At 57.8% G+C, this 127,822-nt stretch overlaps 6 protein-coding genes across 8 annotated transcripts in view; 5 read left to right on the top strand and 1 right to left on the bottom strand.

Annotated features, from left to right (window-relative positions):
* The window catches only part of RHOG (ras homolog family member G), a 7,981-nt gene extending 3,248 nt beyond the window's left edge, over positions 1 to 4,733 (top strand). Inside the window, exon 2 of the mRNA XM_054293811.1 lies at positions 3,556 to 4,733. Within this exon, the coding sequence (XP_054149786.1) occupies positions 3,585 to 4,160 (576 nt within the window). The 5' untranslated portion in view covers positions 3,556 to 3,584 and the 3' untranslated portion in view covers positions 4,161 to 4,733. The remainder of the gene's footprint in view (positions 1 to 3,555) is intronic.
* A 4,264-nt stretch (positions 4,734 to 8,997) lies between these two features.
* PGAP2 (post-GPI attachment to proteins 2) lies at positions 8,998 to 30,108 on the bottom strand. 2 transcript variants are annotated; one of them, XM_054293805.1, is made up of 6 exons: positions 30,038 to 30,108; positions 26,346 to 26,519; positions 25,001 to 25,253; positions 21,276 to 21,382; positions 10,219 to 10,327; positions 8,998 to 9,736 (listed from the first exon to the last, which is right to left on the bottom strand). In XM_054293805.1, exons 2-6 carry the CDS (start codon positions 26,508 to 26,510, stop codon positions 9,606 to 9,608), a joined length of 765 nt encoding a protein of 254 aa, XP_054149780.1. In that variant the 5' UTR covers positions 26,511 to 26,519; positions 30,038 to 30,108; the 3' UTR covers positions 8,998 to 9,605. The 2 variants fall into 2 exon arrangements, with proteins under 2 accessions (XP_054149780.1, XP_054149781.1); XM_054293806.1 differs by having other exon boundaries at positions 21,288 to 21,382.
* Positions 30,109 to 30,505: 397 nt separating this feature from the next.
* NUP98 (nucleoporin 98 and 96 precursor) lies at positions 30,506 to 66,675 on the top strand. 2 transcript variants are annotated; one of them, XM_054293748.1, is made up of 34 exons: positions 30,537 to 30,581; positions 31,814 to 31,960; positions 33,998 to 34,101; positions 34,455 to 34,556; positions 34,723 to 34,902; positions 35,594 to 35,733; positions 37,214 to 37,321; positions 37,886 to 38,069; positions 38,867 to 39,030; positions 39,724 to 39,861; positions 40,406 to 40,493; positions 42,794 to 42,886; positions 43,222 to 43,362; positions 44,262 to 44,395; positions 45,604 to 45,791; positions 46,644 to 46,760; positions 47,768 to 48,072; positions 48,823 to 48,936; positions 49,664 to 49,802; positions 50,031 to 50,208; positions 50,935 to 51,099; positions 53,895 to 54,071; positions 55,152 to 55,302; positions 56,160 to 56,571; positions 57,593 to 57,822; positions 58,561 to 58,830; positions 59,706 to 59,863; positions 60,694 to 60,837; positions 62,107 to 62,249; positions 62,751 to 62,972; positions 63,646 to 63,887; positions 64,428 to 64,582; positions 65,293 to 65,404; positions 66,464 to 66,675. In XM_054293748.1, the coding sequence occupies exons 3-34, from the start codon at positions 34,029 to 34,031 to the stop codon at positions 66,673 to 66,675; spliced, it is 5,379 nt and encodes a 1,792-aa protein (XP_054149723.1). In that variant the 5' UTR covers positions 30,537 to 30,581; positions 31,814 to 31,960; positions 33,998 to 34,028. The 2 variants fall into 2 exon arrangements, with proteins under 2 accessions (XP_054149722.1, XP_054149723.1); XM_054293747.1 differs by lacking the exon at positions 31,814 to 31,960 and having other exon boundaries at positions 30,506 to 30,581.
* A 1,475-nt stretch (positions 66,676 to 68,150) lies between these two features.
* Positions 68,151 to 70,430, top strand: CHRNA10 (cholinergic receptor nicotinic alpha 10 subunit). The gene is made up of 5 exons (XM_054293780.1): positions 68,151 to 68,211; positions 68,463 to 68,608; positions 68,907 to 69,061; positions 69,312 to 69,844; positions 69,946 to 70,430. The coding sequence occupies exons 1-5, from the start codon at positions 68,151 to 68,153 to the stop codon at positions 70,428 to 70,430; spliced, it is 1,380 nt and encodes a 459-aa protein (XP_054149755.1).
* Positions 70,431 to 106,952: 36,522 nt separating this feature from the next.
* Positions 106,953 to 113,169, top strand: LOC128949003 (olfactory receptor 51G2-like). The gene is made up of 2 exons (XM_054293799.1): positions 106,953 to 107,037; positions 112,167 to 113,169. The coding sequence occupies exon 2, from the start codon at positions 112,195 to 112,197 to the stop codon at positions 113,167 to 113,169; it is 975 nt and encodes a 324-aa protein (XP_054149774.1). The 5' UTR covers positions 106,953 to 107,037; positions 112,167 to 112,194.
* Positions 113,170 to 117,337: 4,168 nt separating this feature from the next.
* On the top strand, positions 117,338 to 118,288 carry LOC128949004 (olfactory receptor 51E2-like). Its single transcript, XM_054293801.1, has one exon. It carries the CDS (start codon positions 117,338 to 117,340, stop codon positions 118,286 to 118,288), a length of 951 nt encoding a protein of 316 aa, XP_054149776.1.
* Positions 118,289 to 127,822: the final 9,534 nt, after the last annotated feature.

Genomic DNA, 127,822 nt, shown 5'->3' with positions numbered 1-127,822 from the left:
CTGGCAGAGGGTTTTTCTTCCCTTTTCTGCTGAAGAGATGAGTCGCTTTTCCCGTGCCAGGGGGTGGCGATGGGAGGGGGGACCTCTGTGTGTCACCCACAGCCCCCTTGCCGCCTCCCCAGCCCCCCATAGGCCCCCGAGTGAGGAGCGGGGCTGGGGGCTCGGGGTGCCTCAGCCCCACGAGGCCGCTTTGGCCCCGGCGTCCCGGGGCACAGAAGGGGTTAAATGTGCTGCGGGCCGCGGGTCTCCCGGAGAACAGAGCTGGCCTTGTGGCGGCAGCGGAGCTGGCAGCAGCCTGGGGGCACAGCAGGGCCGAGGCACCCGCCCAGTGTCACCAGGACACCACCCAGTGTCACCCGGACACCCTCCCAGTGTCACCCACACACCCTCCCAGTGTCACCCGGACACCCTCCCAGTGTCACCAGGACACCCGCCCAGTGTCACCAGGACACCCTCCCAGTGTCACCCACACACCCTCCCAGTGTCACCCACACACCCGCCCAGTGTCACCAGGACGCCCTCCCAGTGTCACCCACACACCCTCCCAGTGTCACCAGGACACCCTCCCAGTGTCACCAGGACGCCCTCCCAGTGTCACCCGGACACCCGCCCAGTGTCACCAGGACGCCCTCCCAGTGTCACCCACACACCCTCCCAGTGTCACCAGGACGCCCTCCCAGTGTCACCCGGACACCCTCCCAGTGTCACCAGGATGCCCTCCCAGTGTCACCCGGACACCCTCCCAGTCCCAGTGTCACCCAGACACCCTCCCAGTGTCACCAGGACACCCTCCCAGTGTCCCCGACCGGCCCAGCCCGGCCCCGGGGCAGCGGGGCCCTCGGGAGCCCCAGCGTGGCTGCAGGGACACGGTGACCTCCAGCCCCTCCCTGGCACCTCCAGGATGGCACCGGGCAGCCCTGGCCTGTCCTGGAATGGGGTTCCTTTGGCAGGGCTCCTGCCCACCCTCCTGTCCCGTGCTGGGGGACACAGGGGCTCAGGGGGCAGGGCACTGTCCCTCCTCATCCTCCCTGGGACGATGAGTGTGAGTCGGGGGCTTGGCTGGGGCTGGGGGGGCTGCTTGGGACTGAGATGTGCTGGCTGTGGCTGCAAACCTTGGCTGTGACAGAGCCAGAGCCCCCTGGCACCCCCTGGCTGTGACAGACCTGGAGCCCCCTGGCACCCACATCCCCCCTTGGCACCCAGACTGACTTGGGGCTGCTGTGGGGGCTCTGCCCTGCACAAAGCCCACCCCTCAGTGAGGCATTTGCCCTGTGAGTGTGGGCCATGCCTGCGGGTCCCCTCGTTGTGCCACAGGCTCCTTGTACCTGGTGCTGGCAGTGCCAGGGCTGGCAGGAGCCAGAACGCTCCTGTGTGAGCCCTTGGGTGCTGCCTGCCCCTCCATGGGCACCGTGGCGTGTGCCCACCTTTGCTGTGTGCCGGCGACAAACCTGGGGACACTGGGGCTCCACACCCCCGGGGTGCTGGGTGATGGAGAAGTGACCCCTGGCCTTGAGCCCCTCCTTCTCCTCCTCTTCCTCCTCCTTTCCCTCCTCCTCACCATTTCCCATGAAGTGGTGATGCCCTTCATGGGCACAGGTGTTTCCTCTGCTGCGATGGGAATGGGATGGCATGGGATGGGGATGGGGGTGGGGATGTGGATGGGTTTGGGGATGGGATGGGGTGGGGATGGGCATGGGGATGGTTCCTGCCCGGTGCAGCTCATCCCGAGGTGCCCACAGTCAGTTTGGGCTCAACATCAGCAGCGTGTGACGTGTCCCACTGTGGGATGGGCACAGGGCCGGGCTGGTGCTCAGGGCTGCTTTGGCTCCAGACTGTTCAGACAGACCAAACGGGGCCTTGGGGTGACAGGGACAGCTGTGTCCCACCCCAGGGGCTGCCCTGGGAGCCCTGGGCCAAGGGATGGGGTGGCTGCAGGACAGAAGGGGCACAGGGGACGTGGGTGGCATTCACAGCCCCCATAGAAGGTGCGTGTCCCTGAGGGTGGCCCTGTGCAGCCACGGAGGCGGCTCAGTCTCCACAGTCCTGACCCGGGTCCCATGACCCTGTTCCTCCCACTGCCCCGCTCCTTCTCCCTCTGCTGCTGCTGCCATTGCTCTGATCCTCTTCCTTCCCCCACCGTCCTGCTCCTGCTCCAGCTGCTCCTGCTCCAGTTCCTCCTCCCACTGTCCCGTCTCCTTGATCCCGATCCCGTGGTTTTGATTCTGGTCCCGTTCCCATCGCTGTCCCTCCGCTGCCGCCCCTCTGTCCCCTCTCCCCCCTCGTGCCCCCCAGCCCAGCAGTGCCCGCGCCTGCCCCGGGCTGAGCAAAGCGCTGTGAGGAAACCTGCGGGCCGCGTTCGCTCCCGAGCTGGAGGCCAAAGGCTGGGGCTGAGTTTGCGGCCCCCGGGGACCCTGCCGGGCTTCCTGCGGGGATGGGGACGGGGATGGGGACGGGGGCCGCCCGTGCGGGCCCCGCTGCTCCCCGCTCGCACGGCGGGGATGCGGGGGTGCCTGCCCGGGGGAAACTGAGGCACAGCGCTGCCCTGGCACCCCCGTGCCCGTGCCGGGGGTCGGGCACAGCCGGGCAGGGCGGGGGTCACGGCACAGCCGCAGGAAGCCGCGTGTCAGCGCGGGAAGAGGAAGAGCGACTTCCCCATGCGAGGGGGCAGGGCCGGGCCGGGGCTCGGGCCGGGGGCTCGGGGCCTTCCCCTGCCCAGCGCTGCGGGCTCAGCGGGCTCGGGGAGCGGGACCCCAGCCCAGGGCTCCGGGACACTGCGGCCTCCCCGCTCCCTGTGCCTGGCACACGAGCGGGGCTCCCTCCCATCCTCCCGCAGCCATGCCGTGGGTGGGCACCGTGCCCACGGCCGCATCCCGGCGGGAAAGGGCTGCGGGCCCAGGGGGGCACGGCCCCGGCCCGGCACCGTGGGGCGCCCCCGCCCCGGCTGGGCAGGGCTGGGCAGCGCCGGGCTCCGGCCGGCCCGCAGCAGGAAGGGGAGCAGGATGCAGCCCTTAATGGGAATCGCAGAGGGAACCTGAGGAAGGAAGACGCGCGCCGGGCTTGGGGATAAACACAGCTGCAGGAGCGGACGCTGGCTCCGGGGCCACGCCGGCACAGCGCCGGCCCTGCTTGGGGTGGGCAGGACAAACGGCGACAGCCCACGGGCTGCCGCAGCCCCGGTGTGGCCCTGCTCCCTGCCCTGCTGCCCTCCGTCCCATTCCGGGCCGGGGGCACAGCACGGGGTGGCACAGCACGGCATGGCACAACATGGGATGGCACAGGGTGCTGTCTCAGCCTGGCTGCCATGGATGCAGCACCCTGGGGACAATGTGGTCCCCATGCACACTGGCCATGGTGGCACACACGTGTTCCTGGGTCATGGTGGGCAGATCCCCATTGGGGGTCTCTGTCAGGGGTTTGCCTGCCTGGGACGCTCATCTGGGTTGGATGGTGAACCAAGGGGATGTGATCCTTGTGCGGCCCCTGTGTTTGGGGTGTCAGTGCCACGCTGACCCAGCCCCGGAGCGTCCCCTCCCTGAGCCTGTTCTCTCCCCACAGGCTGCTGAGGGGACACCAGGAGTGCCGGCATGCAGAGCATCAAGTGCGTGGTGGTGGGTGACGGGGCGGTGGGCAAGACCTGCCTGCTCATCTGCTACACCACCAACGCCTTCCCCAAGGAGTACATCCCCACCGTGTTTGACAACTACAGCGCCCAGAACACGGTGGACGGCAGGACTATAAACTTAAACCTGTGGGACACGGCCGGCCAGGAGGAGTACGACCGCCTGCGGACGCTTTCCTACCCCCAGACCAACGTCTTCATCATCTGCTTCTCCATCGCCAGCCCGCCCTCCTACGAGAACGTCAAGCACAAGTGGTACCCCGAGGTGTGCCACCACTGCCCCAGCGTGCCCATCCTCCTCGTGGGCACCAAGAAGGATCTGAGGAACAACCCCGAGACCGTGAAGCGGCTCAAGGAGCAGAACCAGGCGCCCATCACCACCCAGCAGGGCATCAGCCTCTCCAAGCAGATCCGCGCCGTCAAGTACCTGGAGTGCTCGGCGCTCAACCAGGAGGGCATCAAGGATGTGTTCACCGAGGCCGTGCGGGCCGTGCTCAACCCCGCCCCGGCCAAGCCCAAGCGGCCGTGCGTGCTCTTGTGACCGGGCTGCCGAGGGACGATGCTGCCCTGCCCCGTGCCCCCCGCGCCCCCTGCCCGCAGCCACCGCCGCGCCTCCGCAGCCTCGGTGGGAGCCCAGCCTCCAGCTTTAACAATACAGACCTTGTTTGCACTAACTGGCCGCCGCCCCGGGGCACCGGGCTCCCCGCCCCGCCTTTGGTGCCGCCTCTCCGGTCCTGGCACAGCAACGCTTCCTGAGAAGGGGATGCCCGGGGTGGGCACCCCCACTGCAGCCCCGAGCACCCCACGGGGACCTGCCACCCCCACCCTGTACACCAGCCGGGGCACAGGGGTGCCCAGCCCCTCTGTGCCAACCCCGGCACTCGCCCAGCCCGGAGCATCTCGCTGGCACTGCCCCTTCCTGCCCCGGGATCCCCTGGGGGGGTTTGGGGTGAGCCCCACAGCAGGGACCTCCAGCCCTGCTGAGAGCAGAGCCAGCGTGGCCAGAGCAGAGAGCTCCTGCCCTGGCTGCTGCTGGAGCTCCACAGGGCAGCAGGACTCACCTGTAACCAGCTGCCCCCAGAGTTGCTTCTCCTGAAATAAAATCCTGCCCAGGCCCCCCGTGTCCTGTGCTCTCCCACACGCACCCACCTTTCCTGGGCATGGGGACACTCCCTGGAGGGACGTGGGTGTCACTGGCCCGAGCTGGGCTGGGACCCCTCACCGTGCCAGGGCCAGGCTGGGGGTGCTCAGGGTGCCTGCCAGGGCTCTCCTCTGGGGGCAGCTGCGGAGGAAGCTTGGGATGTCCCTGCCGTGGCCAGTCCTGACCCCACCATCTCTGTGCCCAGCTGAGCTCCCACCCGGGGGCTTGGGGACATTGTAAGGGACAGCAATGGGGACGGTGCAGGAGGTGGCCACGGGGCCATTGAACTGTGTGGGAATGGGGACCCTGAGGATGGGGACATTGCAGGAATTGGCACATGAGTGTGGTCCCCCCTGGGCAGCCCCCAGCCACCCCAGCCCCAGTGCTGCCTCTGGCATGGCAGGTGGAGGGCAGAGCCCTGTGCTCCCGTGCCCAGGGGTGTCCGTAGTGTTCCCGTGTCCTGTGGCTGGTGATGGCAGCAGAGAGGGAGCAGTGAGGGAGCAGAGAGGGAGCAGAGAGGGAGCAGCGAGGGAGCAGAGAGGGAGCAGTGAAGGAGCAGCGAGGGAGCAGAGAGGGAGCAGCGAGGGAGCAGCGAGGGAGCAGAGAGGGAGCAGCGAGGGAGCAGTGAAGGAGCAGAGAGGGAGCAGTGAAGGAGCAGAGAGGGAGCAGTGAAGGAGCAGTGAAGGAGCAGAGAGGGAGCAGCGAGGGAGCAGCGAGGGAGCAGCGAGGGAGCAGCGAGGGAGCAGAGAGGGAGCAGAGAGGGAGCAGTGAGGGAGCAGAGAGGGAGCAGCGAGGGAGCAGAGAGGGAGCAGAGAGGGAGCAGAGAGGGAGCAGTGAAGGAGCAGAGAGGGAGCAGCGAAGGAGCAGAGAGGGAGCAGCGAGGGAGCAGCGAGGGAGCAGCGAGGGAGCAGCGAGGGAGCAGCGAGGGAGCAGAGAGGGAGCAGCGAGGGAGCAGTGAGGGAGCAGCGAGGGAGCAGAGAGGGAGCAGCGAGGGAGCAGAGAGGGAGCAGTGAAGGAGCAGCGAGGGAGCAGAGAGGGAGCAGCGAGGGAGCAGAGAGGGAGCAGCGAGGGAGCAGAGAGGGAGCAGCGAGGGAGCAGCGAGGGAGCAGCGAGGGAGCAGCGAGGGAGCAGAGAGGGAGCAGAGAGGGAGCAGCGAGGGAGCAGCGAGGGAGCAGCGAGGGAGCAGCGAGGGAGCAGAGAGGGAGCAGTGAAGGAGCAGAGAGGGAGCAGTGAAGGAGCAGCGAGGGAGCAGAGAGGGAGCAGCGAGGGAGCAGCGAGGGAGCAGCGAGGGAGCAGCGAGGGAGCAGAGAGGGAGCAGCGAGGGAGCAGCGAGGGAGCAGAGAGGGAGCAGTGAAGGAGCAGAGAGGGAGCAGCGAGGGAGCAGCGAGGGAGCAGCGAGGGAGCAGAGAGGGAGCAGCGAGGGAGCAGCGAGGGAGCAGAGAGGGAGCAGAGAGGGAGCAGAGAGGGAGCAGCGAGGGAGCAGAGAGGGAGCAGAGAGGGAGCAGTGAAGGAGCAGCGAGGGAGCAGCGAGGGAGCAGCGAGGGAGCAGAGAGGGAGCAGAGAGGGAGCAGTGAGGGAGCAGCGAGGGAGCAGCGAGGGAGCAGAGAGGGAGCAGAGAGGGAGCAGAGAGGGAGCAGAGAGGGAGCAGCGAGGGAGCAGAGAGGGAGCAGTGCCATCCCCGGCCGCCCTCGCCACCCCCTCGCCGCCCCCCCGGCACGTGCTGGCGGGCGGCCACGTCCGGACACGGCCCCTTGTCCGGCCCCGGGGCTTCCTGCAGGAAGGGCAGGGACCCGGCGCCCGCCACAAGCCGCCTTTGTTCCCGCTCCCCTTGGCACCAGAGCCGGGGCAGGCGTGGGCAGCGGGGCTGGGGGCTCCGGCCACGGCCCGGCCCAGCCCAGGCTGTGCCTCCTGCAGCCTCCTGGGGCCCTGCAGAGCCCACCCTGGGAGCCCAGGCCAGGGGACACGGCCCCGGGGCCGCTGCACAGCCACGGGCTCGGGGTCCCTGCTGCACCAATCCTGCTCCCACCGTGGGCATCCAACAGCCCTGTCCTGGCCTGGCTGTGGGACGGTCCCCCTGGCCATATCCTGCTCCCACTGTGATGGACCTCCATGGCCACGTCCTGCTCCCACTGTGATGGACCTCCATGGCCACGTCCTGCTCCCACAGGGGGATCCCCACAGTCGTGTCCTGCTCCCATTGTGGTGGATCCCTACAGCCATGTCCAGGACCCACAGGGGGATCCCCACAACCATGTTCTGCTCCCACTGTGGTGGACCTCCATGGCCACGTCCTGCTCCCACTGTGATGGATCCCTACAGCCACACCCAGGTCCCACAGTGGGGATCCCCAGGGCCATGTCCGGGTACCACAGTGGGGCTGGCGAGGTGCCACCCTGGTGGGGTTCGGTGTAGCAGTGGGTGCTGGGATGACGAGGGGACCCTGTGATGCCACGAGCGGGACACAGCCCTGCCCTGGCCCGGCACAGCAGGATGAGCTCACGGCTCTTCCCCTCCCAGCTGCTCCTGGGGCGGCTGCAGCGAGGGCAGGGCCCCACCACGGCCCGGGACAGGGGGAAGCAAGGCCCTGGCAGCTCCCCTGCCCAGCCCCAGCCCCAGCAGGGCCAGCCCCAGCAGGGCCAGTCCCAGCCCTCCTGGCTCCAGGCTCTGTCCCCGGGGCTGGGCTGGCCCTGGCCCCGCAGCATCCACAAGATCTGCAGGATCTGCGGCCAAGTGAGCGGCCCCAGGAGCTGGGCGGGGAGCAGTGGGGCCGCCAGCTGCGGGGTGGGCTCAGTCCCACGCCTCCAGCCCGGCCCCTGGCTCGTTCCCAGCCTTGCTGAGCCTTCCCGGGCTTCATCCGGCACCCAGGGACACGTCCCACACCACAGCCCCAGGAGCAGGATCCAGAGCCCACACCCCAGCCATCCACACCCAGCACCCAGGATGCACATTCCAACCCCAGTGATCCACACACTGCACCCCAGCACGCAGGATGCACATTCCACACCCCAGAAATCCACACCCCACACCCAGCACCCAGGATGCACATTCCAACCCCAGCAATCCACACTCAGCACCCAGGATGCACATTCCAACCCCAGTGATCCACACACTGCACCCCAGCACGCAGGATGCACATTCCACACCCCAGAAATCCACACCCCACACCCAGCACCCAGGATGCACATTCCAACCCCAGCAATCCACACTCAGCACCCAGGATGCACATTCCAACCCCAGTGATCCACACACTGCACCCCAGCACCCAGGATGCACATTCCACACCCCAGAAATCCACACCCAGCACCCCAACATCCAAGATTCACATTCCACACCCCAGAAATCCACAGCAGATCCTGCAGGGATCTGCATCCTCAGCCCCAGCTCCAGGGATCCACACCCCACACCCCAGAACAGGGGGTCACATCTTGCATCCCAGCTCCATCACCCAGGGTCCGCATCCCACACTCCAGCCCCGTAGCCCAGGGTCCGTGTCCTGCACCCCATTCCAGCCCCCATGCTGCCCATGGTGCTGGTCTGGACCTGCTGGCTGCTCCAGGGCTGTGCCAGGGCCATGCCAGGCTGGGCCAGGTAGAAATGCTATGGAAGTTGCCAGGAGCTCACAAAAATACTTAGTGCTTTATTTCCACCTCAAAGCCAAGGCGCCACACGCATGCAGGGACACGGATGGAGCCTGTGGATGGGGACACCGATGATGGACACGTGCAGCAGGACCTGCTCAAAGCCAGCCCGGCCCCAGCTCTGCCAGGGCCCCGCAGCTCCCGCTGGAGGAGGCTCTGCCCACCCTGGGATGGACTCTTGGTGGTGGCTGTGCTCAGGTGAAGGGCAGGGGGGGACCCACACTGGTCCTTCCGTGGGGTGGGACAGGCCCTGGCAAGTGCAGACCTCCCCAAAATCAGGACAGCTCCAGGTGCCCCTGCCAGCAGCACTGCAGGAGGAGCTTGGGCACACTGTCAGCCCCCATCTGCCATCCAGCCATGTCCCCTGTGCCCTGGCAGCCAGGGCTGCACGCTGGGGGCACTGCTGCACCCCAGAGGTCCCAGCTCCAGCCCCACGGCACAGGGGAAGCCATGGGGACGCTGGGGCAAAGCCCTCCAGCACCAGCACACCCAGCCTTCCTCCTCAGACTGGGCCGGAACGGGCACAGCACCCCTGGCACAGCCTGTGCTGCCGGGCTGGAACGGGCACAGCACCCCTGGCACAGCCTGTGCTGCTGGGCTGGAATGGGCACAGCACCCCTGGCACAGCCTGTGCTGCTGGGGGGCCTCTGGGAAAGGCAGGAGTGAGACCTGGATGCTCCCAGCACCTGCTGTGCCCTGTGCGCTCCCACCCTACCCCAGGCAGTCCCTGCACGGCCCAGCACCTTCCTGCTCCCCTCCTGGGCACTCAGGCACACGTGGGCCAGGACCTGCCCCAGTCCAGCCAGAGAGCAGCGCCTGAAGCCAGCCCAAAAGGCCACCAGCCCTTTCTGAGGACTTGCCCCAAGACCCCCAGCCTGGAGGAGGAACTGTGAGACCCCCCAGGCCAAGAAAGGGCAGGGCAGGGCTGGACCCCCACGCCCCGACACTGGGAGCAGCATCCTGGTCTCCCTGGAGCATTCTCCAAAGCAGCAGGTCCCTGTCCCTGCTCTGTCCTGCCCTCCTGGAGCCGGAGGGAGCCAGGACAGGGGGTCAGTCCCTGGGAGAGCCCCCAGCTCCCCTGGAGCAGAGCTGCAGGTGCAGCAGGGACAGACACTCGGGGACCTCGGCGGACCCTCGCAGCAGCTCCACAGCAAACAGGCAGCCCTCCTCCAGCAGCACAGGGAAGAGGAGCCCCAGCACGGGCTGCCTAGAAGTGCTTGTCCTCCAGCAGGGAGCTCACCACCAGCTCCTTGTTGCCGAAGTCCCAGAAGGCAGTCATGTGGAAGGCCATGTTGGAGAGGACAACCAGGTACTCCAGGAAGGCGAAGACAGTGTACACTGGGGGAGGAAGCACAGCAGGTGAGGGGCACCCACAGCTGCATCTGCTGTGGGGGAGCTGGGGGGGTCTCTGGGCCACCTGTTTGGGACAGCAGAGCAGGGGCTGGGGGGCTTGGGCCCCCCCAAGGAAGAAGCGTGGCTGGGCACCTGGAGCTTCCCTGGGCTGGGATTGGAAGGCAAGGCATCGCATTAGGAAGATGTCAGACATCAGGAGGAATTCTTGGACACCAAAAGGAATTTTTTCAGAGATGGGGTGGTCAGGCATTGGAGCTGCCCAGGGAGGTCTGGAGTGCCCATCCCTGGAAGTGTCCAAGGAAGGCCTGGAGGTGGCACTCAGTGCTCTGGGCTGGGGACAAGGTGGGCATGGGGCACAGCTGGGACTTGCTGATCCCAGGGATCCCTTCCAACCTTAACAATCCTGTGATTCAGTGATTCTGGGAGCACCCAGCCCCTTCCCCACGCGCCCCCAGCAGCCCCCTCACCTCCAGGGCCGCAGTACCAGTTGTGGTGGAAGTAAACGCACACGGCGAACGCGAACGTGATGAAGGTGAAGAAGAAGAGCAGCTGCTTCCACTTGTACGACTTGCGCTCCTGGAAGAGGCCAAGGACCGGCTGATGCCAAAGCAGCCATGCCATGCCATGCCATGCCATGCCATGCCATGCCCATCCCAGGGAAGCTCTGCCCTGGCCCTGCACAGCCCCGGGGGTCTCTGCACCCTGGCCCCTCGTGCAGAGCCCCCCAGGCCAGCCCCAGGGGTGGCTGGGGCAGGGCTGTGCCATGCCAGGGGCTCACACCTACACGGAGATACAGGGTGTGAGGGAGCCACAGAGCCCCAGCAAATGTGGTGCCCCCGGTGCTGGGGTGCTCAGGGGACCCCTCGAGGATGGGCCAAGGCTCTACCAGAGGCAGATCCCCGGGCCCGGGTGGCTGCAGGTGGCCCCAGGGCACAGGGAATTCAGCGGGTGCTGCACCCCCTCAGCCACAACAGCAGCAGGGAGGAGGAAACCACATGAAGGGCGGCAGCTGGGGCGGGTGCTGCGCTGGAGAGCTTGCCCAGCACGCCCTGGCACTGGAGGGGCCCCATCCTGCCCCCCAGCACCCCCTCTGATGGGGCAGGGACAGAGCACGGGGATGCTGCCAGCAGCCCCACACTCGCAGCTCACCGCTCTGTCCCGCAGGGCTCAGCCTTTGTGACAAGCCAGGGGCCAGGCCTGTCCCCTGTGACAGGCTCCCAACCCTCTGCCCAGCACCCCAAACTGGGGCTGGGGGTGCACTGACCCCCGGCAGGCACAGCAGGTGCTGTGAGCATCCAGGCTCCAATTCCCTGCCTCTCTTTCTCCCATCACCCTGAGGGTCATGGATAAGGATCCGGCAGCCTGGGGGGCAGGGGAGCCCCAAGCCGTGTCTGGAGCCCAATGAGCATTGGGGCTGCAAGGGGGGACAGCCCCACAGAAGGGGCTGGGGATACCACAGACAGCCCTGGCTGTTGCAGGTGGGAGGGGAATTTCCCCCTTGCCCGACGCTTCACATGAGACAAAGATTCCATTCTGACGGAGCGCTGATAACAAGGAAAATTTAAATTGCCCCATCACACTTTCCATTACCCCCATAACGCGTGCCAGGGAGGAAAACCCAGAGCGGAAGGACGGATTGACGGGCACCTCAGCGTGCGGGGACACGCGGGTGACGCCACCTCCAGCCCACGGGGCCGGGCTGGCCCTGCCTGGGCACCGCCGGTCCCTCGGGCCAGCCCAGCCGAGCCGAGCCGAGCCGAGCCGAGCCGAGCGTGAGCAGCAGCGGAGGCACCGGGAGCGCAGAGCCAGCCCCGAGGCGCGGTGCCGCCGAGTTTCACACCGGAAAAGCGGCTGGGAACGGCGCTGTCACCGCGCTGCCACCGCGCTCCCACGGCAGCACACGGCTGCGCTGGGCCCCGGCACGGCACCCACACACCCTGCCCGGGCCCCCGGGGCCCCGGCACCCGCTCCTGCACGGAACGCCTCGGCTCATGGTCGCACACATCTCCTCGGGAAAACCCTCTCCTTAGGGACTTCTCTGCCTGAGAAGCTGAGAGGCTTCAAGAACAAAATGTAAGCAATGGTTATCTGCTGCTGTGGAATGCAACAGGTAGATCTTTGATTATGATCAAAGATCATCTTTCATCTTAGGTGTTTATAATTAATAGCCAATCACAGCCCAGCCAGCTCAGGCAGAGACTCGAGACTGTTGCCTTTGTTACTCATTCTTTTCTGTTCCTAGCTTAGCCAGCCTTCCGAGATGAAACCTTTTGTTTTATTCTTTTAGTATAGTTTTAATGTATTTATATATAATATAATATAATAAATCAAGCCTTCTGAACATGGAGTCAACATTCTCATCTCTTCCCTCAACCTAAGACCCCTGTGAACACCGTCACAGGTCATCCTGCCCAACGCCCCGGTCCCGCTGCCACCCTGTGGGAGCCACCCCGGGTCACCAGAGTGCCCTTGCACGTCTGGGTGTCCCCTGAGCTCCCCTCTGCCCGTCTGGGCCGGGGATTATCACACGGATGATTAGGTGTTAATCCCTAATTCCAGGGCACAGCTGGCTCAGCCCGGTGCCAGGGGATCACAGGGCACCTGGTGACATGCCAGGAGGCTCAGCAGAGCTGGCTGGGAAGGTGGCACCTCGGGAGGTCCCTGCAGGGGCACGGGCAGGATGCCCAGCACAGCAGGGGCACTGGGGTGCACGGGCACCCCGGGGGATGTGGGAGCTGGAGTGCCACCCTGCCCTGCTGCAGCAGCAAGGGAAAGGGCCTTTGGGGAGCATGGTGGGAGCTCCAGGAGCTGCTGGATGAGGAGCTGCCCATCCCCTCGCTGGTGTGGGCTGGACCCACTGCCCTGCTCAGGGCTCAGGCAGCGCCAGGCGCTGTCCCTGCTTCCCATGGCCCCAGCTCTGTGGGGATCCCCCGCCTGGGGACACCCCAGGGAGCCACATGGTGGCCAGAGGAGGGCACCGAGATTGGAGGGATGGAGCTCCTCTGCTGTGAGGAAAGACTGGGAGAATCGGGATTGCTCAGCCTGGACAGGACCAGGAACCCCCAGGTCAGAGCCCTGGAGAGGAGCTGGCAGCTCCAAGCACCCTGGCAAGAAGCCACCAAACTCTGGCTGCCTGTGAGGAAAAAGGGGAGTTAGAAAATCCCCAGGATGGGCGCTCCCAGCTGAGCTGGTGCCAGGCTGCCCTGTGGCCTGGCTGGGGCTGCTGGGCTGGCACAGCTGGAGCTGCCAACTTCCTCCTGGCAAGACAGACCGGGGCAAGCAGTGTCACAGAGCCAGCCCAGCCCGCCGTGGCTGCATGTGTGTCTGGCTCAGAAAAGCACAGGGAATTATATTTAGTGCCCAGCTGGTGGGCCTGAGCTGAGGCACATTCCCCAGCAGGCAAAGGTGAGTCAGGAGCAGGAGGCTGGACAGCTCAGGGAGGAGAGAGTGGCTGCAGCAGAGAGCCTGGGGGCACACTCAGGGACTCTGCTCCCAGCCCAGCCAGCCCATGGGCACACTCTGGGATGCTGCTCCCAGCCCATGGGCACACTCTGGGATGCTGCTCCCAGCCCAGCCCATGGGCACACTCTGGGATGCTGCTCCCAGCCCTGGGCACACTCTGGGATGCTGCTCCCAGCCCAGCCCATGGGCACACTCTGGATGCTGCTCCCAGCCCATGGGCACACTCTGGGATGCTGCTCCCAGCCCATGGGCACACTCTGGATGCTGCTCCCAGCCCATGGGCACACTCTGGGATGCTGCTCCCAGCCCAGCCCATGGGCACACTCTGGATGCTGCTCCCAGCCCAGCCCATGGGCACACTCTGGATGCTGCTCCCAGCCCTGGGCACACTCTGGATGCTGCTCCCAGCCCATGGGCACACTCTGGGATGCTGCTCCCAGCTCTGGGCACACTCTGGGATGCTGCTCCCAGCCCATGGGCACACTCTGGGATGCTGCTCCCAGCCCATGGGCACACTCTGGGATGCTGCTCCCAGCCCAGCCCATGGGCACACTCTGGATGCTGCTCCCAGCCCTGGGCACACTCTGGGATGCTGCTCCCAGCCCTGGGCACACTCTGGATGCTGCTCCCAGCCCAGCCCATGGGCACACTCTGGATGCTGCTCCCAGCCCTGGGCACACTCTGGGATGCTGCTCCCAGCCCATGGGCACACTCAGGGATGCTGCTCCCAGCCCTGGGCACACTCTGGATGCTGCTCCCAGCCCTGGGCACACTCTGGGATGCTGCTCCCAGCCCAGCCCATGGGCACACTCTGGATGCTGCTCCCAGCCCTGGGCACACTCTGGGATGCTGCTCCCAGCCCAGCCCATGGGCACACTCTGGATGCTGCTCCCAGCCCTGGGCACACTCTGGGATGCTGCTCCCAGCCCAGCCCATGGGCACACTCTGGGATGCTGCTCCCAGCCCAGCCCATGGGCACACTCTGGATGCTGCTCCCAGCCCAGCCCTGGGCACACTCTGGGATGCTGCTCCCAGCCCATGGGCACACTCTGGATGCTGCTCCCAGCCCTGGGCACACTCTGGATGCTGCTCCCAGCCCATGGGCACACTCTGGGATGCTGCTCCCAGCCCTGGGCACACTCTGGATGCTGCTCCCAGCCCTGGGCACACTCTGGATGCTGCTCCCAGCCCAGCCAGCCCATGGGCACACTCTGGGATGCTGCTCCCAGCCCTGGGCACACTCTGGGATGCTGCTCCCAGCCCTGGGCACACTCTGGATGCTGCTCCCAGCCCATGGGCACACTCTGGGATGCTGCTCCCAGCCCAGCCCATGGGCACACTCTGGATGCTGCTCCCAGCCCATGGGCACACTCTGGGATGCTGCTCCCAGCCCAGCCCATGGGCACACTCTGGATGCTGCTCCCAGCCCATGGGCACACTCTGGGATGCTGCTCCCAGCCCTGGGCACACTCTGGATGCTGCTCCCAGCCCTGGGCACACTCTGGATGCTGCTCCCAGCCCAGCCAGCCCATGGGCACACTCTGGGATGCTGCTCCCAGCCCATGGGCACACTCTGGATGCTGCTCCCAGCCCTGGGCACACTCTGGATGCTGCTCCCAGCCCATGGGCACACTCTGGGATGCTGCTCCCAGCCCAGCCCATGGGCACACTCTGGGATGCTGCTCCCAGCCCTGGGCACACTCTGGGATGCTGCTCCCAGCCCTGGGCACACTGTGGGATGCTGCTCCCAGCCCTGGGCACACTCTGGGATGCTGCTCCCAGCCCTGGGCACACTCTGGATGCTGCTCCCAGCCCATGGGCACACTCTGGGATGCTGCTCCCAGCCCATGGGCACACTCTGGGATGCTGCTCCCAGCCCTGGGCACACTCTGGGATGCTGCTCCCAGCCCTGGGCACACTGTGGGATGCTGCTCCCAGCCCTGGGCACACTCTGGGATGCTGCTCCCAGCCCAGCCCATGGGCACACTCTGGGATGCTGCTCCCAGCCCTGGGCACACTCTGGGATGCTGCTCCCAGCCCATGGGCACACTCTGGATGCTGCTCCCAGCCCTGGGCACACTCTGGGATGCTGCTCCCAGCCCAGCCCATGGGCACACTCTGGGATGCTGCTCCCAGCCCTGGGCACACTCTGGATGCTGCTCCCAGCCCATGGGCACACTCTGGGATGCTGCTCCCAGCCCATGGGCACACTCTGGGATGCTGCTCCCAGCCCTGGGCACACTCTGGGATGCTGCTCCCAGCCCTGGGCACACTGTGGGATGCTGCTCCCAGCCCTGGGCACACTCTGGGATGCTGCTCCCAGCCCAGCCCATGGGCACACTCTGGGATGCTGCTCCCAGTCCATGGACATACTCTGCATGCTGCTCCCAGCCCACAGAAGGCACTGGGGGTCTCCTTCCCCCACCCTGGAGGAGCCCCAAGCCCCACAAATGCAGCTCTGAGGGCTGAGTGGCTGCTGTGAGCTACCATAGGAGCCTCCTGCTTCTCGCACTGCCTCCAGAGAGCAGCAGCAGTGTGCCTAGCCCCCAGTGCCTGACGGGGACAGCGCTGGCAGTGCCCTTAACTCAAACAGCAACAGCTCACTCTGCAGGGAGCGCCCAGGCCCTGGCTCTGCCCGGGAGCCACCATCCCTTTCTGAGGCACAAGTGGCACCTGCAGGGCTGCGTGTCACGCACAGCCCCAGCTCCCTGGAGGGTTTCCGGGTGTGTGCAGAGGGCCCAGAGGGCCCCACACGGAGCTCAGCTGCTCACAGAGAGCTCCTCTGAGCCGCGGCAGCGCTCCGGGGGCGCTGAGGGAGCTGGGGTGAAACCACGCGTGGTCACCAGGGTGCTTGTGGTCCCTGCTGCTCACAGGGCCCTGCTGGGCAGGACACAGCTCACACCCTGCTCCAGCTCCGGGGCCCAGCTGGGCCCAGGGGACACAGGGGCTGTGCCCCACAGGCTCCTCCTGTGCCTTTGCACTGGGGCAGCCTGGGCTGGGCTCAGCACCCAGTGCCACCCCTGCCATGGCAGGGACGCCTCCCACTGTCCCCAGTGCCCAGCCTGCCCTTGGGCACTGCCAGGGATGCAGGGGCAGCCCCAGCTGCTCTGGGCACCCTGTGCCAGGGCCTGCCCACCCTGCCAGGGAACAATTCCTCACTGCCAAGATCCCACCCAGCCCTGCCCTCTGGCACTGGCAGCCATTCCCTGGGTGCTGTCCCTGCAGGCCTTGTCCCCAGTCCCTCTGCAGCTCTGCTGGAGCCCCTGCAGGCCCTGCCAGGGGCTCTGAGCTCTCCCTGCAGCTTCTCCTCTCCAGGTGAGCACCCCCAGCCCTCCCAGCCTGGCTCCAGAGGGGCTCCAGCCCTGGAGCAGCCCCATGGCCTCCTCTGATGGGCCGGAGCCAGCCAGCCTGGTGCCCACCACATGCACACACTGGTGTGTGCTGGGGCCAGCAGCCCTGAGCTGGGGGCGGTGAAAGTGTGTTTGCAAACAAGAAGTGAAACTGCTCTGCCCCAGTGCCCAGCTCTGCAACTCAGGGCCGGGGGAAGGAGGGTTTTAAGGGCGAGCAGGCAGCCAGGAACAGCAGAGCTGCCAGCCCAGGTGGGCACTGCCAAGCCACGGCCAAGCACCAAGCACAGGGTACAGTGATCAGCCACAGCTGAAGGCTGCCAGGCTCCATTTCCCTTTTCCACAGAATCTCTCTCCTCTGCTTTGCCCCCTCCCCTCCTTTTCTCTGTCCTGCTTTCTCTCTTCTCCCCTCCCACAGAGCTTTATTTTCCTTTCTCTCACCATTTGCCACCTCGAAACTGGAAACCGCCTGTACTTCCCCATTACAAACCAGTTCCTCTGCACCTTCCTGCCCTCACACAACACCAGTTGCAACAGGAGCCCTGTGGGACACGAGAAGCTTTTGCAAGAGCAATTCCTGTCCCTCCTACCATGCCAGACCTGGGAGCTCAACCCCCGCCTAAAGCAGTGCCAGCTGTGGGGCGGGGAAGGCACTGCCCCCCTGTTCCCCTCTCCTTGCAGCTCCCCACACGGAGCTGGTCCTGGTCCCAGGTTTGGCCCTGGAGAGCCTGAACCGTGTTGGGACCCTCTGCTGGGGAGGAGGGAAGGACAGAACACCGTGGGACCGGAGCCATCCCTCAGCTGTCCCCTCCTGCCATCGCCAGCTCCAGGGCTGGGGGCAGCACATGTGAACAAAGGCCCCACAAGGGACACCAACCAAGCCAGAGTCTGTCCCCAAGGTGATGTACACAGAGGGATCAGCTGTGCCCTGGCCTGAAACAGCCCCACGAGCGTGGCTGGGCAGCTCCCTGGCACTGCACAGCCTTGGATGCGGCAGGGATGTGACAGTGGCACCTCCTGTGTCCCACCCTGCCCAGCCAAGCAAGCCACGGGTGTCACAGGAGCTGTGCCAAGCCTGCCAGGGCCACCAGCCCTGAGCAGAGGCTTGGAGCCTGAGGAATCCAGGCAGAGAGGGGGACAATCCCCAGGAAACCCTGCTCGGCCCGCAGGATCCGTGGGAGGGATTGGTGGCACCAGCCCAAGGCCACCACCGGACACGGGGACGCGGCAGCTGCAGTGACCCGAGTCCCTCAGCCAAAGGGGACGCCTGGTGGTGTGACAAGCACTGTGCCACCTTCACCCCGACACAGCCGGCCTGGGAGCTGTGTCACCCCTCCGCGCCCTCCTCCTCCTCCTCCCTTACTGTCACCCTCGTGCCCTGGGCGACAGCTCCATCCTGTGGCCGCGCACGAACCGGGCGGGGACACCGCAGCTGGCACAGGGACACCGCAGCTGACACAGGGACACCGCACCCCCGGCGGCCTCGGGGCAGGGCTGGCCCTGGGCGGCTCCTGTCTCCTCGGGGAACCCCCCAGCTTTGGGGGGACCATGCACTTCGAGGGCGGCCCCCCTCCACCAGCAGGGGTGCTCCAGGACGGGAGGAGGAAGTGAGTGGTGGCACCGTGCCAGGTGCTGGCATGCTCAGCCAAGGTGTCACCATGCTCCCTGCCCTTCCCCTCATGGATGTGCAGATTCCTTCAGCCCATGGGTAGAGTCACAGAAAACAAGGAGGCTGGAAAATCCCTCTGAGAGCACTGAGTGCAACTGCGCCCCAGCAGAGCCAAGGCCACCATTAATGCATGTCCCCGAGTGTCACACCCACACAGCTGTGAAATACCTCCAGGGATGGGACTCCACCCCTGGCCTGGGCAGCTGTGTCAGGGCTGGACAGCCCTGCCGAGGAAGTGATTATCCCAATATCCAACGTGAACCTCCCCTGGCACAGTTGGAGGCTGATTCCTCCTGTCCTGTCCCTGTTCCCTGCGAGCAGAGCCCAAACCCCCATCTGTCCCCTCCTGTCAGGAGCTGTGCAGAGCCACAAGGTCCCCTGAGCCTCCGTTTCTCCAGGCTGAGCTCCTCCAGCCCCTTCCCCAGCTCCATTCCCGTCCCTGGACATGCTCCAGCCCTCCAAAGGCTCTCTTGCCTTGAGGGGCCTAAAGCTGAGCCCAGGATCTGGGATGCCTCACCCCGGTCCATTGCAGGGGAGATGAACCAGCCCCAGTGGGTGACGTGGCAGGGGAGGAGATCTGGGCCTGGGAGGTCTCACCCAGAAAAAAGACAAGCCAAAACAATATGACAGAAATAAAGGAAGCCGTGGGAAAGCTGCCAGGGAATGACTGTGAACTCCCGCTATTCCCATATCAGCAGGGAGAACAGATCACTTCCCAGGGAGAGAGGAGACTCTCAGAATCTCCACAAGTCCCCTTCCTAAGGAGGCTTGCAGCCAAACAGCTGCTGGAAGCTTCTTTCCCAGGTCTCTGGAGTCAGGCAGCAGGGACAGGCTTGCTGAATTGGCGGAAGGGGAGGATAAGCAGTGGTGACAGAGCAGGAGCTGCTCCAGGAATGTGGAGCTGGGCCCCCCAGCACTCATCCTGACAGGGCTGGGCCCCCCAGGATTCATCCTGACAGGGCTGCAGAGCTCAGCCCCACAGCACTCATCCTGACAGGGCTGCAGAGCTCAGCCCCACAGCACTCGTCCTGACAGGACTGCAGAGCTCAGCCCCACAGCACTCATCCTGACAGGGCTGGGCCCCACAGCACTCATCCTGACAGGGCTGCAGAGCTCAGCCCCACAGCACTCATCCTGACAGGACTGCAGAGCTCAGCCCCACAGCACTCATCCTGACAGGGCTGCAGAGCTCAGCCCCACAGCACTCATCCTGACAGGGCTGCAGAGCTCAGCCCCACAGCACTCACCCAGCTGGGACTGCAGAGCTCAGCCCCACAGCACTCATCCTGACAGGGCTGCAGAGCTCAGCCCCACAGCACTCACCCAGCTGGGACTGCAGAGCTCAGCCCCACAGCACTCATCCTGACAGGGCTGGGCCCCCCAGCACTCATCCTGACTGGGCTGGGCCCCCCAGGATTCATCCTGACAGGGCTGCAGAGCTCAGCCCCACAGCACTCATCCTGCTGGGACTGCAGAGCTCAGCCCCACAGCACTCATCCTGACAGGGCTGGGCCCCACAGCACTCATCCTGACAGGGCTGGGCCCCCCAGGATTCATCCTGACAGGGCTGCAGAGCTCAGCCCCACAGCACTCATCCTGACAGGGCTGGGCCCCCCAGCACTCATCCTGACTGGGCTGGGCCCCCCAGGATTCATCCTGACAGGGCTGCAGAGCTCAGCCCCACAGCACTCATCCTGCTGGGACTGCAGAGCTCAGCCCCACAGCACTCATCCTGACAGGGCTGGGCCCCCCAGCACTCATCCTGACAGGGCTGCAGAGCTCAGCCCCACAGCACTCATCCTGCTGGGACACAATCCCCAGGCACAGCACCTGCCCTGCAGCCCTGCTCACAGTCCCTTGGGAGAGGCTTGTCCAGCCCTTGTCATCCTCCCAGCCCGGGACACAGGCACACACCTCCCATGGGCTCTGCTCTGCAAAGTGTCACCTTCCTGGGGCAACAGAACCCCAGGACCCCTCCCCATTTAACACTGGGACCATGAGTGCTGGACTGGGATCAGCTGGGGAGAAGTATCCTGAGGGGAAAGGACAGACAATTCCAGGCAGTCCAGATCCACAGGTGAAGGGAAGTGTACAGAAGCAGGTCCTGGCACCTCACTCCTCATGTGTCTTGGATGTCCTGCCCTGCCCATGGCTGCCAGTGCCCACAGGTCGGGACCAAGCTGGATGTCCTGCCCACCTGCCCCAAAATCCAGGACAAGGCTGGATGTCCTGCCCACCTGCCCCAAAATCCAGGACCAAGCTGGATGTCCTGCCCAAGGCCCAGGACTCACACCACAAACCAGCACAGAAGCTGCATCTGGGCAATGGGACCAGGAGTCCCTGTCTGGATCCTCCCCCAGACCCGCTGCCCCCACAGGCAGCCCCTGCACCCTCTGACCCTTCCCCAGAAAAGCAGCCAGAGCCAGCCTGCTCACAGTCATTCTGGAGCAAAGGGAGAACAGCTCCTGCTGCCCACTGCTCCCAGCTTGCAGGACCAGCAATGCCCAGCACAGGGAAGCCAAATTCAGTTTAGCAACAGGCATGGAGAAGGGATGAGTAATCCCAACCCACAGGGATGCTGAGTGGTTTCCAATATGATCTCTCAATGAAAACTTAATCAGATAGTGGGAGGAAATCCTTCCCTGCCCAGAGCAGCTGGGGCTGCCCCTGCAACCCTGGCAGTGCCCAAGGGCAGGCTGGACACTGGGGCTGGGAGCAGCCTGGGACAGTGGGAGGTGTCCCATGTCCCATGGCAGGGGTGGCACTGGGTGGGCTTTAGGGTCCCTTCCCACCCAAACCATTCTGTGGTTCTATGATAAAACAAGAAAATAGGAAATAAAAAGCTTCCTTCCCGTTTTGCTTTGGTAAATGGATTTTGGTGAGTTCTTCCGTTTCACCTGCTGCTGTTGGCTCCTCTAGCACCTTCACAAGCACGGACAGCCAAAGCCCTTCAGTGCCAGCCCAAAGCCCCCTCCCAGCTCCCAGCACGGCCCCAGAGCCCCCTCCCAGCTCCCAGCACAGAGAGAAGAAAGGAAAGTGTCTGTACCTCGGGACTTACTGTGTGTTTCTTAGTCATTCTCCAGAGGATGCAGGTGAGCAGCATGTGGCCCAGGGCCGACGTGATGAACACGATGAAGGCATTTTCATGGATTGCTGGATTGACAAACAACAGGTTTCCTGTTCAATCCAAGCCAGGAGCACAAGGGGAACGTGGGGCAGGATTTGGGAAGGCTTTGTGCTCTGCTGGGAGCCCCAGCACTCCTAGTGATGCTGGGACTCCAGTGGGGTCTTGGCAGGAGACAGGCACAGCACGGCTCCATAACCTTCTCCTGCTGCCTCAGGGCCCCCTGGAAGGGGATAAAAGTGCCTGGAAGACTTATCCCAAAGTGCCTGGAGGGTGTTTCTGTGCTCTGGGACCACAGTTTCACACAGCTGTAAAGTAACACTTGGGAGCAGCTCGGCATTGCCACTGTTGTTCTAGGGACAGAGAAACTGAGGCACGGGGAGGGGGGTACAGAGTGAGCCAGTCCAAAGTTCATCTTCTGTCCCCTGTATTGCCTACTGCCCATTAGCAGCATCAGCAGCCTCATGTGCAGCCTGAGGTTGCCTTGTGCATAGCTGGACTAGCCCAGGTACAGGATCAGGCTGGGAAAGCAGCTGGAGCAAGGCTAAGGTAGAGCTGCTCCCAAGGCCCCAAACCCCACACAGCCCCCGCACCTTCAGGTGAGAGATTTTCACAAGTGCTGCTCTGAAGAGAACTTCCCAGCCCCTTCCCCAGAAGCTAAGCTGAACCTCAGGCTGAATTCCCAACCACCTGAGCACCAGGAATGCCCATCCCTGTGTGCCCTCTCCATGCCAGGGGAAGGAAAGCACGTGAGGAGTGAGGTGCCAGCAGGTGGGAGAGGTCAGAGCAGGGTGCCCTGCAGGGATGGATGGGGAGAGGTCAGAGCAGGGATGGGGAGAGCTCAGAGCAGGGTGTCCTGCAGGGATGGGGAGAGGTCAGAGCGGGGTGTCCCACAGGGATGGGGAGAGGTCAGAGCAGGGATGGGGAGAGCTCAGAGCAGGGTGTCCTGCGGGGATGGGGAGAGGTCAGAGCGGGGTGTCCCGCAGGGATGGGGAGAGGTCAGAGCAGGGATGGGGAGAGCTCAGAGCAGGGTGCCCTGCAGGGATGGATGGGGAGAGGTCAGAGCGGGGTGTCCCACAGGGATGGGGAGAGGTCAGAGCAGGGATGGGGAGAGCTCAGAGCAGGGTGCCCTGCAGGGATGGATGGGGAGAGCTCAGAGCAGGGTGAGGGATAGGGAGAGGTCAGAGAAGGATGCCCTGCAGGGATGGATGGGGAGAGGTCAGAGCAGGGTGTCCCGCAGGGATGGGGAGAGGTCAGAGCGGGGTGTCCCGCAGGGATGGGGAGAGGTCAGAGCAGGGTGTCCCGCAGGGATGGGGAGAGGTCAGAGCAGGGTGTCCTGCAGGGATGGATGGGGAGAGGTCAGAGCGGGGTGTCCCGCAGGGATGGGGAGAGGTCAGAGCGGGGTGTCCCACAGGGATGGGGAGAGGTCAGACCGGGGTGTCCTGCAGGGATGATTAACCTGAGCATGGCAGCTCAGGGCTGAAACTTTCTCCAGAGCCGGGGATTAGTCTGGGGTGAGGATCCCAGGAAGTGGGTCAGCCCACTCCCAGGGCTCTGCACCGGGCTGGCCCTGCTGGCCAAACCTCAGAGCAGCACCTGCATTTCCAAGGGCAGGGCCCTGGCCTGGACAAGCTGGAGAAGGCCCTGGGGCAGGTCAGGCTGCAGACCCTGCCATGAGAGGGGCACTGGGACACCTCACCATGGGGACAGGGCAGGCTGGCAGGAGACAAGGGGGGTGAGTGGGACAGGGACACGTCCCAGAGCACAGACCTCTGTTGGAATGTTGGGGGACACAAGACAGATGATGCACTTTGGACCTGGTTACCATAAGAGATTTGATTACAGGATGCCTTGGCAAAAGCAAACGGAACTTTGAAAATTAGAACGAGATTGTAAGAAGATTAAATCAGACAGGTTTACCAGAAAAAGAAAATCCCATTAAACTCTGCAAGCAAGAGATGCTGTTATATGCATAAGTTTGTGTGTGTGATTTTAGCCTAACTATTGCAGTACACATTACTATCTCCCTGAAATAGTACATAAGTGTTTGTATCCCACAATAAAATCGGATTCTGATCACTGAGTCAGTCTCCCTGTCTCTCTCCATCACTGACAGACCCCCATCACCAGGAGGTTCCTGCCCTGCCATCCCAGTCACTGGGCTCCACCACAGAGCATCCTCACCCAAAGGCTGGGGGAGATCCTGGGACTCTGCTCAAAGCACCACAGCCCTGAATCCCAGAACAGTTTGGGTTGAGAGGGACCTTAAAAACCTTTTCATCCCTGTTCCTGCCATGGCAGGGACATCTTCCACTGCCCCAGGTGCTCCCAGCCCCAGTGTCCAGCCAGGCCTTGGGCACTGCCAGGGATGCAGGGGCAGCCCCAGCTGCTCTGGGCACCCTGTGCCAGGGCCTGCCCATCCTGCCAGGGAACAATTCCCAATTCCCAATTCCCAAGATCCAGCCCTGCCCTCTGGCAGTGGGAAGCCATTGCCCTTGTCCTGGCACTCCATTCTTTGTCCCCAGTCCCTGTGCAGCCCACAGCTGGGCACAGTACCCATCATCACCATCCTGCTGTGCAGGAAAAGCCAACACATTGCAGCCCTGCTGATACAGCCCAGCACAGGGTGTGCTCCCACTGCAACAGCACCACCTTGCTGGCTCCTGCATTTCAGTGCTCTCCACTTAACCCCTGGGGCCTCCTCCAGATCTTAGGATGAAGCAGCAGCTGCAGACCAGCACTGGCACTTGTGTTCCTCTGAGATGAGACCATGTGGGGAAAGAGAATTTCCCAGTCTGTCATGGCCAGGTTCTGGATACATGGATTTATCCTGAACAACTCTGATTCTGTTTCCAGGAGCTATCAGAGGGCTGGAGCCCCTCTGCTCTGGAGCCAGGCTGGGAGAGCTGGGGGGGCTCACCTGCACAGGAGAAGCTGCAGGGAGAGCTCAGAGCCCCTGGCAGGGCCTGCAGGGGCCCCAGCAGAGCTGCAGAGGGACTGGGGACAAGGCCTGCAGGGACAGCACCCAGGGAATGGCTGCCAGTGCCAGAGGGCAGGGCTGGGTGGGATCTGGGCAATGAGGAATTGTTCCCTGGCAGGGTGGGCAGGCCCTGGCACAGGGTGCCCAGAGCAGCTGGGGCTGCCCCTGCATCCCTGGCAGTGCCAAGGCCAGGCTGGGCACTGGGGACAGTGGGAGGTGTCCCTGCCATGGCAGGGGTGGCACTGGGTGGGCTGTGAGGTCCCTTCCCAATGCAAACCAGTCTGGCATTCCATGATTCTATGAAATTTTGCCCAGAAACTCCTGGGGAGGGTTTGTGAAGGCAGCTGGAGCAGAGCCAGCTCAGAGCCCAGCCCTGCTGTGGGGATGGAGGGGAAGCAGGATGAGCTCTGACCCACCTCAGCCCTGGATCAGGCCTGGTCACAGGGGTGGAACCAGCTGCCAAGACTTGGTCCAGGCTCCATCCCCAACCTGAACCCAGGGCTTCAACCAAGCATCAGCAACCAAGAACTGTGGGAAAAGCAGCAGTATTTACACACCGTGTACCCTTCATTCCTCTATAACCACTAACCCCAATGGACTCCCTGGGGGCTTTGAACTGTTTTCTCTCCCAGCTGCAGGGAGAGGGGCGGGCAGGGGGGACACCTACCATAGTTTTCGGTGGAGGACACGTAGGTGAGGATGAGGAGGGCGAAGTTCTCGATGAGGTTGAGCAGCAGGGTGGCGTGGCACAGGCGCAGGTAGCGGGGGTGGGGGCAGTGGCAGCTCTGGTAGTGGTTCCAGTAGGCCACAGCCACGAGCAGGCGCGGTGCTGAGTGCAGGCCGATGCACAGGCGCCACACGTAGCGCTGCGGGGTCTCGCCCCCGATGGCCGCGCTGATGGACGGCAGGTAGTTGGGCACCTGCGGGGACACGGGCTCGTGGGGACAGGCACGCGCAGTGTGCCCCTCCACACGCTGAAACTGTCCTTTCGGTAATGCTCAACGAGGTAATTCCTAGCCCCAAAGCCAGGGGATGTATCGTGGCAGCGCCCCCGTCCATCCCATGGGGTTGTGGATCACTGCTGGGGCAGGCCTGGGGTGCTGGGGGGCCCTGCCCAGGTACCTGCTCAGGTTTCTCCCTTTTACACTCCTGATTGTCCAGAGAATCCCAGAACAGTTTTGGTTGGAGGGACCTTAAGGCCCAGGGACACCTCCCACTGTCCCAGGCTGCTCCAGCCCCAGCGTCCAGCCTGGCCTTGGGCACTGCCAGGGATGCAGGGGCAGCCACAGCTGCCCTGGGCACCCTGTGCCAGGGCCTGCCCACCCTGCCATTCCCAAGATCCCATCCAGCCCTGCCCTCTGGCACTGGGAAGCCATTCCCCCTTTTCTGGCACTCTAGGCCCTACTGAAGTTCTCCTGCTGGAGTGAGATGTCTCCTGCCCTCCATCCCCAACTCGTGTCCAGCTGCTCGTCCAGCAGCCTGAAAGCCCTGAGCCCAATCCCATCCCACATGGAGCTCCAGGCCCTCCCTCCCTGACACCTGTGGCTCCTCTGAACTCCAGCAGACCTGGGGCAGCAGCTCTGCACCAACCCCTCCCCAGGACAGTGTATTTCCCTTCAGCTTCCCCACCTTTATTCCTCACTGCAATAACCCCCAGCGTGCCCAGTCCAGACACCAGCCTGACCAGTCTGTGCTGCCTTCAGTCCCAGCACAAAGCCAAACCTGCTGCTGCCGGTCCTGAGGCACCACAAGGACAATGAAACGATGCAGCTTGCTCTGGATTCTGGAAAACTTTGGTGGGAAAGTCCAAGAGAGGAGCCCAGAAGGAGGGAGAGGAGGAGAGAGGAATCCAGAAGGTAGATACGAACGCAGGAGGAGAAGGGAGCCCAGAGGGAGGGAGAGGAGGCCAGGAGAGGAGACAGAAGAGCCCAGGAGGAGGGAGAGGAGCCCAGGAGGACACAGGAGCTCTGTCACCCCCCGGGAACATGGGTTTCCCCCAGATAGCCTCTCACCCCACAGTGGGTTGCAGTCGTCTCACGGAAGTTGAAGAGCAGAGACCAGATGACACAGAAGAGGAACCCAAAGAGGGGGCAGAACACAGTGCCCAGGGCCAGCGTGGTGAAACGCAGCCGGAACAGGATCCCGTCCCGATCCAGCGGCAGCGGGACCTGCAGCATCTTGGAAACCTGGAAATGAACGAACCAATCTCTGACCGGGGTGCTCTGGCCTGCTCTGGGCAGGGTGGCAGGGTGGGGATCAGTCACAGGCTGGGCTCCGTGACCCCACACACACAGAGCGCAGCCCCTCACACCCTGAGTGACCCCACACACACACAGCTCAGCCCCTCACACTCCCTGTGACCCCACACACACACGGCTCAGCCCCTCACAGCCTGAGTGACCCCACACACACACGGCTCAGCCCCTCACACTCCCTGTGACCCCACACACACACGGCTCAGCCCCTCACAGCCTGAGTGACCCCACACACACACGGCTCAGCCCCTCACACCCTGAGTGACCCCACACACACACGGCTCAGCCCCTCACAGCCTGAGTGACCCCACACACACACGGCTCAGCCCCTCACACCCTGAGTGACCCCACACACACAGAGCTCAGCCCCTCACACCCTGAGTGACCCCACACACACACGGCTCAGCCCCTCACAGCCTGAGTGACCCCACACACACACTGCTCAGCCCCTCACACTCCCTGTGACCCCACACACACACTGCTCAGCCCCTCACACCCTGAGTGACCCCACACACACACGGCTCAGCCCCTCACACTCCCTGTGACCCCACACACACACTGCTCAGCCCCTCACACCCTGAGTGACCCCACACACACACGGCTCAGCCCCTCACACTCCCTGTGACCCCACACACACACGGCTCAGCCCCTCACACCCTGAGTGACCCCACACACACACGGCTCAGCCCCTCACACTCCCTGTGACCCCACACACACACAGCTCAGCCCCTCACACCCTGAGTGACCCCACACACACAGAGCTCAGCCCCTCACACTCCCTGTGACCCCACACACACACGGCTCAGCCCCTCACACTCCCTGTGACCCCACACACACACGGCTCAGCCCCTCACACTCCCTGTGACCCCACACACACAGAGCTCAGCCCCTCACACCCTGAGTGACCCCACACACACACGGCTCAGCCCCTCACACTCCCTGTGACCCCACACACACACGGCTCAGCCCCTCACACTCCCTGTGACCCCACACACACACTGCTCAGCCCCTCACACCCTGAGTGACCCCACACACACACGGCTCAGCCCCTCACACTCCCTGTGACCCCACACACACACGGCTCAGCCCCTCACACCCTGAGTGACCCCACACACACACGGCTCAGCCCCTCACACTCCCTGTGACCCCACACACACACAGCTCAGCCCCTCACACTCCCTGTGACCCCACACACACACGGCTCAGCCCCTCACACCCTGAGTGACCCCACACACACACAGCTCAGCCCCTCACACTCCCTGTGACCCCACACACACACGGCTCAGCCCCTCACACTCCCTGTGACCCCACACACACACTGCTCAGCCCCTCACACCCTGAGTGACCCCACACACACACGGCTCAGCCCCTCACACTCCCTGTGACCCCACACACACACGGCTCAGCCCCTCACACCCTGAGTGACCCCACACACACACGGCTCAGCCCCTCACACTCCCTGTGACCCCACACACACAGAGTGCAGCCCCTCACACTCCCTGTGACCCCACACACACACAGCTCAGCCCCTCACACCCTGAGTGACCCCACACACACACAGCTCAGCCCCTCACAGCCTGAGTGACCCCACACACACAGAGCTCAGCCCCTCACAGCCTGAGTGACCCCACAGCCGCAGGATGGGCAGCCAAAGAAATCCCATTGTGTGGACACAGGCACCTCGAGACTCACGGAGAACAGGGAGCAGGCAGAGCAGGGCAGAGCAGGGCCGTTCCCTGCAACCCTCCAGAGGGATCTGGCAGGAAGGGCACGTGAACCCTGTCCCGTGGCATCCATCCAGACCATTCCCTGTGCTCGGGGCAGCGCTGACACAGCCGGGCAACCGCTGTCAGTCCCGCCGGGAGCCGCAGCTCCTCCGGCACAGCCCTGGCTCCACAGCCCGGCTCCCCCAGCTCCGGCTCCCACAGCCCTCGCTCCACAGCCCCAGCTCCACAGCCCCAGCTCCACAGCCCGGCTTCCCTGGCTCCGGCTCTCACAGCCCCGGCTCCACAGCCTCGGCTCCCACAGCCCCGGCTCCACAGCCCGGCTTCCCCGGCTCCGGCTCTCACAGCCCCGGCTCCCACAGCCCCGGCTCCACAGCCCGGCTTCCCCGGCTCCGGCTCCAACAGCCCCGGCTCCCACAGCCCCGGCTCCCACAGCCCCGGCTCCCACAGCCCGGCTCCCCTGGCTCCGGCTCCCACAGCCCCGGCTCCCACAGCCCGGCTGCCTCAGGTCCGGCTCCGGCTCCCACAGCCCCGGCTGCCTCAGCCCCGGCTCCCCAACCCGTGTTCGCCCCGCCGCACCCGGCCCTGCACGGGCAGCGCTGCCTGGAGCTGGGCCAGGGCAGGGTTAGGCTGGATATTGTGAAAGGTTCTTCCTATCTTCCTGGCACTGCCCAGGCTGCCCAGGGAATGGGCACGGCCCCGAGGCTGCCACAGCTCCAGCAGCCTTTGGCCAGCGCTGCCAGGGATGCCCAGGCTGGCCTTGGTGGGCTCTGGGCAGGGCAGGGCTGGCACGGGGGGATCCCTGGGGGTCCCTTCCCTCAGAACATTCCATGGCTCCGCACACCCCCGGCTGCAGGGTCAGGGCAGCACAAGCCCCACACAACCAAACCGGGCTGTCAGGTCGGGAACGCGGGGACAGGCACAGCGATCCCCAGCCCCAAGGAATCCCCTCAGGCCCAAGGGATCAGGCTGGGATGGATCCCACAGCCCGGCTGCGGGACAAATCGGATTTACAGACAATCCCTGAGCCGTCTGGGCAGTGCCCCAGGGCAGCACGGCCACTGTACCCGCACCAAAAGCCCCCCACAACGGGGGGCCGAGCCCCAGGGAAGGCACCGACGCCAAGCACCGAGGGGCCACAGAACGAACGCAGAGCTCAGCCGCACCCGCGCTGCCGGGCACGGAGACAGGGAGTTATGAGGATAAAAGCAAAGAGAAAGGGAAGCTCCAAAGGGCCGAGTGTGGAAGGGGGTCCCCGGCCGGCCCAGGCTCACCTCCCCGAGACCCCCCGAGGGCTCCCCACAGCCCGGGGCGGCGGATGGAGCCTCCCAAACCCTGCTCCTCCCTCGGGGGGCTCGGCCACAGCTCCCCGTGCCGTGGGACACCCCGAGGACCCCACGGCAGGAGCCCCACAGCCCCTGCCCTCCCTCCGCGCGGGGGTCTCGCCCAAAGAGGGCAAATAAAAGGCAAAGCTTTTATACCGCGTGTTGAATGGCCACGACCTGTCCTGCAGGAGAAGGGCTGCAGCACCCCGAGAGCTGTCCCGGGTACCGCACACCCTCTTAGACCCCTCTCCGGGCACCCCCCGTTCCCCCGGGGTCCCCGCAGGCGCCCCCCGCCCCAGGACCCCCAGGCTCCCGCACTGAGTGACCCCTCGGGGCACCCCACATTCCCCCAGAGACGCTCCCTGGGACCCTTCCCCAACACCCCCATGCCCTCGCTTACCGCTCAGCCCCCGTGGCGCTGCCCCATGGCCCGGCCCGGCAGCCCCACCACGCCTCCTCCGCCTTTTCCGCCTCCTCCTCTTCCTCCCTTTCTCCCACCTCTTCCTCTCCTTCCTCCGCCCCAAAAACCCGCTGCGGCCCCTTTAAGAGGCGGGGCCCAGCTCCCGCGCGCCGCCACGCACGATTGGTCCTCACGGCAGAAGCCCCGCCCCCTCTAAACGCCCCGGATGTCAGGGTGGCGCCGCGACACGGGCCGTTCTGGACCCTTCCGCGGCGCCGAGCCCCGCCCTCTCCGCCGCCCTTTCGACCAATGGGCGCTCAGTGCGCGGCGCAGTTTGGCCCAATCAGCGTTGAGCTCGGGGCGAGAGCGGGGGGGGCGCGGCCAATGGGAGGCGGAAGCGGGGCGGGGCCGAGGCGGCGCGCGGGGGAGGCCGGGAGTGCGCGCGCGGGCTGTGACGCAGCTGCGGCCCCGTGAGGCGGCGGCGGCGGCACCGCGGGCCCGACCCGGCCCGGCCGCTCCTGAGCGGCGCTTCCCGGCACCCGCGGTGAGCACCGGGGCCTGCGGGGGCTGCCCCGCCCGCCCCCCGCGCCCAGCGACGCGGCCCGGCCGCCCTGCCCTCCCGGCGTGGCCGTGGCGCCGCCGCCAGGCCTTTTGTGCCGGGAGACCGGGCGGTCCCGGAGTGGGGGGGGCGCGGGGAGGCCCCGGGACGGAGGGAGGGCCGGAGGGAGGCGGGGAGGCCGTGAGCGGCTGGTATTTCCCGGCAGCCGTGCCGCGGCTCTCTCCGCAGTACCTAAAAATGCCTTGGGGCATTTTTAGGCCTTTTCGGTTGTCCCGGTGCGGGTCCGGTGGGAGATTCCGGGGGTTTTCCACGGGGGATACGCGGCTCTGGATGCGGGTAACGGCCCGGCGCTCCCCGGGGCCGGGAGTTACTTGCTGTCGTGTTAAATAGTCGTACTTTAAAGTTAGGTTGGTTACATGTGACTTGAAGTTATGTTGGTGATGTGGGTTTGTTTGGGTGCTTCTGGGGGATTTTCTGCTGTTGCTGTTAAACTTCAATTAGAGCTTTTTGGGGCGTGGGGTCCCTCCTCAGCGGGGGCTGCAGCGAGTGGGAGAGGGATCCTGTGTAAAACCCTCGAGTTTTACTAATTCTGCTCCAGCTTTGGGTTCACTGAATCCCCAAATCCCAGGGGCTGGCACAGCCCTGCCAGCCCATGCAGTGCCAGCTGTGCCCCATGGGCACCCTGTCCCCAGCCCAGAGCACTCAGTGCCACCTCCAGGGCACACCTGCAGGGATGGGCACTGCAAAGCTCCCTGGGCAGCCCCTGCCAAGGCCTGAGCTCCCTTTCCATGGGCAAATTGCTGCTGCTGTCCCAGCTGAGCCTGCCCTGGCCCAGCCTGAGGCCGCTCCCTCTGCTCCTGTCCCTGTTCCCTGGCAGCAGAGCCCGACCCCCCCGGCTGTGCCCTCCTGGCAGGGCCTTGTGCAGAGCCACAAGGGCCCCTGAGCCTCCTTTGCTCCAGCCTCAGCCCCTTCCAACTCCCTCAGGGATTCTGCAGCCCCTTCCAGCTCCCTCAGGGATTCTGCAGCCCCTTCCAGCTCCATGCCCTGCTCTGGGCACACTCCAGCCCCTCCAGGGCTCTCTTGCTCTGAGGTGCCCAGAACTGGACACAGCCCTCGAGGTGCAGGGGAGGAGGGGTGGGTTTGAAGTTGAACAAAATGCTTGCTGTGGGAGGGGGAATCTTTCCATAACACGTTTTCTCTTAAAATATTATTTTTAGTTTTCTTCTTAGGTAGAGTTTGGCGTTTAGTGATCTCAGGACAATGTGAGAACTGTGACTTAGCAAAGCGGAGCCACAGAAAATGAGTGACTTGTGAGTTTGCAGATAAGGCTGAGAGTCACAACATCGGACAGCAGGAAAGTGCAGGTGATTTTTATCTGGCCTGAAAGGGAAACTTGCACTGGCACAAGGGGAGGTGCCTGGAAATATTCCATAGGAATGGAGAGGTGTCTTTGGGAGCAGATTCTGGTGGAGAAGGACCTGGGGGGGTCAGCCTGGAGAAAAGGATGTGCAGGGTGGACTTTTCCACTCTCATAACTCCCTGACAGGAGGCTCAGCTTGGACAGCAGCAGGAGTTTGCCCATGGAAAGGGAGCTCAGGCCTTGGCAGGGGCTGCCCAGGGAGCTTTGCAGTGCCCATCCCTGCAGGTGTGCCCTGGAGGTGGCACTGAGTGCTCTGGGCTGGGGACAAGGTGCCCATGGGGCACAGCTGGCACTGCATGGGCTCCTGGCAGGGCTGTGCCAGCCCCGGGGATCCCGTGGAAGAAGGTGAGGAGGGCTCAGGGTGCAGTGTTACCCTCTCCCAGGAGCTCCTCTCAGCTTGGGGAGCTCTGAGAGTTTGTCAGAGCAGCTTTTCCTGGCTTTTACCAGGATCATTTCACTGAAATTCCTCTTCCTGGGACAAATGAAGCCTGTAAGGGTTTGCCTGTGGATGTGTGGAGACCCTTGACACTCCAGGATTGTGTGGTGTGTCTGTTGGCGTAGTTGGAGGCGACACTACAAATCATCCTTTTATTTCTCCTGCCTGGGCTGGTTGTTGTGGGCTGGTTTGGTGCCCAGCTGCTCAGGGATGGGGGAGCCTGTGGCTGCTCCCAGTCTGGATTTGGCCATTCCCAGAAAGTGCTGCTGGTGTTAGGGAAACGAGCACTTCAGTTTGAAGGCTGGGCACATGGATGTAGCAGTTTCCCTGGGGGAGGCTGTGCTGGGCAATGCCCAGTCCCTCTGTGCTTGCCTTGGGCACAGGGAAAGGGCAGCTTGGGCTTTAGAATTGTTTGGAATTCTAATGGAGTTGTTTGCCCTGGGAATATTCCTGCTGTGGGCCATCCTTGCACTGCTGATGGTCTGCAGTGCTGTGTGTGGCTGCTGCTGCCAGGAGTACCTGGGAATGTGGGGGAATCGCTCATTTCCTGCTCAATCTGGAGGGAGTGGGGTAGTACTAGCATTTTGTTTTTGTTATTGGACATTATTTTGGTAACGTGTATTTTTTCTGGTTAGCATTGTCATTTTCTTCTGGCTAATATGGCTTTTGATGGATCATTACACCCATTATTTTTGGTCAGCATGGCATTTTTGGGGTAATGCTGACTTTTTTAACTTTGGCTTTTTCTTGCTAAAATGGCTTTTTTAGGGTTTACATGGCATTTTATTTTTCTAGTTCTAGCTTTTTGTTGTTGTTGTTACTAGTACTGCTGTTTTGGGGACAATATGAACATTATTTGGGGCAGCACTGGCTTTTTTTATTTATCTGGCACGTTCTTGGCTAATCTGGAGCTTTCAGTGGTGAAGCTGCAGGAAAACGCCCCACAGTTCCCCACAGTGTGCCCGAGGAGCTGTGGGGATTCTTGTGCTGGGTTTGTTGACAAACTCGGAGAGCTGGAGCCGAGTTTGTATCTGTTTGAGCTGGGGGAGGAGGCTGGGAGAGGCAGCAGGGAATGCTGGAAAGGAACCGTGGGGGCTGGAGAGGGAACTGGGCCCAGCAAAACTGCCCTGGAACAGCAACTGCTGGGAGGGGGAGCAGAGGGAGGCTGGGTTCCTGTAATCCCTGTGCAGTGCATTCCCCTCTGCCGGGCTTGAGGCAACTGGCGGAGAGGGTGGGACAGGAAAATCATTCCTGGAAAGCCCAAGGATTGCTGTGGGATCGCTGCAGCCCAGGACACAGGCCGAGATGGGCAGGAACTCCAGCTGTAATTAAAGGCCACACCTTAATTTTAGGGACTCTGGTGTTTAGTGTCACTGGAATGTTGGTGCCTTTGACCCTCCTGGGGTTGTGGCAGGGTTTGGAACCACACAGTGCCGTGGGGTTGGTGCTGGAGGAGTCTGGTGGGATTGCTGCCCTCGGCAGTGAGGGAGATGGAAATGAGTTTGCAGGGCGAGCTTTCAATCAAACCTGAATTCTGCTTTCCAGGTCTAGGAAGAAAACCTGATACATCCTGAAAATGTTCAACAAATCCTTTGGAACTCCGTTCGGAGGCAGCACCGGCTTTGGGACAACTTCAACTTTTGGGCAAAGTAAGTGAAATATCCAGGGTGGCTTTAACGAGGTGTCCGTTCCTGGAGGGCAGCTCAGAGAGTGCCAGGGAGGTGGTGATCCCTCGTGGGGTGGAATTAGGGAGCTGCTGGGTGCTCCCTGAGGCTTCACCCCTAAGCAAGCTTTCAGTTTGGGCAGGCAGCCAGGGCTCCATGTCTGCTGTGGGAAGGAAGAGTGGAAAACGCAGTGCTTGGGGAAGGTGGTGTCGCTGGGGTGTTTGGGGCTGGAACAAATCCACGGTGGGGTTGTTGGGAAGGCCTGGAAGGAAGAGCTGTGTGTTGTGGGGCTGGTTGTGGAGCTGCAGCCTGAGGGGTTCTCTGGGCTGTGCTTGCAGATGCTGGCTTTGGTACCACCAGCGGAGGAGCCTTCGGGACCTCGGCCTTTGGCTCCAGCAACAACACGGGCAGCCTGTTCGGGAGCACGCAGAGCAAGCCAGGTACTGCCCCAGGGGCTGGGGAGGGAGGGAGGGAGGGGAGGAAGGGAGCAGCCTAAACCAAGGAATTGCCAACAAAAATACCTAAAAAGCCCAGGACAGCAAGAACCTGTCCAGGCTCCCAAGCTGAGGAGGTTGTGAAGCATTAACAGCCTGTTTCTGTCTGCAGGAGGGTTGTTTGGGTCCACCACGTTCAACCAACCAGCCACCTCCTCCACCAGCACTGGCTTTGGCTTTGGGACATCCACTGGCACATCAAACAGCCTCTTTGGAACCACCAGCACTGGTGGGAGCCTCTTCTCATCCCAGAACAATGCCTTTGCACAGAACAAACCAGCTGGTTTTGGAAGTGAGTGACACTGGCACCCCTCTGCTGATGGGTGGGAGAGCAGTGGGAGCTGGGACAGGGTCAGGGTGGGGCTGGGGGGTTTCTCCTGCAGGATACAAGGACATCTTTCTTCCCACAGCAGCCAGGGAGGAGCCCACATGCTCCTGAATCTAGCTGTGATTCCAGCCCTGCATTTTAAAATTAAAATGCCAAAGGTTGTCGGTTGGAGTTGTTTATCCTGAATACTGTTTTGGTGCTGTTTGGTTTTAGGTTTTTATCCTGTGGCAGAGCAATTACAATTGGGTTTGTGTGGCAGGAGAAGACAGGGGAATGCTGTTAAACTCTTCTGTAATTTCACGAGGCAAAAGCAACTGCTTGCAGCCCCTTCTGAAAAAAGAAAAGGAGCCTTGCTGATTTTCTTTATTTTAAAGTTACTGTGTTGTTTTCTTCCTACTTGGAAGAAAGGAAACTGCTGTAGGAGGAAACTGCTGTGGTGTGTCTGGTGTTTCTGGATGCTGAGTTAAGGACACTTCTGCAGCAGGGAACTTCATTAGCAGCACCATCAGCTTCCAGCTTTGCTGTCAGATTATTTTTCCCAGCAGATTTTTGCATTTTCAAACCAGTTTTTAATTTGAGTAAAGTATGATGGTTTAAGTTTTAAACTTTGGGTTTGTTGTAATACTGATGTTGTTATTTTTTATGCTTTATTCAGACTTTGGTACAAGCACCAGCAGTGGGGGGCTCTTTGGGACCACCAACACCACTTCCAACCCCTTTGGGAGCACATCTGGCTCTCTCTTTGGCCCAACCAGCTTCACTGCTGCTCCAACTGGCACCACTATTAAATTTAATGTAAGTTCTGCTCTTTCCTCTTGCTCCATCCCGTTTACTGTGGGAAGTATTCAGTTTTGCAGTAGTTTGTGTGATGTCTTGGTCACTGAGGTGAAAAAATGAGTTCAAATGCAAGTGTTCTGAACTGGTTTGAAAACATCCCTTCTCAAACACGGCGGAATTCCAGGCTTGCTGGGTTTAGAGGCAACACTGAAGGAGTGAAGGAGCTACTAAAGCTGAGCCTTCCCAGCAAGTGCCGTGCAATTCAAGGTGATCCATGGCAAATGCTGGCAGCAGTAAGGGTTAGAGGCATCTTGGGATGGGTGAGAATCAGCACAGCTCTGCTGAGCCAGCCTGGCTCTGGGAGTGGGACCTGGCAGGAGAGGGGTGCTGTCCTTCTGCCTCCTCTGGACGAGTCCCCTTTAAGATAGGATTCAGTAACTGCTACAAAGCTCCGTGGCAGTTGGGCTGGAGGGTGGCCCAGCAGAGAGGCCTGGAGGAACTGGGCTCCTGGGGCCTGCTTCAGCAGGGACTCTGTTCCCCAAAAACCTGCTCGTGCAGATCCCAGCCCTCTTCATTTCCTGACTGAGCTGGTGTAAGGCTGAGGCATTGGGGACAGAGCTGTGCTGCTGCCTGGGCTCTTGCAGTGCTGCTGATTTGTACTTCCATAGCACTGTTAAAAAGGGGAGGGATACTGGAATTCATGCAGAGCTCCAGGGTTTGAGTCAGAGGCTGAGGTAAACTGCTTTAAAAGTGAAACCGAAAGCAGAATTGCTGGGAGTTGTTTTGAGTGTTCCTGTGACTAATTCCACTGTTGATCATCATTAAACACGCCTGGGTGGGGCCTCAGCTGTACAGATAATGAAGGAATCGTAAAACCATGCAATCACACAAGGTTTGGGCTGGGAGGGACCCTAAATCCTACCCAGTGCCACCCCTGCCATGGCAGGGACACCTCCCACTGTCCCCAGTGCCCAGCCTGGCCTTGGGCACTGCCAGGGATGCAGGGGCAGCCCCAGCTGCTCTGGGCACCCTGTGCCAGGGCCTGCCCACCCTGCCAGGGAACAATTCCTCATTGCCCAGATCCCAGCCAGCCCTGCCCTCTGGCACTGGCAGCCATTCCCTGGGTGCTGTCCCTGCAGGCCTTGTCCCCAGTCCCTCTGCAGCTCTGCTGGAGCCCCTTCAGGCCCTGCCAGGGGCTCTGAGCTCTCCCTGCAGCTTCTCCTGTGCAGGTGAGCACCCCCAGCTCTCCCAGCCTGGCTGCAGAGGGGCTCCAGCCCTGGAGCAGCTCCCTGGCTCCTCTGGGCTGGCTCCTGGAGCCCCACATCCTCCTGCACCCCAGGCTGCAGGCTCTGCAGGTGGGGTCTTGGCCGAGCAGAGCAGTCACACAGAGCCTCAGGTCTGTGCTGGGTGTGGCATTTCCCAGGATCTGCAGGGATTTGTGGCTGTGTTCCCCCGAGTGTGGCTGGGTTTTAACCTGACCCTTCCTCTCTTCCGGCAGCCCCCGACCGGCACGGACACCATGGTGAAATCCGGCGTCAGCACCAACATCAACACCAAGCACCAGTGCATCACTGCCATGAAGGAGTACGAGAGCAAGTCCCTGGAGGTCAGTGCAGGGGCACACAGCCCTGCTCGGGCCTTTCTGGGCCTCAGCTGCTTTCTGTGCTCATTAATGAACCTGCAATATCTGCATCACACACCAGAGGTGTTGTCAAGTAAAACAATGCAATGCCACGTTAATTGCAGTTGTCTTTAGGTGCTTGATGCAGGTCTGGAGGAGCTGAAATTCTATCTTGTGAGAAGGACATGAGGTCCTGTTGGGAACAGCCCTGCTCTGCTGAGATAGCAGCAGGATCACAGGCAGAGCTCAGTTGTTTGTTATAAACTAATATTCCCAAGGATTTAACCTGAGGCCTTCCCATTTGGGCTGGTTTGTTTGACCCTTCAAAACAGATCATTTATAAAATATCTGAAAAGGCTCTGGGATGTCAAGTTGAAGTAAAAACATGGATCTAAGTTCAGGTCCCGTTTTTAGTGTCCTTCTTTTTAAAAATGTGGGTGTTGCAGTTTTTTTGAGCCTTCACCCTAGTGAAGATGGAGTGCTGTGTGAGTGTGGTAAGGACATTTGCCTGCCCTTGTCTTGGGTAAAAAGAGCTGGATTTTCCTCTAGGAACTCCGTTTGGAAGACTACCAGGCAAATAGGAAAGGGCCCACGAATCCTGTGGGAGCAGGAGCAACTGCTGGCTTGTTTGGCTCTTCCACTGCCACGTCCAGCACTGCCACAGGACTTTTTGGCTCTTCCACTACCAATACAGGCTTCTCCTATGGGCAGAATAAAACTGCTTTTGGAACCAGTAAGTACTGCCTGGCCCTGGTGTTCCTGTGAGTGCATGTGCAAATATTGTGTTAAACCATTTGGAATTCTGTCATGCAGTATGCTGAAACCCCGCTGTGAGCTCAGAGTTGTGCTGGTTGTATTGCCAGCATTCACTGCTGCAGCTCCTTGCCATAGGAATCTGTTTTCTTACTTTCTCTTGGAAAAATTGAAACAGCTGTTGGATTTTTATTAGGTTTTGGTGCAAATTGAAAAGTAAATAGATCATAGAATCCCAGAATGATTTGGATTGGGAGGGGACCTTGAAGCTCACCCAGTGCCACCCCTGCCATGGACAGGGACACCTCCCACTGTCCCCAGTGTCCAGCCTGGCCTTGGGCACTGCCAGGGATGCAGGGGCAGCCCCAGCTGCTCTGGGCACCCTGTGCCAGGGCCTGCCCACCCTCAAAGGGAAGGATTTTTTCCTAGTACTGGATATTTGTGTTTGTGGAATTTGACTGTAAACAGATCCAAATCCTCCAGGCTGTAGGAATGCAGGTGGTTGTTGGATGAGCAGAGACAGGACCCAGGGAACAGCTGGAGCTGGGCCAGGAGGGATTTAGGTTGGATTTTAGGGACAGGTTCTTGCCCAGAGGGTGCTGGCACTGCCAGGGATGCCCAGGGTGGGATTTGGGGGGGTCTGGGCAGGGCAGGGGTGGCACTGGGTGATCCCTGGGGGTCCCTTTCCACTCAGGGTATTCTGTGACCCTTTTTGCTGTGTGCATACTGGGGTGTGGGTGTGCTGGGCTGGCTCTCTAACTGCCCTTGCTGTCCCAGGTACGACCGGCTTTGGCACGGGCACCACCGGGGGGCTCTTTGGGCAGCAGTCCCAGACCACGAGCCTGTTCAACAAACCCTTCGGCCAGGCCACCACCACGCAGAACACCGGCTTCTCCTTCGGGGGCACCAGCACCCTGGGCCAGCCCAACACCAACACCATGGTAAGAGGGGCTGCAGCACTGGGGTGTGCCTCACATTCCACTGCCATGGGGTTGAAGCAGCGTGCTGAGCTCTGGAGGCTGTGGGGCAGTGAGGAACCTCCTGGCAGTCAGCTTTGTTCTGACAATTGGAGAACAGCCAGCTGTTCACAGATTGTGTACCCACTCATCTCCTCGAGCAGCTGCTCTCTAGCAACTCCTGTGCTTCTGATCATTTTCACACAGACAATGTCATTCCATTGTCAGCCTTCTTTGGGAATTCAATCTTGGGCTTTCTGGTGATAAACGAGCAACACTTGGGGGCTTTTGTGACAGAAAGATTCTACGTAGTAACTTGTATGACTAGAGGCTTTGGCTCCAGATATCCTGTGTTCTTTGTGAATTTGTTGTGACTTCTCATAGAAAACCCTGTGAAACGTTTCTTTTCCATCTCCCTTGCTCAAAGCGATGAGGAAATTCCAATATCCTGTAAATCTTGTAGCATAAATTTTTGGGGTTTTTCAGTTTCCTTTTAGTAACTAATTTTTTGGAGGAGGACTAAAGCTTCTGGAATGCTCTTCACCTGTCCTGTTCCCCCAGCACGAGGGCAAATGCAGCATTGTTTTATTGCCTGGTTCTGTGTGTTGGATCTGTCGTTGTCAGTGCTGGACTTGGAAAAGCCTGGGAGCATTACCTTAACCTGGTTCCTTTTTGTAGGGTCTCTTTGGGGTCACCCAGCCCTCGCAGCCTGGAGGCCTTTTTGGGACAGCTGCCAATACAAATGCTGGGACTGGATTTGGAACGGGAACTGGCCTTTTTGGACAAGCCAACACGGGATTTGGTGTTGGTGGTTCGGTATGTCTGTGCCTCTGTAACAAAGAGAAAACCAAGCAGAGCCCTGTTCAGGGGTGCTGACTGCACAGAAGTTGTGTCAGCTTAGGAGTTAGGATGTCTGAGATACAAAAGTCAGGTGGTTTGCTGGAAACTGGAGGATAAACAGGTGTAGTAGAGCCATTTTTTTAACAAGTGATGTGTGGAGTGATAAAAGCAGCAGGAGATACTGAGGTTCTCAGTGACTGGGGTGCCTCAGCATAGGGTTGTAAGTTGTGATGGACCAGAACCAACCTTGGTTTTTGATACTCAGTCATTTTGGTTCTGGTGGAGCAAAAATCACAGGATCGCTGAGATTGGAAAAGTCCCTTTAGCCCCTTGGGTCTGACCCTAGCAGCTGCTTTTGGGGATCTTGCAGGTGGCTTGGGATACCCCCACTTGGGAGGGTGGGCTGGGGGGCTCAGCTGTGCTTGGCTTTTGTTCTGCTTCCCTGCCTGCAGCCAGACACCCGTACAATTGCTGTGGTGTCAGCTTCCAGGTTTCCACATTGCTGCTGTTTTCCTTTCAGACCCTGTTTGGGAACAAGCCTGCTGGATTTGGAGCCACCACGACCAGCGCTCCCTCGTTCGGTACCTCCACGGGCGGGGGCCTCTTCGGTAACAAACCTGCTCTGAGTCTGGGAGCCCTGCACACCCTTCCGGTCTGGAGACAGGGAAAAAGTGTGGTTTCAGTCATTTAAATCTGTGCTGTGTGCACCACACACCGCAGAGGGCACATGCTGGGTACTGTAGTGTTGGAATTGTCAGGTGAACGATGCCCTGGCACAGTGCTGGGTGCTGGGTTGTGCCTCTCTCTTGGTGGGGCTCCCTGACTCGGGAAGTAGATGGTCAAATGCCACTGTTTTGGTGAGTCCTTAAGGGAATTTTCAGCCTGGGTTGGCCAGGAGAGCCCCTGGATCCATTCCCAGCATTGGGAAGGGCATTCCCAGCAGGTCAGGGAGGGGATCCTGCTCCTCTGCTCAGCTCCAGGGAGGCTCACCTGGAGTGTCCTGTTCAGTTCTGGGCTCCACAGCTCAAGGAAGACCAGGAGCTACTGGAGAGGGTCCCGGGAAGGGCACAGAGATGATTTGGGGTCTGGAGCATCTCTGGTGAGGAGAGGCTGTGGGAGCTGAGCCTGGTCAGTCTGGAGAGGGGTAGGCTGAGAGTGGATCTATCCATCCACTCAAATACCCCATCCATCCACTCAAATACCCCATCCATCCACCCAAATACCCTATCCATCCACACACATCTCTCCAGGGGTGCCAGACTCTGCTCAGTGGTGCCAGTGGCAGGACAAGGAGCAATGTGCAGGGACTAAAACACAACAATTGCAGCCCAGCGTGAGGCAGAACTTCCTTCCCTGGAGGGGCAGAGCCCTGGAACAGCTGCCCAGGGAGGGGCTGGAGTCTCTGGAGACATCGCAAACCCCCTGGTCACGTTCCTGTGTCCCTGCTGCCCTGACCCTGCCTGGGCAGGGCTGGGCTGGGTGGACCCTTCCAGCTCCAACCATCTGTAATTCTGTGATTGAAAACTCTTGAAGTTGAGGATTCAGGGAGTAGAGGGGTTTGTTAGGAGGCTGTGAACACCCTGTGTTGGCACAGCAACACTGTGAGAATTGGGGTAAGACCTGGGCTTGGGCAGGTGTCAGGGGATCCTGCACTGCAGTGAAGGTGAAGTGAGTCAGCTCCAGTTCAGCTGGTGGCTGTTGTTGTCCTGGGTGATGGGAAGGACCAAAGTCCTGAGGAGCTGCTGGTGTGTTCCTGGTGGCTCTGATGTGAGAGCTGATGTTGGCTGGGTGTGACTGAGCAGGAGGAATGTGTAGGGATGGCTGAAGGGAGTGGCACCTTCTTTCAGGGGACTCTGAAATCTCTCCTGCCTTTTTAATTCTGGATTTCAGAGCAACAGAACAGTGTCTCAGAGTGAGTAGGAGGGGGCTGGACCCTGCCATCCCTGTCCTGCAGTGCTGTTTTGTGTTGGTTATTTAAAGGCAGTGGGGCCTGCCATGCCTTTAGCTGCTGTGCCAACCTGCCCATATAGACAGGGAAGAACTCAAAGCAGCTGGCTGATTTTTTAGATCCTTCCCAAATCAGGCTCTGTGCAGTTCTCCATGCTCTGAACCAGGGCAGCCCCTTGGCAAGCAGGGTTGGACTGTGGTGAGCAGTCCTGGGCAAACCTCCCAGGGCTGTGAAAGGTGCTTTTGAGTTCTTGTTCTGCTGCTCAGGAACTCCATGGCCCCACAGTGTGTTGGCACTGTTTGGTGGAGATCAGCCTTTGCAGTGTGGTTTTGGTTTGCCTGTGTAGCAGTTTATAGGAGGAGTGGAGCTGGATTCCAAGGGGTTGGTGCACACCTGCACTTTTTCAGTTTAATCCTGGCTTTGTGCACTAACCAAGCATGGGATGGGGTCAGCATCTGCAGTAGAACTGAGCAGATTTGGGGTAGAACTGGTAGATTTGGGGTGGCCTTGTTGCAGCTACAGCTGTGCCCTTGAACTGTGCAGATCTGAGTTCCCACCTGCCCTGTGGTGAGGGTCAGAGAAATGGGTGTGTGATATAAACAGGATGGATTGAGGTTTGTTCCCTCCAGGCACTCAAACCACCCCAGCACGTTTTACTCCATTGCCAGCTAGAGCAGCATCATGTCAGCTCTGCCTTTCTGGGAAACTGATGTTTGTAACAAGCTGAAAAGCCTAAGAAGGCAGACCCACATTTTTCTGTGTTGCTTTAATGCTATATTTATAACTAAAATGTGTTTATTACCAGTAAAGTGCCTTCTTGCTGATTGCCAGTTTAACCTGCACTGCTAGAAACAGTGAGAAATTTGGCTTTGGCAGGGCTCTTGGACCCTGTGAGGCTTATTTATTTAAATACATGGTTTTAATTTCATCTCTAATGAGCTGCTCATTCTGTTGTTGAAGGTTTTGGTGCCAACACTGCTGGAAATAGCTTGTTTGGAAATAAGCCTGCGACTGGGACTCTGGGCACTGGACTTGGAACAGGGTTTGGAACAGGTAAGCAGTTTCTCAGCTCGTTCCTGGGCAGCTCCAGCCCTCAGGCTGCAGTGCAGTCCAGCCTGGGCATTGCCTGTAGCTGAGTTAGGAAAGGCTGGATGTGTTTGAGCTCCAAGGCAGGATGGCTCAGGGTAGCTCCAAGGGGAGCTTCTCAGCACAGTGCCAAGTCGCCTGGCAGAAACCGGGCATCACTGGTGAGGTCCTCTGTGCCCGGAGCCTCTGCTGCCTGCAGCATCCATGGGCATGGAGAGGGTTTCCTGCAGTCCAGCAAGGAGTTCTGTGTTGTGCCTGTGAACTTGTCAGAGCCTGTGGTGACTGTGCCCTCTCTGTCACAGCTCTGGGGGCAGGACAGACGTCCCTGTTCGGGAACACGCAGCCGAAGCTGGGGGGAACGCTGGGAACGGGAGCCTTTGGAGCCCCAGGATTCAACACATCCACAGCCACCCTGGGCTTTGGGGCCCCTCAGCCTGCTGTAGGTGAGTGCCATGAGCCTGCTGCCCATGTGCCTGAACACAGGAGCACTCCCCTCCCAAAGGGTTTGAATGACAAAACATCTCCTTGGGGCCACTTCTGTTCTCAGTCCCAGTGCAGACTGTTAATGACCCTTGTTTTGCTAGTTATAAAAGGAATTCCAAGTTGCTTTACATGCCCAATAATTGCGCCTATTTTAGAGCATTGTCTTGAAGATTAGTAAATTTCCCAAATTGAATTTAGGGCAGCAAGAATAGATGTGCACAATGAAAAGTAAGGGAAGTGCAATGTTGGATTTTTCAGTACTTCCAGATAGGGGAGGCCTAGAGGGCCTTTATTAACAGGAATGCTGTGCCTTTGGGACAAAAATCAGACCCAGTTGTCTCCAGCTCTCCTCCTGACTTCCAGCAGACCCTGACAATAATAAGCTGTTGCTCTGAGAGTGGTTTTGTTGTTCTTTGGAAGTGCCCACATCCATCCTGATTTTTCTTGGAATTAGGATTAAGCTGCTTTTAGTGGCTTGAATGTTTCATGGGGTGAAGTCTTAGAGCATTTCAATAGGAATGAAAATAAAATGCTTTAAGACAGAATCAAGATTTAGAATCCATTGTAGAGGGGACTCTAGACCTGGATGATTGTAGTAGCAGTAATGTCAAAATTCTGCATGAAATATTTTCCCCGCACACCCTTTCAGAAGCCAGCTGGGTTAGTTGAATATTCTGGCAGGCCAGGCTCTTGCCACTGCTCTGTAGCTCTCTGTGCCCTCAGCTATTCACCCATGGGACCTCAGTGAATATGGTTGGACACTGTGATGGAGGAAGGAGATGTTCTGGGCACTGCTGTGTGCTGCCTGCCCTGGTTCCGTTCCCAGAGCTCTAAAACTGCAATGCTGCTCCTTTTGTAGCTCTGACAGACCCCAACGCCTCTGCAGCCCAGCAAGCTGTCCTCCAGCAGCACCTTAACAGCCTGACCTACTCGCCCTTTGGGGACTCCCCTCTCTTCAGAAACCCCATGTCCGACCCGAAGAAGAAGGAGGAGGTGAGTGCCCATCAGCACTGGACTCATTTTATGGGTGACAGTTGGAATTGCTTGGCCTGTGTGCCATCCTCACTTCAGTGCACACTGAGCAACCATGGAAGTTGCCCTCTGTGCTCTCCCAGTGGTGCAGTGGCTTTTTACCCTCTGGGACACAAAGTGCTTGATTTTATCCCAGTGGAAAGGGCCCTGTCCCTGGCAGGGGGGTTGGAAGGGCATGATCTTTAAGGTACTTTCCAGCCCAAACCATTCCATGATTTCCTGCTTTTGCCTGCATCACAGCCTTGGCTATGAAGTTCCTGGGCTCCCTGCTGCTGAGTGGGACTAAAGATGGATCATTGTTAATGCTTGGAAAATAATTGTAGTGCTTTGCTTAAGACATCCCTGACAGTCTTTGAGAAACCTTTCCTGTTGCTTTGTTCAAGAGATGATAAAACAAACACTTTCTAGGCTTTGAGATGGTAGGGGAGGTTCTGAGTGTCTGCTGCCCCTGAGCAGATTCCAGGGGCTGAAGGGAAGTCCAGCCTGACAGCTGGAGCCCCGGCTGCCCATGGTTCCAGGCTGATGGCTGGGCTGTACATGGATCCAGGCTGATGGCTGGGCTGTACATGGATCCAAGGGTGCCCATGGATCCCAGCTGATGGCTGGGGCTGCCCATGGATCCAGGCTGATGGCTGGGCTGTACATGGATCCAGGCTGATGGCTGGGCTCTACATGGATCCCAGCTGATGGCTGGGCTGTACATGGATCCAGGCTGATGGCTGGGCTGTACATGGATCCAAGGGTGCCCATGGGTCCAGGCTGATGGCTGGAGCTGTACATGGAGCCCAGGCTCCCACAGATCCAGGCTGATGGCTGGGGCTGCCCATGGATCCAGGCTGATGGCTGGGCTGTACATGGATCCAGGCTGATGGCTGGGCTCTACATGGATCCCAGCTGATGGCTCGGCTGTACATGGATCCAAGGCTGCCCATGGATCCAGGCTGATGGCTGGGGCTGCCCATGGATCCAAGGCTGCCCATGGATCCCAGGCTGCCCACGGACCCAGGCTGATGGCAGGGGCTGTGCAGGGAGCCCCCTAACCTGGGTGCAATTATTGCTTCCTTGTGCTTACCACCCCCTTTGCCTTTCAGGGCCCTTTTTAGGCCTGGAGCACCCTAAAGCTCTGTCCCCACGCCTGAGGTTTCCACCTGTCCCTCTCTCTGTTCCAGAGGCTGAAGCCAACGAACCCAGCAGCCCAGAAGGCCCTGACGACCCCCACCCACTACAAGCTGACCCCCCGCCCCGCCACCAGAGTGCGGCCCAAGGCCCTGCAGTCGGCGGGCTCGGCCAAGTCCCAGCTCTTTGATGGGCTGGATGATGATGAGCCCTCCCTGTCCAATGGAGCCTTCATGCCAAAGTGAGCTGCTCTTTTGTCTCTGTGTGACAGTCTTCTGGAAACTCCTGTGTATTACCTTGAATCTCATGATTTTGTGCTCTGGTTCATGTTGGAAGAACAATAACAAGTTGTCTGTAAGGCTTCACTAGAACTGTTTTCTATAGAGGAGGAGAAAAGGTTCAGCTTAGACTCTTAAGGCCAAATAAGCTGTAAAATGAGGTCAGTCCATGATGGGAGCAAAGCTCCTATAAAGTCATTGAGGAATTCTAACCAGGAAAGCTTGCACAGGGTAATACTTCCTGCTCCTGAACTGGGAGTGTCAACAGTTTGCTCATGCCCTAAGTATGGAGGCAGATTTCTGGTGCTTTTATCCCAGCCCTAGTGCTGTTTCAAATCCACAGATGTTTCTGTGAGAAATAAATCATGGATCTGCCCAAGTAAAGCTTTGCATTCAGTTTTTAGGTACAACAGTGGCAGTCAAATAGAAAAGGAGTTTTGAAATGTTTGGAGTTGAGTAAAAACAAAGGGCTAAAAGATTGAAGTGATCCTGCTTTAAAATGAACCTGCACCTGTGGGCCAAACCTTCTGTGTTTCTAGAAAGGCTGGTTTGGGAAACAGGGAACCCTGTTGTTTGCTGAACTTGGAACTTTGAGCCTTTCACTGGCTTTTGCTTTTTACACCTCTATATAAACCAGAGCCTTTAATGGAATTCCCCAAAACATTTGGGGGAGTTCAGGACTTGAAATGTCCTGTGTGTGGGAACAGGTCTTAGGGCTGGTTCCTGGTCCCTGGAGCATCTGAATTAAGTACAAAGTACCCATGTATGCAGTGGATAGATCCACATTTCCCTTCCTTGGTGTGTCCTGTGTTTAGGAAGAGCATCAAGAAGCTGGTTCTGAAGAACCTCAACAGCAGCAACCTGTTCTCTCCCGTGAGCCGAGAGAACGAGGACCTGGCGTCACCATCAGAGTACCCGGAGAATGGGGACAGGTGAGTGAGTCACCCTGCAGGGCTTGTCCTCAGACATGCAGACTGGTCCTGCCTGTCCCCGAATTACAGCTGGACAGCAGCCCCTTCTTCTCAGGGATGTCACTTCACTGTTCATTGGAAGCAGCTGACCTGCTGGGAGATGCATTTCCCCCTGCGCTAACCATGTGTTCTTGCTGTGTGGGCATTGCCAGGTCACCCCACCCAAAATCCAGGTCAGGGAGCAGGAACTTAGGTTCTGTAGCAAGAAACCAGGATATTCCTTGGGGGAAGTGCTAAACCTGACTCTGAGGGGAGAGGAACCTCTGCTGGTCAGTCCTCAGTGATGTGGGAATTGCTAGGGAGCTACACTGATCCTCGTGTCTCATATTTCTATTTTCTGTATATGTCTTTTGTACAGATTACATTGAGGAGCCTCTAAGGCTGTATCCTCCCCCACCAAAATCCAGAAATTCCAACCTCCTCTAAAAAACCTGTGGTCATATTTCAGTTGAACTCTGATTTTTGCCTTGGTTTTCTTTTACTCAGAGTCTGGAAAAAACCTGCCCAACCCACCATGTTGATTTTATTGAAAGCTATAAAATAGGAGCTGCTGTGGGAGTGAGGTCACCCTGGCCCTGTGGGCAGAGGGTTTGGAGCTGTGGGGTTGCTGTTACACTCCCTTTTGAGGCTTCTCTGCAGCCTGAGCTCCTGTTCCACTCAGCTCTGCTAGGGCACATGCCTTAGTCCCCAGCCTGTGGGGTCTGTCCCAGTCTCACCACTGTCCTTGCTGTAGTGGGAGCCTCAGTGGCAGTCAAGCAGGAGCAGAGGGAAGGGGAATAATCACTGACACTGCAGTTGGTGTGGTCCTGTTTGCTCCTTGTGTGGAAAGAGCAGAATTTTAATCATAGAATCACAGAGTGTCCTGAGCGGGGAGGGATCCACAGGGGTCACCGAGTCCAGCTCCTGGCCTGCCCAGGAATGCTGATTTAAGGGAATGAAATAATTCACATTATCCTTCCTCTGCCCAGGTTCTTCCTGTCGGTGCCTCCCGAGGAGAACCACAGGCAGGACGGGGAGCGGGAGGAGGAGGAGGAGGCCCACGAGGTGACCAGGTTTTACACCAACCCCATTGCCAAGCCCATTCCCCAGAGCCTGGAGGGCAGCGGGCACAAGCCCCACTCGGGCGTGGACGACACCATCGTGGCGCTGAACATGCGCGCGGCGCTGCGCAACGGCCTGGAGGGCAGCAGCGAGGACGCCTCCTTCCAGGAGGATTCCCTGCAGGAGGAGTGGGACAAGGAGGTGGAGCCTGGCCTCCAGCAGCATCCTGCAGGTGAGGCTGCCGGGGGCACCATTGCGTGCAGAGTTTGCTGCTGTTGGGCACCCTCGGCTTTTGCTCTTTTCCCTCCTCCTTCCGCCAGAATGCAAATGCTGCTTTTCTTACCTAGTGCAGAAATTTTATCTGCTGAGTCAGCGAGCATTTAAATTTTATCCTCCAATTTTATATCACATGTGTCAGAGTTTTTTAAACTTGAGAAGGTAAAGGGAAAAGATTTGTTAATACTCCCAGCTAACACTTATGTGGCATGTAATGAAACCGGCAGGTGATGTGTGCAAAAGAAATGTCTCTGGACATTTTGTAGATGCAAAATGCTTTTGGGAAATAGGAAGATCATTTGACAAATTATTAGATGAAGAAGAATTGGAGCCTGTTAAATGTAGAAGAAGCTGCAGTTTGGTCAGCAGTGCCTGAGGCCCCAGGCTACTAAAGCTGGGAGTGTGTTTCCTTCAAGTGTTGACACATTTGCAATTTTTCTTCTCCCTGCGCTCCTTCTTCCCTTTCTGTTTGCACACCTGCTGCTCCCTGGCAGGTGCCTGGGCAGAACCTGCCAGGGCACTTGCTTTAAATGTGCTCTGGAGGCTGTGGAATGAAGGTGTTGTGGTGTCTGTTGGTTTTGGGTACCCTGATCCTCAGTTCCTCTGAGGCTTACAGCTGTTGAGGCTGGCAAAAGAAATGGGATAACAGTCTGGCAATGTTGATGCCTTGCTGCCAGCCCTGTTCTCAGGGAATGTTGTGTTGCAGGGATTGTGCTGACACGAGCTGGCTACTACACCATCCCGACCCTGGAGGAGCTGGCCCGGCTGACCAACGACAGGAAGGAATGTATCGTGACAGACTTCACCATCGGCCGCACGGGTGAGAGCCCCGGCCTCCCTGGGCCTTCACCCTGACAGGGATCCTGAAGCTGCAGAGCCTCAGTTCCCAACCCTCAGTCTGACTGCCACCAGTGCCCTTGCTTTGGCAGCAGTTGGCATCAATGTTTTGTAGGATTTTAGGATAAAATAAATCCCAGTATCACAGACTGATTTGGTTTGGGAAGGGCATTAAAGCTCATCTATTCCATGGGCAGGGACACCTTCCACCATCCCAGAGTGCTCCAAACCCTTTCCAACCTGGCCTTGGACATTTCTAGGGATCCAGGAGCAGCCCCAGCTGCTCTGGGGCCTGCCCACCCTGCCAGGGAACAATTCCTCAGTGCCAAGATCCCACCCAGCCCTGCCCTCTGGCACTGGCAGCCATTCCCTGGGTGCTGTCCCTGCAGGCCTTGTCCCCAGTCCCTCTGCAGCTCTCCTGAGCCCCTTCAGGCCCTGCCAGGAGCCTTCCCTTCTCCAGGTTGAACATTCCCAGCTCTCCCAGACATTTGATATTGGTGTCAAAGTTGATAATGCTCCTCCAGAGTTTTCTCAGGGGGAAGGATGTGTCACTTTGTCTGGGAGACAGACAGGGCTAGGTGGGGACAGAGGGAGAACAGCAGGAACGTGAGCTCTCTGGCATATTACTTTTCACAGTTTTAATTGTGACTTTTCACAATGTAATTGACCTTTTCACAATTTTAATTGTGACCTTTTGGGTTGTTGTGCAGGTTATGGATCGATTTACTTTGAAGGAGAAGTAAATCTAACAAACTTAAACCTGGATGAGATTGTACATATCCGGAGAAAAGAAGTTATTGTTTACCCTGATGACGAAAAGAAACCTCCCATTGGGGAAGGGTTAAATAGGTAAGTAAGGATGAATTTTAGGACTCTGACAGTCTGCTGTGCTTGCAGGCTGCAACCAGGAGACAAATCCAAATGGTGCACTTGGTTTAGAGTGTCAGTGGGTTACTTCAGGTTTCTGAGCCACAGATTGGGTTTGAGAGCCGATACGAGTTTCCCTGCGTGGGGCTGTGCCCTGCTCCCCTGGGCAGGTCCCCAGGCCCTGGTTGTGAGCCCGTTGTCCTTTGGCAGGCGGGCCGAGGTGACCCTGGACGGGGTGTGGCCCACGGACAAGACGTCGCGGTGCCTGATCAAGAGCCCCGAGCGGCTGGCAGAGATGGACTACGAGGGCCGGCTGGAGGCCGTGTCCCGCCGGCAGGGCGCGCGCTTCAAGGAGTACCGCCCCGAGACCGGTTCCTGGGTCTTCAAGGTGAGCCACCTGCTGCCCCAGATCAAGGCATTTCTGGCTCATTTCTGGCTTTGGACAGCTGTCTGGAGTCCCTGGGCTCTGGTGACAAGCATCCTCACCAAAGCAGCTCCTCATTCCTGGGAGCGTTCAAGGTTGGATGTGGCTTGGACCAACAGACCAACCTGCACTATTGGAACGTGCCCCTGCCCATGGAATGAATGAGCTTTAAGGTCTCTCCCAGTCCAAACCAGTCTGCAGTTCTGTGGTAAAAACTGTGGCCCCAGACCTGCCTAGAGCAGGTGGTTTTGTACTACACATAATCAATAACACACGCAAAATGGATGGGGCTTGAACCAACAGACCAACCTGCACTAGTGGAACATGCCCCTGCCCATGGAATGAATGAGCTTTACGGTCTCTCCCAGTCCAAACCAGTCTGCAGTTCTGTGGTAAAACCTGTGGCCCCAGACCTGCCTAGAGCACGTGGTTTTGTACTACACATAATCATTAACACATATGAAATCATACAATTACCAAGCACTACAGCACTGAACTGTCATCCCAGAGTCTGTGACAGCTGATAAATTTTAAAACAGCAGCCTCTGTAGAGGGGCTGAATTTGTTGCCCGTGTCCCAAGAGTTGTGTGTTAGGACGCCTGTATAGGGCACAATTACCTGCCCAGTGTTGAGGCCTTCCAGAGATTTCACTTCCAAGCTGTGACACGTTTGTCCTTCTCCTTAACACAGGTAGCACACTTTTCCAAGTATGGCTTGCAAGATTCTGATGAGGAGGAGGAAGATCGTCCTTTAAAAGTGGACACCAAGAAGTTAAAGACCACCCCTGTGCCACCCCCAGGGCACCTGCCACCCCAGCAGATGGCCCTGAACGGCAAGCCAGTGCCCCCGGCTCAGGTAGAAGGAGAGCAGTGCCTAAAGGGGGTTGATGACACGGAATTTGGAGAATAGCTGTGCCTGGGAAGGGGGTGGTTGGAGTAACGTGCAATCTGGAGAGTGAAGCCTCACAGAAACTCTTCTGAGCTCTGCCTGAGTGGCTGCGTGTTGTTTTCCTTTGAGACGCTTGACATTGCAGACTAAGGATGGGGCGGGGAGGCTTTCAACCCTTGTTTCTTGTTTGAATTCTAGTCTGAGTTTGGCAGATTTGCACCTCTTCTGGAAGAACCCTTGTTTTTGTGACTATTAAATGCACGCCCGTAATGCCACCGCCGTGTGCTGCCTGCCTGGACAGTGATGCTGTGCACTCAGTTGCCTTTACCACCATTAGTGTGCAAGACTGTCTGCTTTCCATTTTAAGAATGTGCTCTATTTTTATTAAAATAATACTTTTTGTAGGGCTGGCTATATGCTGGCTTCATAAACATACTTGTGTTGGATGTGACTGCTTTAAACCTTTGCAAAACATCCTCAGTGCTGGGCCCATCTTACACAGCAATGTTTGATCCACAGGCACTGTTTGATCTAGTTCACTGGGAATAGCAGGAGCTCAGGTGGGCAAGAGGCACAGCCCCAGGGCAGGGATGGTCCCCCAGGGCAGGGATTGTCCCCCGTGCTGAGCACTGTGTGACACCTCAAAAGAGAGTGTCCTGTCCTGGGAAAGAGAGCCCTGGAGGGGCTGGAGCGTGTCCAGGGCAGGGAACGGAGCTGGGAAGGGGCTGGAGCCCCAGGAGGGGTTGAGGGAGCTGGGGAAGGGGCTCAGCTTCAGAGGGGGCTCAGGGGGATCTTGTGGCTCTGCACAGCTCCTGCCAGGAGGGTGGAGCAGGAAATGGCCTGGGGTTGTGCCTGGGGAGGTTTAGGTTGGATATTGGGAAAATTTCCTCCTGAAAAGGGCTGTCCAGCCCCGGCACAGGTTGCCCAGGGCAGTGGTGAAGTCACCTCCCTGAGGGGTTCCACAGCCTGTGGATGTGGCACTTGGGATGCAGTCAGTGGTGGCCCTGGCAGTGCTGGGGCATGGTTGGACTTGGGGGGGGGCTCAGAGGCTTTTCCCACCTCAGCAGTTCTGTGTTTGTAACACAGAACTCCCCCCTGGTACCCCGTGCGAGTCTCTGCTGACCATTTGTGTGGTCAGAGCTCTCCAGGCAGGTCCCTGATCCCTGTTCAGCAATTCCACAGCACCATCTGCTCCCTGGGCAGAGCATCCTGCTGCTGGGGCTGCCAGCTCTGCTGGGTTCTGCATGGAGAATCCCAGAGCAGTGGCCAGCTGCTGCTCCAGCTCTCACAGCTCCTCAGCTAATTAACACCCACTCATCCATCCCTCTGCTGGAGTGGCTCCTTAATTATTTGCATTTTGAGCTGCACACGTGGCTGCCCAACAGCGTCACTTCAGCTCCCCTCCCTGCTTCGTGTTCAGACTGGGGGACCAGAGCTGAGCTTTTAAACACTCAGGAGCACTGGAAATATCACTGATATACTCAAATATTCTTGTACAATCCAGTGTACTTAGCAAAAACTCCTCCAGGTTCATTAACCTCTCTGACTTGCATAACATTGACTTAGGTTTTAATTTCTGACATTAGGAAAAACATCAGTTTCCCAAAGCCCTAAGGAACATCATAGCATCACTTAAAACGTCCCAAACTCTTGGCGTAGAACACATCTGGTAATACTGTTGTTTGGGCTGTAAGAAGCATTCAGTATCTAGACTTGGTTTTTGCTTTGTCCTCCCTCACTAAGTTAAATATTAATGAATTTATTAATATTGCAAGGGAGCTTGCTGCATTAAAGCCCAATGAAGGGAACAGTGAAACGTGTGTGTTTGTAACCATGTTTTGACTTGTAAATCTGTTCCACACGTGGGGCCGGGCTCAGAGTCTGCATCTGCCACTCAGTTCTATCCTTACAGCCCCCCACAGGTGATTTTATCTCAGCTGAGACCCTTCGCCCCATCCTGGCTGGTTCTGCAGAGCTAAGCACAGCCTTGTGAACGTGCTCCTTAATTCCTGAGCAGGATTCCCAGGACACTCCCTGCCTAGGCCTCCTCACTCCTGTTTTTGCATCACTTCGCTGCTCTGTACTGTGTTTTTTCTGGGAAGCTGGAAGCATGAGGCTTTCACAGGACACAAAGCTGAATGTTAATTAACGGGATGGTTAAACTAGAGCCGAACTAGTACAAGGGAGCTCAGGTCCCACAGAGCAAGCTGGGCAAAAGTACAGCCTGTGTGAGCAGTTAGCCATGGAATCATGGAAGGGTTTGGGCTGGAGGGACCTCACAGCCCACCCAGGGCCACCCTTTCCACTGTCCCCAGTGCCCAGCCTGGCCTTGGGCACTGCCAGGAATGCAGGGGCAGCCCCAGCTGCTCTGGGCACCCTGTGCCAGGGCCTGCCATTGCAGTATCCATGAGAAATGCAGATCTTGGTGGAATGTAGGCTCTGTGGCTGGAGTTTGTACCACATGGGAAGGATCTGGGAGGAGGGGAGGGAGGGAGGGAGGCAGGGCACACAGAGCTCTCCCTCGCTGGGCACATGAGAACCACTGCTGAAGAACAGTTCCCTGAACTGAATGGCAGAACTGGGAAAACTCCAGGAGGGCACCGCTGCTCTGGGACTGCTCCTGCCCTGGCATGGCACACCCTGAAGGTTCTGTGTGCCCATCCCTGCCCTTGGTGTGCAGCCTTGGCAGAGCCCTCCTGGGAGCCGTGGCTGTGCTGGCTGAGCTGTGCTCTGTGGGAGTGACCTGGCCTCTGTATCCGCAGCCCCTGGAGCTGGAGCAGCTGGGCAGGCTGGTGGAGCTGGACAGTGACATGGCAGACGTCACCCAGGAGCCAGCCCAGGAGCCCTTGGCAGAGGATGCCCTGGCCGAGGAGCAGGAGGCAGTGCCAGCGTCCACGCACATCGCGTCCACCCAGGGCATCAACCCCTACGTGCTGCAGGTCAGTGTCCTGCTCCTCTGGGAAATGAGGGGAGCACTCCTCAAGGATGCTTTTGTGTCCCCAGGGGAGGCAGGTCAGTGTCCTGCCCTGCTCCTTGCTGGGAAGTGACGGGAGCACTCCTCAAGGCTGCTTTTGCCTCCCGAGGGTGGTCACACACCAGCCTGTAATGATCAGGGCAGCCCATGGAGTGGGACTGAGCTCACACCATACCTCTGTTCTGGGGAAACCCCACACGCGGAGACATGGAACACCTTGAAGCCAGAGCTCAGACATGGAACACCCTAAAGCCAGAGCTCAGTTTCCAGAAGTCTGCCCTGTGGGCACTGGGATAAGCTGAACTGATACCAGAGCAGCTGCCTTGGTCCCCTTCTGCCTTGGTAGATAAAAACATTTTGGGGTAATGGGTCTTGATTTGGGGCTTGGTGTTGGTGCTTTTATTTCACAATACCACAGAAGATTTGGGTTGAAAGTAATCATAAAGCCCATCCCACCCCTGCCATGGCAGGGACACCTCCCACTGTCCCCAGTGCCCAGCCTGGCCTTGGGCACTGCCAGGGATGCAGGGGCAGCCCCAGCTGCTCTGGGCACCCTGTGCCAGGGCCTGCCCACCCTGCCAGGGAACAATTCCTCATTGCCAAGATCCCACCCAGCCCTGCCCTCTGGCACTGGCAGCCATTCCCTGGCTCCTGTCCCTCCAGCTCTTCGTAATTTTTGTGGAAGAACAGAACCTTGAACACTTCTGGGTTTCTACCTGTAACAGACCAGAAGTTACTCCTTAAGCTGACAAACAGCAGACAGAGCTGAGATCTAAGAAATGAGGATTATTGTGGGATGTCACCCCCATCCCCAGCGTGCCCTGTGCACTGATGTAGTACAAGTAGTTGTAACCCCATCCATCAGGCAGCAAGCCTGAGCTGTGCCTGCACTGTTCCTTGGAATGTTTGCAGCGTGGCTGTGTTGTTTGGTCATGTGCTGCATGTAGGAGTTTTTTTGGGTGGGAAGAGCTATTTTGATGAGCTTAGTGAGCTGCAGCTGTGGGAGGGATTGCTGATGTTCTGGCTTGGCTTCCCACATCCTCAGATCATGAAGGCTTCCTTGCTTGCTGATGATGACGACCTGGATTTGATCCTGGATTATCCTGGGAAGCAACCTGTCAAGATGGACACTTCCCAAGATATCTGCTCCCCAAGGCTTCCCATTTCAAAATCACAAGGACAGAAAAGACACTCAGGTATGGTGAGAAACCACAGGTTGTGTGAAGAAGGGTGAATTTTAACATGAACAGGCAAAACCATGGGGTCTGCAGCAGTTCCCTCCTGCCACTCCTTCCTTCTCTGCTCATTCCCTGCTCCAGCACGAGTCCTGCCCTGAATGCTCCAGTGCCTGGAGCACCTCCTCACCTCCTCTGATGCTTGCACTGATCTTTTAACTTCTTTTTTTCTTTTCTTTTTTTTCCTGCTTGTCTGGATTTTTTCCCCCTTTTAAGATCTCCCAGAGGCACCAACTTTGCAGGTGGTTTGGAGGTGGCCTGTGGTGGCTCTGCTGTGGTGGGCACCACAGGGCAGCCCCTACCAGATTCCCCCACTGCCCAAATCTTGCCCCTTGCACGTAGTGCACCCACTAAGTGGTGCTTTCCATGGGAATATTGAGGAATACCTCTGGGAACGAGCAGGAGGGTGCTCCCTAATGGAGGAAACCCATTAACTCAGATCTGTTAATCAATTCAAAGCCCACATGACTGGCAGGGACAGCCCTGAGGTGTGTGTGAGCCCTGCTGATCCGTGTGCCACCCCACTTCTGTCCCGATGTCCTGATTCTGACATTAAGTCAGGGACTCCTTTGGGAATGGCCAGTTTGGGCTGGGGCTGTGTTCCTGGGAGCACCCCTTGTGTTCCTGTAGGCAGGGCTGGAGGGTCAGTGGCACTCAGCACTGCACACACTCACACTTGGCTCCATGTTCCCATCACACCATCCAGACCTTTGCCACGGGCTGTTCTGGGAATTCCTGAAATCCCTTCAAAGCCCAGCAATGCCCTCTGAAACACGGCTGCCCTTCCGCTGACCGTTCTTGCTGCTTCTCCCCACCAGCTGCTGGGCTGCTGCAATCCAAGTTTGCCAGCGTCCTTTCCCAGGCACCGAGCGCTGCCGCGGCAGATGCCAAGGGCCCCAGGACTTTGGACGGTGCCCCCTCTGCCGCGCTGTGGTCGCCGCTGGCCTCGGCCTTCGCGGTGCCCGCGGCCGTGCCCGAGGCGCAGGTGAAGACGGTGGGGGCGCGCCGGCAGCGCGGGCTCGTCCCCCTGGAGAGATCCATCACCTACGGCAAGGGGAAGCTCCTGATGGACATGGGGCTCTTCATGGGCCGCTCCTTCCGCGTGGGCTGGGGCCCCAACTGGACGCTGGCCAATTGTGGAGATCAGCTGAGCGGCCCCGGTGACACAGAGGATGCTCAGCTGGAGCCCGTGGAATACGGATTCCTGCCCACCCCCGTGGCTCCCAAATCGTGAGTAGTGCTTCCCTTCAGGATGGATGGGACAGGCTCGCTCTGCATGGCTGCCAGAATCCACTGTTCCTTCTGGCATGCAGGAGTGGTGCAAGATGGGGTTAGCCATGGAGATCTCCTTCACGGCCCTTCTCCTCAAAAATATCTCTGTCAAATCCTGGAATAACTACCCCAGGTTGTTCAGGGTCCCAAAGCCTGTGGGTAGTGCTTCCCTTCAGGATGGATGGGACAGGCTCGCTCTGCATGGCTGGCAGAATCCTGGTTGCAGGTCACTGTTCCTTCTGACATGCAGGAGTGGTGCAAGATGGGGTTAGCCATGGAGGTCTCCTTCATGGCCCTTCTCCACAAAAATATTTCTGTCAAATCCTGGAATAGCACAGTAAGAGGATTTGGTTTTTCTTTTTTATCAAGCAAATAGCACTGTTACCCAGCACAAGGTTAAAGAGAAGGGTTAAAGTTGTTGCCCAGAAAGCTTCCAATCTCTTGGTTCCCCCTGAGGACGTCTGCCCTACCTAAGGAAGTTCTAGTTCAGCTTCTCAGCTCCCAGACATCTTCATACTGCCTGTGCATTCAGCAGTGCATGGGCCTTTGGGGTCTCCATACCTGAACCAGACTGGAATATAGCCCAGTCCCACCACTGAAGTGCTCCAGAAAGCTTGTCTGGATGTTCTCCAGCATATGTGAAGTGCTGAGGAATGAGCTGGGGTGAAGGTGTGCTTGCTGCCTCTGCAGAGTTCAGTGGGTCACAGTTTACTCACCAGATCACAGAAGGTTTGGGTTCAGACACTTAAAGACCATCCTGTTCGAACCCACTGCTGTGGCCAGGGACACCTTCCACTACCCCAGGTTGCTCAGGGTCTCAAAGCCTGGCTCCAAATCCCAGACTCTCACCAGGATCTTCATGCCTTGGGTCATGTTTTACTGTTGTGTTAATTAGGACAAGCTGCAGGATGAGCTGCTCCACTTGCATGGAGAACATTCAGAACTTTTGCTACTTGGTCTATCTCCCCTTTTTCTCCAGACTCACAGAATCCCCTTTCAAAGTTCACGTGGAAAAGTTGAGCCTGGAACAGTGGAGATTGGACAGAGACAAGGAGCTGTATCTCACCCCTCTGGAGATAAAGCTGAAGCACACCACTGTCCATATGGATGAGCCCTGTCCTCTCCTGGCCCCCAACCCTGGAGTCTCTGCTATCCATGACTATGCTGACTGGGCCAGGAAAGCATCCGAGGATCCCACTGTGGCAGAGAGTGAGTACAGAGTGATCCTTCTCAGAGAATGGTTTGGGCTGGCACAGCCCTGCCAGCCCATGCAGTGCCAGCTGTGCCCCACGGGCACCTTGTGCCCAGCCCAGAGCACTCAGTGCCACCTCCAGGGCACACCTGCAGGGATGGGCACTGCAGAGCTCCCTGGGCAGGCCCTGCCAAACACAGTGGGGACAGTGAGCCCTCCAGGGTGGGGACAGTGAGCCCTCCAGGGTGGGGACAGTGAGCCCTCCAGGCTGGGGGACAGTGAACCCCTCCAGGGTGGGGGCAGTGAACCCCTCCAGGGTGGGGGCAGTGAGCCCTCTGGAGTGGGGGCAGTGAGCCCTCCAGGGTGGGGACAGTGAGCCCTCCAGGGTGGGGACAGTGAGCCCTCCAGGGTGGGGACAGTGAGCCCTCTGGAGTGGGGGCAGTGAGCCCTCCAGGGTGGGGACAGTGAGCCCTCCAGGGTGGGGACAGTGAGCCCTCCAGGGTGGGGACAGTGAGCCCTCTGGAGTGGGGACAGTGAGCCCTCTGGAGTGGGGACAGTGAGCCCTCCAGGATGGGGGACAGGGAACCCTCCAGGGTGGGGACAGTGAGCCCCTCCAGGATGGGGGACAGTGAGCCCCTCCAGGGTGGGGGCAGTGAGCCCTCCAGGGTGGGGACAGTGAGCCCTCCAGAGTTACCCTCACATGAGCCCCTCTGAGTTCTGTGCTCCCATGCTGATGCTGGTGTGTGTCCCCACAGGCGTTGTGAAGCACTGGTGCCTGGCCTGGACGTTGTGTGAGGCCATCTGGGGCAAGCTGAAGGAGCTGGAGGCCAGCCTGGAGGAGCCCAGCGAGTACGTGCTGGTGCTGGAGCGGCGCCGCGCCTTCTCGCGCTGGCTCTCGGAGACGGCGGCCGCGCGCATCGAGGAGGAGGTGGCGCTGGCCCGGCACGGCGGCCACGTCGAGGCCGTGTTCAGCTGCCTCACGGGCAAGAGGATCGGCGAGGCCTGCAGGCTGGCACAGCAGGCAGGTGAGCACCCCGGGCTGCTGGGCACTGCCCAGGGAATGGGCACGGCCCCGAGGCTGCCACAGCTCCAGCAGCCTTTGGCCAGCGCTGCCAGGGATGCCCAGGCTGGCCTTGGTGGGCTCTGGGCAGGGCAGGGCTGGCACTGGGGGTCCCTGGGGGTCTCTCCCACCTCAGGACATTCTGTGATTCTGTAAGGTTCCTAAATCACAGCTTTTGTGTAGAGGAGAACGGACATGCACAAAGAGAGATTAAACTTAGAGAGCTCATAGTCGCTGGCTGCTCTGCATGTGAAATGTTCCCTTGTCAGTGACCACAAAATCATGGAATGGGCTGGACTGGAAGGGACTTTTGAGTCCATCCAGTCCCACCCCGCCACGGGCAGGGACTCCTTCCTTTATCCCTGGTTGCTCCAAGCCCTGTCCAGCCTGGCCTTGAAGATTGGGTAGGGGCTGCTGCTGGATTCCCTGGTCCCCTTCACTGTGGCTCTGTCCACAACCCCCAGTCAGAAAGGGCTGCTGGGGTGCATTTGGATCTGGGAGTTTTCATAATCACTCCTTTGAATATTTGATGATCTTTTTAATTGAGCTTCTGTTCAGACATTTTCTATTTGGGTTAAAAGCATGTATTTTCAGAGCCTTATGGCAGGTTTTATCCCTGTCTGTTATACCAGGTGTTTATGGAGTGGTTTATTTTGTAAGAAATACTGGAGTTGTGGCCTCCCCATTCCATCCCCCAGTGGATGGGGCTTGGAGCAGCTGACCTAGTGGAAGGTGCCCCTGGCACGGACAGGGGCTGGAAGGGGATGAGTTTTAGGCTCCCTCCCACCCAGAGCCTTGTTGGGGGGCTCTAAGGTGTGCAGCTGAGGGGTGTCCCTGCAGGTGACCACCGCCTGGCGCTGCTGCTGTCACAGCTGGCCGGCAGCCAGCCCGTGAGGGACCTGCTGACCCTGCAGCTGGTGGACTGGCACCGCCTGCACAGCGACCGCTTCATCCAGGAGGAGCGGCTGCGCCTCTTCGCCCTGCTGGCGGGCAAGCCGGTAAGGACAGAGCCCTGGGGACAGCCCTGCTGGGAGCAGCCCCACTGGGGACAGCCCTGCTGGGGACAGCCCCACTGGGGACAGCCACACAGCCCCCGGGGGACAGCCCCACTGGGGACAACCACACTGGGGATAGCCCTGCTAGGGACAGCCACACTGGGGACAGCCACACTGGGGACAGCCACACAGCCCCCGGGGGACAGCCCCACTGGGGACAGCCACACTGGGGACAGCCACACTGGGGATAGCCCTGCTAGGGACAGCCCTGCTGGGGACAGCCACACTGGGGACAGCCACACAGCCCCACTGGGGACAGCCACACTGGGGATAGCCCTACAGCCCCACTGGGGACAGCCCTGCTAGGGACAGCCACACTGGGGACAGGACAGCCACACTGGGGACAGCCCTGGTAAGGACAGCCCCACCAGGGACAGCCGCATTAGGGACAGCCCCACTAGTCCTTTCTGTCCTTTCTTTCCCTCCCAGTCAGCCCCCCTCTGGTGAGCCACTCAGCCATGGGCACTGCTGGGAGTGGCTCTCCCAGAGCCACCTCCTGCTGCTGCACAGCTGGCTCCAGGTGTGGCCAAGCAAGGTTTGTGCTCCAGGTGTGGCTGAGCAGGGTTTGTGCTCCAGCTGTGGCTGAGCAGGGTTTGTGCTCCAGGGCTGTCTGGGCAGGATCTGTGCTCCAGGGCTGTCTGAGCAGGGTCTGTGCTCCAGGGCTGTCTGAGCAGGTTTTGTGGCTCCAGGGCTGTCTGAGCAGGGTCTGTGCTCCAGGTGTGGCTGAACAGGGTCTGTGCTCCAGGCCTCTCTGATCAGTTTTGTGGCTCCAGGTGTGGCAGCTCTCCGAGAGGATCAGTGTCAACGTGTGCTCGCTGCTGGACTGGAAGCGCTGCGTGGCCGTGCACCTCTGGTACCTGCTGCCCCCCACGGCCTCCATCTCCAGGGCTCTGGCCATGTACGAGTCAGCCTTTCAGGTGGGTCACTGCCTCCTGCCCTAAAGCAGCCCTTCAGGGTGCTCCTGCCTGCTGCTGCTGCACACAGGCTCCAGGAGCAGCCAGGAGTTGCTGAACCTGGGATTGAGTGTAGGATATGGGGGGAATGGATTCCCACTGCCAGAGGGCAGGGTTAGGTGGGGTACTGGGGAGGAATTCCTCCCTGGGAAGGTGAGCAGGCCCTGGCACAGGGTGCCCAGAACAGCTGGGGCTGCCCCTGCATCCCTCAAAGCATCCCAGGCCAGGGTGGGCAGGGCTTGGAGCAGCCTGGGACAGTGGAAGGTGTCCCTGTGGTAGGGAGTGGAACTGGATGATCTTTAAGGTCCTTTACAACCCAAATAATTCTGTCATTCTATAGAACCATAAGTTCTGTGGAGAAAACCCATTTATGGAGTGTTTCCAGGTTTTGTCCAGCTGTTCCTCCTAGGAAGAGGATCAGTGGCCAACAGCAGAAAAGCCCTTTTGAGGCAGACAGCCTGTTTTCCCACTGGGGTCATTAATCCTCACATGCCTTGTCCAGCAGCCCATGGTGCTCCACAGCCTGTGTGTGCCCCCCCAGCCCCCCCAGCCCCTGTTCCACACCCCCTGTGTGGCCCCCCAGCCCCTGTTCCACACCCCCTGTGTGCCCCACCAGCCCTTGTCCCACCCCCCTGAGGCTCCATGCATTATGCAGAGCCCTGTGTCTTGCTGCAGAGCTCTCAGCTCTGTGTGCAGCAGGACAAAGGGTTCTGCTGAAAAACATGTTTAATCATTTAACTAAAGCCAGCTCAGCCCTCCATCCTCAAGCACAGCAGCAAGTCTGGAAACGTGTCACTGATGTTTGCTTCAATGTCCAGTGTTGGGCACTTCTGAATACCCAGCTGTAGTGCAAGTTCTGAGCTGATTGTTCTGACTGACTCAGTGTGTCCTGTGCTGTTGTGGCTGCCCAGACCCCGCTTAGCTACAGAGAGAAGGCTCCCTGGGATGGACCCGCCTCATTCCACCAAGGCCCACGTGGTTTTCCAGCTACAAAAGCCTTTGGGAATCCAGGCTGTGTGTGAGAGCTGGCTGTACCTCCAGGCAGTGGTTTGTTAGAGCTCAGTGTGAGACATGAACCCACCCGAGCATTTTGAGTTCAGGTTTTTCATGTTGGTCCATAGTTCTGGGGAGGTTCCACCTGCAGGTGCAGAGTCTCCTGAGCCTGCTGAGCTGGGGAATTCAGTTTTGTTCAGAGTATGGTCTTCAAACTTACTGTTGAAACAATCTCCCTAGAACACCTCAGAGTGTGAAAAATATGCCTGCTGTCCTCTGCCTCCTTACCTGGAGGATTCTGGATACGTCATTGAGGAAGACGACAATGGAGGAAGGCCCCTGAGAGATGTCTGCTTCCATTTGTTAAAGCTCTACAGTGACAGGTAAGTGGGCAAAGAGTTCAGTAATATTATAAAAGTCATGTTCAGTCAGTGACTGCCTGAGTTCACCAAGCAGGGGGATGAAATCAGCCTGAACCTCTTGGAGCAGTCCAAAATCAGCCCCACATGTACCCCGACAGAAGGTGGTGCCACCTGGGGATGGTAGAGTTGGGAACTTTGGAGCAGCTTGGAAGCTTTGGGGCACATTTGTGGGGTTTTGGGTGCTTTCTGTGTCTGAAGAGTGCAGGAAGGCTTCTCTGTAGCTGTCTTTGTGGAAGGCAGTGAGAAATCTGCAGGGGAGCACACACAAAGGAAAAGGGGTGACAGTCTGGGTGCAGACTCATTAGATTTTAGCAGTAAACACTGTTAATTTTCTTCTTATAAAAGAAAACCAAACCCCCATAACTGATGTGAATCACACACGTGGAGGTGGGTGAAGGGAGGGGACTGGATGTGATTCTGTGGGCACAACCAGCTCTCCCAGTTAGCAGTTCTCCTCTGCAGGTCCTACGAGCTTGACCAGCTGCTGGACCCCAGGAGTGTCACCTCTGACCCGCTGGATTTCCGCCTCAGCTGGCACCTGTGGGAGGTGCTCAGGGCCCTCAACTACTGCCACCTGTCCCAGCAGAGCTGGGGGGTGCTCAACACCAGCTATGCTGCCCAGCTGGAGAGCGAGGGGCTCTGGGAGTGGGCCGTGTTCGTGATGCTGCACGAGCCTGACGCGCAGTGAGTGACCCTGGGTGGCTGTGCTGGGCTGGACACACAGTGACAGTGACCCTGGGTGGCTGTGCTGGGCCTGGACACACAGTGACAGTGACCCTGGGTGGCTGTGCTGGGCTTGGTCACACAGTGACAGTGACCCTGGGTGGCTGTGCTGGGCTCAGTCACACAGTGACAGTGACCCTGTGTGGCTGTGCTGGGCTGGACACACAGTGACAGTGACCCTGGGTGGCTGTGCTGGGCTGGACAGGCTGTGAGTGACCATGGGTGACTGTCCTGGGGTTGGACACACAATGACAGACCCTGGGTGACTGTTCCAGGCCTTGCAATAACTTGGGGTCAGTCCTAAAGACCTGTGGTTGTGGTGGCTTCTCCCACATGGAGCTGTACACTCGGAGGGCTTTATGCCACCTGGGAAAATCCCAGAATCCCAGCCTGCTGTGAGGTGGGAGGGTCCTGAAGCCCATGTTGTCCTGCAGTCCCGCTCCTGTGAGGGTGGCATGAGGAGTGACAGCTGCCCTGTGCCCGCAGTGCGGGTGGGTGGCAGGAGCAGAGCAGTGACCCTGCCCCTGTGCCCGCAGTGCCCTGCTCCCTGTGTGGATGGCAGGAGCAGTGACCCTGCCCTGTGCCCGCAGTGTGGGTGGGTGGCAGGAGCAGTGACCCTGCCCTGTGCCCGCAGTGCCCGTGAGAAGGCCGTGCGCGAGCTGCTGGGCCGGCACTGCGCGCTGGCCGAGGGCCCCGAGGGCTGGGCCAAGGAGACCTTCCTGACGCAGCGCCTGTGCGTGCCCCCGCGCTGGATCCACGAGGCCAAGGCTGTCCGCGCCAGGATGGAGGGGGACAAGCACAAGGAGGCCCTGTTCCTCTTCAAGGCTGGCCACTGGAACCAGTGCCACAAGCTGGTCGTCAGGCACTTGGCCTCAGGTGGGTCTTGCTGCTGCTCCTGCGTCCTGAGCTTTGAGCAGCACACAAAGACGTGGTGGGAGTGGGAGCCCCTCTGCTCTGAGCCAGGCTGGGAGAGCTGGGGGGGCTCACCTGGACAGGAGAAGCTGCAGGGAGAGCTCAGAGCCCCTGGCAGGGCCTGCAGGGGCTCCAGCAGAGCTGCAGAGGGACTGGGGACAGGTGGAAGGGGGTGGGACTGGATGACATTTGAGATCCCTCCCAGCCCAAACCAGTGAGTGACTCCATGATTCCAAGCCATGGGGCGGCCAATGAAGGGATCAGGCTGGGTTTGGAGCAGCAGAGTGAGCACAGAGGGCCTGGCAGTTCCCAGCCAGCTCTCCCTGCATACCTGGCATGGTGCTTTTCCTGGGCAAACAGGGAAGCAGGGCAGTGCTTTCCCTGCTGCACAGCCCCACCTTCCTGGGGCACAGGGGCCTCTGGGGACAAGGGCAGCAGCGGCCTTCTGTTCCCTGCTCTGTGGGAGACGGGGTGGGCTCTGCTCCTAACCGCAGCTCTCTGCAGATGCAATTATCAACGAGAACTACAAGTACCTGAAGGGGTTCCTGGAGGACCTGGCGCCGCCGGAGCGCAGCGCGCTCATCCAGGACTGGGAGCTGGCGGGGCTGGTCTACCTCGACTACATCCGTGTCAACGAGATGCTGGACAGGATTCAGCAGGTGGGGATCACAGCTCCCCAGGGGCTGCACTGGAGCTCTCACTGGCTGCTGCGGGGGAGTGTGATGGTGTTCACAGGGGTCTTAGGAGGAGGGAAGAGACGAGGATCTGACTCCATGGTTCAGAAGGCTGATTTATTATTTTATGATATATATTAAAACTATACTAAAGGAACAGAAGAAAGGATTTCATCAAAAGGCTAGCTAAGAATAGAAAAGATGGAATGATAACAAAAGCTTGTGTCTTGGACCGAGAGTCCGAGCCAGCTGACTGTGATTGGCCATTAATCAGAAACAACCACGAGACCAATCCCAGATGCACCTGTTGCATTCCACTGCAACGGATAACCATTGTTTATGTTTTGTTCCTGAGGCCTCCCAGCTTCTCAGGAGAAAAAATCTTAAGGAAAAGATTTTTCAGAAAATATCATGACTACAGGGGAGGTTGGTGCTTCTCTTTGGCAGGCACTTCAATGAGAACGTGGGGCATCTCTAAAACTGGGCTTTGCTGTCTGCTGTCACAGCAAGGGGTGGGCTGTGCCCTGTGGAAGTGTGACAGTGACAAGTGAAAGGGACGGGACAAACCCAGCAATCTCCATGTCCATTCCCCCAAATTCCTGTCCAGGCTTCCCCTTTGCCTGCGCTGGTGTGAACTGAGGCAGGTTTTGGTGTGTGTGTGTTTGGCCTTGGAGCTGACCCGTGTTTGCTTCCAGCTGGATGTGTCCACCTACGAGCTGGAGCGGTTACACACCAAAGTGACGTCCCTGTGCAACAGGATAGAGCAGCTGCAGTGCCACACGGCCAAGGACCGCCTGGCTCAGTCAGGTATGCTGACACCCTGTCCTGCAGCTCCCTGGGACACCTGGGCAGCAGCTGTATCCGCTGCTCACAGAACCATTTAGGTTGGAAGAGACCTTTCAGATTGACTCCAGCCATTCCCCAGCACTGGCAAGGCCACCACTGACCTGTGTCCCCAAGTGTCACATCCACACAGCGGTGAAATCCCTCCAGGGATGGCGGCTCCACCACCTTCCTGGGCAGCTATGTCAGGGCTGCACAGCCCTATCTGGGAAGGAGTTTTCTCAATATCCCCCCTGAGCCTGCCCTGGCCCAGCCTGAGGTCGTTCCCTCTGCTCCTGTCCCTGTTCCCTGGGAGCAGAGCCCGACCCCCACCTCCTGCCAAGGAGTTGAGGAGTGTGAGAAGGTCCCCCCTCGGGCTCCTTTTCTGCACGCTGAGCCTCCTCAGCCCTTTGGGGGAGCAGTTTTTCCCCAGTATCCAACCTAAACCCCTCCCGGCACAGCCTGAGGCTGTTTGCTCTCCCCCTGTGGCTGCACTGCCTGTGCTGAGGGAGGGAGCAGGGAGAGGACAGCCCATCCAGTGCCTTCCCTCCCGAGCTGTCCCTGCCCCATCAGTCCCGGCTGGGTTTGCTCTGCAGCGCTTCTGGGGCGGAGCACGCGCAGGGTGTGCTGGTGTTCACAGGGATCCCAGGACAGGGGAGAGATGAGAATCTTGACTCCGTGCTTCAGAAGGCTGACTTATTATTTTATGATACATATTATATTAAAAGAAAATTATACACTAACACTATACTAAAAGAATAGAATAAAGGATTTCATCAGAAGGCTAGCAAAGGAAAGGAAGGAACGATAATAAAATCTTGTGAGTAATCAGACACTCCAAGACAGCTGGACTGTGATTGGCCATTAATTAGAAACAACCCCATGAGACCAATCACAGATGCACCTGTTGCGTTCCACAGCAGCAGATAACCATTGTTTACACTTCATTTCTGAGGCCCCTCAGCTTCTCAGGAGCAAAGCCGTAGCAAAGGTATTTCTCATAAACTCCACGCGTGACAGCAGCGCTGTGTCCCGCTCTTGCAGACATGGCGAAGCGCGTGGCCAACGTGCTGCGGGCGGTGCTGAGCCTGCAGCAGGGCCCCGAGGCGGGCCCCGAGCCCGCGGAGCCGCGCGTGCCGCTGCGCCTGCTGGCCCCGCACATCGGCCGCCTGCCCATGCCCGAGGACTACGCGCTGGAGGAGCTGCGCGGCCTCACGCAGGCCTACCTGCGCGAGCTGGCCCTGGCCGCGCACTGAGCGCCCGCGGGCCTCGCCCGGCACGATTCACCCCGGCACGGGCGGCCGAGGCGGAGCCGTGCCCGCTGGGGACCGGCTCCGTGCCCGCCCCGGGCCTGCCCCGGCGCCCGGCACCGCCCCGGGGTGCGCACCCGCCGAAGGTCTTCGTGCATGAGGAGTATCGAAAGGTTTTTATCGAAAAAAATATAAATAAATGCTCTAGATTATTTTCCTGTCTTTTTGAAAACCACAAATAAAATGTTTATAGTACTCCCATGGGTGCCTGTGGTTTTTAAGGCAGGGTTTGGGTTTGGAGGTGTGTGTCCTTTGCTGTGTCACCCCGGGATGGGTGGGTGGAGGGTAAGGACAGCCCAGGAATGTCTGATACAATCCCACCTTGCCTTCGGTGCTCATCGGGGTAGGCTCCTTCAGAGTCTCGGGAGGAAACATCACTCATCTCTGGGACGGAGCGTGGGGAACCCAGATAAACCAGATGGTGGCCTTTTGGTGCTGAAGGGGTTCCTCTAACAGCTGGAGGGGGACTGGGGACAAGGCCTGCAGGGACAGCACCCAGGGAATGGCTGCCAGTGCCAGAGGTCAGGGCTGGGTGGGACATTGGCAGTGAGGAATTGTTCCCTGGCAGGGTGGGCAGGCCCTGGCACAGGGTGCCCAGAGCAGCTGGGGCTGCCCCTGCATCCCTGGCAGTGCCCGAGGCCAGGCTGGACACTGGGGACAGTGGGAGGTGTCCCTGTCCCTGGCCGGTGGCACGTTCAGGTGACACTGGCTGTGTGCAGGGGCTGGGTCACTGCGGCTTCGCCTCCTTCCATTACTGTAATTGGGCCTGAGCGGCCCGGCCCGGGCGGCACGGGCTGGGATGAATAATTCACCGCTGGAAACAAAACCTCCGGCCTCAAAACCGCTCGGCATCTGCCGCCGGGGCTCGGCGTGGGAAAGGTGCCAGGAGGCGCCGGGGGAGCGGAGCCGGCGGATTCCCCGGGGCTGCAGCCGGGGATGCTCCGGCACCCCCGAGCCCGGCGCCGCTGCCCCTCAACCTCCCGGCATTTCTTCCCACCGAACGGAACGATCTGCCCCTTCCCTTCCCTCGCTCTTTCCCCGCCCCGGAGAGCGGGATGTCCCTTGCTGTGCAGGGCCGTCACTCCGCTCCGGGGCTGCGCCAGCCGCCCTCGGCTCCGCGGTGTCCCCGTGTCCCGGGTGCGGTGTCCCGAGTGCGGTGCCCCCGTGCCGCGGGTGCGGTGTCCTCGCCTGGGGACACCGCAGCGACAGGCACCGCCTGGTTGCCACCAGCGCCCCCAAACCCATCCCCGAGGGGACTCGGCTGCCGGAGCCCGTCCCGGCCCTGCCCGTTCCCAGCCGGGCCCCGCGGGGGTCGCCCATCGCAGCCCCTCGCCGTGGGTGCCTGGGGCCGTGCCCCCCCGCCCTGTCCCTGTCCCCGCCCTGACGTCAGCCGCCCCCCCGTGTCCCGCACCCGCGGCGGGATGGAGCCCGCAGCTCGCCTGTGCCTCGCCCTGTGCCTCGCCGGCCTCCTGCCGGCCCCGGGTGAGCGGGGGGCTCCAGGGACGCGGACCCCCTCCCCCGGTCCTCCCCCGGTGCCTGGGGCAGCATCGCCCCGCGCACGGGGAATCCCGGGGCTGGGGGCCCGGGCTGGGGGTTCGGGGGATCCCGGGGGTCCCGTCGGGCTCCCCGTCCCCCCCAGCTGCCGGAGGGTCCCGCGGCCGGGTCCCGGGGATCCCTCGGGAGGGCTCCGGCTGCAGCCCTGCCGCTCCGAGCCCCGCTCCGGCTGTCCCCAGGCTGCCGGGCGGCGCCGGGAAGGTTCGCCTACAAACTGCTCCACGACCTCTTCGCCAACTACTCCAGCGCCCTGCGCCCCGTGGAGGACACGGACCGGGCTCTCAACGTCACCCTCAAGGTCACCTTGGCCCAGATCATCGACATGGTGAGCGCCGGGCACGGCCCCGGCCCCGCTCCCCGCACCGGCTCCCGCTCCGGCTCGGCCCCGCGCCGACGCTCAGCCCCTGAACCCAGCCCGGATCCGCCCCCAGAGCAGCCCGGGTGGCGTCGAGGCAGCTGAGAGCACTTTGCAGACAGCCCGGTCCCCCCAAAACTAGCACGGGCCCCCCGAACCCAGCCCAGCTCCTCGAGGCACCCGGAGAGGCCGCCGGGCTGGGTGCGGGCCGAGGGGAGCGGGGCGGCCGCGGGGTCCGTTCCCCACGCCCACCCTCTCCCCTCGGCAGGACGAGAGGAACCAGGTGCTCACCTCCTACCTGTGGGTCCGCCAGACCTGGCTGGACGCGCACCTCACCTGGGACAAGGACGAGTACCGCGGCATCGACAGCATCCGCATCCCCAGCAGCTACGTGTGGCGGCCGGACATCATCCTCTACAACAAGTGCGTTGTGCTTGGTACCCCGGCTGCTCCCGGGGCGGGGGGGCCCGCCTGGGGCTGGGGGCTGCGGGGGTGCTGCCAGCCTCGGGGGCGAGCAGGAGGGTCCTGGAGGGGGACATGCAGGGAGATGGGGCCGGGGTGTGCTGGCAGCAGCCAGCTGTGCCTGGGACTGACCCCAGCAGCGAGGGGACAGCCAGGGGCTGCAAGGGGCACGGGAGGGGATGCGGCCCCACGGGCACCCCTCCCTGCCCAGCGCCGACGAGCACTTCGGCGGCTCCATGGAGACCAACGTGGTGCTGCGCTCCGACGGGCACATCACCTGGGACTCGCCCGCCATCACCAAGAGCTCCTGCAAGGTGGACGTGTCCTACTTCCCCTTCGACGGGCAGCAGTGCCACCTCACCTTCGGCTCCTGGACCTACAACGGGAACCAGATCGACCTCCGCAACCAGCTGGACAGCGGCGACCTGACGGACTTCGTGGAGAACGTGGAGTGGGAGGTGCTGGGCATGCCGGCCACCAGGAATGTCATCACCTACGGCTGCTGCTCCGAGCCCTACCCCGACGTCACCTACACCCTGCTCCTGCGCCGCCGCGCCTCCTTCTACATCTTCAACCTGCTCCTGCCCTGCATCATGGTCTCCTTCCTGGCGCCGCTGGGCTTCTACCTGCCCGCCGACTCGGGGGAGAAGGTGTCGCTGGGGGTGACGGTGCTGCTCGCCCTCACCGTGTTCCAGCTGCTGGTGGCCGAGAGCATGCCGCCCTCGGAGAGCGTCCCGCTCATCGGTGAGCCCGGGGCCGGGCTCGGGGCCGGGCGCGGGGGGCAGCGGGACTCCCCGCGGGCTGCGGGACCCCCGTGCCCCCTGCCAGCGCCGCTGCCCCCGCAGGGAAGTACTACATCGCCACCATGACCATGATCACGGCCTCCACGGCGCTCACCATCTTCATCATGAACGTGCACCACTGCGGCCCGGGGGCCCGGCCCGTGCCGCCCTGGGCGCGCCGCCTCATCCTGCGCCACCTGGCCCGCCTCTGCTGCGTCTACGAGGTGGGCGAGAGCTGCAAGGGCCCCCGGCGGGCACCGGGCGGGCGGGCAGCGCCGGGGGATGCCAGGGCGGAGGGGGAGAGCCCCGGGGAGCGGCGGGCGGGCACGGAGGCGCGGGGCTGCCCCTGGGACCACTGCCTGTGCCACCACGATGCCCTGCTGAGCAACGTGGGGTACATCGCCGGCTGCTTCCGCCGCCACCGCGCCAACCAGCGCCGCACCGGCGAGTGGAAGAAGGTGGCCAAGGTGATGGACCGCTTCTTCATGTGGGTCTTCTTCCTCATGGTCTTCCTCATGAGCGTGCTGGTCCTGGGCAACGCCGCCTGACGGCTGTGCGGGCCCAGGGACGGCGGGGGCTGCGGGTGTCTCATGAGGGTGACACAAATGTCCCTGGTGCCCCCCATGGCTGCAGGGAGGGAGCTGCTCCATCCCTGGGGAACGGGTGCCCGAGAGTGGGAGCCCCTGCTGCAGGGCTGGGGGGTCCCAGCCCCTGTCCCACTGCACCAGAGCGGGCACCCACACCCCCCGTGGCACCCTGCACCGGGGAAATGCACCAAACTGGAAATAAACCGTGGAAACGCACCAAACTGGAAATAAACCATGGAACGTGTGTCCTATCCCTGCTGCCCGGGGGAGGGTGGCCCTGGGAGGGATGGGGGCTCAGGCCCTGAGCCCTGGGAGGGATGAGGCTCCCCATGAAAAGGGTGGGGGCTTCCCACGAGAAGGAGAAGCTTCCCACCTCTGGAGCTGCTGCCCACCCTGGCCAGGGCAGGCTGGTCCTGGGGTCCATCTGTGCCCAGCCAGCCCAGCCCGTGGCAGCCACTGTCCCATGGCAATTCCTCATTGCCAACATCCCATCCAGTCATGGCACTGGGAGCCATTCCCTGTCCCCAGGGCAGGGGAAGGGAAGGGAAGGGAAGGGAAGGGAAGGGAAGGGAAGGGAAGGGAAGGGAAGGGAAGGGAAGGTGATAAACTCCCCAGGACTGGTGGGTGTTGTGGTGGGGGAGGCTCTCCTGGGCACAGTGACCACCAAAGGAGGAGTTTTGGATTCTCAGAGAAGCAAGGACAGGGGCAGCAGGAATGGAGAGGGATGGCCTTTGGGAGAAGGGGTAGCAAAGCAGGAGGTGACAACGATGTCCTGAAGTCTTGCAGGAGAAAATGGGATGTCCCAGCAGCTCCAGATGAACCTTGTGAACACTTCTGGAGCTCCTGGAACTGCATGGGGAGCTGCCATGGGGCTGCACCTGCCCAGCCCGGCCTGCCTGCTCCTGGGTGGCCCCATGGCCCCACTTTGATAGCCTGGCACGTGGGCATGTCCCCTCTGTCAAGTGGCACTCAGATGTCACACAGGGGCCTCTGCCTGTCCTGTGATGTCACACAGGGGCTCTCGCTGCCCCACACTGTCACAAAGGGGCCCACCTGCTGAGGTATAAAAGGGACCATGGGACACAGTGACACTGCAGACCGGCACCACCAGGGCCTCTGCCCCCACACCCCCAGTGGCCCCGCAGGTCACTGGGGAACCTCCCCAGCAGCCTGTGACAGTGACAGGGACGGTGCCATGGGGGTCCTCAACATTCTCACCATGGGGGTCCTCAGCATCTTCACCGTGGGGGAGCTGGTGGCAATCACCATGGTGCTGCTGCAGCTCATCCTGGTCATTGTCATGCTACGGGACGAGCGGCTATGGGTACGTGACCTCTGATCTGTGTGGGCTGGGCTGGGCCGGGCTGGGCTGGGCCGGGCTGGGCCGGGCTGGGCTGGGCTGGGCTGGGCCGGGCTGGGCTGGGCTGGGCTGGGCTGGAAGAGTTGGGCCGGGCCCGGGCCGGGCTGGGCTGGGCTGGAAGAGTTGGGCCGGGCTGGGCCGGGCCGGGCCGGGCCGGGCTGGGCCGTGTGGGTTTGGGGATCCATGGCGGTGTGCCATGGCGTGTCCATGGCAGGACAGTGTGGAGCGTTCTGGGGAGCCGCTCCTGTCTCACCCGTGCGTGGCTCTTGCAGCGGATCCGTCGGAGCTCAGAGCATCCGAGCGCAGCCAGAGGCCGGCTGGAGGGGCAGAGCAGCGCGGGCAGGGCACGGAGATCAGCACAGCTGGGGCTGCCCCGCGGCAGCTCCCCGCGCGGCTCCGTGAGCTCCCGGCGGCGCTTCCCGAGGTTCATCCGGAGCTGCCAGGACTCGCTGGCGCTCTTCGAGGAGCACCGCGAGGAGCTGGAGGCGCAGCTGTCCCAGTGGCCGGGGGCGCAGGGGGGCTGCAGGGCGGCCCAGTCCGAGGGGCCCGCGGAGCTGGGGCTGCTGGGGGGCAAGGAGTCGCCGCAGGGCCCCGCAGAGGAGCAGCCCAAGGCGGGCACGGACGGCGCGAACGGGCAGGACCGAGCCGGCCCCGCGGGGCGAGGCAGCGGCAGCAGCGGCGGCAGCAGCAGCGGCAGCGGCCCCGTCCCGGAGCGCAATCGCTGCAGCGGCTGCAACGCCCTGGCCTGGTTCATCCCCAAGGACGTGCAGGTGGCCGAGACGGGCTCGGAGGGCAGCGGCAGCAGCAGCAGCAGCTGCAGCTCGCTGGGGCTGACGTTCGGCATGCTGAGCTCGGACCCGTGGTGGGGCCCGACGCCGCCGCCGCCGCCGCAGCCGCTGCCGCCGCCCGCGGGCCGGGAGCCGGGCTGGGCCCTGGGCAAGCTCCGGGCCCGGCTCGGCGAGAGCCTGGCAGCCTGGTGCAGCCGCCGCCTCCCCGCCTGCTGCTGCCGCCGCCGCTGAGCCCCGCTGCCCCCGCGCTAGAGAGCCGCGGGAACGGAACGGGCCCGTGTCTGTGCCCATGATCGTGCCCGTGTCCGTGCCCGTGTCCGTGCCCATGATCGTGCCCGTGTCTGTGCCTGTGCGCATGTCCCTTCCTGTGTCTGTGCCCGTGTCCATGGCCATGTCCATGACCGTGCCCGTGACCATGCCCATCTCTGTGCCCATGCCCGTGTCCGTGTCCATGTCCATGCCCATGTCCATGTTCCTGTCCGTGTCCATGCCATGTCCATGTCCATGTCCATGTCCATGCCCATGTCCATGTCCGTGTCCATGCCATGCCCATGTCCATGCCTGTGCCCGTGTCCGTGTCCCTGCCCACGTCCATGCCTGTCTCTGTCTCTGTGCCCATCTCCGTGCACGTGTCTGTCCCCGTGCCCGTGTTCGTGCCCGTGCCCGTGTCCGTGCCCGTCTCCATGCCCGTGCCCGTGTGCAGCAGCCGTGGCGGGCCCGGCACTGCCGCCTGCCCAGCCCTGCCCAGCCCGGCGGGCACCCATCCTGGAGGGGAGCCGCTTGCCCAGGCAGGAGCTGCCTGCCCCAAACCCGCGCTCTCCGGGCCTGACCCCTGGGTACCTCGGGCTGTTCCTCGCTCTTTGTGTCAACGTTTCCTCTCAGCAGTGAAAAAACCAAACAAAAAATTACCCCAAGCAAACCAAACCAAAGCGAAGGTATTGTTTGTACAAGTAAGTTTTAGCGTCTATCACAGCAGCAGCCACATTAAATTCTAGCAGGGCTTTGGCCCTTCTCATATTCCCCCTGCAGGGCTTGAGGACATCCTTGTCACCTCCTGCTTTCTGCTCCTTCTCCCAAAGGCCGCCCCTCTCCATTCCTGCTGCCTCCCTCCTTGCTTCCCTGAGAATCCAAAACTCCTCCTTTGGTGCTGGCTGTGCCCAGGGGAGCCACCTCCATCACATCACTTGTTCTTTTCTCTTTTCTTGTTTGCATTTTGCCTTTCAATTTTTTCTAATTTGTTTCTATTATCTTACGAGTTTCTTTCTCACAGTCCTGTGCCCAAGGAGGTGAGGGCTCTCCCCTGGGCTCCTGGGTGTCACACAGGGATTTCTGGCTGCCCCACACTGTCACACAGAGGGCTCTGGCTGCCCCACACTGTCACACAGGGATTTCTGGCTGCCCCACACTGTCACACAGAGGGCTCTGGCTGCCCCACACTGTCACAAAGAGGGCTCTGGCTGCCCCACACTGTCACACAGGGATTTCTGGCTGCCCCACACTGTCACACAGAGGGCTCTGGCTGCCCCACACTGTCACAAAGAGGGCTCTGGCTGCCCCATGATGTCACACAGGGACTCTGCCAGGCTATAAAAGGGCCCCAGAGGAGCAGACAGTGCTGGGCACCACAGTCCTGGCAGACAGCAGCCTCAGCCTCTGCCACCCCAGCAGGGTTGGGCTGCCCTCACTGGGATCCTGCAGGTCTCTGGGGAGCCTCTCCACCAGCCTGTGCTGGTGACCTGGAGCTCCAGGGATGGTGCCATGGGGTGCCCCAAGCCTTCCAGCCAAGGCTCTCCCGAACCTCGCCGGCGCTCTCGGAGCAGCACAAGGGGCCGGAGGCACGGCTGCCCCGGTGGCCGAGGATGCACAGGGGCTGCAGGCTGGCCCAGCCTGAGGTGCCCGCGGAGCTGGGGCTGCTGGGGGGCAAGGAGCCACCGCAGGGCCTCAAGGCAGGCATGGACAGCGCGGCCAAAAGGGACAGAGTCAAGGGCAGGAAACGAGGCAATGCCATATTCCTGGAGATGGGAGAGAGCAGCAGCTCCGCAGCCATGGAATGGTTCGTGCCCGCTGCAAAAGCGCGGAGCCTCAGCCCCACGGCCCCGAGGAGCAGCATCAGCTCGGCGAGGAGCAGCATCAGCTCGGCGAGGAGCAGCATCAGCATCAGCTCTCTGGGGCTGGGCAGGCCCCGCAGCGCCGCTTCAGGCAGGGAGTGCCTGTCGGTGCCCCCGGTCCAGCAGGAGCCCGAGGAGAGGGGCAGGGGCACCGGCTGCGGCCTCCTGGAGCTCTGCTCCTCGCTCAGGGGGCTGCTGGCGGACTGGTGGACGCGGCACGTCCAGCGCCGCCGCCGCAGCCGCCACGTCCGCTTCGCCAGCCCGCTGGTGACGGTGAGGTACATTGACTAGGGGGGCTGCGGCTGCCCTCCGAGAGCCTTACAACTCATTTCTAATTAAAAAAATATCCAAAACCACGGGCTTCTTACTGCTACCATTTCAGTTCTGCCCCCATCCCTACAGGGATGCAGGGAGGTGACCCTGCCCATGGCAGGGGAACTGGAATGAGATGGATTTAAGGTGCCCCCCAACCCAAAGCACTCCATGACTACACAGTGATGCCACCCTGCTGCTTCTGGCAGCTCCATGCCGTGGCTGTCCTGTTGGGGAGAGCTGGTCTCGCCCCAGTGCCGGTTCTGTCCCAGCACTCAAACCCTGGTCCCGGTTCTGTTCCCCGGTCCCGGTTCTCTTTCCCGGTCCTGGTTCTCTTTCCTGGCCCCGGTTCTGTTCCCAGCACTTGAACCCCGGTCCCGGTTCTGTTTTCCAGTCCCAGTTCTGTTCCCGGTCCCGGTTCTGTTCCCTGTCCCGGTCCCGGTGGTTCCGCGGCTCCTGCAGTTCCGCGCGGCGCCGCCGGGGGGCGCTGGTGGCGCGGCCGCCGCGGGGCCGTTGGGCGCGCGCCCCGCCCCCCCCCGGGTGTCCCGGTCCCGACCGTCCCCAAATGGCCCCGAATGGCCCCAAAACCTTCCCTGACCTCCCCGAACGTGACCCAGCCCGGCCCGAGCTCCCGGCCCCGAGCAGGGCTCGCCGTGCGCATCCGGCACATCGGGGTGTCACAGTGCCACCTCCAGGGCACACCTGCAGGGATGGGCACTGCAAAGCTCCCTGGGCAGCCCCTGCCAAGGCCTGAGCTCCCTTTCCATGGGCAAATTGCTGCTGCTGTCCCAGCTGAGCCTGCCCTGGCCCAGCCTGAGGCCGTTCCCTCTGCTCCTGTCCCTGTTCCCTGGCAGCAGAGCCCGACCCCCCCAGCTGTGCCCTCCTGGCAGGGCCTTGTGCAGAGCCACAAGGGCCCCTGAGCCTCCTTTGCTCCAGCCTCAGCCCCTTCCAGCTCCTCAGGGATTCTGCAGCCCCTTCCAGCTCCCTCGGGGATTCTGCAGCCCCTTCCAGCTCCTCAGGGATTCTGCAGCCCCTTCCAGCTCCTCAGGGATTCTGCAGCCCCTTCCAGCTCCTCAGGGATTCTGCAGCCCCTTCCCAGCTCCTCAGGGATTCTGCAGCCCCTTCCAGCTCCTCAGGGATTCTGCAGCCCCTTCCCAGCTCCATTCCCTGCCCTGGACAGGCTGCCCTTCCTCCAGCCCCTCGGTGTCCTTGTCATGAGCACCCAGAACTGGGCATTTGAGGAAGGTGGGAGTTCTTCCATCCCCAGCTGTGTGGGACGTGTCCATGGGAGCCTTGAACTTTGTCACACCTGGGTGAGTGGTCACACCAGGACCTGCTGCCCCCAGGGCAGCTGCTGTCAGTGTCCCCTGTCCCCACTCAGTGGCAGCAGCCCCCAGGTCCCACAGCCTCTCCCAGCACCGCCTTTCCAAGCCTTTCCAGGCTTTCCTCTCCAGCTCTGGGCACCTTTGTGTTCTCCTGATGCTCCCAAGACTGCATCTCTCCTCTCTGCTAGCTTCAACTCATTCCTGGGGAAATCATCCCAGAGCTGAAAGCTGCCCAGGACCTGACCCTCTCTGTCAGTCAGTCTGTCTGTCTGTCTGTGTGTCTGGATGCACCCAGGGGATGCTCTGCTGCTCGGGGCGCTGGGCAGGCAGAGGCAGCCTGGGCACGGTGGGAGCCCAGGGCAGGCAGAGCTGCTCAGGGGGTGTCAGGGAGAGGGGACACCGTCCCTGCAGCCCCAGGGACCCCTGGCACGGGCAGGAGCCCCGGCCCAGCCCAGCAATGTGTGCTCAGGAGCCCGGGGATATTCCCAGAGGAACCTGCTCCTCGTTGCCTCGGGCGGGGATGCTCTGTGGGATTCCTCCTTTGGATTTTGTGCTTTTCCCCGCGATGTTTGGGACTCCCCCTGCTTCTGGCTGGGTTTCTCACGGTGGATTTTGGATTTCAAAGGAAACCCCACCTGCTCTGGGGTGAGGGCAGCCCTTGGCCCCAGATTTCAGCCCTGCACTGAGGCTGTGGGATCTGCCCAGGAATGCCCTCAGAGCCCTGACCTGGAGCTGTGAGAGCTCTGACCTCTTTCCTTGCCTCTCTGTCTCTGTGTGTTTGATGCTTCTTAATTTACGGCAGCAAAGCCTAATGGAGATCCTTAACTCTGCATCTGCAATGCAGCAGGCAAACAAGGAGCTCTTTCCCCCCTCCCAGGCCCTTTCCCAGCTATTTTCCTATTTTAAAAATTACAATTTTTTATGCATCACCCCATGGTCCTCCCAACGTTCTGTAGACACTTAGAAATACCAGCTGGCAAATAGAGCAAGGTGCTCCCAGACCTCCCTGTCTGCACAGAACTCATTTGTGTTCCATAAAAAATGAGGCTTTTATGCTGGGGAAGATATTAATTCCCTGAAATCCTTGCCCAGGATTTTTTTTTTCTTTTTTTCCCACAAGCATCGAAGTCAAGCTCAGCAAAAGCATTAAACATTGCCGAGCATCTCTTTGGGTTTAATATTCATCTGGCAGCTCCTGCTCCCTCCTGCCTCCCTCCAAACCTCGTCCCCACGCACAGCAGCACCTTGGAGGGTGGAGACGTGGAGCTGCTCGTTAATTTGGGCCTGGCATCAGAAGCCTGGCAGGAATGAAGTGATGGAGGCTTGGAATGGTGTTGGTGAGGCTGAGGCAGTGGGCTGAGGGCAGGGGGTGCTCCCATGGACATCCCTGCAATCCTGGCTGCTGTGAAGGCAGCAACAATCATCCTGACAACCATTTCCAAAGGTCTGCTATCCCCAGCATAAAGGGTCCCCCATTCCTTGGTTTCTGCTACGGCATACAAGTCCATTTTCCTGCTAATCTTATCACGGCTTTTTTAGTTGTGTCACACAGAACCCGAGTGAGCAAAGTCCTTCATGCAGAATTCCCACCGACTCCAAATGGTGCAGTTTTGGGAGCTGAGTGCTTCAGCCCCTGGGAGAGGCAGCCAAGGGCTCCCCAGGCTCCAGGGACCCCAAAGTTTGACTCCAGGGACCCCAAAGTTTGGCTCCAGGGACCCCAAAGTTTGGCTCCAGGGGTCTGAGGAGGGGGAGCAGAGCCCCTCACTGGATCCCTGCTGCAGGGAGGGGATGGGGGAGCTGCCAGGCTTGAATCCAGCACCTGCAGAAATCAGCAATCAAAAACCAGATATCAGAAATCAGCAATCAAAAATCAGAAACCAGCAATCAGAAACCAGGAATCAGCAATCAGCAACAGCAACCAGAAATCAGCAGTCAGCAATCAGCAATCAGAAATCAGAAACCAGAAACCAGCAATCAGCAATCAGCAATCAGAAATCAGCAATCAGAAACCAGTAATCAGCAATCAGCAATCAGCAATCAGAAACAGCAATCAGCAATCAGCGATCAGCAATCAGCAATCAGCGATCAGCAATCAGCACTCAGCGATCAGCAATCAGCGATCAGCAATCAGCGATCAGAGATCAGCAATCAGCAATCAGCAATCAGCAATCAGCGATCAGCAATCAGCGATCAGCGATCAGCGATCAACAATCAGCGATCAGCAATCAGCGATCAGCGATCAGCAATCAGCGATCAGAGATCAGCAATCAGCTATCAGCAGAGATCAGCAATCAGCAATCAGAAATCAGAGATCAGCGATCAGCAATCAGCGATCAGCGATCAGCAATCAGCGATCAGCGATCAGCAATCAGCGATCAGGGTGGCACCTGGAGACTCACCCAGCGCTCCCCTCCCTGCCCAAACCCTCTGCCTCTCCGTGATTTACCAACTGAGTCACAGAGGAGCAGGGCCTGGGAGGGATCCGGGTTTGGCAGGGGTTTGTGGCACAGACACACATCACACACGGAGGGTGCTCGGGGTTAGTCAGGCTGAGAGCTAATTATGACATTAATATAATTAGAACAGAAGAGACAGTCCCCAGGGAAAATTCCTGACTGCAGGGGGAGGGCTCCAGTGAGATAACCCAACCAAAGATATTGTGGAAATAATTAAATATTCCAAATTGACACAAACCAAAGCAAATGCTCTGATTAAGGGATGGAAGAGCTGAAACTGCTGCTGAGGAAGGGAGGGGTCTGGGCTGGGAGGTTGGACATCAGCGTCACCTTTAGAGCCCTTGGGGACAGAGTGACCAGCCCTGTCACTTGGCTTTGGACCCACTGTCCATTTTCTCAGCATTGAACTGGATGAGGAGGAGCTGGCACAAAATCTGGAAACTGGGATGTGCCAGGGTTGCACCAGCCCTGGCTGAGTGGGGTTCCCTCCCTGGCAAGCCACCAGGGCCACCCTGCTGAGGGCAGAGGGACACGGGTGCCAGTCCGTGGCCATGCAGAGGGGACGTGGTGGCCTTTGGGAACCCAGGGAATTTCTCTGGCTGCCCTGGAGGAGTCAAACCCCTGCCAGGGGGCTCAGAGACCCTGGCACAGAGCCCCAGGCCCCTGTGCCTTTGATGGAGCCCTTGGAAAAAACAATTGTCAACCTTTATGTGAAGAATTACAAGCCATGACAGTCTAAGTAGAATGTTAGTGAATTTATCATGGGTGAAAAATAGATTTTTGGGGTTTTTAGAATGGGGGTTCAGGGGGCAAGATGGAGGAATCTGGGCATGTCCAGCCTTTCTCCTTCTTCTTCTTGGCCTCCATCCTCTGCTGGGATGGTGGCATGTTTGGGTTGGTTTAGAGTAGAAGCTCACTGTCTAACATTAGTGATAGGTATTGGGAAGGAATTGTAAATATTGTACACGTAGTTTTTAGTATAAAAAGATAACACTGCCCCAGGGGTGGTCAGTGTGCCTCGACCCGACCTGCTGGATTGACCTCGGCTGGACAAGAGAAAGAATTTTATAGATAAGGAACAATAAACAACCTTGAGAATGAGAAGAGAAGAGCTCTGACTCCTTCTTTGACAGCCAGGCTGGGAACAGAGACTTTGTGACACACCTGGGATCACTGTGGGCAGCAGAGACCCCGAGAGTGGCCAAGCAGCCCCAGATGAGGCACTCTGGGATAGGGGATGTGCGGAGCTGCATGGTCAGCCCAGGGCAGGATCCCTGGGGGCTGCACAGGGAGAGTCACAAACCCCATCCACAGCCCCCAGCTCTGCCCCTTTGTCCCTGTGCTTTGCGCTCCAAGCGCTGCAGCCTGAGCCCCCGAGAGCAAACATGGACATGGAAAGCCAGCAGAGGCTGTGTCCTCTGGCTGGATGCTCCTGGAGGGCTCTGCCACACCCAGGGATGCTCGGCTGAGGAGGTTTCCCTGCCCCAGAGGTCTCTGCTGTGGCTTCATGCTGGGTTTGACAGCGTCTCCCATTCTGGGTGCCAGGCTCGGTGCTTTGTTACCCCTGTCGGCCCCACCAAAGGGTGCTTTTCCTCCAGAATCCGTGCGCTCTTCCTGCACAGCCCCAGTGGTTTCCCCCCCAGTCTGTGTCCCTGCTGCTTTTCCTCGGAGCAGGCTGGGCCCCCCCCCCGGCTCGCACCCTGTGACGCCCCAGGGAAGGGATCTGAATCACAGCAATCTGCATTCCTGTGAGCTCCCTCTGGGTTTCCATGGAAGCTGAGGCTGCTCCACAGCCTCCTCTGCTCTGTGTGGAGCACGCAGGGTCCCTGGGAGCCTCAGCAAGCGGGCAGGTGGGAACAGCGTCGGGGTCTCTGCTGCTCACAGTGACCCCAGGTGTGTCACGAAGTCTCTGTTCCCAGCCTGGTGCTCGAAGAAGGAGTCAGAGCTCTTCAATTCTCGGTCTCAAGGTTGTTTATTGTTCCTTATCTATAAAATATTTTCTCCTGTCCAGCTGAGGTCCGTTCAGGAAGACAGTGCAAGAGGCACTCTGCCACCCCTGGGGCAGTGTTATGTCTTTATACTAAAAACTTTATACTAAAAACTATGTGTACAATGTTTACAATTCCTTCCCAATACCCATCACCTGTGTTAGACAGTGAACTTCTACTCTAAACCAACCCAAACATGCCACCATCCCAGCAGAGGATGGAGGCCAAGAAGAAGAAGGAGAAAGGCTGGACATGCCCAGATCCCTCCATCTTGCCCCCTGAACCCCCATTCTAAAAACCCCAAAATCTATTTTTCACCCATGATAAATTCACTATCATTCTACTTAAACTGTCGCGGCTGCAGATCTTCATATAAGGTTGGTAAAAAACCCACAGGGGCATTCTGGCCTCTGTGCCAGGGTCTCTGAGCCCCCTGGCAGGGTCTGGGCTGCTCAGGACAGAGGGGTGTCCTGGCTCCTGACGGAAAGCACAGCATTTATCACGTCTGGCTCTCATCCTGGGCTCCCTGGGATTGTCACCAGGGGCTGGGAGGCTCTGGAGGAGCTGCCACACAAGCAGGGTCACCTGGGGCTCATCCTGGCCAGGCCTGAGAGCAGCTGGGAGCAGAGGGAGCCAAACAGCACCAGGAGGCTCCTGGACACTGCCCCTGGCTGTTCCCATGCCAGGAGTGTCCCTGAGCCAGGCCCAGCTGGGCACAGGCACCTGGCACAGGTAAGCCACATGTGAGAGACCACCTGACTGAAGGCCAGGAGAGCTCAGAGCTTCAGCTGGGGCTGGGAGAGCTGGGGGGGCTCACCAGGGAGAGCTCAGAGCCCCTGGCAGGGCCTGCAGGGGCTCCAGCAGAGCTGCAGAGGGACTGGGGACAAGGCCTGCAGGGACAGCACCCAGGGAATGGCTGCCAGTGCCAGAGGGCAGGGCTGGGTGGGATCTTGGCACTGAGGAATTGTTCCCTGGCAGGGTGGGCAGGCCCTGGCACAGGGTGCCCAGAGCAGCTGGGGCTGCCCCTGCATCCCTGGCAGTGCCCAAGGCCAGGCTGGGCACTGGGGACAGTGGGAGGTGTCCCTGCCACGGCAGGGGTGGCACTGGGTGGGATTTGGGGTCCCTCCCAAGCCATTCTGTGATTCCATGGCTCTGACTCGGGTCAGAGAAAGCCAATCCCACACTCAGGGCTGTTCCCCGAGCTGTCCTCAGGCAAGTCCTGGATGTAAAGTCCAGCCTGAAGCCCCTGTGCTGCTCCTTGCCATGTGAGGGGGCACAGGGGGGCAGTTCAGGGTAGTAGCTCTGCCTGGCACAGGGTGACAGGGGACGGCAATGCCGGGAGGTGGCAGGGGGTGACAGCGAGGGGGTGCCAGTGCAGGGAGGTGACAGAAGGTGGCAGAGGGCGGCAGGGAGGTGACAGCAGAGCGGTGTCAGTGCTGCCTTCTGGCCAGGAGGGGCCTCCTGCGCTCCACACTGAGTGCCATGCCCGGTGTCGCTGTCACCGCCGTGCTCCCGGTGCCCCCGGCCCGGCTGCTGCTGGCCCTGGCACAGGGACCAGGCTGGCAGTGGCATCCATTTATTGTGTTCCTTGTGGAGAGCCTGGCGGGGCGAGCGTCATCAGCACCATCATCATCATCACCATCATCATCATCACCATCACCATCATCATCATTATCATCACCATCATCATCATCACCATCATCATCATCAGCATCACCATCATCATCAGCATCACCATCATCACCATCATCATCATCACCATCATCATCATTATCATCACCATCATCATCACCATCATCAGCAGCAGCAGTGGCAGCAGCAGCGGGGGAGGGCGACCTCCTGAGTGCTGTGGTCACTCATCAGCAGAGTGATAACCCCAAGTCCCCTTACAGAGGGGGATGGATGGATGGATGATGGATGGATGGATGGATGGATGGATGGATGGATGATGGATGGATGGATGGATGGATGGATGGATGGATGGATGGATGATGGATGGATGATGGATGGATGATGGATGGATGGATGGATGGATGGATGGATGGATGATGGAGGGATGGATGGATGGATGGATGGATGGATGGATGGATGATGGATGGATGGATGATGGATGGATGATGGATGGATGGATGGATGGATGGATGGATGGATGGATGGATGATGGAGGGATGATGGATGGATGGATGATGGATGGATGATGGATGGATGGATGGATGATGGATGGATGAGGGATGATGGATGGATGGATGGACGGATGGATGGATGATGGATGGATGATGGATGGATGATGGATGATGGATGGATGGATGGATGGATGATGGATGATGGATGGATGATGGATGGATGGATGGATGGATGATGGATGGATGATGGATGGATGGATGGATGGATGGATGGATGGATGATGGATGGATTGATGATGGATGGATGATGGATGGATGGATGGATGGATGATGGATGGATGGATGGATGGATGGATGGATGATAGATGGATGGATGATGGATGGATGATGGATGGATGGATGATGGATGGATGATGGATGGATGGATGAATGGATGGATGATGGATGGATGGATGGATGATAGATGGATGATGGATGGATGATGGATGGATGATGGATGGATGGATGGATGATGGATGGATGATGGATGGATGGATGGATGATGGATGGATGATGGATGGATGGATGATGGATGGATGATGGATGGATGGATGAATGGATGGATGGATGATGGATGGAGGATGGATGGATGGATGGATGGATGGATGGATGGATGATGGATGGATGGATGATGGATGGATGGATGGATGGATGATGGATGGATGATGGATGGATGGATGGATGGATGGATGATGGATGGATGGATGGATGGATGGATGATGGATGGATGGCTGGATGAATGGATGGATGGATGATGGATGGATGATGGATGGATGGATGGATGGATGGATGGATGATGGATGGATGGATGGATGGATGGATGGATGATGGATGGATGGATGATGGATGGATGATGGATGGATGGATGGATGGATGGATGGATGGATGATGGATGGATGGATGGATGGATGATGGATGATGGATGGATGGATGGATGATGGATGGATGGATGGATGGATGGATGGATGATGGATGGATGGATGATGGGTGGATGGATGACGGTGGCAGCAGTGTCGTCTCCCCACACCGCCATCCCTCTGAGTCACTTCCCTCCCTGTGCTTTCCAACAAGTCCAAATTAAAAGCAATTGAACTTTGTTTATTGTGTTTTTTCCATCAGGTTCCCTTCCTGGGAGAGTCCAATTAGCGCTAACGAGCAGGCTGGTAATTATAGCTCAGGCCCCAGGAGCATTGAGCGCTGCTGGCCGGGTGGCTCGTCCCCCCCACCGCTGCCCAGGGGCCAATTAACGGCGTTGTCACAGCCTGGCTTGTCACCGGGGGTGCTTGCTTGTCACTGGGGGAGTTTCCATCACTCTGAGCCGTGACACTGGGGGCACTGTCCCCATGGCCATCTCAGAGACGCGGCTCGGGACCCTGCTGCCTGATCCTGGACAAACTCTCCTGGTAATTCACTCCCTCCCAGCCCCAGCTCTGCACGAGACAGCCCTGTTCCCTTACAGCTCTGTTCCCTTACAGCCCTGTTCCCTTACAGCCCTGTTCCCTTCTCTGCCTGTCCCCTCTGCTGAGGGTGGCCCGATTGTGCCTTGCTGTCCCTTGGTGCCCTTTGTGGCCAGGCAGGGACCATCCCGGGGGTGTCCTGGGGGTCCCCCGGCCCCTCCCTCTGCCAGGGGTGCTCCATCCATCCATCATCTATCCATCCATCCATCCATCCATCATCCATCCATCCATTCATCCATTCATCCATCATCCATCCATCCATCCATCCATCCATCCATCCATCCCAGAAAAGCCCAACTCCTCCTCCCCAAACCCAGCCCAGCTGAGGCAGTTTTAGGGGCTAAAAATGCCATGGCAAAATGGGAAAAGCTGTGCCTGTGGCAGCTCCAGCCCCCCGCAGCAGAGCAGGGGTTTGGGTGGCACTGATGGCATGGGCTGCAGTTGTCACCCTGATGGGAGCAGGGACACTGATGGCATGGGCTGCCATTGTCACCCAGATGTCAGAGCCCAGGGGAAAGCCCAGGAATTTACCAGGTGATTTGGTCAATAGAGATTGAAAGGACTGGAATCGAATTAAATTAGGGCAATCAAGACGGGCTGCAGGAAGCAGCTGCTGCCAGAGGAGCCTGATTCCATTTCTGCCCACGGAAATGTTCCTCACTCAGAGCTGAGGAGCTGCCACAGGGACACTCCTGGGAAGTACCAGGACCAGGTGATCCAGAGACCTCAAACTGGAGCTGTCAGAACCACCATAAAATCACAGAACAGAATGGGAGGGACCTCAGAGCCCACCCAGTGCCATCCCTGCCATGGCAGGGACACCTTCCCTCACTCTGCCAGGCTGCTCCAGCCCCAGTGTCCAGCCTGGCCTTGGACCCAGGGGCAGCCACAGCTGCTCTGGGCAGGCTCGTTGCCTTGTGCTAGCTCTGGGACATCACCAGGCTGCTCCAAGACACCCAGAGGAGGTCAGAGGGATGAATTTTGCTGCACCCAGCTCTTCCATTGCCATCACTTTGAGGGTGACCCCGTGGAGCTCTGCCCCAGCTGTGTCTGGGCAGGGTGGGACTTGTCCCACTGCCTTGCTGCAGAGGAAGCTCCCTGTGCCTGATGATTTCCTTCACAATCCCTGCATTAATCACAGTCGTTAGGTTTGGAAAAGCCCTGTCAGGCCATCAAACCCAGCCATTACCCCAGCACTGCCGAGGCCACCACTGACACGTGTCACATCCACACACCATTTGACCTCCCAGGAACGGGAATTCCACCACCTCCCTGGGCAGCCCGTGCCAGTGCCAGAGCTGCTGTGGGTGCAGCCCCAGCCTCACCCCTCTGCCCCTCTCCCACCCTCGGTGGCTCTGTGACCCTGCAGGGACAGAGTGCTGAACTTTGGGGAGCTCAGGTTTGGGTGTGCTCAGTTTCCATCCACACCCAGAAACCTGGCAAAGCTGGGCAGGGCTCAGCCACCATCCACGACCCTCTCAGCCTCTTGTGCAAGAGGGGAGAACCCCTGGGATGGTCTAGAGGGACTGAAGAGGACAAGACAAGAAATCTCTCCATTTGGACCAGGATCTGTGTGTTTACGCAAGCGCACCTGGAGTCCTGAAATTGTCACAGCTTCTGGCCCTGGGAACATCTCTGAACTTACAGGTGGGTTCTTGCTGCTCCAAAACACCTGGAGAGGAGGAAGGGAAGGAGGGCCTGGTGTGTGCTCCTGCTCCCAGTCCCAAAGAACCCTCATCATGGAGCAGGGGCTCATTAGAGCCGACAGTCCTCCCTCCTGCCTGCTCCTGCTCACCTGGGGCTCACCTGGTGCTCTCCCTGCCTCCCTCCTGCGTGTTCCTGCTCACCTGGGGCTCACCTGGGGCTCACCTGGGGCTCATCTGGTGCTCACCTGGTGCTCTCCTCCCTCCTGCCTGCTCCTGCTCACCTGGGGCTCTCTGTGGGACAGCAGCTGGGGCTGCCTTTGCAGGGATGAGCACCCCTGTGCTATAAATGAATACTCCAATTAAATAATTAGGGAAATTTATTACACTATCAAAGTATAAATTTGGAAAAAGCCACAAGTGAATTCGACTCTGAGCCAGGCGATCGGAGTCAGGGACACTCAGGATTTGGCCTCTGTCACACCAAAGTCCCTGTGGGTCTCCACAATGTCATTTTGAAGGGATCCATTTTATACAGTCTTTTGGGCTCTGGAAGGGGCTCTTCTTAAACTTTTCTTAGCATATTATCATCGTTTTTTCTTTCTTGTTGCTGTATTTCCCAGAACTGATGGATAATTGCTGGAATCCTGTCAGGTGAAAATTTTCTGGCATAAACTTCTGGTGATGCCTATCAAATGCCTCCTGCTGGGGTCTTGTCTGACGGAAAGAAATGCCTGGAAATATCCATCCCTGGAGCCAGTGTCCTCCTGGTGTTTGAATCTCCATTCTTTATCATGTAGTCTGCATCAGTGCAAGAGCCAGACCAGGAATCCAGACATTTACAATGATGTGTGAAACAGCATATCCTCCTTTCTCCATGGAAAGGGAGCTCAGGCCTTGGCAGGGGCTGCCCAGGGAGCTTTGCAGTGCCCATCCCTGCAGGTGTGCCCTGGAGGTGGCACTGAGTGCTCTGGGCTGGGCACAAGGTGCCCATGGGGCACAGCTGGCACTGCATGGGCTGGCAGGGCTGTGCCAGCCCCAGGGATTTGGAATTCTGTCATCACCAGCTTAGGGGGAATGGGTCAGAAATGCAGAATAAATGGGGGTGTTTGGCTAGGAAGTTCCTATGAGGGGAAGAAGTTCAAAGTTTCAGGTTGTGCCATAGGGATAACCAAGGGACTTTTAGTCTGTTGCTTGTGAAGGGCTCATTCCTTTGTTGGTTGCTTGCCAGGGCTCAGCTCACATCCTGAAATGAGCGGCAAGAGGAGAGAACAAGGAGAGCAAGGTCGGCTTCCAGCCCTGGCTGCCCTCAATGGGGCCAGCACAGGAAATTCTTCCAAATTTGAAGAGCTAAACAGTGCTCTGGGACATTAAATGTGATCATGAAGTTCCCTTTTGCTGCTCTGCCTTCTGTCATCCGCCCATGACAGAAGCCTGCAAAGGCAGGCAGGCAGAAGAAAACACCAATTTCTGAGGGTTCATTCAGATGGGAGAAGTCTGGAGGACACAGAAACTCCAGAGAACAGTTCTGGAGGGGCAAGAAGAGTCTGAGTGTGGCAGGCAGGATCTACGCCTTTGTTTGTGCTGAACATTCTCCTGCTGCTCTTTTCTCCCCAGAAAGCAGCACAGGCCAGGCAGTGCTGACACCCCAGACCCTGCTGGCACACCAGATTCACTGGAGACATCGCCTGGAGGATCGTCCACCAGAGGCTTTCCAGTGCAGAGCAGGCTGGCCCTGGCAAGGCACAAACTCACAAACGCTCTCAGCCCGAACTCGTGGGAGTTATCTCACCTCCCCTGCCATCCCATCCCATCCCCATCCCCATCCCATCCCTATCCCATCCCATCCCCATGCCATGCCATGCCATGCCATGCCATGCCATGCCATGCCATGCCATCCCATCCCATCCCATTCCCATGCCATGCCATGCCATGCCATCCCATGCCATCCCATCCCATCCCATCCCATCCCATGTATGTGGGAAATGGATTTATAGAAAATTCCCCAAAGCCTGGCACAAGGCTCACCCAGTGAGCATCTGTGTGCAAACCTTGAGACAAGAAATGCTGACTTAGAAATGCCATGGAACAGGACAGACATTGCTGAGAGAGAAATGGAACTAGAAACAAGTTTCAAAATGTGGCCTTACAAAAAAGACTAAATATTTTAGAAAAATAGAATTATGAAAGATACACTGTAGTGGGACCCACAAGGGGTAATTTTAGATGATTGGATTTGGGACATTTAGAGCATGGTGTGGCTAAAGCTGACAGGCCGAGAAATATTTACAGTGTTTTGTAATTAGGAAATAATTGGCTTCTGATTGAGATGGTGTGAATTATAACATCTGTATTGTCTCACCCTTCATGTGAGACTGAAAATGGAATAAAAGTTTTAAAAACACCTCTCAGTTGCCCCATTTCTAAATAAAAAAAAACAACTCTTAATCCCACAATCCCATCCCATTATCCCATCCCATCCCATCCCATTATCCCATCCCATCCCATCCCATCCCATTACACACTCAGGGCTGAGCACATTTATTTTCCATCAGGATAAGAACCCAAGGAGGGAGAGGGAGACCCAGAGCACCTGGAGATGAGCTCAGCAGGACTCTGCTCACCCCCACACCTGTGCAGGTGGGAGCCACACCGTGTCCTGGGCTGGGTGTCCTGGGCTGGGTGTCCCCTCTGGCCCCACCTCGGGCAATGGGCTGTGCCTCTGCACCTCTGCCTGTGCTGCCCAGAGGATTTTTCTGGGAGAGCTGGAGCTCCTGCACAGGGGCTGAGGCTTTCAGGGTGGAACAGCCCTGTCAGCTGTGGGGCTGTCTCGGGTTTTTGGTTGTTAATTGCAGCCCCAGATGTGCAGGGTGTCTCTGATTCAGCTCACGCAACTGAAGAACGAGTCTGGACTCTTCACCTTTCGGTTTTGAGGTTGTTTGTTAATTCTTGTCTATAAAATTTTCTTTCTGCCCAGCCAAGATCTGCTCAGCAGGGCAGCCACAGGTACTCTGTGTTGTACAAACTATGCATAACATATTTACACTTAATTCCCAATACCTATCACCTGTGTTAGACAGTGCACTGCTACTCTAAACCAATCCCAAAGTGCCAACATCACTGCAGAAAATGGAGAACAAGAAGGAAAAAGGCTGGACACGCCCAGATTCCTCCATCTTGTCCCCATAACCCCCATACCAAAAATCCCAAAATCTACAATTTCACCCTGTGATCATTTTGTTATTACACCATTCAAACCCGTGTGACTTTCATGTCCTCATACAAAGCTGGCAACTTGCTCCAGGGGTCCCAATCAAATCCCCAGGTGCTCTGGGCTGTGTGCCAGGGTCTGTGAGCCCCCCACGGGGTCCTGGCTGCTCAGGACACCCAGAGGGATGCGCTGAGCTCTGACAGGGCTGGTGCTGCTGGAGCCCCAAGCACCTTCCTGGAGCCCCTCTCTGGATGGCATCCCACCCACGGGGTCCCTGTGTGAGAGGAAAACCAGTGCTGCGTCCCCTCCAGCCCCTCCAGCCTTGGCACAACAGGAAACGCTGTGACTGGTCCTGTTTTACAGGGAGCACAGACATGGAAGGGTTAAACCGGGCTGCTGGCAGTTTGGGAATGGGATGCAGTTTTCTCAGGCACTTGTATCCTCTGCTTCAGCCAAAATTCCAAAGGGCCAGACCTCACCCCCTTGGCTTTCCAGGCATTTGACTTCCTTGACCCCAAAACAGCTTAATCTCTCCTCTAAGCCACTTGGAGTCCTCCCCACGACACAAACCAAGAGGTTTTCAGGCTGATTCCAGTCAGGAACACAAACCAAGAGGTTTTTCATTATGACCCCAGTCAGGAACACAAACCAAGAGGTTTTCCAGCCTGGCTCTGGTCAGGAACACAAACCAAGAGGTTTCTCAGGCTGACCCCAATCAGAAACACAAACCAAGAGGTTTTTCAGGCTGACCCCAATCAGAAACACAAACCAAGAGGTTTTTCAGGCTGACCCCAGTCAGGAACACAAACCAAGAGGTTTTCCAGCCTGGCTCAGCCATGGTCACTGGCCATGTGAGGCCGAGCCCTGCAAAGCCAGTATTGTGCCATCCCTGCCCAGATGATGGTTTGATGCTGGTTTATTGCTCTGGGGACTCTGTTTCCAGCCTGGCAGCTGTGACCCAGTGGCAGCTGGCACAGACCACTCCAGCAGGAACCATGTCTCATGCTGGAATTGTTTGTTTGGAAAGGGCAAACAAGTCTGAATCCTGTAATCCTGAGCCTGGGAAAAACCAGCTCCTCCCTCCCTCCTCCCTCTCTGAGGTGCTTGATCCTCTGGGCAGCAGTTTCTGCACTCCATCCTGTGTAACAGAGCCCTCCAGGTTATTAAATAGTGCTGCTCACCCAGGCTCAGCTTTACTGGCTCCTTCTGGTTCACAGTGCTGCTCCAGCCTTATTTCCTTATTGCAGAGTGCCAGACTGGTTTGGGCTGGAGGGACCTTAAACGCCACCCAGTGCCACCCCTGCCATGGCAGGGACACCTCCCACTGTGCCAGGCTGCTCCAGCCTGGCCCTGGGCACTGCCAGGGATGCAGGGGCACCCTCAGCCCCCTCCCAGGGAACAATTCCCAATTCCCAATTCCCAATATCCCATCTAAACTGACTCTCCTCAGGGCCACACACACACACACACAGAGGTGTCCAGTGCCAGACCCCAGCATCCCACCTGGAGCAGCTGCTCCTTCAGGCTCAGGGGGCCCTTCTGGCTCCCCACAGCTCCCTGCAGGAGGGTGCAGCCAGCTGGGTTTGGGCTCCCCCCTGCTGTAACTCCCCCAAATCACCCATCCCGGTGCTCTTCCCTTGCTCCAAGCCGGTGTCTCCCAGAGCTCGGGGTTTTCCCCAGCTCCATCCTGCTCCCAGCGGTGTTTGCTGTTCCCAGGTGTGCGCAAGCACCAGGCACAGACTGGAGCTGGGGCAGGGAATTGCAGCTCAGCCCAGGTGCCAGGGCTGGCAGATGGCACCCCTGCGTGCCTGCAGCTTGTTTGAGGTGGGTTTGGCCAAGGAAGAGCCAGGTAATTAGCACTGCTGTAATTAACCTCAGTGAGGCAGCCAGTGGTGGTTGCATGCGTGTGACTGGCACATAAATTCACATTTAGTGAGTTTTGACCACCAAATTCACTAAATCTGGGGTGTCTGGAGGTGGTGCAGCAGCTCATGACCTCCATCACAGCCAAAGCCCACTGAGATGTACTGGCACTGCTGCCCAGTGGGTGGATCCTCTGGATTTTCTGGCCGGATTCTTTCCTATTCCACCTTAACCTGGCTAAAGTTTGAGCTTGGCTCAGAGCACGACACTGCATTTAAAACCACTGCCCCAACACCAGGTTAAAGGGAAAAAATACATTCCCAGGATGAAGTGAGACCTGCTCCTGCCTGTGCCTGCTCTGCAGTTGCTGGCTCCTCCCACAGCAAAAACACCTGCATGGAAATATTGCAGGGTCTTAGGGAAGCTGATGTCCCTAATCCCTGCTGGGACTTGAGGGATTGAATCATCCCGGGGGAGAAGCTGCAGCCTGGGAATAGCCAGGAGGAGAAATGATGAACAAATGCACTGCTGCCACTGCGGGGTGATGTCTGTGCCAGCACCAAGGTGCCAAACACATCCTGGGTCATACAAGGGGAACATTTTAACCCTGGTGGAAGTGCTGGAGCCAGTCCAGAGGACCCAGGGGGCTGCTCCAGGGCTGCAGCCAGGCTGGGAGAGCTGAGGGTGCTGGGCACAGGGGCTGCACACGAGCCCAGGTGTGCCCGGGTGTGCCCGGGTGGGCAAGGGGCTGATGGCACCTGGGCTGTGCCAGGGCAGGGACTGTCCCCTGTGCTGGGCACTGTGTGACACCTCGAGGGCTGTGCCCAGTTCTGGTCCTGCAGGAGAGCCCTGGAGGGGCTGGAGCGTGTCCAGGGCAGGGAATGGGGCTGGGCAGGGGCTGCAGAATCCCTGAGGAGCTGGAAGGGGCTGGAGAATCCCTGAGGGAGCTGGGAAGGGGCTGCAGAATCCCTGAGGAGCTGGAAGGGGCTGGAGAATCCCTGAGGGAGCTGGGAAGGGGCTGCAGAATCCCTGAGGGAGCTGGAAGGGGCTGCAGAATCCCTGAGGAGCTGGAAGGGGCTGCAGAATCCCTGAGGGAGCTGGGCAGGGGCTGCAGAATCCCTGAGGAGCTGGAAGGGGCTGCAGAATCCCTGAGGAGCTGGAAGGGGCTGCAGAATCCCTGAGGAGCTGGAAGGGGCTGAGGCTGGAGCAAAGGAGGCTCAGGGGCCCTTGTGGCTCTGCACAAGGCCCTGCCAGGAGGGCACAGCCGGGGGGGTCGGGCTCTGCTGCCAGGGAACAGGGACAGGAGCAGAGGGAGCGGCCTCAGGGATTTGGGATTCTGAGGGAGAGCAGCTCCAGCTCATGGGCAAGAACACAAACATGAGAAGAACACTGATTATTTTTAATCTCTCTTTTCAGTGTGTTTGTCCTCCTTTGACTCCGACATAATTTCTGTTGCCTGAATTAGTTATTGATGTGTGGGGCTGCTGCAGAGCTGATTCACAGATCAAACACAAATCAGCAGCTCTGAGACGTGCTGAAGATAATGAAATCCATAATATTTCCACTGATTTAATGTACCTACCTCCTTTATTTCCCCCAAGCCTTAGAACAAGGAGCTGCAGAGCTGGAATATTTATAAATCTGTGCTGATACAAAGGAGGTTCCTCACGAGGCACAAGAGCAAACCTGGCCTATTTCACTGCTCAATCCCTGATCCAGCTCCTGCCATGGCAGCCCAGCAGGTAAGGAATCCCCTCACCCAGGTGGGCCCTGCTGCCCTGAGGGTCACAGCGTTTGTGGGATCTGTGTTTGCTTCCCCCAAGGTGTCCTCAGCAGCTCTTCCTCCCGCACAGAGCCCACGGCCAAGGAGAAGGGAAAAAATACAAATATCATATTTAAATATATATCTGTAATACATAAATAAAGTATATAAATAGTCCCTTTTCACACCTGTGGGAGGTTCTCAATTTAGTTGTGCAGGAACTGAGCTTTGCACATAGAGGAAAGGATGGAATTGGGTTGTTTTGAAGCTGTTTAGGAACCTCCCTCTACCCAGAGCACTGGATATGGGGGATCATGGGGGAATTTGGGATGCTGAGAGATGAAGTGATGAACTGCACAATCAAATCCAGTGTGGGCTCATTCCTTTGGGGTGTACCTGCTCAGGTGGGGCCCTGCAGACCCCTTAGGGCTGTACCTGCTCTGTTTGATGTTTTCTGCCCTTAATAATAGATACATAACATAAACATATAACATAAACATATAACATAAATATATAACATAAAATATAAAATATAAAATGTAAAATATAAAATATAAAATATAAAATATAAAATATAAAATATAACATATAACATATAACATATAACATATAACATATAACATATAACATATAATATATAATATATTATATATCATATATCATATATCATATATAACACAAAGGCACCACAATTCCCCACCCCTGGCATTGCCCAAGGCCAGGCTGGGCATTGGAGCAGCCTGGGACAGTGGGAGGTGTCCCCGCCATGGCAAGGGTGGCACTGGGTGGGATTTAGGGTCCCTCCCATCCCAAACCCTTCTGGAATTCCGTGGTTCCAGGATTTTGTGACGGGTCAGTTCCTGATCCATGTGGAACCACCTGCGCCTGGCATAGGACAGCCCAGAGCCCCCTTCTGGGCACCCTGCACCCCCATTGCCAAAACCCACCCCAAAACCCACCCCAAAACACATCTGGAGCTGCTGTTTGCAAATATGATTTTGCTGTGTGGATAATGAGTTAATTCATGCCTAATTCAGGAAACGAAGATCTTAATTGGGTTTGTGCTAGAACTTTCTGCTTCCACAAAGTGTTATTGATTTTCTTCTTCCAAAAATAAATTTCCAAATTATGGGCAGTGGTTGAATGCCAGAGGGAGATGACACCATGGTTAATTGTGGATGATGCTGTGTGCTGTCTGCCTGGGTGTCACCCAGGGCTGTGCTGCAAGGGAAGGAGCAGTCCCAGCCAAGGGCAGCTCCTGGCAGGCTCTGAGAGCCCCAAAAACCTGCTCAACCCTCACTGCAGCCCCATGCATGGCTGTGCTGCAGGAGGGGCAGCATAAACCACAGTTCTGTGTGCTGGGAGCCAGCCTGGCACTGCTGAGGAGCCCCTTGGCTGGGGAACATGAAACAGGAAAGCCTTATCAATATGATTGTCTGGCAGAAGATTTTGAGAATATGGAAACTATCAGTGAGATTGAAATGAAAGCAAGCTTTGAGATCCCTCAGTTACTGAACAACTGGAAAACAATGGTGTGGCCAGACTGAAGGTAATCCCCTTTTGATAGAACAACACCCTCTGCTTGCAGACAGGCCCAAGGGTCAGAGCAGACCCTGCAGCTTGGCAGAAGGGGCCCAAAGAGGAGTTTGTAGGGTTTAAAATGTAACACAGTGTGGTGATGTAGTGATTCTGATAGGCTGTATGGAAATGCTATAGGATTTGTATGTTGTACTGGATTGGTTAGTGAGAATGAGAATATTCAACACAGAAGAAGATTTATTGTATTGTAACGGGAACCTGGCTCTCTTAGCTCTTACTGTCTTCCCCTCTCATCCTCTCTCCCCCTCTCTTTTCTCTTTACTGCTCTGAGCTGTGTTTGGCAGCTCCAGCAGGGCCCTGCACCCAGGCCCTTTGCAATGAACCCCAAATCCCAGCAGGGCCCTGCACCCAGGCCCTTTGCAATGAACCCCAAATCCCAGCAGGGCCCTGCACCCAGGCCCTGTGCAATGAACCCCAAATCCCAGCAGGGCCCTGCACCCAGGCCCTGTGCAATGAACCCCAAATCCCAGCAGGGCCCTGCACCCAGGCCCTTTGCAATGAACCCCAAATCCCAGCAGGGCCCTGCACCCAGGCCCTGTGCAATGAACCACAAGTTCCTGACCTGGCTGCAGAGATCTCTCATCTCCATCCATCCCTACCATCCTACCCCCGATGCTTCTACACCCTTTCCCACCCCAAACCTTCCTGTGGGGTCCCAACCGGAGCTTCTGCCTTGAAAATTGAAATTGGAGTAAGGAACCTTCTGTGCATCTGCTTGGTGCTCACCCACAGAGGATTGGGGTGGGCACAGGGGGCACCAGGATGGAGATGGTGCCCATGGGGATGTGGGCAAGGGGAGCCAGGACCTTCCCAAACCTGTGCAGGTTGCCAGGTTCTGGAACCAAGGCTGGAACAGCCCATGCAGTGCCAGCTGTGCCCCACGGGCACCTTGTGCCCAGCCCAGAGCACTCAGTGCCACCTCCAGGGCACACCTGCAGGGATGGGCACTGCAAAGCTCCCCAGGCAGCCCCTGCCAAGGCCTGAGCTCCCTTTCCATGGGCAAATTGCTGCTGCTGTCCCAGCTGAGCCTGCCCTGGCCCAGCCTGAGGCTGTCTGCTTTTGTCCTGGTTTTATCATAGGATCACAAAATGGTTTGGAACCTCAAAGCCCCGCCAGCCCACCCTGCCGTGGCAGGGACACCTCCCACTGTCCCCAGTGCCCAGCCTGGCCTTGGGCACTGCCAGGGATGCAGGGGCAGCCCCAGCTGCTCTGGGCACCCTGTGCCAGGGCCTGCCCACCCTGCCAGGGAACAATTCCTCAGTGCCAAGATCCCACCCAGCCCTGCCCTCTGGCACTGGCAGCCATTCCCTGGGTGCTGTCCCTGCAGGCCTTGTCCCCAGTCCCTCTGCAGCTCTGCTGGAGCCCCTGCAGGCCCTGGCACACCCCCAGCCCTGGCTGTGCCCTGCCAAAGGTGTGGGACAGGAGCTGGGGGCACCCCACAGACAATGGCAGCACCACACCATGGTCCAGCTCTGCACCCAATGTTCACCACCTGTGTGTGAAACTCATCACATTATCAAAAACCTCTCCAAATACCATTTCTGATTGTGAATCAGGAGGTGTGAACCATGGTGGGTGGGGAGGAAGGAAATGAGCTTTGAGGTCCTTTCAACCCATTCTTTGATTCTGTGATGGTTCTGTCAATCCTGTGGCTGCTTTCTTGGTCTCTGCTCGTTTTTTAGAAACCTTTTGTGGATTTTGCTCCCATCCTTTTTTCCTGGTGTGAAGTCCCTCTCTCTGTCTGTATCTCTCTCTAAATATGCTATAGACCCACGTGCAACTACACAGATATAAAATCTATAAAATGCACAGATATAAAATCTATAAAATATACAGATATAAAATCTATAAAATAGATATAAAATCTATAAAATCTCCCTTGCCATAAATCAGGCAGCCGGGGAGGAAGGCACCAGGGCTGGATCACTCCACTTTCCCAAATGCAAAAAAAGAGAAAAGAAACAATGGGAAGGATTCCACTGAGTGATGAATGGAAAAAGATATTTGCTTTTACAAATAGACTTTAGGTTTGCTGATAAATGAAATTAGACATTGAAAGATGAAAGAAACAGTGGGGAAGAAAAAACCCTAAATTCCATAAGAATTAAAAGTGAAAAGGGAGGGTTATACATTAGAGGGAAAGCTCTGGTATCAGGCATTTTGGGAAGTCTGAACCTCTCAAGTACCTCAGAAATGGGGAAAACCCCCCTAAATTCCATAAGAATTAAAAATTTAAAGGGAGGGTTATACATTAGAGGGGAATCTCTGGTATCAGGTGTTTTTGGAAGTCTGCACCGCTCAAATACCTCAGAAATGGGGAAAGAGAAAGGGAAATGCGGCTGGAAAATTGGGATAAAAAGGAGGCTGAGTCCTCCAAAAACTGGAGAGATCCCAGGGGAATGCCCCATGGCCTCTCCCTTTATTGGAATAAAGTAAAAGGACTCCTCTGTCTCCTTTTTGGACATAAACATCTGATGTTTGTGGATTAATTTTCCTAATACTTCAAACCTTTCTGTGTCAATTCTGTGCTGATGAAAAGGGACCCTGAAAGTCCACCTGGGGCAATAATTACAAATTGCCCTCATCCTCTCAAGTGGTTCATGAGTAGGTGTTGGCTGCCCCTGGACACCTGGAAATTTCCAGGGCCAGGTTGGACACTGGGGCTGGAGCAGCCTGGGACAGTGAAGGTGTCCCTGCCATGGCAGGGGTGGCACTGGGTGGGCTCTGAGGTCCCTTCCCACCCAAACCAGTCTGGGATTCTATGAGGAGCCAGAGACAAATTTAAATCAATCTATGATTTTGTGAAAAGTTATGCAACAAGTGCTAACGCCCAGCTGATCAGAGACCCACACTGTTGTAAATGATCAACCAGAAAAATCCAAATTAATAAATGCGAAAGATTTTATTTTCGCAAAATACGGTCCTCAAAAGGCCACAGCCAAAGAGGCAGCATCCAGCCCGGGATTGGAGCTGGGTGAACCTGGATCCGACCTCTACTGCATCAGATCTCCCTCTGTTCACAAATGCCATCTCCAAAGGAGTTCTCTGTCCTTGGGCTGCTTGTGGTCAGAGACTCGTTGGATTTTACAATTTTTATAATATACACTTTCTCCTTAAGCATGAATTACTCTATAACACATATTACAGTGCCCGTCTCCTGGTGGTTCCTGCCCTGAACCCCCTGGTGCAGGGCTGGAAAACAGCCCCAGTGATCCACCCGAGGGACCCAGCTGCAGGGCCAGCATGCTGCCCAGAGCCAGAATCCTCCTTCCATCCCCTCCAGTCTGCAGCCCAGGGTGCCCATTCCCTCATGCCAGTCACCTTGTGAAAAACGCCAATCACTTGGTTTTAAAATTTTAAAAGTTTAATGATAATAAAATGGTTATAAAATTAGTAATACAATTAGAGTAATAATAATTTGGACAATTTGGATTAGGACAATATGAGACAACAGCAACAAAAAGTTATGGACAGTCTGGGTACCTTTTCTGGGCAAAATAAGCCCGAAAAAGGCCCCACATTAACAGAGGATTAACCCTTAAAAACAATAACCTGTTGCATATTCATACACTTCATATAGGATGCATAAATTCCATTCAAACTCAGGATTTTGTCTGGGCAGTGTCAGCTTCTTCCTCTGAATCCTAACAGCGCCTTTGAGGCAGGAAGAAGTTCATTTCTTCTGATAATGGGGCAATAAATTCTCTTTCTCTGAAAGATTCGGGTGTCCTGTGGTTACTATCTCAGTGCAAGTACCTCATTAATTTCTTAAAAAATATCTCACATACATGGTTTCCATTTTAACATTATGTTATAACCTAAACTATACTTAAGACACTACTTTAAGAAATTAATACAGCATAACTTTCTAACATAACACATCTAATATTCATTTCAATATTTGCGAAAAGCCAATAATAAAATACCCATTTTTCACAACCTCCTGCTGTCCTCTCCAGCCTGGCTGCTCATGGGCAATATCCCCTCCTGGCAGAAATTCCCTGTGTTCCCTCCCATCCCTGTCACCTCTCCGTGGCACAGCTCCTCTCCACCGAGGGATGGGTTGTGACAATCCACATTGCCCCTCTCCCATGTTGGGATGCCCACTCTCTGCAGGGCGCTGTGGCAGAGCTGCCCTCCCTGCAGGCACAGCAGAGACAGGGCTGCTGGGACAGGATTTCACTGGAATTCACTGCTGAGAGGGGATTTGGTCTCTGCAGAAATACACAGTGTTCCCAGAGCTGTGTTTTTGTTTGCAACGTCCCCGTTCAGTGCAGGCTGTGAAAGTGTCAGTTCCCAGAGCTGTGTGACCCTCTGGGCTCCTCAGCTTTCACTGCACAGCCAGAGTGAGTCACATCTCTGCAGTGATGGAGACAAGAACTGGTGGGCACAAACCCAGCAATGTGACTGCCGTGTCCTTGGAGGGTCTGCAGGGGAGTGCGTGGGATTTCCTGTCCCACGACACCATCTGCACAGCCCATAAACCTTTTGGGAACACCAGGAAAATCTGTCCCAGTGCCCAGGCTCTGCTCCCAGTGAGGGCAGGCTGCTCTGGAGGGAGCTCCAGGGAGCCCTGGGTGTGCAGGGCCGCCCCAATCAGCCTGGGATGTGTGGGGCTGCAGGGCATGGCCAGTCCTCAGGCACACCGAGGTGCATAAGTGACTGTGCTGGTGTTCACAGGGGTCCCAGGATGAGGGAAGAGATGGGGATCTGACTCCATGTTTCAGAAGGCTTGATTTATTATTTTATGATATATATTATATTGAAACTATACTAAAAGAATAGAAGAAAGGATTTCATTAGAAGGCTGGCTAAGAGTAGAAAAAGAAAGAATGATAACAAAGGTTTGTGTCTCAGACAGAGAGTCCGAGCCAGCTGACTGTGATTGGCCATTAATCAGAAACAACCCCATGAGACCAATCCCAGATGCACCTGTTGCATTCCACAGCAGCAGATAATCATTGTTTACATTTTGTTCCTGAGGCCTCCCAGCTTCTCAGGAGGAAAAATCCTAAGGAAAGGATTTTTCATAAAATGTGTCTGTGACAAGTGACTTGTTTCATACCTGGGCTGCTGGGCTGCCCCTCTCAGAGCATCCAGAGCTCACTGAGGAGCTCACACCATCCCAGAGCAATCCCTCCTGGTTAACCAGCCTGGAATGGTGTAAAATAATCCTCCCTGCAAGGAGATTCCTTCTGGCTTTTTCCTGTCTGCCAGGTCCTGCCAGGCCCTTTCCTGGTGGGGCTGGGCTCCTCCTCTGGGACATCTCAGCCCAGCCTGCTCCTTATCCCAGGAGCTGAATAGACAAGGAGGAGAAAGAGAAAGGGAAATCACAGAATCCCAGACTGGTTTGGGCTGGAGGGACCCCAAATCCCACCCAGTGCCACCCCTGCCATGGCAGGGACGCCTCCCACTGTCCCCAGTGCCCAGCCTGGCCTCGGGCACTGCCAGGGATGCAGGGGCAGCCCCAGCTGCTCTGGGCACCCTGTGCCAGGGCCTGCCCACCCTGCCAGGGAACAATTCCTCATTGCCAAGATCCCACCCAGCCCTGCCCTCTGGCACTGGCAGCCATTCCCTGGGTGCTGTCCCTGCAGGCCTTGTCCCCAGTCCCTCTGCAGCTCTGCTGGAGCCCCTGCAGGCCCTGCCAGGGGCTCTGAGCTCTCCCTGCAGCTTCTCCTCTCCAGGTGAGCACCCCCAGCTCTCCCAGCCTGGCTCAGAGCAGCTCTTGGAGCATCTCCATGGCTCCTCTGGCCTGGTTCTAGTAGCCCCATGTCCCTGTTTTGGGGTCCCAGAGCTGGGCTCTCTCCAGCCGGGGTCTCTGGTTCTGCTGCCCATGCTGTGGGATGGCGCAGGCCTGAGCCATGGCCCAGAGCTAAGCCATGCCCTGTGCCCCCTCAGGGCTCCCCTTGCTCCCAAACCCTGCTGCTCCCCAGCTGTTCCCACTGACAGCCATTCTCTGCCTCCCTTTAATCATTGACAGCACCTCCAGCCTTCCCAGCAGGGCCTGTTTGCTCTGCTCTGTTTGACTTTCCACAGCAGCACCCACAGCAATAATGGACAGGACAATTTTTCTGCAAGTGCCTCCCAGCTGTCGCTGCCTTTCCCCACCTGCACTTCCCCAGCCCTGGGCCTGCACACTGTATTTGCCACGCCAGAATTCCATTTGGCCAGCAAGCAGTCTGAGTGTCAACATCCCCTCCACAGCAGCACCAGCACAGGGGTTAGGGCAGGAGCTGCAGGATGCTCACAGGGATGGGAAACACCTGCTCTGAGCCAGCCTGGGGAGGAGAAGCTGCAGGGAGAGCTCAGAGCCCCTGGCAGGGCCTGCAGGGGCTCCAGCAGAGCTGCAGAGGGACTGGGGACAAGGCCTGCAGGGACAGCACCCAGGGAATGGCTGCCAGTGCCAGAGGGCAGGGCTGGGTGGGATCTTGGCAGTGAGGAATTGTTCCCTGGCAGGGTGGGCAGGCCCTGGCACAGGGTGCCCAGAGCAGCTGGGGCTGCCCCTGCATCCCTGGCAGTGCCCGAGGCCAGGCTGGGCACTGGGGACAGTGGGAGGTGTCCCTGCCATGGCAGGGGTGGCACTGGGTGGGATTTAGGGTCACTCCCAACCCAAAGCTCTTGAAGATGATGAATAAATGACACTGCCTCACTTCATTCTTATTCTGACCAACATTTGTGTTCTGTACCAATCTCACATTTTAGCCCCGTGTCTGACATTCCTTTGGTATCAGCTGACCCCACACTGCCCCACCAGAGATTCAGCTGGGCTTGTGGTGATGGATTTGAAAGAGATTTCATTCCCAGGAAGGACGAAGTGTCTCTGCAGCACAACTTTCTTACCAGTAAAATCAAAACTTTCATACCTCATCTGCTCTGCAAAAGAAAAAAATGGGTCCTAAGGAGTTAAAGGAGTTAAGGAGACTGATTCTGACACAAAATCTGATCTGGGATACTCTGATGCATTCCACTGAGATATTTGTCCTCTTTGTTGTTTTAGGATCAGCCTCTGAACTCCTCTGCTTCTGTACTTTGGGATTTCACTGTCCTGTGAAGGCCCAGGGCATCTCCTTGTAACCCAGCATGAGCGGTGGGAGCCTGAGGGCGGTCACACCTTCACTGGGAGAGTGTGCTGTACCTGGGAACCGGGCATGGGCTGATGCTCTGGGCTGTCTGAGCACACAGAGCCCTCTGTTCACACCAGGCACCAGCAGCCAGAGCAGCCCTGGCTCTGGCTGAGCAGGTTCCACACATTAACCCCAGCCTGAGAACACAGCAGAGCATCAGTGAGGCCACATGGCCTGCATGTTTGGCATGGGACACACAAAGGGATACAGGGCTTTGCACATGATGAGAAACCTCCCTCTCGGAGTTTAGCTGTTTATTGCAGCCCCGAGATGTGCAGGATGTCTCTGTTTCAGGCCGTGCATCCGAAGAACGAGGCAGAGCTCTTCAGTTTTTGGTCTTGAGGCTGTTTATTGATTCTTGTCTATAAAATTTTCTTTCTGCCTAGCTGAGATCTGCTCAGCAGGGCAGCCAGCAGAACTCTGACCGCCCTCAGGGCGGTGTTGTATTTTTATACTACCAAAAAAAAGAAAAAAAAAAGCTAGACAAGTTCCCAAGTTCCTCCATCTTGTCCCCAAAACCTCTATTCCAAAAATCCTAAAATCTACATTTTTCACCCTGTGATAATTTTACTATTACACTATTTAAGCTTCTGTGACTTTCAAATCCTCATACAAAGCTGGTAATTTGCTCCACAAGTCATAATCAAACCCTCAAGCTTTCTGAGCTGTGTGCCAGAGTCTCCAAACCCCTCAGCAAGAGCCCCACCAACTCTAAACACCCCAAAAAATGTGCTAAGTTCCGACACCTCCCGAAATGCAGCGTCTGAGTCTCCCCAGACCTGCACTGGGTGTCGCAGGTTTGGGGCTGCCTGTGAACACCAAGGTGCCAGGGCAGGGGGGATGGCTTGGTGTGGAGCTCAGCTGCTCTGAGGTGAGCTGAGATGCTCTGTCAGCTCAAACAGGGAAACCTCAAACCAAATCCCAGCCCCAAACCCCCATCGCAGATCCCAAACACTTTGTTCCCTGCGGGGTGGGACCACGGGAAGTGTTGACAGCTTTTCGGGCCATGCAGAGACAAACCCTCACCTTTCCCAGGGCAGCTGTCCCAGGACTGGGCAATCCTTTCCATGGGGAAATTTCCAGGCTGGTGTCCCAGGCCTGTGCAGAGCCACAAGGTTCCCCCTGAGCTGATCTGTGACACCAGCCCCAAAGCAGCTCTCCATGAGCAGCACGGGCTCTGAGATCACTCAGCGTCACAGTGCCCATGTACTGTGATAAATTCCCCTGCATCTTTCTCCCGTCCCTTCTGGAAGCAGAATCATCTGATAATGGTTTGCCAGATTAGATTTTGACCAGTTTGATGACATCCCAGTGATTTGTTTTGGAGAAATCATTGCAGAATTGCAGCATAATGTTGTTACTGTCTCTCCTCACAGCTCTGCCCTCATTTCCTCGCGTTGTTAGTGAGATGCTTGCTGCAATATTTTCCAAAAATCCCATTAAAACAGAGTGATAAAGGAGAATGGACACACTTGGCTTTATGAGAAGGAAACTACTTCAATCTGCAGAACATAAGATCTGTTGAGGAGATCAAAACACGAGCTCTTCTAAACCTTTTCAGAATTATATCCCTGGAAGTGTTCCAGGCCAGGCTGGAGAGGCTTTGGAGCAACCTGGTCTGGTGGAAGATGGTGGAACAGGGTGAGCTTTGACATCCTTCCAAACCCAAACTGGCCTGGGATTCTATGATTCTGTATTCTGGAATTTTGGTGCCTTTAAACTTTGTGAAACAGAGTGAAGAAAAATGTGGAATTCACACAGCACTCAAGCACCTGAACCCTGCCTCCTTGATCTGGATGTGGCCAGGCAACTTGGAAACCCTGAAATGAATTTTTCCTAGGAAGGAAATCCTCCTGCAGAGCAGACCACAGCTGTCCCTGTCCCTGGAAGCCCCTGGATCCACCTGGCCCGTTTTGGGCACCTGGGAATGCTCCAGAAACCAGTGGGCTTTTCAGTGACCCTTTATTGTTGCTTTGGCAGAGCAGTGGTGTCTCCACAGGCAATGCTGTGCCCTCTGCCCTGCCAGCCATGCTGCTGGAGCTGTGCTGGGGATGGGGGCTGGAGGAGGACTGGGAGGAATGACCAGGAATGTTCCCCTCAGGAATGACCCTTGTTTGTGCAGGAGTCCCTGGCTTGGAGCTGGGTCTGGGCACTGCTGTCCTTGGGAGCAGCCAGCAGCAGGGGTGTCACAGCTGTGCCTGGCATCCCTTCCCCACCAGGGTGAATTTATTGCATCCCAGGTGCTATCCAGAATCCCTGAATATCCTGAGTGGGAATGACCAACAGGGATTATTGATCCAGAGCCCACCAAGGCCAGCCTGGGCATCCCTGGCAGCGCTGGCCAAAGGCTGCTGGAGCTGTGGCAGCCTCGGGGCCGTGCCCATTCCCTGGGCAGTGCCAGCACCCTCTGGGCAAGAACCTTGCCCTGCTGTGCAGCCTGAGCTGGCCTGGCCCGGCCCCAGGCGCTCCCTGGTGCTGTCCCTGTCCCAGAGCAGAGCTCGGAGCTGTCCCTGCGCTGCCCCTCGGGAGGAGCTGCAGCCCCGGGGGGCTCTGAGCTCAGGCTGCTCCAGCCTGGGCTGCCCAGGGCACTCGGGGCCCTCTGACCCTGCCCCAGCCCCGGGGAGCTCTGAGCTCAGGCTGCTCCAGCCTGGGCTGCCCAGGGCACCTCGGGGCCCTCTGACCCTGCCCCAGCCCCGTGTCCCTGCTCGGGGCCCTTTGAGGTGCCGCTCTCAGCCTGGCAGGGGTTTGGGCTCTGTTTTCAGCCAGGGACACCCGGGCTGTGCCCCTGAACCTCTCTGCCCTCTCCGCTCAACGTGGGCAAGCAGAAGCTGCTGTTTGCAGATGTCTCTGGGCTGTTTGATTTTCCATCCCGTGCGCTGAGAATGGAGTCTGCTCCTGTGCAGCCCCACTCCCTGTGCCCCCCTGAGCCCCCGCTGGTTATCTCCCTGATGGACCCAGCCAGCCATTAACTGTGTCAATGTTTGCCCCTGAAAGAAGAGCTCGTTTACTGGCCAGGAGGGCTGTGGGGCCATGGGATCCTGTGCGCCACTCATGGCACCACAGAATTGGCTGATTCCCCTTGGCTTTACCTGGGGCTTGTGCTGATCCCAGTTAAAGTCACCTTTTAAATTATTAATAATTATAAATTAAATAGATACTTATATATTAAATAAAATATTTAAATATTTATTTATTAAAATTTCTTAAATATATAGAAAGATATATTAAAGAATATTCATAAATTGGTATGTGAGGTCGCTGCTAGCACAAACCTTTCCATGATTTTGATCAAGTAAAAAAGCAGGTTTTAACATGAGCTGAGAGTGGAATTATGGAACCCATCACTGCTGGATGTGGTGGGATCCCAAAGGATGTGCAAAAGGATCAGACAAGTCCACAGGTGAGAGATTTTTTGTTTCCTATGAACTGCAGTGGCTGAGGTGCTGCTCTGCTCAGGAAACCTCTGAATTGATTGCCAGATGCTGGGACACCTGCCAAGGGAATGATAATCTGAAAATGACCTTCCCAAATGGCCATTAACAGCCACTCTTGGTGGCAGCAGGGCAGGATGGAGAGTTCTTTGGTTTACTCAATGGAATTGAACTCCAGGGTGGTTTGGCTGCACAGGAACCTCCAAGCCCATCGATTTCAGCCCCTCCATGGGCAGGAGCACCTTTCACTGGGGCTGGGTGCTCCAGCCTGGCCTGGAGCCCTCCCAGGGATGGGGCACAGCTGGATTTAACCGCCCCATCGCACAGTGTGAGACTGTTTGATCTTACCCCATGTGCTCCAAATGCTGCAGTCCCTGTGCTCTGTGCTCAGGCATTGCCCACACCGAGCTCCCCGCGGGGATGTCTCCCTGCTGTGCTCCCACCCAGCCTCTCTGGTGGTTTTCTGCTGAACTCCCTTTCCCAGGGGTACTGCTGAGTGTGGGGAGGGTGTGAGCAGCTTCCAGCTGTTTTCCCGTCTTTAGGAAAGCAACAGGAGCTTTCCCAGGAGCCAGCTGGGGTGGGCACAGCTCCCTTGGCACCACAGCGGGTGCTGGAAGTGTTTGTGCTTTGAGGCTGGGCCAGCGCCCATAAACTGAGCCTGCAGGGCAGAGTTCAGCGGGTCAGGGCTGGGAGGAGTGTGGGAAGGGATGTGAGGAGGGAGGGAAAAGGGCTGGAGGCTTGGTCAGGGAATCCCACAGAATCCCCAAATCCTTGGGGCTGGCACAGCCCTGCCAGCCCATGCAGTGCCAGCTGTGCCCACCTTGTGCCCAGCCCAGAGCACTCAGTGCCACCTCCAGGGCACACCTGCAGGGATGGGCACTGCAAAGCTCCCTGGGCAGCCCCTGCCAAGGCCTGAGCTCCCTTTCCATGGGCAAATTGCTGCTGCTGTCCCAGCTGAGCCTGCCCTGGCCCAGCCTGAGGCTGTTCCCTCTTGTCATGTGAAAACCTTTAAAAGACCGCATCCCTGGAGGTGCCCAAGGGAGGCCTGGCCCTGGCACTCGGTGCCCTGGGCTGGGGACAAGGTGGGGTTTGGGCACAGGTTGGACTCAGTGGTCCTGGACACTGCTCCAGTCTCAGTGATCCCAGGATTCTGTGAATTTCCTGGTGTCCATGGAGGGCAGTGCCCCAGCACAGATGGGTTTACAGAGCCGGCATTTAGGGCCAGAGGCTGCATTTTCTACAGACACCTCACGTGAGACTAACCCATTTGCTCTCCCTGGCCTGGTTCAGGCACAGAAACTCTGGTTAAATTCAGTTTCCACCCTGCAGCTGAGGGGGCAAAGATAAACTTATTGCCACCAGACATCTTGACTCGGATGGCTCCTGGGCCACCCCAGGGGACACCTGGGGCCGTGTTTGCCTTCGTGACATCCAGTTTGTTTTTATTGTGCAATATATCCTGATTTTAATTAAGCATTTGGTGTCTCACCGGTCAAGGGGAGACAGCCAGAACTTCCCCTCTGTCATTCCCTGGGAGCGATGCTGCAAGCACTCCTCTTGCAAAATTTATGACTTCCACCACAGATTTACCCTCCCAATAAAAATTATGTGCATTGCCAGCGCTGTGGCTGCAGCAGTGGCAGCCATAAATCACCGGGAGCCATAAACATGTCACCAGCAAACTATCAGGAGAAAATCCTGCCTGCTGGGAGGGCAGCATAAATGGAAATGCTCATTTGCTGCACACACTCCTCCCGCTGCTTGCGCACGGGAGCGCGGCTGGGGCTCGGCTGAGCGGGCAGGGGCTGCGTTAAAAGGGCTGCCCTGGGGACAGGGACACGGACGGGGACAGGGGCAGGGACAGGGACGGAGGCAGGAGCAGGGACAGGGGCACGGACACGGACACAGACACGGACATGGACATGGGATCTCCCTCTGCTCCTTGACACAGCTGAGCCCGAGAGACCCCAGCACCTCTGGTAAGTGCAGACATCTCCCTGAGCCCTTTGGTGGGACAATGACACGGGTGGGAGCTATGCCCCATGGCTGGCACCTCCCTGAGCCCTTTGGTGGGACAGTGACACAGGTGGGAGCTGTGCCCCTGAGCCCTTTGGTGGGACAGTGACACAGGTGGGAGCTGTGCCCCTGAGCCCTTTGGTGGGACAGTGACACGGGTGGGAGCTGTGCCCCAGGGCTGCTCCCTGAGCCCCTTGGTTGGCACAGTGACACCAGTGGTCCCCATGTCCCCAGTGCCACTCGGGTGTTCCCCATGTCCCCAGCGCCAGTTGGGTGGGCCCCATGTCCCCAGTGCCACTCGGGTGGTTCTTGTGTCCCCAATGCCACTCACTGGTCCCCATGTCCCCAGTGCCAGTTGGGTGGTCACCAAAGTGGGTGGTTGTGTGGAGGGAGGGGCTGTTGCCATCTGCTGCCATCTCCTGTGGAGCCATGGTGGTGTCCACGGGCTGTGGCCAGGTGTGCCATCCAGCTGCTCTCCCACTCCTGGGGCCATCTCAGCCGTGGGAATGTCCCTGGCCATGGTCCCTGTCCTGTCCCCAGTGTCACCAGGCAATGGGGCTCTCTGGGAGCTGCGTCCCCAGGGTCCCCCTGCTGATCTGTTGGTTTTCCAAAGCTCCAGCCCCGATCCTGCTCCCTTGGCTGAGCCCTCACCCGGTGCCTGGGCAGGCAGGGATGCTGCTGTGAGCACAGCAAGGTCTCCTCTGTGGGGAGAAGCAGAGCTCTGAGCCTGCCCCAGCCCCCAGGGCCCTGCTCCTGCCCTCACTGACAAGAACCCATAAAACACCAGCATTTGTGTTACTGCTGAGCATTAAGGTCAGAGACAGGCAAAAATCAGCAGGTGGCTTTAGAGGCATGAGAGGGAACACCGTGCCCTCCATGGGGGCTCTGCCCTGGAGCCTGGCCTCTCCTCCCAGGCAGGCTGCGCTGCTCCAGGGGAGCAGGAGCCCCTCAGCACTGGGCAGGAGATGCCCTGTGCATTGTGGATGGCTCAGCAGCCCCCTGCCAGGGCTGACACCAACCCTGAACTCGGAATCCTCCAGGAATGGGACGCGGCTGCTCCCCAGGGCTCGGCTGCACAGCAAAGGTGCAATGGCCATGCCGTGACTGCCAGCCAGGCTGGGCACCTCAGCACTGGGCAGGGACACCCTGTCCTTGGTCAGCAGCCCTTCCCAGGGCTGACACCAACCCTGAACTCAGCATCCTCCAGGAATGGGAGGCTGGCTGCTCCCCAGGGCTCGGCTGCACAGCAAAGGTGCAGTGGCCATCCCTTACTGCCAGCCAGGACATCTTTTCCAATCTGGTTCTGTGGCTCTGTGATTCTGTGACAGACACTGCTGTGAGCTGAGCTGTGAGTTACCTGCACACTCAGAAATGCACAGAAACAGGAACAAGCCTGCCTGGTTGTTTATGTATTTCACACATTATATATGTGTGCATTTATACAAGTCCCTTGCAGACACACACATGGGACATGGAGAGGTAAAACCATCTGGGAGTGGAATCTGCAATGTGTTGAGGCACATAACAAACCACAGCAGCTCAGGGGGGAGCAGAGTGAGTAAATTCTGAAGTTCTGAGTGACTGCTACACTGTGGTGGGAGTTGGACAAAGTCAGGTTTGAGGGAAGGTTTTCTTATAAGTGAAGCATCTCCTACAGACCCAGGGAGCTCTCAGCAGTCCCCTCTCTCCTTGGTGCTCCAAGAGTCTCTTTTTCCACCTCCTTATTCCTGAGGAGCTGTTGAATCTCGGTGTCTCTGAGAGTTCTGGGTGCCTGCCAGAAGCTGTGCTCGGGGTCACAGGCCTGCACACACTCGGATTTTTTAGGTTTTTAACCCAGGCCCCAGTTGCAGGAGTCAGCAGAGTTAATTCAGTGCTCAGATCACAGGATCCTGGAATGGTTTGGGTTGGAAGGGACCTCAGAGCCCACCCCTGCCATGGCAGGGACACCTCCCACTGTCCCAGGCTGCTCCAGCCCCAGTGCCCAGCCTGGCCTTGGGCACTGCCAGGGATGCAGGGGCAGCCACAGCTGCTCTGGGCACCCTGTGCCAGGGCTGCCCACCCTCCAGATGCTGCTGCATTGGCAGAAAGGGGCAGCTCTTGCCTTTGGGGGGCTCTGAGCCAGCAGTGAGGAGCAGAGGTACCATGGGCAGTTTGCTGTGGTACCACCAGGCTCTGTGGAGCATCAGGGGATGGATGCAGCAGCTGCCCCAAGCCCCCTGTGCTGCCCAGGCTCTGCTGAGGAAGGGCTCAGATTGTCTCTTCAGCACCTGGCACTGCAGGGCAGGGTGGTTCTGATGCCAACACGTGGCTCTGCCCTGCCTGCAGAAAACCAGATGGTTTGGGGTTTTCCCCAGGTCCCATTAGTAATGTGCTGCCTTTTCCCTGGAGCAGGAAGATGTCTGTCCTTGCTAAGCTGCAGGATTTATTGTCACATTAGACTCTCAAGCTGAGAATCTAATGAAGAAAATCGTATTAGGACCCTAATAAATACGTCATGGAAGAACTGTCTGTAATCAACGATGAGCTGTGTTTCAGCGAACCCTCTGGCTCACAATCCAGGCACACTGTTGTATCCTGAGGAAGGTGCAGGAGCACTGAAGTCACCAATATTTTTTTTCTTTAATTAGCTCATTTTTTGGCATTAATTAGCTCCTCTTGCACCTTTGCTGCTCTCCCCCACCCACCCAGCAGGTCACTGTGTCACTGAGGGGCTCAGGGACCCTGCAGCCTCTGCAGCACTGTCACAGGACATGCAGGATGTGCCAAGGCTCGGGGGATCATTGGATCGTTCATGTTGGAAAGCATTCTGAGGATCTCTGGCCCAACATCTGCCTCATGGCTGGGACATCTCATGGCTGTGTCCAGCTGGGTCCTGAAAACTCCGGTGCATGGAGATGTGCAGCCTCTGGGCAGTCTGCTCCAGTGCCTGATGGGGGAACATTTCTCATTTCATCCAGTCTAAGCCTCCCTCATTTCAACTCCCACCTGCTGCCTCCCATCCCTGAAGATCCCAGTCCAGCTCCTTGATGCCTCCTTGGAGGAAGATCCCTTCAAACAAACCTTCCTTTCTCAGGGCTGAACTCGCCTCTTTCCTGGATCGTTCCAGGGCGTTCTCCACCCCACCTGCGTCACTGCGATGCTGCTGAGCTGGAGCAGGCACTGCCAGATCTCTGCCAAGGCCTCCTCCCCTCTGCTCTGGACCCTGTGTGAAACACCCCCACATCCTGTGTGCCCTGTCCCCTCCAGTTCATCCCCAGGGACTCTTCCAGGGTGCTCCCCGGGCTCTGGACTTGGAACATCTTGGGCTTTGCCTTGTGCTTTGCCTTGGGCTTGCCTGTTCCCAACAGGCATCCCAGGCCCCACACAGAGCCTGTGGATGTGTCTCGGAAGGTTGCAGTTTACTGCAGCCCTGAGACACGTGCAAAGTCTCTGTTTTGGCCCGCACGTTTGAAGAATGAGTCGGAGCTCTTCAGTTCTCGGTCTCAGAGTTGTTTATTGTTCCTTATCTATAAAAATTTTTCTCCTGTCCAGCTGAGATCCGCTCAGCAGGACAGCCAGAGGCACTCTACCTGCCCTAGGGGTGGTGTTATCTTTTTATACTACAAACTACGTATAACATGTTTACAATTACGTTCCAATAGCTATCACCTGTATTAAACAGTGAGCTTCTACTCTAAACCAATCTGTAAGTGCCACCATCACAGCAGAAGATGGAGGCAGAGGAGAAGGAGAAAGAGAAGGGGAAGGAGAAGGAGAAGGAGAAGAAGAAGAAGAAGAAGAAGAAGAAGAAGAAGAAGAAGAAGAAGAAAGGGCTGGACACGCCCAAGTCCCTCCATCTTGTCCCCGAAACCCCTATTCTAAAAACCCCAAAATCTACTTTTTCATCTAGTGGTAATTTTATTATTACACAGCTTAAACTTCTGTGGCTTTCAGGTCTTCATACAAAGCTGGTAATTTTCTCCACGGGTCATAATCAAACCCACAGGTGTTCTGGGCTGTGTGCCAGGGTCTCTGAGCCCCCTGGCAGGGTCCCAGCAACTCTGGACACCCGGAGGGATGCACTGAGTTCTGACAGGCGTGCAGGGTTTTGCTCATTTATTCCCCTCTCCCTGGCAGGAAGGCTGTGGAAAGAGCAGGGCTTGGCTGTGAGTACCCCTGAAAATCCACCTTGCCCTGGGAACCATCTCCTGAGCTGAGAGCAGCAGGGTCTGAGTGGCTGGTCCTCTGTGCTGCTGGAAATTGTGGAATCCCAGGCTGGTTCAGGCAGGGAGGGGCACTACAGACCATCCTGTGCCACCCTGCCACAGGCAGGGACCTTCCACTGGCCCAGGCCGCTCCAATCTGGCACTGAACACTTGCAGGGATGGGGCAGCCACAGCTGCTCTGGGCACCCAGGGCCAGTGCCAACAGATTTTGCATTTGTTTCCAGTGTTGATCTCCTAAATAAGAAGTGTCAGGGTTAATCTTTCACAATTTTCACACCTTTTGATATCCACTTGGCATAAAAAAGCAGCCTTGGCTTAGCAGCTTGGTCGTGCTTGGGATGAGCATGGAAAAGGCGTTTGCTCACTCCACAGAGCATCTCAAACCCTGGAATTTGGGGATGACTGTGAAACAATGGAATGGTTTCCTTTTCATTTTAAAGCATTTCAAGTATTTCTTTTTTTCCCCCTCTTTATCAACAAAAGCTGTCCATCCTTTTCCTTCAGTTTGGGGTTTAGTGGGTGAACAGGAGTGTAGCTGTGTGTTTGGGGTTACATGGGTGACCAGGAGCTGTGTGTTTGGGGTTACATGGGTGACTAGGAGCTGTGTGTTTGGGGTTGCATGGGTGAACAGGAGCTGTGTGTTTCCCTCAGTTTGGGGTTTAGTGGGTGATCAGGAGTGTAGCTGTGTGTTTCCCTCAGTTTGGGGTTGCATGGGTGACCAGGAGCTGTGTTTGGGGTTTAGTGGGTGGACAGGAGCTGTGTGTGGCACCATTCCCAGCCAGCTCAGGGATCCCTGCAGAGGCTGGTGGGCAGCTGGAGGGATGTGCAGCTCCTCTGCTCAGCACAGAGTCCAGCACTGTGGGGTTTGTGTCGTTGGTTTGTTTTAGGTCTAGGCCATGTGAGAGCTGAGCTGGGATGGAGCATGACTCACACACCCCCTGGGAATTCAATGGCTCCTTCCATCAGCCTTCAGCTTTCCTCATGATGGGCATCCCGGGCCTGGAGGCCCTTCACCCCTGGATCTCCATCCCCTTCTGTGCCCTGTACCTCTCTGCTCTGCTGGGGAACTGCGTGATCCTGTTCATCGTCAGGAGGACCCCGAGCCTGCACGAGCCCATGTACTATTTCCTGTGCATGCTGGCCCTCACGGACCTGGGGCTGGCCCTGTGCACCCTGCCCACCACGCTGGGCCTCTTCTGGTTCGGCGCGCGCCGCATCGGCTTCGACGCCTGCCTCACGCAGATGTACTTCATCCACATCCTGTCCTTCATCGAGTCCTCCGTGCTGCTGGCCATGGCCTTCGACCGCTTCATGGCCATCTCGCACCCGCTGCGGCACGCGGCCATCCTCACCAGGAGCACCGTGCTCAAGATAGGCCTGGCCATCGTGCTCAGGGGCGTGCTCTCGCTGCTCCCCATCCCCTTCCTGCTCCGGAGGCTGACCTACTGCGGCAGGACCGAGCTGTCCCACTCCTTCTGCTTCCACCCCGACATCATGAACCTGGCCTGCGCCGACATCAAGGTCAACATCTTCTATGGCATGATCGTCCTCCTGTCCACCGTGGGCACGGACTTCATCTTCATCGTGCTCTCCTACATCCTCATCATCAGAACCGTGCTCAGCCTCACCACCAGGGAGGAGTGCCTGAAGGCCCTGAACACCTGTGTGTCCCACATCTGCGCTGTCCTCGTGTTCTTCATCCCCATGATTGGGCTGTCCATGATCCACCGCTTTGGGAAGAACGTCCCTCCCCTGGTGAACACCTTGGTGGCCTACACCTACCTCATCATCCCCCCTGCCCTCAACCCCGTCATCTACAGCATCAAATCCACCCACATCCGGGAGGCCCTGCTCAGGGCCCTGTGCAGGAAGCGGGGCTCTCGCTGGTAGCTTCCTCCTCCAGAGGTGCTGCCAGAAGGTGCTGATGGGCTGGGCTGTGTGTCAGAGCTCTGGGACTGGGCTGTGTGTCCGTCAGACCCCTGGGCTGGGCTGTCTGTCTGTGTGCCAGACCCCTGGGACTGTGCTGTGTGTCAGAGCTCTGGGATGGGCTGTCTGTCTGTCTGTCGGACCCCTGGGGCTGGCTCCTTGCTCAGAGCTCTTGGCCTGGTTTCCCACCCAGAGCTGGTGGTCTGCTCTCTTGGTGCTCCATCCATGCAGGTCACTGCCAGAGAAAAGAGCTGCAGATCCCCTGGGGTGCTATCCCCCAGCCCAGAGCTGTGAGCTTTCATGTTGTGTCCTGGCATGGTGCTTTCCTCCCTTCCTGCACAGAGCATTGTTGGGGGCCCAGAGCACTCTCAGCCCCTCTGAAAAATGTGCTCAGCCATCACCCATGTGTTCAGAGCGCCGTGCCCATCCCCAGTGAGAAAATAGCTGCTTGTGCATCTCTTTTGGAAGCCTTTGAGTCTTACCAGCATGCCAAGTGTAATTAATGTCCCATTCATTGTTCTGCATTGAGTGTCATGTATGTGCAGCATCTGCAATAAAATCCATCTATTCCTTGTGAAAGGTCATAAGATTTGAGGAAGCCTTTTTTGTGTCTGTATGATGCAGAAGGATGAGGTTGGAGCTGCCTAAAATCTTCAGGGTGTGCTGCAGATGAGTGGGACTGGATGAGCCAGGTGTGCCTCTGGATGGGCTTGGGGGTTTGCTGGGGCTTGAAGCTCTCCTGCAAAAAAAGAGAGTTCAAAAACATGGTAGGAATGGCTAAACTTCCTGACAGTCAGGCCCACATGGTGCTGCTGCCTTCCCCCTGAGCTCTGCTGGTGCTGGCTGTGCCCCTCAGGGATGGGAGGAGATCCCCAGGGACACCCAAAGGTGGGAGATACAGCATGCCCAGCACCTCCTTGCTCTGCTGCAGGCTGGGTCTGACCAGGCAGGCAGAAAGGTTTCATGGTTCTCCATGGTTCTCCTGGCTCCCACAGAGAAGGCTGGATGCCAGCCAGGCAGGCAGAAAGTTTTCATGGTTCTCCATGGTTCTTCATGGTTCTTCATGGTTCTCCATGGTTCTCCTGGCTCCCACAGAGGAGGCTGGGTCTGACCAGGCAGGCAGAAAGGTTTCATGGTTCTCCATGGTTCTCCTGGCTCCCACAGACAGGATAAAGTGTCCCAAAGTCACAGAACAGAATCACAGAACCACCAGGGTTGGAAAAGCCCTCTCAGACCTGTGACTGATCCCCCACCTTGTCACTCACACCAGAGCACTGAGAGCCACGTCCTGCTGAAAATATTTCACTCTCCAAATGGCAGAGCTGTAGTTCTGTTATCTCAAACCACCTTTTGGCCAGTCTGGAGCACGGTGGAGATGAAGCAACAGTCAGTGTTTGCCTGGGAGGGATGAAGCTGCAAAGGCACCAGGACAGGATCCCAGCCCTGGACTGTCCTGGTTTTGCCTGGCACTGAGCACTTCACCAGCCCAGATCAGACTCTCTGTTCTGCTCCACATGTGCTGTAGCTGGAGAGAAAAAAAACTGAGAGAAAAAAATGATGCGGAAACAGCTCCATAAAGCAGCAGCAAGAGGGCTGGGAGGATTCCTGAGGGGAGGATTCCCAGGCCGCTGCCTGCTCAGCGCTGTGCTCATTATCTATCTCACTGTGTCCCAGGGTCCCTGCCCAGGGTGAGACACCAACAACCAGGAGCTCAGCCTGGGGAGCAGCTCCCACTGGCACTGGGAAGGGGACAGCTCTGCTCAAATGCCTCTGACCTAAACTGGAGCTTGCAGGAGAAATGAACAGAAGAGAACAACAACCAGGAGAGGAGAGCTTTACTGTGGAGAGGCCTGGCCCGCAGCATCCTCACACGGGACTCTGAAATTGAGAATTCTGAGAAGATTCTGAGTCTGCTCCCATTGTGAAAACTTCCAGAGTTCATCCCTGGATGCCCGTGTTTCCTGGCTGCCGCTGTTCTCCAGGCAAACAAAAACCCTGAGGAGCCTCTGCCACAGTAAGGAAATGTTTGTGGGGAGTTGGAGGGCAAAGTGTGGGGCATTTATCAGCACATCTGTCAGCACAGCTGGAGAGCAGGGTGAAGGGGCAATGAAAGACGGAGAGAGAAAGGTTGGAGGGGAAAGGGAAGGGAAAGAGGGAGAAGGCAGAGAAGGAGAAAGAAGGAGAGGAAAGATGGGAGAGCTGGGGTGGTTCAGCCTGGAGAGGAGAAGGGAGAGCTCAGAGCCCCTGGCAGGGCCTGCAGGGGCTCCAGCAGAGCTGCAGAGGGACTGGGGACAAGGCCTGCAGGGACAGCACCCAGGGAATGGCTGCCAGTGCCAGAGGGCAGGGCTGGGTGGGACATTGGCAATGAGGAATTGTTCCCTGGCAGGGTGGGCAGGGCCTGGCACAGGGTGCCCAGAGCAGCTGGGGCTGCCCCTGCATCCCTGGCAGTGCCCAAGGCCAGGCTGGGCACTGGGGACAGTGGGAGGTGTCCCTGCCGTGGCAGGGGAAGGGACAGGACCAACTTTAAGGTTCCTCCCAGCCCAAACCATTCCATGGCTCTTCAATGAGGTGGGGATTGGTCAAAGGTGTGACTCAATGACCCTAGATTTCCAGCCTCAGTGATTCTGTGGGTTACTGCTGGGGGTGCTGTCTGGATCCCCCTAGGAAAATAAATCTGCATTTCCTGGTGTTTCAAAGACATGGGTGCAGCCTCCATCTCTGCAGAAATCCAGGCCCTCACAGCACCTGCTCTGCCCACCAGCAATCCCAAATCCTGAGCCACTCATGAAAACCTGACTCATTTATCAGTGCCAGAGAATTAGAGACGAGCTGCAGCACCAGGGGTTGTTTCAGTGCCTGTCCCACAGCCCCACTCCCTCAGGGAAATGATCAGGAGGGCAGGATTTTCCAGTGGGACTCGGGTAACTCCATCAGGGCTGGCAGCTGAGGTGCCTCAGTACCTGCTGGTGATTTCTGAGGCTCCGTGTTCATTCTGTTTGTGTCTAAAGCCAAGTGCTTGGCTGACAGCGCCATCCCTGGAATAGATTTTGGGCACAGTGACAGCAGCAGTCCTCCCACACTGAGTGTAAATCGGGTATAAAAAGCTACAATGTGAGTGCTCCTTGTTATACATCCGAGATGGAAAAGCCCCACACCAGGAGAATAAAGCCTGATGCTATTTCAGTTCTTCAGCACAGATGTGCAGTAAAAACCCCATGTTTCACAACCCAACATTACTTATAGAATTACTCCATTAATAACCTGCAGGGCCTGCCATAAAACCACTTTGCATGGTTGATTTGCACAGACTGGGCACAAAGGAATAACCAGGAAGCTCAGGATGAGCCTGACCTTGTGCTGCCCATCCAGGGCAGGAGGGATGGTGGGCTCATTCCAGCTACTGGCTTGCTGCCTGAAAATAGAAAGGTGCCTAAAGCAAAGCTTTTTCTGTATCTTCAGGCCATCATCTTTGGATCACAGCACTCCTGGAAAACCTACAAATACAGAATAAGGTAAATAATCTGATTGTTTTCTTCTCCAGATATTCTGATTTTTCCATACATGTTTTTCATAGGATGAAAATCCAGTTTGTATGTGCAAAAACATTTGAAAGATCCCTGTCTTCCTGTGCCTGTGAGCTGTTCTGGGGAGGGCTGGGTCGTGGGAGGCAGCACTGCCAGCTCCAGCCTCACTGAGCACATTTCTGACAGGCCACCACAGAACATATGGAAAAAATCAGGCAGCACTGAAGTATTACAGAAAGCACTAAAAATCTGCCGGGTTTTTTTGTTATAATTTTTAATTTTATCCTTTAAAAAGAAAAGCATACAAGTTCAGCTGATGGGTTTATAATTGAAAAGGTTGATTTTACGGTGTTCCGCCTTTTAGAGAATTCAGGCAATTCCTGAACTCAAATGTCAGCATTTTGTCAGCGCATATGTCGTTGCACAGAGCCATAACGGGGTAAAAAACCCGGAGAGGAGCTGCTCCATCAGCGTGGGAGCTCTGAGCATCCCCGGAACGGCCCTGTGGGATCGCGAGCCATGGGAAAGGGCTCGTAAAATAAAACGTCCCCTTTGTGTTTCCCTCGCAGCAGAAGGCGCCGGGCCTGGCATGAGCGTCCCTGGGGGCCATGCCCTTCTCCAACAGCTCTGAGCTCAGCCCGTCCTTCCTGCTGGCCGGCCCGCCGGGGCTGGAGGGGGCCCACTCCTGGCTGCCCGCGGCGCTGTGCGCGGCCTACGTGCTGGCCGTGCTGGCCAACGGCGCCGTGCTGCTGGCCGTGCGCGCCGAGCCGGGCCTGCACGCGCCCATGTACCTCTTCCTGTGCATGCTGGCCGCCATCGACCTGGCGCTGGCCTCGGCCACCGTGCCGCGCACCCTCTGCCTCTACTGGCTGGGCAGCCGCCGCATCGGCTTCGGCGCCTGCCTCACGCAGATGTTCCTCATCCACGCGCTCTCGGCCGCCGAGTCCACCGTGCTGCTGGCCATGGCGGCCGACCGCTACGTGGCCATCTGCCACCCGCTGCGCCACGCCGCCGTGCTCGACGGCCGCGCCACGGCCAAGGTGGGGCTGCTGGCCCTGGCGCGCGGCGTGCTCTTCTTCCTGCCGCTGCCCCTGCTGCTGCTGCCGCTGCCCTTCTGCGGGCCCCGCCGCCTGTCCCACTCCTTCTGCCTGCACCAGGACGTGATGAACCTGGCCTGCGCCAACACCACCCCCAGCGTGGTGTACGGGCTCACCGCCATCCTGCTGGTCATGGGGCTGGACGCCGTGCTCATCTGCCTCTCCTACCTGCTCATCCTCAGGGCCGTGCTGCGCCTAGCGGCCTGGAGGGAGCGGCTCAAGGTGTTCGGCACCTGCGTCGCCCACATCTGCGTGGTGCTGGCCTTCTACGTGCCCCTGATCGGGCTCTCCGTGGTGCACCGGTTCGGCAAGGACCTGGCGCCGCTGGTCCACATCATCATGGGCAACGTCTACATCCTGGTGCCCGCCGTGCTCAACCCCATCATCTACGGGGTGAGGAGCAAGCAGATCCAGAGGACGATCCTGAGCTTGATCCGTGTCACTGACAGAGCTCGCCGGTGACCCGAGCCCAGCCACTGCCCCATGCCCTCACCCTGGCTCACCTGGTTTTACATCAGAGCCTTTGGTGCCGGACTCTGAGCCTGGTGGTGCTCTGAGGGGCGGCCACCAGGCTTGTAAACTCCTCCCGAGAGTGTTGGCCCTCACCAAACTCAGAGAGAAATGACTGCAGTGATCTGAATCCAATCCCAATCTCACCAAACTCAGAGAGAAATTACTGCAATGATCTAAACCAAATCCCACTCTCACCACAGAGAGAAATGGCTGCAATGATTAAATCCAATCCCTATCACACCAAACTCACAGAGAAATGACTGCAATGATCTAAACCAAATCCCAGGCACACCAGACTCACAGAGAAATTACTGCAATGATCCAAACCCAATCCCAATCTCACCAAACTCACAGACAAATGACTGCAATGATCTAAACCAAATCCCACTCTCACCAGACTCAGACAGAAATGACTGCAATGATCTAAACCCAATCCCAATCTCAGCAATCTCTGGGAGAAATGACTGCAATGATCTAAACCCAATCCCAACCTCATCAAACTCAGAGAAATGACTGCAATGATCTAAACCCAATCCCAATCTCAGCAAACCGATGGGGAAATGACTGCAATGATCTAAACTCAATCCCACCCTCACCAAACTCACAGAGAAATGGCTGCAATGATCTAAACCCAATCCCAGTCTCACCAAACACAGAGAGAAATGACTGCAGTGATCTAGACCCAATCCCACCCTCACCAAACTGAGAGAAATGACTGCAATGATCTAAATCCAAGCCCGACCTGGCAGGATCCACAAGAAGGGAAAAGTGACTCCACAAACTTCACAGATGTCCCAACATTGCTCCTCTTGGTTCCCTTCTCACCTCTAACTGTGGCAGAGCAGAGAAAATGCTGGATGGTTTGGGATAATTTAGTTAATTCCTTGTTTTCACATTGAGTACAGTCACATACCAGAAGTTTTGCCAGAAAGTTTGCATGTAGCATCATTCTTTAAGTAAAATAATTCCAGGACACCTGTCCAAAGTGACATTACAGATGCAGAAACACATCTCAGAGAAAGAACATCCACCTCTGTGGTCTCATTCTGACCTGCTGGGTGCTCTGTCAAGACCCCTCAACCTCCTCATAGCAGATACTGTGGAAAAACTTCAGACTCAGAGTTACTGGTAGCAATTGTAAAAAATAATTCAGATTAGTAATTGTATTCAATAAAATGAAAACATCTCAAGGGAAAAAAATAAGCAAGTTGTAAATGTCAGTGATGATTCCAAGCTGAAGGAAGTGTCGTTGCCAAGCCAAAGGTGTTCCACACTGGGAATTCCTAAAACGGGCTCCTGTCACTAGCACCACTGAGCAGAGTGTGGCACCATCCCCTGGCACTTGGAGAGGTGTGGATGGATTGATGGGAACCCTCTCAGTGCTCTCATTACCAGGAGCTGTGGTTTCACACTCGAGGTGGAATCAGGGCTGTTCCCATGGGGGCAGACACAGAGATGCCTCAGGGAGGGGCTGCAGGGCTGAGCTCCCCTTTGGTCACCGTGGGTTTGGCTGCCCAGGGGTGGCACCGGGCCCTGCCAGACCTGTGTGGGGAGCTGCAGCAGCCCTGCTCCGACCTGCACTCCATCAAACCCCAGGGTCTCTGTTAGCATCCCAGAACCTCCAAATCCCCGGGGCTGGCACAGCCCTGCCAGCCCGTGCAGTGCCAGCTGTGCCCACCTTGTGCCCAGCCCAGAGCACTCAGTGCCACCTCCAGGGCACACCTGCAGGGATGGGCACTGCAAAGCTCCCTGGGCAGCCCCTGCCAAGGCCTGAGCTCCCTTTCCATGGGCAAATTGCTGCTGCTGTCCCAGCTGAGCCTGCCCTGGCCCAGCCTGAGGCCGCTCCCTCTGCTCCTGTCCCTGTTCCCTGGCAGCAGAGCCCGACCCCCCCGGCTGTGCCCTCCTGGCAGGGCCTTGTGCAGAGCCACAAGGGCCCCTGAGCCTCCTTTGCTCCAGCCTCAGCCCCTTCCAGCTCCTCAGGGATTCTGCAGCCCCTTCCAGCTCCTCAGGGATTCTGCAGCCCCTTCCAGCTCCTCAGGGATCCTGCAGCCCCTTCCAGCTTCCTCAGCCATTCCCCATGGACTGGCTCTCCAGGACAGAGGCCAGCTCCCAGAGCTCAGGGCCCTTGTCCCTTGTCCATCTCTAGATGGGAGGTGTCACCAAAGGCTCTGCCAGGCCCCAGTGCTGCAGTCTTTGGTGCAGTTTGGTGCAGTTTCTTCCCAGTTCCAGCCAATGCTGAGAGCAAAACAAGCCTCATTTTTTGTAGTCTGTGCTGGTACAGCTTCAGTCTTGGCATAACCTTTTCTGCTAAATCCAACCCCAATTTATTTCAAAATAAATTCTTTCATTTAGGCGAGTTGCAAACGGTTCTCATCTGGGACTTCAAGGCAATTCTGCCCCCTGTCATTTTTGGCATATTCTGGTTTAATAGAGCTTGGAAGGGTAAAAATAATCCGTAAAAATGAAAACAATCTGTACCTGCCTAATGTGATTTGGGAAATGTGAATGAATTTTTCAGAGGCATTATGGGTCTAAACCCTTTTCAGGTGGCCATGGCACTGAGAAATGGCTCCTGCTCATTCCCCATATGTTCCTTTATTTCCTCTTGTGCTGAGAAAAAAAAAAATTAATAAAGAAAAATGAATGAACCACCCCGGAATGCTGTATTGTATTTTCTAGTCATTTATTTCTCAGAGAGTTAATAGAGGCTGGGAGCAGGAAGGCATGCTGGATTGATTTCTCCTGGGTGCAGATAAAACTCACTCGCAGCTTGTTCTCCAAAGTTTAGTCATTGCTTTGCTGGGGAACAGAACATGCTGGAACGTGGCACTTGTTCACAAAGCACACAGCAGCCACCTTCCTCCTGGGACGGCCAGTGCTGAGGGCCCAGGGCACCTCTGCAGCAGAAGGAAAACTTCAAATACCCCGTGGGCACACCCAGCCCACATCTCCTCTGTGAGCAGGGCCAGAGACAGCCGGGGCTGGCCCAGCTCAGCTGGGAAGGGTTGGGCTCATTCACTGCAAAGGGAAGGGTTAGAGCGAGGAAAAAGGAGGATGGGAGAGGTGGCAATAGAGGCAACAAGGACACACACGGGGCTGTAGCAGTGGGAGATCTCCTAGAACATCTCCTGGCATCCTGTCTTCTCCTAGATCTCCTCTGATCTCCAAGTATTCCTTTCCCTCTCCCTCTCCCTCTCCTCTCCGCATCCAGCACCAAGTGAACTGGACAAACACGATTCAGGTTCCCAAATCTGCCTCCTTGCATCATCATCCTCCCTCTGTGCCATGGGTTTGGTGCTCCTGACTTCCCTCTCCACGCCTGGGTTAGAGCTGGGGATGAGAAGCAGCCGAGCAGGAGTAGAGAGCAGGTTGCTGTTGTTTGGAAAGGATCATTAGTACATACTGCAACAGTCTCAATTGCAAACCCAGCAATTAACCCCACATTTACCCTTGAGCTGCCCAGAGCAGGGCAATGGAGCTGGGGAAGGGTCGGGTGGGGATCAGGGAACAGGGACAGGAGCAGAGGGAGCGGCCTCAGGCTAGGCCAGGGCAGGCTCAGCTGGGACAGCAGCAGCAATTTGCCCATGGAAAGGGAGCTCAGGCCTTGGCAGGGGCTGCCCAGGGAGCTTTGCAGTGCCCATCCCTGCAGGTGTGCCCTGGAGGTGGCACTGAGTGCTCTGGGCTGGGCACAAGGTGGGCACAGCTGGCACTGCATGGGCTCCTGGCAGGGCTGTGCCAGCCCCGGGGATTTGGGGGTTCTGGTCTAGTGGAAGGTGTCCCTGCCCATGGCAGGGGGGTGGAACTCAATGATCCATCAGGTTCCTTCACACGCAAGCCCTTCTATAATGCTATGATGGCTCTTAGATCTCCTCCAAATCAAAACACTGGCACAAACCAGGTACAGAACAGCAAAACAGCCCTGTTTGCGAGTTTATTGTCACTGAGTGGGTTAAAAACTGCCACCTTCTCTGGCTCCTGTCTCCAATTAGGCTGAGGTATCGGGGAGATGCAGAGCTCCCTGCTGGGATTGGTGTGTCAGGCAGAAAAACACCTCAGGTCTCTGCAGAGCAGAGTCCCCTGGAGGGGCAGGTGGGTGCTCAGGGCTGGGGCAGCGATCCTGCTCCGCAGGAAGGGCCATGGGGCCATGGGCAGCCCCACACTGCCCTGGCCTGGCAGCTGTGTCCCCTCTGCTCCCCACAGAGGAGTGAACCTTTAGGTAGAGCACCATCAGCAGAGGCAGCTGCCTGGGAGGAGCAAAGAGGAAAACTGCCAGGACTTGCAATTCCTGTGACGTTTAAATGCACATGGGAAAAATGGGGAATGTCCCCAGGGTGCAGGTGGCCCCCAGCCAAAGCAGCTGGGAGGGTTCCAGCTCCAGCTGGGACTGGTGGCAGTGCTGGGATGGTCACAGGGTGACAGGGGTGACACCTGTGGGGATGCAGCAGCGCCAGAGCCCTGCCCGGCTGCATCAGAGCCTGGGGATGTCCACGAGACCAGAACCCCCAAAATCCCTGGGGCTGGCAAAGCCAGCAAACCCCCAAATCCCCGAGGCTGGCACAGCCCTGCCAGCCCATGCAGTGCCAGCTGTGCCCACCTTGTCCCCAGCCCAGAGCACTCAGTGCCACCTCCAGGGGACACCTGCAGGGATGGGCACTGTAGGGCCTGGCTCTGTTCTGGGGCACTGCCCATCCTCTGCTGCCTGCAGGTCTCCATCAGGTGCTGGAAGGTTCCATGTGACGGTGTTCACTGGGGTCTGAGGATGAGGGAAGAGACGAGGATCTGACTCCATGTTTCAGAAGGCTGATTTATAATTTTATGATGTATATTACATTAAAACTATACTAAAAGAATGGAAGAAAGGATTTCCTCAGAAAATCCTTCTGGAAGGAATGCAAGGAATTTCCTCCTGCCCCATCTGCACCTGTTCCTGCCCCATCTGCACCTCCTCCTGCCCCATCTGCACCTCCTGCTGCCCCACTCTGAGCCCCATTGTGTGAGCAGCTCTGGGACAGGGTTCTCATCCTCCCCCAGCACAGGGCAGCCTGACGCACGGGTTCTGACTCGATCTCTCTAAAGGCTTTTCCCACCTTTCTGACTCTGTCTGTGCCTCAATCTGTGCTCAGTTTCCTGCAGCTGTGGCTAAACTCCACGAGGGATGGCACTGTGAGTGCTCGGGGAGGAATCTCCCTCCCTAGCCCGAGTTTAAGAGATCCATCCGTGCAGAAATCCCTTGATTCTCTGCTCTGTCACCACTGCCCAGGAGGCTTCATCAATGGTGGGATGAAAGTTGGCATAAAAGCATTCACAATCTGACTTCTGCACCCCTGGGAATGCAGAGCTCACCCCTCACAGGAGTCAAACTCCTCACTGCTAAAATCCTTTCACAATCTAAATAAAAATCCTCTCATGACTAATTATTTTCCCTGTAAGGCTGAGTAGTTGTGAAAGACCTTCCTGCAGCAGATCTCATCTCACGCAGAGCGCTCCTGCACTGTGTGGCGGCATTTAAAGCCCCATAAGAAGGGGCATTCACACCTCTCCTTCCTGCCCCACAGAGGCTCTGCAGGAACGTTTCCTCCTGCCTGAACTCCCCTGAATAAACCAGCACCACCTTCCCACCCTGTTTGAGATCACTCCCAGGCCTGTTTAGCTCCTGGTGCCAGCCCAAGGCAGCCCCACAGCAGCTGCAGCTGGACACGGGGGCTCACTCAGGAGCTCTTGGCATCATCTGACACAGCAGATCAGCCAAATGAGGAGGAGGAGGAGAAGGAGAAGGAGAAGGAGAAGGAGAAGGAGAAGGAGAAGGAGAAGGAGAAGGAGGGGAAGAAAGAAGAAGGAAGAAGAAGAAGAAAGAAGAAGAAGAAGAAGAGGAAGAAGAAGAGGAAGAAGAAGAAAGAAGAAAGAAGGAAAGAAGAAGAAGAGGAAGAAGAAGAAGAAGAAGAACAACAACAACAACAACAACAACAACAAGGACAAGAACAAGAACAAGAAGAACAAGAAGAACAAGAAGAGAATCAGCCTGGGATTCCTGGGGGACCCTGTGGAGGGGGATGCAAAGGCATTCCCTGGCAGCCTGGAGGGAAGATGCTCAGGCAGCTTCTGTTTGAGTTTGGATATAGAAGATCTGTTTCAATATTTGTATTTAAGGCAGAGCGATCTGGGCTTTTTTTCTGGGCTGCTTTCAGCTGCCAGCTCTGGACAAGCACGAGCTCCCTCTGGCAGTGCTGCTGTGGGGGCAGTGGGGATCAGTGGGGATCACAGGGAGGGTGCCCTGTCACCCTTTTCCTTGTTGGGGAGAGCTGTGCTCACCATTTATCCACAGCAGGGGTGGCACACACTGCCCGTGGCTGTGCCAGCTGTGCCAGCTGTGCCATGGTGCCATCAGTGGCTGTGACAGCCGCCTGAGACCGCTCCCCTCAGAGCAGGGCCCTGCACCAGGGCCAGGCACCCCTGAGGAAGGACAATCCCTGCCATTGTCCACCCTGCCCAGGTGGGTAAATGGGGCGAAATCCCTCGGGGTCTCTGCTGCCCACAGTGACCCCAGGTGTGCCACAACGTCTCTGTTCCCAGCCTGGCGCTCGAAGAAGGAGTCAGAGCTCTTCAGTTCTCATTATCAAGGTTGTTTATTGTTCCTTATCTATAAAATTATTTCTCTGGCCTGCAGAGGTCTGTTCAGCAGGTCAGTCAGAGGCACACTGACACCCTCAGAGGTGGTGTTGTATTTTATGCTAAAAACTACATGTTCTTTATTTACAATTCCTTCCCAATACCTATCACCTGTGTTAGACAGTGAGCTTCTACTCTAAACCAATCCCAAAGTGCCACCATCACAGCAGAAGATGGAGGCCAAGAAGGAGAAGGAGAAAGGCTGGACGCACCCAGATTCCTTCATCTTGCTCCTTGAATCCCCATACCAAAAACCCCAAAAATCCATTTTTCACCCCGTGACAAACTAATTATTATTCTACTTAGAGTTCCGTGGCTTGCAGATCCTCATATAGGGTTGGTAATTTTTTTTCCATGGGTCATAATCAAAGGCACAGGGGTCCTGGGCTCTGTGCCAGGGTCTCTGAGCCCCCTGGCAAGGGTTTGGGCACTCCAGGACAGCCAGGGGGATGTCCTGAATTCCTTGATGTCCTGAATTCCAACAGAAACCTTCTCTTCCAGCATGCAGAAGACACTCCCTGAGCACAGGGAGCTGCCAGAGCTCTCCCCTCCAGGAGAGGGTGGTGTAGTTATTGCTGATTTCATTCCTCCTGGAAAACTGCAGTTTGTACAGCCGAGCCCAAACCTGCCGCCCCTGGGCTGGCAGATGTCCCCAGAGCTGCTTTTTGGCTGGCAGATGTCCCCAGAGCTGCTTTTTGGCTGGCAGATGTTCCCAGGGCTGCTTTTTGGCTGGCAGATGTTCCCAGGGCTGCTTTTTGGCTGGCAGATGTTCCCAGGGCTGCTTTTTGGCTGGCAGGTGTTCCCAGAGCTGCTTTTGGCACCCACAGGCTGCTGGGTGCCTGGCACAGCCTGGCTGCCCTGCCTGGGCTCCCAGCTCTGGGAGGCACAAACTGCCTGGCACAGAGGCGCTTCCCCAGCCTCTGTGCCAAGGGTATTTTTGGGGAAGGAAAAGATTGTCATGGGGCTTTTTTGCAGAATGGAGGAAAAATAGAGGTGCAAATTATTAAAAAAAAAAAAAAAAATAGTGACAGGAATAGATGTGAAGTGGGGATGGGGCTCCCTGCCAGCAGAGAAGATGTGCTCACAGCACCCGCCCAGCAGGGATCCAGGAATCTCCTCCACAAGGCACTGACCCCACACCCAGGTCTCCAGGGCAGGGACGTCTCCAGGTGACCCCAAGCCAGGTCCTGGTGTGTGCACAGGGTTCTCCTCTGGGCCTGGCAGGCCAGAGCAAGGAGCAGGGGCCTCCCAGCATGTCAGAGCCCAGGACATCCCTCTGGCTGCCCTGGATGGCTCCAGACCCTGCCAGCGGGCTCAGAGACCTTGGCACAGAGTCACAGCACCCCAGTGTGCCCATTCCCCCTGCGAGGGATTCATTGGGAGCATCTGGCTGTGGGATTTGGGGCGTCCGTGGTGTGTGGGCTCCCCAGCTGGAGCCACTCGGGCACAGTCCAGAGCAGGGCCCTGCCCGTGGCTGGGGGAGCAGGAGGAGCTGTCAGGTCCCTCCCAGCCCGAACCATTCCCTGATTCCACTGCTCTCCTGTCCCCAGCTGCCCCTTTGCTGCCTGCCCTCACACCCTGCAGGGGAAGGAAGGGGAAAGCTGCAGGTGTGTCCCTGTTTGGGTCTGTGCACCCCTGGCACTGTAGGGCTGTGTGACGGTGTTCACAGGGGTCCCAGAATGAGGGAAGAGACCAGAATGTTGACTCCATGTTTCAGAAGGCTTGATTTATTATTTTATAATATATATTACATTAAAACTATACTAAAAGAACAGAAGAAAGGATTTCATCAGAAGGCTAGCTAAGAATAGAAAAAGAAAGAATTATAACAAAGGCTTGTGTCTCGGCTCTCTGTCCGAGCCAGCTGACTGTGATTGGCCATTAATCAGAAACAACCACGAGACCAATCCCAGATGCACCTGTTGCATTCCACAGCAGCAGATAACCATTGTTTGCATTTTGTTCCTGAGGCCTCCCAGCTTCTCAGGAGGAAAAATCCCAAGGAAAGGATTTTCATAAAAGATGTCTGTGACACAGGAGAGGTGCTGAAAGGGCTCAAGCCTCCAATGCAGAACGTGACTTTGGGCTTGTAAGGAAAAAAATGAAAGTGAGATATAAAATGCCCCTCAAGCTGGCACTAAGGAGCTCCTGACCTGCCTCCTGCTCTTTTTAGGGGCTGCTGTGGGAGAAGTTGAACTTTTCCAGCCCCCAGCATCCAAGGAAGCCACACTCGATCTCTCAGTGTAGACAGGGAACTGGGCATTGTTTAGTGGAGGGCTGAACCCCTCAGCATGCCATGAGAAATGGATCTGGTGCATTTTCAACTGCCCCATGTCTCAGACAGAGCCCCAGACATCTGTGCCTCACTCCTCACTCCAGCAGCTCAGTAATCAGCTTGATAAGTTAAATTAGCAGACAGCTTTCCAGCGTGCTCTAATGGCCTTCAGCATGAAAATACAGATTTAAGTGTTTGAATCTGAGAGTGCAAACTCAGACCAGCACGGCATCCTCATCCTCTGCAGCACCCCAAAAACAAGCAGGTGATTTATGCCCCCAGCCCGGGCGCTGCTGTGCTGGGAGCAGAGATCCTCAGGCATGGGCAGCTCCTGCCCTGGGCAGCCCCAGCCCTCACAGCCAGAGCCAGTGGGGCCAGAGCAGCCGGGGCACTGTGAAAAACGCCAATCACTTGGTTTTAACGTTTTAAAGTTTAATAGTAATAAAATGGTTATAAAAATAGCAATATAATCAGAGGAATAATAATTTGGACAATTTGGATTAGGACAATATGAGACCATAAAAACAAAGAGTTACAGACAG

This window comes from Melozone crissalis, unplaced genomic scaffold (assembly GCF_028551555.1).
Source record: "Melozone crissalis strain CALT ecotype California unplaced genomic scaffold, PUWL_Pcris_2 ptg000187l_1, whole genome shotgun sequence".
Taxonomy (NCBI): domain Eukaryota; kingdom Metazoa; phylum Chordata; class Aves; order Passeriformes; family Passerellidae; genus Melozone; species Melozone crissalis.
This window is presented reverse-complemented; position numbering and strand designations above follow the sequence as displayed.

Bases quoted from the DNA above. Each gene is read 5' to 3' on its own strand.
- LOC128949004 (XM_054293801.1), top strand. From the start codon at position 117,338: ATGCCCTTCTCCAACAGCTCTGAGCTCAGCCCGTCCTTCCTGCTGGCC.
- CHRNA10 (XM_054293780.1), top strand. From the start codon at position 68,151: ATGGAGCCCGCAGCTCGCCTGTGCCTCGCCCTGTGCCTCGCCGGCCTC. The intron at 68,212-68,462 runs GTGAGCGGGGGG...GGCTGTCCCCAG, and splicing joins CGGCCTCCTGCCGGCCCCGG to GCTGCCGGGCGGCGCCGGGA. The intron at 68,609-68,906 runs GTGAGCGCCGGG...TCCCCTCGGCAG, and splicing joins TGGCCCAGATCATCGACATG to GACGAGAGGAACCAGGTGCT.
- NUP98 (XM_054293747.1), top strand. From the start codon at position 34,029: ATGTTCAACAAATCCTTTGGAACTCCGTTCGGAGGCAGCACCGGCTTT. The intron at 34,557-34,722 runs GTACTGCCCCAG...TTCTGTCTGCAG, and splicing joins GAGCACGCAGAGCAAGCCAG to GAGGGTTGTTTGGGTCCACC. The intron at 65,405-66,463 runs GTATGCTGACAC...CCGCTCTTGCAG, and splicing joins GGACCGCCTGGCTCAGTCAG to ACATGGCGAAGCGCGTGGCC.
- PGAP2 (XM_054293805.1), bottom strand. From the start codon at position 26,510: ATGCTGCAGGTCCCGCTGCCGCTGGATCGGGACGGGATCCTGTTCCGG. The intron at 25,254-26,345 runs GTGAGAGGCTAT...GTGTCCCCGCAG, and splicing joins CGACTGCAACCCACTGTGGG to GTGCCCAACTACCTGCCGTC. The intron at 9,737-10,218 runs GTGAGGGGGCTG...TTCCTCCCCCAG, and splicing joins CTGGTACTGCGGCCCTGGAG to TGTACACTGTCTTCGCCTTC.
- LOC128949003 (XM_054293799.1), top strand. From the start codon at position 112,195: ATGGAGCATGACTCACACACCCCCTGGGAATTCAATGGCTCCTTCCAT.